Raw genomic sequence first — 139,608 nt, 5'->3', positions numbered from 1 at the left:
TTCACACAACTGACACATTGTAGAACAACATAACAGACACGTTCAAACCTTTGTGTGACAGTGATACTTTGTAAAACTGGTGCCGAAAATCTCCCCCCTGATAGAATCCCCCCCCCCCCCCCTTCTGATGTCCTTCATTTTGTGGCTAGAGTCAAATACTTTCTGCGGCACATATCAGACTCAAATACTTTCTATAGAACAAAGTTCACGTCAGGATAGGCAACCGAAATTAATAATTAAATGTATGTGTGTGTGTTATATTAAACATAGAGGAGGGAGTACAATGTTGGCAAGCAATAAACATTTCAGAACAACTATGGCTGAATTATTATCCTTACACTTTCAAAAATACCGGGTTCAAATTCTGTCAGGGGGAGAATTTAAAAATACCGTGTATTTTCGGCACAACACCGGGACCTCACCGGGACCTCACCGGGACCACATGCTCAATGGGAGAGGGAACAATGTCGGATCGCATCGCTGCTCTGCGCTCATTTCGACAAGCCTCTAATGTAGACTAACATTTGGAACGATAAAGATTCAAATAATTAAAATAAAAGACAACGGTTGTACAAGCAAGCAACACTGCATTTAACGGTAACGGTAAGCTAGCCTATCTATATGCTCGGTTTAGAGACTCTTGGCCTACTAACCTGAAAACATGTTCTGTACTCCAGATCTTCATGTTTCCGTTTTCTCTGACCTTCTCCTTAAAGGAGAATGTTCGATATATCCGTTCGTTACCGGCCCCTTTGCTACGGGGACATATCTTCAGTGCCTATCATTGTATGGTGGATCCGGTCCATAGACAACAAGTAGAAACGATCATCACAAATAAAGGGACTTCTTGTCGTTTCGTTACGACTCAACTAGGCCGGTACGTAAAGGCTATAAAACACTGAGGAAAATATCCACGTACACCGTTCATAGCGCATACAGATCAAGGATGGGGAAAATCCTCAGGTAGCCTATGATGTACAGCCAAGATCACAACGGAGAGGTCGGTTACATATTCCCGGTCTCCACTACTGCTGCATTCGACTACAGGTCTACGCATGCGCACCATCAAACCGTGTCTGTCATCAGTCCAACGAGTAGCACCGGAGAACCGTTTCCAGCTGCAGTGAAAAGGGTTGCAGTCATTATGTTGCCTGTATAACGGATTTCTCTTTTCGGCCGTTATGTTAACTAGTCTTATATAGGAACATAAACCGCGGATATATATCAAAATATATATTAGAGTTTTGGGTAGCCGAAACTGTGGAACTATTAAGATTGCATGACCTTGTACTGAGTGTCACAATATAAGGACCGTGTATAGCCCTATCTGTCGACACGGTAAGAGAACAAGAATCTTCATTCTCATCAAATAATAGTGCGCAGAGTTTCGGTATATTTGACTTATTTTACTGGATACAATTAGCTAGCTTGCTCGTTTTCCTTTATTTTATGGTTCGAATTATAGGATTGGGAAATGGTCCATGTATGATCAATGAATAGCACATTGCCGTGTTATCACAGTGTCGTGGAGGGCCACAATGCTAATCATCTATGTTGCCTATTCTACCCTACTCAAATATCCAGACATATATTTTTTGTAATATGCCTATATTTTAATTGGTCATAATGCATTATTCCCATCAGATTAAATACGGCTTGGTTGCTGGTCAGAAGGAGGGGGGGGGGCAGCGTCATATTTAGGCTACCGTTCAGAGATCATTAAATCACACGGTGTTATCCACGCGCTCTAGGCCAATATACTATATTATTACTACTCTGTTCGCGCACTCTGCAAAGACCTGGTTGGATATAAAACATGTCGGAATGTAACATCTAATTGTAGTTTTGAAGGAAATAGCATAGGACTACAGATTGGATGCCGGTTAGCGACGGTGCGGACAGTCAGACCCACGAGTCAAAAAGCGGTGTCAGCCAGGTATTTGTGCGTCGCTAGAATAGAGGACCATTCGTCTATCACGTCACGGAGCAGAACAGTGCAGCAGCAGAATCGCCGCCCCCATCCTCTCTCTCCCCACGGTCTGTCAGGAACGGATAGATATTGATGGAAGTCTATTTGTTTACTTTAACAGCAGAATGTGCGGAAGGACTGTAGATACATCGTTGAACTTGTGCAGAGAAATGTTGCTGGATAAGAATAGCCGAAATGAAATGGCTTAATAATTGACCGAATGAAGCCCAGAGTTATTCCAAGAAGCTCTACGCCTCCTATTTCATCCCAGTAATACTGTAGAAGCTGTCAGAGAGAGGATGACCTCCTCAACAGATGGGGGGGGGGGGGGGGGGGGGGGGGGGGGCTACGTGGTAGTGTTCAGTGATAGCTGGATGATGTTAAAACACCCGAGGATGTTTTACTGAGCTCTTCTGCTGTCTTCTCCGTGTGTCTTTCTGCCAGGGGAACTCCGATACTGGCCTGCAAAGATGGAGCTCACCACACATCTGATAAATGATACCATTAATTTATATAAATGGGCCCTTACCATCGCAGGTAATCCTCACACTCCCGGTGTGTGTGTGTGTGTGTGTGTGTGTGTGTGTGTGTGTGTGTGTGTGTGTGTGTGGTGTGTGTGTGTGTGTGTGTGTGTGTGTGTGTGTGTGTGTGTGTGTGTGGTGTGTGTGTGTGTGTGTGGTGTGTGTGGTGTGTGTGTGTGTGTGTGTGTGTGTGTGTGTGTGTGTGTGTGTGTTTATTAGAGAGAGGTTTAATCTTGATCTTTGTTTGCGAGAATCTCAGAATACAAGTCTCTTTCTCTTTCTACACTGAACAAAAATATGAACGCAACATGCCACAATTTCAACCATTTTACTGAGTTACAGTTCATAGAAGGAGATCAGTCCCACCCAGGCCCAGGCCCAGCCAATCAGAATGAGTTATCCTCCAGAAAAGGGCTTTATTACAGACAGAAATACCCCCCCACCCCCCAGACGATCCCGCAGGTGAAGAAGACGGATGTGGAGGTCCTGGGCTGCCGTGGTTACACACTTGGTCTGCGGTTGTGAGGCCAATTGGACGTACTGCCAAATTTAAAAAAAACAACGTTGGAGGCGGCTTATGGTAGAGAAATGAACATTCAATTATCTGGAAACAGCTCTGGTGGATGTTCCTGTAGTCAGCATGCCAATTGCACACTCCCTCAAAGCTTGACACGTCTGTGGCATTGTGTTGGGTGACAAAACTGCCCATTTTAGAGTGGCCTTTTATTGTCCCCCAGCACAAGGTGCACCTGTGTAATGATCATGCTGTTTAATCGGCTTCTTGATATGCAACACCTGTCAGGTGGCTCGATTATCTTGGCAAAGTAGAAATGCTCACTACCAGGGATGGGTACAAATTTGTGCACAACATTTGAGATAAATACGTATTTTTGTGCGTGTATGGAACATTTTGGGGATTTTTATTTTTTATTTCAACTCATGAAACATGGAACCTACACTTTACATGTTTGCGTTTCTATTTTTGTTCAGTGTAGAGGAAGAAATGTCAGATGTTTATATTACTCACCTTTTATCATGGCGATAATACTGAGTATATTGTACTGTCCCCCAGACAAACGAGTGGAGAAATGGCCCCTGATGGACAACCCCCTCCCAACGCTGGCCATCAGTTCCTCCTACCTGCTGTTCCTGTGGCTGGGGCCCAAGTACATGCAGAACAGAGAACCCTTCCAGCTCAAGAAGACACTCATCCTCTACAACTTCAGCATGGTCGTCTTCAACTTCTTCATCTGCAAAGAGGTGGGGGACGTTTAAACTTTTATTTAAATCTCATCTCATCACATCCAGATACCAAATATTGTGTGTTTGCTGGTCTGGCCAGTTTCTCGATTTAATCTGTCACAAGAGACTGGAGACTAACTTAAATCAACTTTCATTGTCCTCCAAGAGTTGTTGAATATTATATACAGTGGGGCAAAAAAGTATTTAGTCAGCCACCAATTGTGCAAGTTCTCCCACTTAAAAAGATGAGAGATGCCTGTAATCACATTGTAGGATTTTTAATGAATTTATTTGCAAATTATGGTGGAAAATAAGTATTTGGTCACCTACAAACAAGCAAGATTTCTGTCTCTCACAGACCTGTAACTTCTTCTTTAAGAGGCTCCTCTGTCCTCCACTCGTTACCTGTATTAATGGCACCTGTTTGAACTTGTTATCAGTATAAAAGACACCTGTCCACAACCTCAAACAGTCACACTCCAAACTCCACTATGGTCAAGACCAAAGAGCTGTCAAAGGACACCAGAAACAAAAGTGTAGACCTGCACCAGGCTGGGAAGACTGAATCTGCAATAGGTAAGCAGCTTGGTTTGAAGAAATCAACTGTGGGAGCAATTATTAGGAAATGGAAGACATACAAGACCACTGATAATCTCCCTCGATCTGGGGCTCCACGCAAGATCTCACCCCGTGGGGTCAAAATGATCATAAGAACGGTGAGCAAAAATCCCAGAACCACACAGGGGGACCTAGTGAATGACCTGCAGAGAGCTGGGACCAAAGTAACGAAGCCTACCATCAGTAACAGACTACGCCGCCAGGGACTCAAATCCTGCAGTGCCAGACGTGTCCCCCTGCTTAAGCCAGTACATGTCCAGGCCCGTCTGAAGTTTGCTAGAGAGCATTTGGATGATCCAGAAGAAGATTGGGAGAATGTCATATGGTCAGATGAAACCAAAATATAACTTTTTGGTAAAAACTCAACTCGTCGTGTTTGGAGGACAAAGAATGCTGAGTTGCATCCAAAGAACACCATACCTACTGTGAAGCATGGGGGTGGAAACATCATGCTTTGGGGCTGTTTTTCTGCAAAGGAACCAGAACGACTGATCCGTGTAAAGGAAAGAATGAATGGGGCCATGTATCGTGAGATTGAGTGAAAACCTCCTTCCATCAGCAAGGGCATTGAAGATGAAACGTGGCTGGGTCTTTCAGCATGACAATGATCCCAAGCACACCGCCCGGGCAACGAAGGAGTGGCTTCGTAAGAAGCATTTCAAGGTCCTGGAGTGGCCTAGCCAGTCTCCAGATCTCAACCCCATAGAAAATCTTTGGAGGGAGTTGAAAGTCCATGTTGCCCAGCAACAGCCCCAAAACATCACTGCTCTAGAGGAGATCTGCATGGAGGAATGGGCCAAAATACCAGCAACAGTGTGTGAAAACCTTGTGAAGACTTACAGAAAATGTTTGACCTCTGTCATTGCCAACAAAGGGTATATAACAAAGTATTGAGATAAACTTTTGTTATTGACAAAATACTTATTTTCCACCATAATTTGCAAATAAATTCATAAAAAATCCTACAATGTGATTTTCTGGATTTTTTTCTTCTCATTTTGTCTGTCATAGTTGAAGTGTACCTATGATGAATTACAGGCCTCTCTCATCTTTTTAAGTGGGAGAACTTGCACAATTGGTGGCTGACTAAATACTTTTTTGCCCCACTGTATTTCACTTTCACCTTTTTTGAGCATTCAGAAAACATTTCAAAGTCTAATTTAGTTGTGTAAGACTCCTTAGATTCCCTGTTTCCATTAGTTGATATCTGTCTGCTCTTAGTTTCTCTCTCTCTCTCTCTCTCTCTCTCTCTGTCTCTGTCTCTGTCTCTGTCTCTGTCTCTGTCTCTGTCTCTGTCTCTGTCTCTCTCTCTCTCTCTGTCTCTGTCTCTGTCTCTCTCTCTGTCTCTCTCTCTCTCTGTCTCTCTCTCTCTCTGTCTCTCTGTCTCTCTCTCTGTCTCTCTGTCTCTCTCTCTCTCTTTCTATCTGTCTCTGTCTCTCTCTCTTGGATAATAAAGTGTGTGGTGATCTCTTCTCTCTCTCTCTTGGTGTTAATAAAGTGTGTGGTGATCTCCTCTATTCTCAGCTCTTCCTGGCGGCTCGGGCGGCCGGATACAGCTACATCTGCCAGTCTGTTGACTACTCAGACGACCCCAATGAAGTCCGGGTGAGTTCACCCAGAAACGACCCGGGACCTGAGTTCAAGTAGTATTTGAAATAATTTCTAAATCTTTCGTGTGGCTTGATGCAGGTTGCCTGTCGCAATGGAACCAATAGAATATTCACAAAATATGACCAGTAGTACAGGTATGACCAGTAGTACAGGTATGACCAGTAGTACAGGTATGACCATATGACCAGTAGTACAGGTATGACCAGTAGTACAGGTAAGACCAGTAGTACAGGTATGACCAGTAGTACAGGTATGACCAGTAGTACAGGTATGACCAGTAGTACCATTATGACCAGTAGTACAGGTATGACCAGTAGTACCATTATGACCAGTAGTACAGGTATGACCAGTAGTACAGGTATGACCAGTAGTACAGGTATGACCAGTAGTACAGGTATGACCAGTAGTACAGGTATGACCAGTAGTACAGGTATGACCAGTAGTACCATTATGGCCAGTAGTACAGGTATGACCAGTAGTACCATTATGACCAGTAGTACAGGTATGACCAGTAGTACCATTATGACCAGTAGTACAGGTATGACCAGTAGTACCATTATGACCAGTAGTACAGGTATGACCAGTAGTACCATTATGACCAGTAGTACAGGTATGACCAGTAGTACCATTATGACCAGTAGTACAGGTATGACCAGTAGTACCATTATGGCCAGTAGTACAGGTATGACCAGTAGTACCATTATGACCAGTAGTACCATTATGACCAGTAGTACCATTATGACCAGTAGTACCATTATGACCAGTAGTACCATTATGACCAGTAGTACCATTATGACCAGTAGTACAGGTATGACCAGTAGTACAGGTATGACCAGTAGTACAGGTATGACCAGTAGTACCATTATGGCCAGTAGTACAGGTATGACCAGTAGTACCATTATGACCAGTAGTACAGGTATGACCAGTAGTACAGGTATGACCAGTAGTACAGGTATGACCAGTAGTACAGGTATGACCAGTAGTACAGGTATGACCAGTAACTGGGAGATGCTGGCTGGCCCTGATCCCTGCAGCGACTGGGTAGTACAGGTATGACCAGTAGTACAGGTATGACCAGTAGTACCATTATGACCAGTAGTACAGGTATGACCAGTAACTGGGAGATGCTGGCTGGCCCTGATCCCTGCAGCGACTGGGTAGTACAGGTATGACCAGTAGTACAGGTATGACCAGTAGTACCATTATGACCAGTAGTACAGGTATGACCAGTAACTGGGAGATGCTGGCTGGCCCTGATCCCTGCAGCGACTGGGTAGTACAGGTATGACCAGTAGTACAGGTATGGCCAGTAGTACAGGTATGGCCAGTAGTACAGGTATGGCCAGTAGTACCATTATGACCAGTAGTACAGGTATGACCAGTAGTACAGGATTGACCAGTAGAACAGGTATGACCAGTAGTACAGGTATGACCAGTAGTACAGGTATGACCAGTAGTACCGGTATGACCAGTAGTACCATTATGACCAGTAGTACAGGTATGACCAGTAACTGGGAGATGCTGGCTGGCCCTGATCCCTGCAGCGACTGGGTAGTACAGGCCAGTAGTACAGGTATGACCAGTAGTACAGGTATGGCCAGTAGTACAGGTATGACCAGTAGTACCATTATGACCAGTAGTACAGGTATGACCAGTAGTACAGGTATGACCAGTAGTACCATTATGACCAGTAGTACAGGTATGACCAGTAGTACAGGTATGACCAGTAACTGGGAGATGCTGGCTGGTCATGATCCTTGCAGCGACTGGGTAGTACAGGTATGACCAGTAGTACAGGTATGACCAGTAGTACAGGTATGACCAGTAGTACAGGTATGGCCAGTAGTACAGGTATGACCAGTAGTACAGGTATGGCCAGTAGTACAGGTATGACCAGTAGTACAGGTATGGCCAGTAGTACAGGTATGACCAGTAGTACAGGTATGACCAGTAGTACAGGTATGACCAGTAGTACCATTATGACCAGTAGTACAGGTATGACCAGTAGTACAGGTATGACCAGTACCTGGGAGATGCTGGCTGGCCCTGATCCTTGCAGCGACTGGGATCATGGAATTAGATACCCGCTCTCTCTTTCACTCACCTCTGGGAGACGTGTCGTTAAGAAACATGATCAGGCTTCTTTTATCTGATCAAACCCTCCTATCAAACAGACGGAGCCAGCAGGGGGGGGGGGGGGGGGGGGGGGGGGGGGTCGGTTTTCCCTAGCTACTGCTCCATGACGTTTACCCTCCTATCAGACAGACGGAGCCAGCAGGGGGGGGGGGTTCGGTTTTCCCTAGCTACTGCTCCATGACGTTTACCCTCCTATCAGACAGACGGAGCCAGCAGGGGGGGGGGGTTCGGTTTTCCCTAGCTACTGCTCCATGACGTTTACCCTCCTATCAGACAGACGGAGCCAGCAGGGGGGGGGGGGTCGGTTTTACCTATCTACTGCTCCATGACGTTTACACCAGGCAGCATGCCACGTCCGTACAGATGATCCATTATATGGACCAGATACTCAAGTGACCGCTCTAACAATGACAATAAATGTCTTCAAAAATGGAAGGCAGTCGGGAAGGAGGGCAAGATCAAAGTGGGACCGTTCTAGCCAATGAGATGGCAGATACACGTCTGAACAACAGGTATAAAGTGTTCTATTCGATCAAATGAGCCTCCTGTATCAAATGAGCCTCCTGTATCAAATAAGCCTCCTGTATCAAATGAGCCTCCTGTATCAAATAAGCCTCTCGTATCAAATAAGCCATTACAGTTTTTGTTGACCAAATTCGACACTCTCTCATTGACCATACAAAAAGTCTTTGCCTGGTGAGGGAGAACCCCCTCGGTGAGCAAAACATTTATATATACAAACCCCATCTGCTGCAGAAGACACATTTTGGGCCCAGTTATCCCTTTCGCTTCTCCTCTTCCTCTCCGACGTCAGCGACCATTTTGTGTCCAAGGTTGATGATGAAAGGTCAAAGGTCAAGGATCATATCAGGCTCTATAGTCTTTAGTCTACAGATTCTAGCAGACACATAAAACTTCCCCTCTAGAGAGGTCATGACCCCTTTAGGTTATGAAATATAACCTGTCTGGAGAAGATTGTCCAAATCCTCCTCGATGATACTAATGTCCCCCCGTCCCCTGTCCCCCCGTCCCCCGTCCACCTGTCCCCCCTGTCCCCGTCCCCCGTCCCCCCGTCCCCCCGTCTCCCTGTCCCCCCGTCCCCCGTCCCCCATCTCCCCGTCCGTCCCCCGACCCCCCGTCCCCCGTCCACCCGTCCCCCGTCCCCCGTCCCCATTCACAGATAGCAGCAGCCTTGTGGTGGTATTTCATCTCTAAAGGAGTAGAGTACCTGGACACGGTGTTCTTCATCCTGAGGAAGAAGTTTAACCAGGTCAGCTTCCTACACGTCTACCACCACTGTACCATGTTCACTCTCTGGTGGATCGGCATCAAGTGGGTCGCTGGCGGACAGTGTGAGTATCCCCTCTACTTATATATTTTGTTATACTTAACCAGCAACTTCCTTTGAGATTAAAGGAATCTCTTCTTCTGCGTTGAACTGTAGCCGAATGCAGTAACGATAAATTAATGCGTTATTAGTAATTTGGGAATGGATCTCATCACATTATCTGTCTGGGTCCCCCCCCCCCCTCATCACATTATCTGTCTGGGTTCCCCCCCTCATCACATTATCTGTCTGGGCCCCCCCCCCCCCCTCATCACATTATCTGTCTGGGTCCCCCCCCCCCCCTCATCACATTATCTGTCTGGGTTCCCCCCCCCCTCATCACATTATCTGTCTGGGTCCCCCCTCCCTCATCACATTATCTGTCTGGGTCACCCCCCCCTCATCACATTATCTGTCTGGGTCCCCCCCCCTCATCACATTATCTGTCTGGGTCCCCCCCCTCATCACATTATCTGTCTGGGTCCCCCCCCCCCCCTCATCACATTATCTGTCTGGGTCCCCCCCCCCCCTCATCACATTATCTGTCTGGGTCCCCCCCCTCATCACATTATCTGTCTGGGCCCCCCCCCCCCCCCTCATCACATTATCTGTCTGGGTCCCTCCCCCTCATCACATTATCTGTCTGGGTCCCCCCCCCTCATCACATTATCTGTCTGGGTCCCCCCCCCCCCCTCATCACATTATCTGTCTGGGTCCCCCCCCCCTCATCACATTATCTGTCTGGGTCCCCCCTCCCTCATCACATTATCTGTCTGGGTCCCCCCTCCCTCATCACATTATCTGTCTGGGTCCCCCCCCCCCCCTCATCACATTATCTGTCTGGGTCCCCCCCCCCCCCTCATCACATTATCTGTCTGGGCCCCCCCCCCCCCCCCATCACATTATCTGTCTGGGTCCCCCCCCTCATCACATTATCTGTCTGGGTCCCCCCCCCCCCCCCCCCTCATCACATTATCTGTCTGGGTCCCCCCTCCCCTCATCACATTATCTGTCTGGGTCCCCCCTCCCTCATCACATTATCTGTCTGGGTCCCCCCTCCCTCATCACGTTATCTGTCTGGGTCCCCCCTCCCTCATCACATTATCTGTCTGGTTTCCCCCTCCCTCATCACATTATCTGTCTGGGTTCCCCCCCTCCCCTTTGCAGCATTCTTTGGTGCACACATGAACGCAGCCATCCATGTCCTGATGTATCTGTACTATGGTCTGGCCTCCTTTGGACCCAAGATCCAGAAGTACCTGTGGTGGAAGAAGTACCTGACTGTCATACAGATGGTAAGAGATCCGTTTACAGTAACTTGATTCAGATGGATTTACAGTTAAGTCAGTCTAACTTGATTCAGATGGATTTACAGTAACTTGATTCAGATGGATTTACAGTAACTTGATTCAGATGGATTTACAGTAACTTGATTCAGATGGATTTACAGTTAAGTCAGTCTAACTTGATTCAGATGGATTTACAATAAGTCAGTCTAATTTGATTCAGATGGATTTACAGTAAGCCAGTCTAACTTGATTCAGATGGGTTTACAGTAAGTCAGTCTAACTTGATTCAGATGGATTTACAGTTAAGTCATTCATGGGATTATGTCATATCATAACTACTGGGTTGCTGGACTATTCAGTTAGTGAACCTCGAAGGCCGAAGCTGGTCTTCTTTCTCTACCTGGAGAGATCATGAGAACCAGCTGGTCTTCTTCTCTACCTGGAGAGATCATGGAGAACCAGCTGGTCTTCTTCTCTACCTGGAGAGATCATGAGAACCAGCTGGTCTTCTACTCTACCTGGAGAGATCACCAGAAAGGTTGTGTTTCACCTTCTTCCCTCAGATTGCCTTCTACATTGCTGGGCCAATTTGTAAGTCGCTCTGGATAAGAGCGTCTGCTAAATGACTTAAATGTAAATGTTAAATGTACATGTCCACAGTTGACTGTCTCTGAGCTCTACGGACAATTCCTTTGATCTCATGGCTTGGTTTTTGCTCTGACGTGCACTGTCAACTGTGGGACCTTATATAGACAGGTGTGTGCCTTTCCAAATCATGTCCAATCAATTGAATTTACCACAGGTGGACTCCAAGTTGTAGAACGATCTCAAGGATGACCAATGGAAACAGGATGCACCTGAGCTCAATTTCAAGTCTCATAGCAAAGGGTCTGAATACTTATGTCACTATGGGGTATTGTGTATAGATTGATAAGGAAAATGTTTTTTATTTGATCCATTTTAGAATACGGCTGTAACGTAACAAAATGTGTTAAAAGTCAAGGGGTCTGAATACTTTCCCAGAAGGCACTGTACATAATAAGGTTTCAACTGATCCCTCCCTCCGTCTCTACCTCAGATCCAGTTTCATGTCACCGATGGCCTGTCATACTGTAAATATATATATATATATATATATATATATATATATATTGAATCATATTTCCCCTCCGTCTCTACCTCAGATCCAGTTTCATGTCACCGATGGCCTGTCATACTGTAAATATATATATATATATATATATATATTGAATCACATTTCCCCTCCGTCTCTACCTCAGATCCAGTTCCATGTTACCATCGGCCAGACAGCTCTGTCCCTCTACATGGACTGTGACTGTATAGCCCTGTCATACTGTAAATATATATATTTAATAATATTTCCCCTCCGTCTCTACCTCAGATCCAGTTCCATGTCACCATCGGCCACACTGCCCTGTCCCTCTACATGGACTGTGAGTTTCCACACTGGATGCACTACGCCCTTATCTGCTACGCCCTCACCTTCATCGCCCTGTTCGGTAACTTCTACTACCAGACGTATCGTCGCACGCCACGCCAACCCAGGGAGCCCAAGGCCTCCAAGGCTCTGTCTAACGGGGTCTCCAACGGGCTGTCCAAGGGACTGGGGAATGGAGCGGCGGTAGGGGGCAAGGTGGAGGAAAAGGAGAGGTCGTCAGGGGTGGACAACGGGAATGGAAGGAGAAAGAGGAAGGGGAGGGCCAAGAGGGATTAGACAGAGGGAGGGGTATAGGGCTGAAGGAGGCTGGCACTAACAGGCCTTGCTGTTTGATCTTATTTTACCTCCTACATGGCACCCTACTCCCTATACAGTACACTACTTGTAGGTGGATGTGTGGTAAAAGGCAAGGCTGGAGTCAATTCCATTTCAAATCAGTCAATTTATGAAGAAAACTGACATTGAAAATGTCCAATTTTCCTCATTGGCTTTGATTGGGGAAAATGAGAATTTCAGTTAACTTTCTGCGTTGACTGAATTGAAAGGGAAATAACCCCAACCCTTGTAAGAGGTCGCGACGTGTCCCAGGTGACCGTCATTACAACTAATCCAATATTCAGTCGTTTCTGGTCTGGAAAACAATAACATCAACATGTTCTCTCTCTGTACTGCAGTGTTGAGGTTTGTAGCTAGCTAACCGACTGGTTTGTAGCTAGCTGACCGACTGGTTTGTAGCTAGCTGACCGACTGGTTTGTAGCTAGCTAACTGACTGGTTTGTAGCTAGCTAACTGACTGGTTTGTAGCTAGCTAACTGACTGGTTTGTAGCTAGCTGACCGACTGGTTGCTAGCTAGCTGACCGACTGGTTTGTAGCTAGCTAACTGACTGGTTTGTAGCTAGCTGACCGACTGGTTTGTAGCTAGCTGACCGACTGGTTTGTAGCTAGCTGACCGACTGGTTTGTAGCTAGCTGACCGACTGGTTTGTAGCTAGCTGACCGACTGGTTTGTAGCTAGCTGACCGACTGGTTTGTAGCTAGCTAACCTGCTGGTTTGTAGCTAGCTAACCTGCTGGTTTGTAGCTAGCTAACTGACTGGTTTGTAGCTATAACCCACTGGTGTGTAGCTCTAACCCACTGGTGTGTAGCTATAACCCACTGGTGTGTAGCTAGCTAACTGACTGGTGTGTAGCTCTAACCCACTGGTGTGTAGCTAGCTAACTGACTGGTGTGTAGCTAGCTAGCTGACTGGTGTGTAGCTAGCTAACCCACTGGTGTGTAGCTATAACTCAGTGGTAACAGTCACACTGCTATCTAGAGACAGGAACACACCACACACACGTAGGCTTCCATCAACATCCAATACAGGAGACAATGTCAGTCGATCTTTGGGCTTTTTTAATTTAAACATTCAATGTGTACGTATGCCTTTTAAAGAATATGACTTACTCATACTGTCATTTTTGTCCTTTGTCCAGATTTGTTGATTCATATTATTTGAGGTAGGCCATTGAATTCTTCAGCCCACTCACGCTGTTGCCATAAGCAGAGAGAGAGAGAAAGAGGTCAGTTTACATGACCCATACAAAAAATGTTGTGATGGTTCTTTTTTCTCAATAAGACAGACTTAGCTGTTGGCTATCCTAGCCACACACTGAGATTACATAAGGTCTAAAAAACAAATTTGACACTTGAGCTCTTGAAATGCAAGCTAAGCTTTATCCAATTACAACTTGGCCAGTTAGACTTGTTTACTGTACATGCTAATAAAAAGCATTACTCATTATTATTAGAAGTGACATTCAGTTGGAGACAGTGGAATCTAGAAGTGCCATTCAGTTAGAGACAGTGGAATCTAGAAGTGACATTCGGTTAGAGACAGTGGAATCTAGAAGTGACATTCAGTTAGAGACAGTGGAATCTAGAAGTGACATTCAGTTAGAGACAGTGGAATCTAGAAGTGACATTCAGTTAGAGACAGTGGAATCTAGAAGCGACATTCAGTTAGAGACAGTGGAATCTAGAAGCGACATTCATTTTGAAACAGTGGAATCTAGAAGTGACATTCAGTTAGAGACAGTGGAATCTAGAAGTGACATTCGGTTAGAGACAGTGGAATCTAGAAGTGACATTCAGAGACAGTGGAATCTAGAAGCGACATTCAGTTAGAGACAGTGGAATCTAGAAGTGACATTCAGTTAGAGACAGTGGAATCTAGAAGTGACATTCGGTTAGAGACAGTGGCATCTAGAAGCGACATTCAGTTAGAGACAGTGGAATCTAGAAGTGACATTCAATTAGAGACAGTGGAATCTAGAAGTGACATTCAGTTAGAGACAGTGGAATCTAGAAGCGACATTCAGTTAGAGACAGCGGAATCTTGAAATGACATTCAGTTGGAGACAGTGGAATCTAGAAGCGACATTCAGTTAGAGACAGTGGAATCTAGAAGTGACATTCAGTTGGAGTCAGTGGAATCTAGAAGCGACATTCAGTTAGAGACAGCGGAATCTAGAAGTGACATTCAATTAGAAACAGTGGAATCTGGAAATGACATTCAGTTAGAGACAGTGGAATCTGGAAATTACATTCAGTTAGAGACAGCGGAATCTAGAAGTGACATTCAGTTAGAGACAGCGGAATCTAGAAGTGACATTCAGTTAGAAACAGTGGAATCTGGAAATGACATTCAGTTAGAGACAGCGGAATCTAGAAGTGACATTCAGTTAGAGACAGCGGAATCTAGAAGTGACATTCGGTTAGAGACAGTGGAATCTAGAAGCGACATTCATTTTGAAACAGTGGAATCTAGAAGTGACATTCAGTTAGAGACAGTGGAATCTAGAAGCGACATTCAGTTAGAGACAGTGGCATCTAGAAGCGACATTCAGAGACAGTGGAATCTAGAAGTGACATTCAGTTAGAGACAGTGGAATCTAGAAATGACATTCAGTTAGAGACAGTGGAATCTAGAAGTGACATTCAGAGACAGTGGAATCTAGAAGTGACATTCAGTTATAGACAGTGGAATCTAGAAGTGACATTCAGTTAGATACAGTGGAATCTAGAAGGGACAGTCAGTTAGAGACAGTGGAATCTAGAAGTGACATTCAGTTAGATACAGTGGAATCTAGAAGTGACATTCAGTTATAGACAGTGGAATCTAGAAACGACATTCAGTTAGAGACAGTGGAATCTAGAAGGGACATTCAGTTAGAGACAGTGGAATCTAGAAGGGACATTCAGGTAGAGACAGTGGAATCTAGAAGTGACATTCAGGTAGAGACAGTGGAATCTAGAAGTGACATTCAGGTAGAGACAGTGGAATCTAGAAGGGACATTCAGTTAGAAACAGCGGAATCTGGAAATGACATTCAGTTGGAGACGGTGGAATCTAGAAGTAACATTCAGTTAGAGACAGTGGAATCTAGAAGCGACATTCAGTTAGAGACAGTGGAATCTAGAAGCGACATTCAGTTAGAGACAGTGGAATCTAGAAGCGACATTCAGTTAGAGACAGTGGAATCTAGAAGCGACATTCAGTTAGAGACAGTGGAATCTAGAAGTGACATTCAGAGACAGTGGAATCTAGAAGTGACATTCAGTTAGAGACAGTGGTATCTAGAAGCGACATTCAGTTAGAGACAGTGGAATCTAGAAGGGACATTCAGGTAGAGACAGTGGAATCTAGAAGTGACATTCAGGTAGAGACAGTGGAATCTAGAAGTGACATTCAGGTAGAGACAGTGGAATCTAGAAGGGACATTCAGTTAGAAACAGCGGAATCTGGAAATGACATTCAGTTGGAGACGGTGGAATCTAGAAGTAACATTCAGTTAGAGACAGTGGAATCTAGAAGCGACATTCAGTTAGAGACAGTGGAATCTAGAAGCGACATTCAGTTAGAGACAGTGGAATCTAGAAGTGACATTCAGAGACAGTGGAATCTAGAAGTGACATTCGGTTAGAGACAGTGGAATCTAGAAGGGACATTCAGAGACAGTGGAATCTAGAAGTGACATTCAGAGACAGTGGAATCTAGAAGTGACATTCAGTTAGAGACAGCGGAATCTAGAAGTGACATTCAGTTAGAGACAGCGGAATCTAGAAGTGACATTCAGAGACAGTGGAATCTAGAAGTGACATTCAGTTAGAGACAGTGGAATCTAAAAGCGACATTCAGTTAGAGACAGCGGAATCTAGAAGTGACATTCAGAGACAGTGGAATCTAGAAGTGACATTCGGTTAGAGACAGTGGAATCTAAAAGCGACATTCAGTTAGAGACAGTGGAATCTAGTCAGAAATGTTTTCGTGTTTTTTTATTTCACTGTTCTGTCCTGGTTGCCTCAACATACAATATCACTAGTTGTCTTACTCAGTGAACGTGGAGCTGTGAGCAGAGCCAAGTAGACGTACTATGTCAGGGAATAGTAACTGTGAAGACGCTGCTATGGATTATTAGGGCGAATCAAACGACTAGTCAACTAGGAAATGCTGTTTATCAACCAATCAAATCAAATGATCGATTGGCGGATTGATTTGATTCGCTGTTTAGGCAATATCAGCTGGACAACGTGTTTAGTTAGTGCGCTGTACATACTGCTACTGAAGGACCATGTGCTCTACCTAACCGTGACACGTGTAGAGTACAACACCACACTGTCGACTCCAGAGCAGCAAATCCAACCATGTATCACGTTTTGTAATAAGATGTTATTTATTGATTTTATCGATTTTATTGTTCCTATCTTTAATGTAAATGTTGTTGTTTGTTTCTGAATGGGCAAAGTGCTTGTCTGTGTTTTAGTGTTCTTGGAGACTTTTTTCATTTTTATTTATTACGTGTTGTATATATTATACGCTGTGTGATTTTGTACATTTGTGCTTTTTTGGGGGGGGGGAAAGTTCCCAAGTTAATACCATGATGAGCAGATATTTCTCTGTCCAAACAGCTTGCACGTTCTTTTAAATGATCATATGACTTATTTCAAAACTCATAGTTACAAATAAACAGAATGCCTGTACATACAGTATTGTGTTGTCTCTCCTTCAGGCTTTAAAAGATATTGTGTGTCTACGATCAGGTCATTATTGTTGTTTTAGTTTGTTACTGCTCAGGACAGGAACGGAGGGTGGAAATCGTCACTCTGCTGTGGACCAAGGTCATGTTGAGGCTTGGTGGTGATTCCGAGTGCCTTGTCATTCTTCCAAGTGAACACCAGGGGGCGTAGTGGTCATTAGAACAGAACAATGTTTTCAAGTCTCTAGCTCGAGAGAAGAAAGGGGTTTACACTTCAGACATTTGTCCACCTTTTTTGCTGATTCTCACTTTTAACATTTGAGGCTCACTGGGAGGTTGGTGTAAGCTCCAGTAGCTCCACTCTATGTCCACCATGTTTCTCCTATTCAGTCCAGTATCTGATCTGTGTAGAGGAGTGACCAGTCAGGGGAGAGTCCTCACTGTATAACACTAGGGTATAAATCTAATCCAAGTGTATTGGAAGGTCACATACACAAGGTCACATACACATATTTAGCAGATGTTATTGCGGACGTAGCGGAAAATGCTTGTGAATCTGAGGAGATGTTGAAACTGCAGTCAGTGAGGAAATAGAGGAGTGTTCCAAATGGCAGTCTATTCCCTACATAGTGTGCCCTACTTTTGACCAGAGCCCTATGGCTGCATCTAGTGCCCTATAAAGGGAATAGGGTCCCATTGGGGATGCAAGCCTAGCTGTTTAATAGATGTGTGATCCAGGAGGTCACCTACTGCTTTATGTCACTGAGGCCCCAAGGACCAATCAGCATCCTTCTTCCTCATCCCCACGCTTCACGGAGACAAAGGTTTCCACGGTAACCGTACACAGCCGTGGTTCTAAATTAAACTGGGGGCCTCTCACACCTCCCTACCACACACACGCACGCACGCACGCACGCGCACACACACACACCCCTCTCTTTTGTAATCCGTTGAGGGCCCCCACACAGTTGGATGATTGTGTGTGTGTGTGTCTTTGTGTGTGTGTGGTCATGCACTACTAGACAAGAGAGTTTATGAGTGGGTGTTTGTATTGCCAGAGAAGAAGATGAAGGTCGGTTCTTTGTTATTCTGTTACCCGGAGCAATACTTTTATAACTCAATACAGGAAAGCTGTAATTTTAGCAAGCATCTCCCCTTTAGGCTCCTATATTTCCTCACTGACTTCAGTTTCAACATCTCCTCAGATACAGAGAGACGATTCCCCGACCGTCACATAACTCTTTGTTTCTTCTTCAGACTATTTGTTTTTAAAGTCTCAAATATCTGTCCTAGCCCTGTTATTGGGTAGTCCAGAGGACTAATTACGGAGAAGTTCTATGCCTCCATAGTCTCCCCCCCTTGTCTCCTCCCTCACACAGTCATCCTTCAGGGCCAGGCTAGAGAAGACAGGTGTTCATCTATATGCCTGCTGGAAATTCACAGGGAGAGGAGAACAGAGCAGTAGTGTCCAGCCACATGAGACCCAGTAATAAGTCATATACATACAGTTGCTTTTTTGATTTATCTCTCATAAAATCGGATTAAATTGAGGGCAATGCAAACGTAAGTATTCTTGTGGAGCTTTGCTTAGCCTACAGACTGTCCTATTACGAAGCAGCATCTCTAGAATCTGTAACTCCTCCTACACCACAGCTGTGGCCAGAACACGCCCACTTGTTAAAAACCTGCCGCTCCCTTTGGTCCTCGTCAGCTGTCATTCAAAGACAAAAAAACTGTGGACTGTTGTCACTGAAATCGCTTCATTAATCGTGTAGCATTATGATTTCCCGAAGTCCTATTGGTGTCCGGGCCCCAGACACGTTACACCAACCCTGAATAAACATGGAGGATTAGGATGCAGTCTCAGATGACTCTTCAGGTTTTCCAACAATGCAAGCAGCCTGGATGAGTCTGGGCATGAGGTCATTGTGCTGGTGTTGGGGAAGGAGGGTTGGGGGGGGGGTTGACAGAGAGGGGAGGAGGGGGAAGGTTGACACAGGGCAGGGTGAAGCAGGGTGACGGTATTATTTTGGGATGTGAGTTAATCAAGGCCTCTCTGTCTCTCCCATCTCTCCAGTGGCGGACCTACGATTACGCCGTCAAGGGCTGCTCGGCTCGTCACTCTAACTCTGTTTTGCTTCAGCAGGTTTGTTCAACAGCAGCAAAATCTGCGGGAAGCTTCAAAGTTGGAAAATGGTAGAGAGGGGGGGGGGGGGGAACGTCCCCCATTGTCCTACTTGAGTAAAAGTAAAGATTCCTTAATAGAAAATGACTCAAGTAAAAGTAAAAGTCACTCAGTAAAATACTACTTGAGTAAAAGTATAAAAGTATTTGGTTCTAAAATATACTTAAGTATCAAAAGTAAAAGTATAAATCATTTCACATTCTTTATATTAAGTAAACCAGACGGTACCATTTTCTTGATTTTTTCTTTATTTTACGGATCGCCGGGGGCAACACTCCAATACTCAGACTTCATTTACAAACGAAGCATTTGTGTTTAGTGAGTCTGCCAGATCAGAAGCAGTAGGGATGGACCAGGGATGTTCTCTTGATAAGTGTATGAATTGGACCAATTTCCTGTCCTGCTAAACATTCAAAATATAACAAGTACTTTTGGTTGTCAGGGGAAAATGTATGGAGTAAAAAGTACATTATTTTCTTTAGGAGTGTAGTAAAAGTACAAGTAGTCAAAAATAGTAAATAGTAAAGTACAGATACCCCCAAAACACTACTTAAGTAGTACTTTATAGTATTTTTACTTAAGTACTTTACACCACTGGGGGGTTTTGCCTGGCCACTGTGCCCAGGTTAATGAGGCCACAGTATTTGGGAGGTAACCTTCTTTCTGAAGTGATTTGTTTGCCAATCAGATGAAAACATCGTGACTGGATGTGTTTATGGCACATTTAAAGGTCATACATTTTTACCGTTCAACTACCGTAAAAACTTCAATTAAACGCCGATTCTCACCATTCTCGCCTGTCCCTTTTTAATAGCCGGGCAACGTCACACATTTCAGCAAATAAAAGCGTGTTTCAAATATACCCTGGGGTCTAAATTAAATGTTTACGAGGTTACCATGCTTTACCATTAATTGTTTACGAGGTTACCATGCTTTACCATTAATTGTTTATGAGGTTACCATGCTTTACCATTAATTGTTTATGAGGTTACCATGCTTTACCATTAATTGTTTATGAGGTTACCATGCTTTACCATTAATTGTTTATGAGGTTACCATGCTTTACCATTAATTGTTTATGAGGTTACCATGCTTTACCATTAATTGTTTATGAGGTTACCATGCTTTACCATTAATTGTTTATGAGGTTACCATGCTTTACCATTAATTGTTTACGAGGTTACCATGCTTTACCATTAATTGTTTATGAGGTTACCATGCTTTACCATTAATTGTTTATGAGGTTACCATGCTTTACCATTAATTGTTTATGAGGTTACCATGCTTTACCATTAATTGTTTACGAGGTTACCATGCTTTACCATTAATTGTTTATGAGGTTACCATGCTTTACCATTAATTGTTTATGAGGTTACCATGCTTTACCATTAATTGTTTACGAGGTCACCATGCTTTACCATTAATTGTTTATGAGGTTACCATGCTTTACCATTAATTGTTTATGAGGTTACCATGCTTTACCATTAATTGTTTACGAGGTCACCATGCTTTACCATTAATTGTTTACGAGGTCACCATGCTTTACCATTAATTGTTTACGAGGTCACCATGCTTTACCATTAATTGAAAGTAATTGAAGTTTTACGGTACGTCTTTACTGTAAAACCCATTATAGGGGGGCCCTTAGACTGCCCTCTGTCTGGGGCCTCCAAATCAATAAGTCTGCCCCTGCCTCTCTCTCTGTTTCTCTCTCTTGCTCTCTCTCTCTCTCTCTCTGTGTGTGTGTGTGTGTGTGTGTGTGTGTGTGTGTGTGTGTGTGTGTGTGTGTGTGTGTGTGTGTGTGTGTGTGTGTGTGTGTGTGTGTGTGTGTGTGTGTGTGTGTGTGTGTGTGTGTGTGTGTGTGTGCGCGTGCGTGTCTCGCCCTCTCTCTCTGTGATGTCCTCCCATGCTGATACAGCTGTCCTTCAGACTACAGTTACAGGATCCCTCAGGATCAGACTAGAGTTACAGGATCCTTCAGGATCAGACTGGAGTTACAGGACACCTCAGGATCAGACTAGAGTTACAGGATACCTCAGGATCAGACTGGAGTTACCGGATACCTCAGGATCAGACTAGAGTTACAGGATACCTCGGATCAGACTAGAGTTACAGGATACCTCAGCATCAGACTGGAGTTACAGGACACCTCAGGATCAGACTAGAGTTACAGGATACCTCAGGATCAGACTGGAGTTACCGGATACCTCAGGATCAGACTAGAGTTACAGGATACCTCGGATCAGACTAGAGTTACAGGATACCTCAGCATCAGACTAGAGTTACAGGATCCCTCAGGATCAGACTAGAGTTACAGGATACCTCAGGATCAGACTAGAGTTACAGGATCAGACTAGAGTTACAGGATACCTCAGGATCAGACTAGAGTTACAGGATACCTCAGGATCAGACTGGAGTTACAGGATAACTCAGGATCAGACTAGAGTTACAGGATAACTCAGGATCAGACTAGAGTTACAGGATACCTCAGGATCAGACTAGACTTACAAGATACCTCAGGATCAGACTAGAGTTACAGGATACCTCAGGATCAGACTAGACTTACAGGATCAGACTAGAGTTACAGGATAACTCGGGATCAGACTAGAGTTACAGGATAACTCAGAATCAGACTAGAGTTACAGGATACCTCAGGATCAGACTAGAGTTACAGGATAACTCAGGATCAGACTAGAGTTACAGGATACCTCAGAATCAGACTAGAGTTACAGGATACCTCAGGATCAGACTGGAGTTACAGGATAACTCAGGATCAGACTAGAGTTACAGGATCAGACTAGAGTTACAGGATAACTCAGGATCAGACTAGAGTTACAGGATCAGACTATAGTTACAGGATACCTCAGGATCAGACTAGAGTTACAGGATCAGACTAGAGTTACAGGATACCTCAGGATCAGACTAGAGTTACAGGATCAGACTAGAGTTACAGGATAACTCAGGATCAGACTAGGGTTACAGGATACCTCAGGATCAGACTAGAGTTACAGGATACCTCAGGATCAGACTGGAGTTACAGGATAACTCAGGATCAGACTAGAGTTACAGGATCCCTCAGGATCAGACTAGAGTTACAGGATACCTCGGGATCAGACTAGAGTTACAGGATAACTCAGGATCAGACTAGAGTTACAGGATACCTCGGGATCAGACTAGAGTTACAGGATACCTCAGGATCAGACTAGAGCTACAGGATCCCTCAGGATCAGACTAGAGTTACAGGATAACTCAGGATCAGACTGGAGTTACAGGATACCTCAGGATCAGACTAGAGTTACAGGATAACTCAGGATCAGACTATAGTTACAGGATCAGACTAGAGTTACAGGATACCTCAGGATCAGACTGGAGTTACCGGATAACTCTGGATCAGACTAGAGTTACAGGATCAGACTAGAGTTACAGGATACCTCAGGATCAGACTAGAGTTACAGGATCAGACTAGAGTTACAGGATACCTCAGGATCAGACTAGAGTTACAGGATACCTCAGGATCAGACTAGAGTTACAGGGTCAGACTAGAGTTACAGGATAACTCAGGATCAGACTAGAGTTACAGGATACCTCAGGATCAGACTAGAGTTACAGGATACCTCAGGATCAGACTAGAGTTACAGGATACCTCAGGATCAGACTAGAGTTACAGGATACCTCAGGATCAGACTAGAGTTATAGGATCAGACTAGAGTTACAGGATAACTCAGGATCAGACTAGAGTTACAGGATACCTCAGGATCAGACTAGAGATACAGGATACCTCAGGATCAGACTGGAGTTACAGGATAACTCAGGATCAGACTAGAGTTACAGGATCCCTAACGATCAGACTGGAGTTACAGGATAACTCAGGAGCAGACTAGAGTTACAGGATCAGACTTGAGTTACAGGATAACTCAGGATCAGACTAGAGTTACAGGATCAGACTAGAGTTACAGGATACCTCAGGATCAGACTAGAGTTACAGGATCCCTCAGGATCAGACTGGAGTTACAGGATACCTCAGGATCAGACTAGAGTTACAGGATACCTCAGGATCAGACTGGAGTTACCGGATACTTCAGGATCAGACTAGAGTTACAGGATACCTCAGGATCAGACTAGAGTTACAGGATACCTCAGGATCAGACTAGAGTTACAGGATACCTCAGGATCAGACTAGAGTTACAGGATACCTCAGGACCAGACTAGAGTTACAGGATACTTCAGGATCAGACTAGAGTTACAGGATACCTCAGGATCAGACTGGAGTTACAGGATCATGCTAGAGTTACAGGATACCTCAGGATCAGACTAGAGTTACAGGATCCCTCAGGATCAGACTAGAGTTACAGGATACCTCAGGGTCAGACTGGAGTTACAGGATACCTCAGGATCAGACTGGAGTTACAGGATACTTCAGGATCAGACTAGAGTTACAGGATCATACTAGAGTTACAGGATACCTCAGGATCAGACTAGAGTTACAGGATCCCTCAGGATCGGACTAGAGTTACAGGATACCTCAGGACCAGACTAGAGTTACAGGATACCTCAGGATCAGACCAGAGTTACAGGATACCTCAGTATCAAACTGGAGTTACAGGATACCTTAGGATCAGACTGGAGTTACAGGATACCTCAGGATCAGACTGGAGTTAAAGGATAACTCAGGACCAGACTAGTGTTACAGGATAACTCAGGACCAGACTAGAGTTACAGGATACATCAGGATCAGACTAGAGTTACAGGATACCTCAGGATCAGACTAGAGTTACAGGATACCTCAGGATCAGACTAGAGTTACAGGATACCTCAGGATCAGACAAGAGTTAAAGGATACCTCAGGATCAGACTAGAGTTACAGGATACCTCAGGATCAGACTAGAGTTACAGGATCAGACTAGAGTTACAGGATACCTCAGGATCAGACTGGAGTTACAGGATACCTCAGGATCAGACTGGAGTTACAGGATACCTCAGGATCAGACTAGAGTTACAGGGTACCTCAGGATCAGACTAGAGTTACAGGATACTTCAGGATCAGACTAGAGTTACAGGATACCTCAGGATCAGACTAGAGTTACAGGATCCCTCAGGATCAGACTGGAGTTACAGGATCCCTCTGGATCAGACTAGAGTTACAGGATCCCTCAGGATCAGACTAGAGTTACAGGATAACTCAGGATCAGACTGGAGTTACAGGATACCTCAGGATCAGACTGGAGTTACAGGATACCTCAGGATCAGACTAGAGTTACAGGATCAGACTAGAGTTACAGGATACCTCAGGATCAGACTAGAGTTACAGGATCCCTCAGGATCAGACTAGAGTTACAGGATACTTCAGGATCAGACTAGAGTTACAGGATACCTCAGGATCAGACTAGAGTTACAGGATACTTCAGGATCAGACTAGAGTTACAGGATACTTCAGGATCAGACTAGAGTTACAGGATCCCTCTGGATCAGACTAGAGTTACAGGATCCCTCTGGATCAGACTAGAGTTACAGGATCCCTCAGGATCAGACTAGAATTACAGGATCAGACTAGAGTTACAGGATCTCTCAGGATCAGACTAGAGTTACAGGATCCCTCAGGATCAGGCTAGAGTTACAGGATACCTCAGGATCAGACTAGAGTTACAGGATACCTCAGGATCAGACTGGAGTTACAGGATACCTCAGGATCAGACTGGAGTTACAGGATCAGACTAGAGTTACAGGATCTACTACAGGAGTTTCTATTGCGTCCGGCTAAATCTCATCTCGTTTTTAGGCTTATACAGTTTTGTATGTATTACTGATAAGACATGAAAGTTGTAATAATAACTGGACAATGGATAACATGTAATCAACTTTTCACAATTTGAGTATGCAGAATATAGAGGCTGTACAGGTTTGATTGGATTACAGGAAGATACAGAAGAGATGTTCAAGGGTTAATTTAATGATTGGATTACAGGAAGATACAGAAGAGATGTTCAAGGGTTAATTTAATGTTGATTGGATTACAGGAAGATACAGAAGAGATGTTCAAGGGTTAATTTAATGTTGAGTGGATTACAGGAAGTTACAGAAGAGATGTTCAAGGGTTAATTTAATGTTGATTGGATTACAGGAAGATACAGAAGAGATGTTCAAGGGTTAATTTAATGTTGAGTGGATTACAGGAAGTTACAGAAGAGATGTTCAAGGGTTAATTTAATGTTTGGATTACAGGAAGATACAGAAGAGATGTTCAAGGGTTAATTTAATGTTGAGTGGATTACAGGAAGTTACAGAAGAGATGTTCAAGGGTTAATTTAATGATTGGATTACAGGAAGAGACAGAAGAGATGTTCAAGGGTTAATTTAATGATTGGATTACAGGAAGAGACAGAAGAGATGTTCAAGGGTTCATTTAATGTGGAGTGGATTTCAGGAAGATACAGAAGAGATGTTCAAGGGTTAATTTAATGTCGAGTGGATTACAGGAAGTTACAGAAGAGATGTTCAAGGGTTAATTTAATGTAATGTTGAGTGGATTACAGGAAGTTACAGAGGAGATGTTCAAGGGTTAATTTAATGTTGTGTGGATTTCAGGAAGAGACAGAAGAGATGTTCAAGGGTTAATTTAATGTTGAGTGGATTACAGGAAGAGACAGAAGAGATGTTCAAGGGTTAATTTAATGATTGGGTGGATTACAGGAAGAGACAGAAGAGATGTTCGAGGGTTAATTTAATGTTGAGTGGATTTCATTCGAGGGAGACTGGGCCCTGGAGGGGGGTTAGGGGGGTAGCCCTAGAGGTGTGGAAGGAGGGGGAGGAGAGTTGGGGTGGAGGGGGGTTGGGGGGTAACCCTAGAGGAGAGGGAGGAGAGCAGGGTTAGGTGGAGAGGACTAGAGGAGAGTTGGGGTGGAGCGGGGTTGGGGGGGTAGCCCTAGAGGTGGGGAAAGAGGGGGAGGAGAGTTGGGGTGGAGGGGGGTTAGGGGGGTAGCCCTAGAGGTGGGGGTTAGGGGGGTTAGGGGGGTAGCCCTAGAGGTGGGGGTAGTGGGGAGGAGAGTTGGGGTGGAAGGGGGTTAACCAACACATCTGTGGTTCTTTAGAAAAGGAACAGACCATCACCACAGGACAAAGCCAAATAATCAGCTTCACATCTTAGACAATTAGATAGTGATTTACAATGAGGAATTAGCTTCAGCGCCACCAGTAAATAAATAATATAAACCAGACTCACCAGTCTGCAGGCTGTGGTGATAAACTATCACAGACGAGATACTCTTCAACTCTGGCTCTCTTAGGCACATTACCAAAACATTCTGCTTGGAATTTATGTTATTAACTAAACAAGAGGCAACAAGTGTGAGAGGGGGTTTATATTGGTTTCCCGTGACATGTATTGTACCTGTGTGCATATTACTATTGAGACTACTCTCTGGAGACTACACACCCTAGTTAGTGTGAGGAGGGTGGGAGATAACCCCAGTTAGTGTGAGGAGGGTGGGAGATAACCCAGTTAGTGTGAGAGGAGGGTGAGAGGTAACCCTAGTTAGTGTGAGGAGGGTGGAGATAACCCCATTTAGTGTGAGGAGGGTGGGAGATAACCCAGTTAGTGTGAGGAGGGTGGGAGATAACCCAGTTAGTGTGAGGAGGGTGAGAGATAACCCCAGTTAGTGTGAGGAGGGTGGGAGATAACCCCAGTTAGTGTGAGGAGGGTGGGAGATAACCCAGTTAGTGTGAGGAGGGTGAGAGATAACCCCTAGTTAGTGTGAGGAGGGTGGGAGATAACCCAGTTAGTGTGAGGAGGGTGGGAGATAACCCAGTTAGTGTGAGGAGGGTGAGAGATAACCCCTAGTTAGTGTGTGAGGGAGGGTGGGAGATAACCCTAGTTAGTGTGAGGAGGGTGGGAGATAACCCAGTTAGTGTGAGGAGGGTGAGGATAACTCCCAGTTTAGTGTGAGGAGGGTGGGAGATCAACCCAGTTAGTGTGAGGAGGGTGAGAGATAACCGCATTTAAGTGTGAGGAGGGTGGAGAGATAACCCCAGTTAGTGTGAGGAGGGTGGGAGATAACCCAGTTAGTGTGAGGAGGGTGAGAGATAACCCCATTTAGTGTGAGGAGGGGTGGGGAGATAACCCAGTTAGTGTGAGGAGGGTGGGAGATAAACCCAGTTAGTGTGAGGAGGGTAGCTAGAGATAATCCCATGTAGTGTGAGGAGGGTGGGAGATAACCCCAGTTAGTGTGAGGAGGGTGGAGAGATAACCCCAGTTAGTGTGAGGAGGGTGGGAGATAACCCAGTTAGTGTGAGGAGGGTGAGAGATAATCCCATTTAGTGTGAGGAGGGTGGGAGATAACCCCCAGTATTGTGAGGAGGGTGGGGAGATAACCCAGTTAGTGTGGAGGAGGGTGGAGAGATAACCCGAGTTAGTGTGAGGAGGGAGTGGGAGAATACCCGAGTTAGTGATGAGGAGGGGTGGGAGATAACCCCATTTAGTGTGAGGAGGGTGGGGAGATAACCCCCAGTTAGTGTGAGGAGGGTGTGAGATAACCCCAGTTAGTGTGAGGGAGTGTGAGAGGTAACCCCAGTCTAGTGTGAGGAGGGTGAGGAGATAACCCCAGTTAGTGTGAGGAGGGTGAGAGATAACCCAAGTTAGTGTGAGGAGGGTGGAGATAACCCCAGTTAGTGGGAGGAGGGTGAGAGATAACCCCAGTTAGTGTAAGGAGGGTGAGAGATAACCCAAGTTAGTGTGAGGAGGGTGGGAGATAACCCCAGTTAGTGTGAGGAGGGTGAGAGATAACCCCAGTTAGGTGTGAGGAGAGGTGAGAGATAACCCCTAGTTAGTGTGAGGAGGGTGAGAGATAACCCAGTTAGGTGTGAGGAGGGTGAGAGATAACCCAAGTTAGTGTGAGGAGGGTGGGAGATAACCCCAGTTAGTTTGAGGAGGGTGAGAGATAACCCAGTTAGTGTGAGGAGGGTGGGAGATAACCCCCGTTGGTTTGAGGAGGGTGAGAGATAACCCCAGGTAGTTTGAGGAGGGTGGGAGATAACCCCAGTTAGTGTGAGGAGGGTGGGAGATAACCCAGTTAGTTTGAGGGGGGTGGGAGATAACCCCAGTTAGTTTGAGGGGGGTGGGAGATAACCCCAGTTAGTTTGAGGGGGGTGGGAGATAACCCCAGTTAGTGTGAGGAGGGTGGGAGATAACCCCATTTAGAGTGAGGAGGGTGAGAGATAACCCCAGTTAGTGTGAGGAGGGTGGGAGATAACCCCATTTAGAGTGAGGAGGGTGAGAGATAACCCCATTTAGAGTGAGGGGGGTGAGAGATAACCCCATTTAGAGTGAGGAGGGTAAGAGATAACCCAAGTTAGTGTGAGGAGGGTGAGAGATACCCCAGTTAGTGTGAGGAGGGTGAGAGATACCCCAGTTGGTGTGAGGAGGGTGTGAGATACCCCAGTTAGTGTGAGGAGGGTGAGAGATACCCCAGTTGGTGTGAGGAGGGTGTGAGATACCCCAGTTAGTGTGAGGAGGGTGAGAGATAACCTCAGTTAGTGTGAGGAGGGTGAGAGCATTTGACTGTCTCTGTCCCGTAGCTCTGTTCAAAAAGTTCTCCCCTCTCGCTCTCTTAACTCAGCTCTGACGGTCTCCAGGCTCCTGTGAAACAGTTTCACAACACAGCTTGAGGCTGAGAGAGAGAGAGAGAGAGAGAGAGAGAGAGAGGAGAGAGAGAGAGAGAGAGAGAGAGAGAGAGAGAGAGAGAGAGAGAGAGAGACGGAGACGGAGAGAGAGACGGAGAGAGACTCAGTGACAAGTCAGCAATGAATGGAAAGTGACCATGTTGACTGGATGTGTTTGGTATACAACTGGTATAAAACCATACAACTGGTTGTAGACAGGAACCACGTATTCAAGGAGGGATACCCCCTGTGTATCCACCATCAAAGCCTCTGGTATGACTGCCTCTCTCTCTCTCTCTCTGTGACAATCTTTAAACCAATAAGGTAGTTTAGAGGCATTATCACAAATTATGGTGCCATAAATCTTCACCTCATCATTCAGTGAATGTATTATTTGTGTAAATCATGAGTCCTGCCAGGTGCCAACTAAGCACTTCCCATTTCATCTTCCGGTGTGTCTCTTTCTTGCGCCCCTCCCTGAGGTGACGTAATGTAAATGTACATTGAAACCGTTTCATTGGTGGTTGGGCCGTGCGCTCAGAGATTCAGAGTAGGGGAATTTTCCTCCTCCCCATCACTGTCGCCGGGAAACTGCTGGTAAGATGCCCTTTAAAATGATATTCATTGTTTTCTTTGGTTAAGAATAACTCTATTTGTACGATTGACATCAATATATTTAGTGCTTAGAGAGTACAAAGGGTTTTTAATTGTGTCAATCAGTTTGAATCTTTATAATTGTTCGACCCAGTGTTTGTGGTTTCTGTCGGAAACTAACCTCTAATGACACTACACACGAGGTTGACCATCGAATTCCAGACGGTATTCAACTATTGAGTGTACTACAGCGCGAGCATCGTGTAGATTACACCTTTTATCTGTCACTCGGTTCTTTTATTTGCGGGTTTATCCGTTCCATCCGGTTGAGTGAAGTCTCATCGAACGTGTCGGACGGCAGTGGTGGAATGACTGCCTCGAGCCTGACAGATATTCAAAACACTTTCCCTCGAGCCTTGTCTCGACGATGTTTACTTCTAGAGGTCAGGGCTCCGAAGAATCCTGTCTTTAAACGAATGAGAGAGAGAGAGAGAGGGAAGGATAAAGAGAGAGAGGGAAGGATAGAGAGCGAGAGAGAGGGAAGGATAAAGAGAGAGAGAGGGAAGGAGAGAGAGAGAGAGAGAGAGAGAAGATATAATGCAATTTAATTGGCTGATGATATTTCCAATTACTGCAGCCATTCCCTGCGTGCGTGCGGGCTAGTAGCCTCGTCGGATGGTGTTGGGAGATGCACATGCTGGATGTAGATGGTTTGCCTCTACTGCCACTTTATAGTGGGTGGATTGGGGCCAGTGTTATTATGAAGGTGCCCTTTACATAAATATTCATTTCAGATATGCTCTATATTTAAACACCTCTCAAAATAGAATGTCCTCTCGTTTAGCCTACTTGGGTCTACTTTCAAGAAACGCATGAAAGCAAATCACCTCGGCTTTCTCGGGCTTCTTTTTCTTTTGCGTTTGTACTTAAAATAACGACGTGTTCACTGGATTATTTTTCAGCCAGAAGAACACAGCGCAAGGGAGGTCTGGGTGATGTGGATGTAAACTAGGCTATGGGACTGAACGTCCATCCTCTCTATATGACACCATGAACCCTGCCTCGGGCGGCGCTGCCGACTCCCGCAGCCAGCTAGACAATAGCAACAGAAAGCAGCCGCAACAGCGCGCTGCCTCCCCGGCTGGCGGCAAAGACATTGGATCTAAAGAGACACCGAAAAGCAGCGCTCCGTCAAAGAGCATCACGTCAAAGCAGTGCGGAGGAGGGAGAGGCAGCCGCGGCAGCTCCCCGGTCTCCACGGCAACCAGCAAAGACAGACTGTCTTCTTCTTCTTCTTCCAAAGGCGCGGCAAGCGTGGCAGGCGCGACCCCTGTCCAGTCCGATGGTGCTGAAATCCATACGTTGACCAGGGCGGCGGCGGCTGGGAGCGGCAGAGGAGCGGCAGAGGAGCGCAGTAGTCAGTCTGAAGACTCGCGTTGTACTGATATATCGTGTTTGAAGGGGGATACAACACGGGTTGTTTCTGATCAGCCTTGTTCATCCAAATCTCCTAAATTGAAGAACAATAACCCGAGAAGAGGGGGAGGAGAAGGCGAGGCTAGCAGCACAGCTACCGGCAACAAAAAGAGCTCCGGCAAGAGCAGTGTGGGCTGCGGCCCTGGCTTCTGGAGAGAGGGATGTTTGCAGTCTGAGCTGATCCAGTTTCACCTGAATAAAAGCTTAAAGAAAGGAGGAGGAGGAGGAAAGATGAAGACGAAGACACCGTCTCCCCCGGAGCCGGTCACGGAAACGGCGGAACCAGAGGATCTCTCCCCTGAGGCCATCGTTAACGAGCCCGAGCCGGTACCTGAGCCCGACCAGCTATTTCAGGAGGAGATAGAGAAACTAGAGGATGAAAATGACGAGCTAAAGGTATGTCTATATGTCTGCCACTGTCACGTCTGTATGAGTTTAAATAACAAACTAGAGGATGAAAATGACGAGCTAAAGGTATGTCTATATGTCTGCCACTGTCACGTCTGTATGAGTTTAAATAACAAACTAGAGGATGAAAATGACGAGCTAAAGGTATGTCTATATGTCTGCCACTGTCACGTCTGTATGAGTTTAAATAACAAACTAGAGGATGAAAATGACGAGCTAAAGGTATGTCTATATGTCTGCCACTGTCACGTCTGTATGAGTTTAAATAACAAACTAGAGGATGAAAATGACGAGCTAAAGGTATGTCTATATGTCTGCCACTGTCACGTCTGTATGAGTTTAAATACCAGCATGTTTTAGCAGCCTATGCTTTATACAGGAAGTAAATGAGGATGGCAGGTTGGGGGGGGGGGGTTCCGGAGAGGGGCTATGCCCCTGTCCATAATTTTGAGAAATTTGCATAAAAAAAAAAAACGGAAACAGCTTTTTCCGGCAATCTAGAGCCATAATCATTATGCTTAATTACATGTCCAAAATATGTATTTTGTTCTGCATATCTAAGCATTTTGAGATGTCTGTATCCTCCTGAATGGTGGTTCTTTACTAAAGAAACTAAATATGATTTCCTGCATCTCTGCTCAAATCTTGGTAGAAAGATTGAAAGGAATATGAGTCTTATTCAGTATATGTAGTTATTGCCTGATTTTCTAAAGTCTACCAACCTTGCCAGCAGGCATGCCAACTAAGATAGTTAGACAAGCTAGCTACTGAAAATGTCTCCTTGGTAGCTAGTTATGAGGTTGGGAGATTGGCAACCTATCTGGGCTAGCTAAAGACAACTTCATAAAATTGCTTCATAAAAGTTGCAAGTATTATTACAGAGAAACAACGAACAAAAAATATGTATAATAAAAAAAAAATACTTAACAACAACAACAACAACAAAAAATCTGAGGGGCACCCCTATGCCCCTATGCCCCTGTGCCCCTATGCCCCTATGCCCCTATGCCCCTGTGCCCCTATGCCCCTGTGCCCCTATGCCCCTATGCCCCTATGCCCCTGTGCCCCTATGCCCCTGTGCCCCTATGCCCCTGTGCCCCTATGCCCCTATGCCCCTATGCCCCTGTGCCCCTATGCCCCTGTGCCCCTATGCCCCTGTGCCCCTATGCCCCTGTGCCCCTATGCCCCTGTGCCCCTATGCCCCTATGCCCCTGTGCCCCTATGCCCCTATGCCTCTGTACCCCTATGCCCCTATGCCTCTGTACCCCTATGCCCCTATGCCCCTGTGCCCCTATGCCCCTATGCCCCTATGCCCCTATGCCCCTGTGCCCCTATGCCCCTATGCCTCTGTACCCCTATGCCCCTATGCCTCTGTACCCCTATGCCCCTATGCCCCTATGCCCCTGTGCCCCTATGCCCCTGTGCCCCTATGCCCCTATGCCCCTGTGCCCCTATGCCCCTGTGCCCCTATGCCCCTATGCCCCTGTGCCCCTATGCCCCTGTGCCCCTATGCCCCTGTGCCCCTATGCCCCTGTGCCCCTATGCCCCTGTGCCCCTATGCCCCTATGCCCCTATGCCTCTGTACCCCTATGCCCCTATGCCCCTATGCCCCTGTGCCCCTGTGCCCCTGTGCCCCTGTGCCCCTATGCCCCTGTGCCCCTATGCCCCTGTGCCCCTATGCCCCTGTGCCCCTGTGCCCCTATGCCCCTGTGCCCCTATGCCCCTGTGCCCCTATGCCCCTGTGCCCCTGTGCCCCTGTGCCCCTGTGCCCCTGTGCCCCTGTGCCCCTATGCCCCTGTGCCCCTGTGCCCCTGTGCCCCTGTGCCCCTGTGCCCCTGTGCCCCTGTGCCATCTGTGCCCCTGTGCCCCTATGCCCCTGTGCCCCTATGCCCCTGTGCCCCTGTGCCCCTGTGCCCCTATGCCCCTGTGCCCCTATACCCCTGTGCCCCTGTGCCCCTGTGCCCCTGTGCCACTGTGCCACTGTGCCACTGTGCCCCTGTGCCCCTGTGCCCCTGTGCCCCTGTGCCCCTGTGCCCCTGTGCCCCTGTGCCCCTATGCCCCTGTGCCCCTGTGTCCCTATGCCCCTATGCCCCTGTGCCCCTGTGCCCCTGTGCCCCTATGCCCCTGTGCCCCTATGCCCCTGTGCCCCTGTGCCCCTGTGCCCCTATGCCCCTGTGCCCTTATGCCCCGCTGTGCCCCTGTGGCCCCTGTGCCCCTGTGGCCCCTGTGCCCCTATGCCCCTGCCTCTATGCCCCTATGCCCCTGTGCCCCTGTGCCCCTATGGGCATGACGCCTTTGCTGTTGCATCTATAATGTTTTTATTGATGATCTAATTGCTGTGTCCCTCTCCATCTTTCTCTCTCTCATTCGTTCCCATTAGACGGAGATAGAGGAGATGAGAGCGGAGATGGACGAGATGAGAGACACGTTCTATGAAGAGGACGCCTGCCAGCTGCAGGACATGCGTCGCGAGCTGGAGCGAGCCAATAAGAACTGCCGGATTCTCCAGTACCGTCTGAGGAAGGCGGAGAGGAAGAGGATGAGGTTTGCTCAGACCGGAGAGGTAGACGGAGAGCTACTGAGAGCCCTGGAGCAGGACTTGAAGGTAAGGCGCTGTCTAGACTCTAGGATAACTATTTTTGGCTCGGGTTAAAAACCTCTTAAGGATCCGTGCCGTTTAAAAAAACCCCGCCTAAAATCACATACTCAAATCTAACTTCCTGTAGCTCAGGACCTGAAGCAAGGGTATGCATATTATTGATACCATTTGAAAGGAAACACTTTGAAGTTTGTGGATATGTGAAATGAATGTAAGAAAATATAACACATTAGATCTGGTAAAAGAAAATTCAAAGAAAAAAACAACTGTTTTTTTGTATTTTTTTGTACCATCATCTTTGATATAAGAGAAAGGCCATAATGTATTATTCCAGCACAGGCACAATTTAGATTTTAGCCACTAGATGGCAGCAGTGTATGTGCAAAGTTTTACACTGATCCAATGAACCATTGTATTTCAGTGAGGGGCCAAGCCTCGAGACACCCACAACTTGTTTATTCATCAAAACCAAGCCCTTTCGCGCCAACGCCAACAAGTGCGCCGATAATTGTGATAGTGAAAATAGCAGAAATATTTCTGACACACCAATGAACCTATAGCGCTACTGCCTGCGCTTAGATTTACCAATGTGTTAGGTTTGTTAAAATACCTGAAGTTGTCAAGACTCTATATGTCATAGGGTAATGTTATCTAGACTCTATATGTCATAAGGTGTGACCTGAAGGTAATGTTGTCTAGACTCTATATGTCATAGGGTGTGACCTGAAGGTAATGTTGTCTAGACTCTATATGTCATAGGGTGTGACCTGAAGGTAATGTTGTCTGGACTCTATATGTCATAGGGTGTGACCTGAAGGTAATGTTGTCTAGACTCTATATGTCATAGGAAGTGACCTGAAGGTAATGTTGTCTAGACTCTATATGTCATAGGGTTTGACCTGAAGGTAATGTTGTCTAGACTCTATATGGCATAGGGTAATGTTGTCTAGACTCTATATGTCATAGGGTAATGTTGTCTAGACTCTATATGTCATAGGGTAATGTTGTCTAGACTCTATATGTCATAGGGTAATGTTGTCTAGACTCTATATGTCATAGGGTAATGTTGTCTAGACTCTATATGTCATAGGGTGTGACCTGAAGGTAATGTTGTCTAGACTCTATATGTCATAGGGTAATGTTGTCTAGACTCTATATGTCATAGGGTGTGACCTGAAGGTAATGTTGTCTAGACTCTATATGTCATAGGGTGTGACCTGAAGGTAATGTTGTCTAGACTCTATATGTCATAGGGTTTGACCTGAAGGTAATGTTGTCTAGACTCTATATGTCATAGGGTAATGTGGTCTAGACTCTATATGTCATAGGGTGTGACCTGAAGGTAATGTTGTCTAGACTCTATATGTCATAGGGTAATGTTGTCTAGACTCTATATGTCATAAGGTAATGATGTCTAGACTCTATATGTCATAAGGTGTGACCTGAAGGTAATGTTGTCTAGACTCTATATGTCATAGGGTTTGACCTGAAGGTAATGTTGTCTAGACTCTATATGTCATAGGGTAATGTTGTCTAGACTCTATATGTCATAAGGTAATGATGTCTAGACTCTATATGTCATAGGGTAATGTTATCTAGACTCTATATGTCATAAGGTGTGACCTGAAGGTAATGTTGTCTAGACTCTATATGTCATAGGGTGTGACCTGAAGGTAATGTTGTCTAGACTCTATATGTCATAGGGTGTGACCCGAAGGTAATGTTGTCTAGACTCTATATGTCATAGGGTGTGACCTGAAGGTAATGTTGTCTAGACTCTATATGTCATAGGGTGTGACCTGAAGGTAATGTTGTCTAGACTCTATATGTCATAGGGTAATGTTGTCTAGACTCTATATGTCATAGGGTAATGTTGTCTAGACTCTATATGTCATAGGGTAATGTTGTCTAGACTCTATATGTCATAGGGTAATGTTGTCTAGACTCTATATGTCATAGGGTGTGACCTGAAGGTAATGTTGTCTAGACTCTATATGTCATAGGGTAATGTTGTCTAGACTCTATATGTCATAGGGTGTGACCTGAAGGTAATGTTGTCTAGACTCTATATGTCATAGGGTGTGACCTGAAGGTAATGTTGTCTAGACTCTATATGTCATAGGGTTTGACCTTAAGGTAATGTTGTCTAGACTCTATATGTCATAGGGTAATGTGGTCTAGACTCTATATGTCATAGGGTGGGACCTGAAGGTAATGTTGTCTAGACTCTATATGTCATAGGGTAATGTTGTCTAGACTCTATATGTCATAAGGTAATGATGTCTAGACTCTATATGTCATAGGGTGTGACCTGAAGGTAATGTTGTCTAGACTCTATATGTCATAGGGTGTGACCTGAAGGTAATGTTGTCTAGACTCTATATGTCATAGGGTTTGATCTGAAGGTAATGTTGTCTAGACTCTATATGTCATAGGGTAATGTTGTCTAGACTCTATATGTCATAAGGTAATGATGTCTAGACTCTATATGTCATAAGGTAATGTTGTCTAGACTCTATATGTCATAAGGTAATGTTGTCTAGACTCTATATGTCATAAAGTAATGTTGTCTAGACTCTATATGTCATAGGGTAATGTTGTCTAGACTCTATATGCCATAGGGTGTGACCTGAAGGTAATGTTGTCTAGACTCTATATGTCATAGGGTAATGTTGTCTAGAATCTATATGTCATAGGGTGTGGCCTGAAGGTAATGTTGTCTAGTCTCTATATGTCATAGGGTGTGACCTGAAGGTAATGTTGTCTAGTCTCTATATGTCATAGGGTGTGACCTGAAGGTAATGTTGTCTAGTCTCTATATGTCATAGGGTGTGACCTGAAGGTAATGTTATCTAAACTCTATATGTCATAAGGTGTGACCTGAAGGTAATGTTGTCTAGTCTCTATATGTCATATATGTCATAAGGTGTGACCTGAAGGTAATGTTGTCTAGTCTCTATATGTCATAAGGTGTGACCTGAAGGTAATGTTGTCTAGACTCTATATGTCATAGGGTGTGACCTGAAGGTAATGTTGTCTAGTCTCTATATGTCATAGGGTGTGACCTGAAGGTAATGTTGTCTAGACTCTATATGTCATAGGGTGTGACCTGAAGGTAATGTTATCTAAACTCTATATGTCATAAGGTGTGACCTGAAGGTAATGTTGTCTAGTCTCTATATGTCATAGGGTGTGACCTGAAGGTAATGTTATCTAAACTCTATATGGCATAAGGTGTGACCTGAAGGTAATGTTGTCTAGTCTCTATATGTCATAAGGTGTGACCTGAAGGTAATGTTGTCTAGACTCTATATGTCATAGGGTGTGACCTGAAGGTAATGTTGTCTAGTCTCTATATGTCATAGGGTGTGACCTGAAGGTAATGTTGTCTAGACTCTATATGTCATAGGGTGTGACCTGAAGGTAATGTTATCTAAACTCTATATGTCATAAGGTAATGTTATCTAGACTCTATATGTCATAGGGTTTCTGCAGCATTGAAGGTCTCCAAGAACACAATGGCCTCCATCATTCTTAAATGGAAGAAGTTTGGAACCACCAACACTCTTCCTAGAGCTGGCCACCCGGCCAAACTGAGCAATCGGGGGGAAAGGGGCTTGGTCAGGGAGGTGACCAAGAACCAGATGGTCACTCTGACAGGGCTCAAGAGTTCCTCTGTGGAGATGGGAGAACCTTCCAGAAGGACAACAATCTCTGCAGCAGTCCACCAATCAGGCCTTTATGGTAGAGGGGCCAGGTGGAAGCCACTCCTCAGGAAAAGGCACATGACAGCCCGCTTGGAGTTTGCCAAAAGGCACCTAAAGGACTCTGAGACCATGAGAAACAAGATTCTCTGGTCTGATGAAACTAAGATTGGACTCCTTGGCCTGAATGCCAAGTGTCACGTCTGGAGGAAACCTGGCAGCATCTCTACGGTGAAGCATGGTGGTGGCAGCATCATGCTGTGGGGATGTTTTTCAGTGGCAGGGACTGGGAAACTAGTCAGGATCGAGGGAAAGATGAACGGAGCAAAGTACAGAGAGATCCTTGATGAAAACCTGCTCCAGAGCACTCAGGACCTCAGACTGGGGTGAAGGTTCACCTTCCAACAGGACGACAACCCTAAGCACACAGCCAAGACATCGCAGGAGTGGCCTCGGGACAAGTCTCTGAATGTCCTTGAGTGGCCCAACCAGAGCCCGGACTTGAACCCGATCAAACATCGCTGGAGAGACCTGAAAATAGCTGTGCAGCAACGCTCCCCATCCAATCTGACAGAGCTTGAGAGGATTGGCAGAGAAGAATGGGAGAAACTCCCCAAATACAGGTGTGCCAAGTTTGTAGCGTCATACCCAAGAAGACTCGTGGCTGTGATCACTGACAAAGGTGCTTCAACAAAGTACTGAGTAAGGGGTCTGAATACTTATGTAAATGTGGTATTTCTGGGGGTTTTAAAACTTGTTTTTGCTTTGTCATTGTGGAGTATTGTGTGTAGATTGATGAGGGGAAAAAACCATTGAATCCATTTTAGAACAAGGCTGTAATGTAACAGAATGTGGTAAAGGTCAAGGGGTCTGAATACTTTCAGAATGGACTGTAGACTAATAGACCATGGCCCATCTCTCTCCCCTCCCTCCCTCCCCCCTCCCTCCCTGTCTCTCTCCCCCTCCCTCCCTGTCTCTCTCTCTCCCTCCCTCTCCCTCCCTGTCTGTCTCCCTCCCCTTCCCTCCCTGTCTCTCTCCCCCTCTCCCCTTCCCTCCCTGTATCTCTCCCCCTCTCCCCTTCCCTCCCTGTCTCTCTCCCCCTCCATCCCTGTCTCCCTCCCCTTCCCTCTCCCTCCCTGTCTCTCTCCCTCCCCCTCTCCCCTTCCCTTTCCCCCTCCCTCCCTGTCTTTCTCCCTCTCCCCTTCCCTCTCCCTCCCTGTCTGTCTCCCTCCCTCTCCCTCCCTCTCCCTCTCCCTCTCCCTCCCTGTCTGTGTCCATCCCTGTCTCCCTCCCCCTTCCCTCTCCCTCCCTGTCTCTCTCCCTCCCCCTCTCCCCTTCCCTTTCCCCCTCCCTCCCTGTCTTTCTCCCTCTCCCCTTCCCTCTCCCTCCCTGTCTGTCTCCCTCCCTCTCCCTCCCTCTCCCTCTCCCTCTCCCTCCCTGTCTGTGTCCATCCCTGTCTCCCTCCCCTTCCCTCTCCCTCCCTGTCTCTCTCCCTCCCCCTCTCCCCTTCCCTTTCCCCCTCCCTCCCTGTCTTTCTCCCTCTCCCCTTCCCTTTCCCCTTCCTTCCTTCCTTCCTTCCCTCCCTCCCTCCCTCCCTCCCTCCCTCCCTCCCTCCCCTCCCTCCCTCCCTCCCTCCCTCCCTCCCTCCCTCCCTCCCACCCTCCCTCCCTACCTCCCTGTCTTTCTCCCTCTCCCCTTCCCTCTCCCTCCCTGTCTCTCTCCCTCTCCCTCCCTCCCTCCCTCCCTCCCTCCCTCTCCCCTTCCCTCTCCCTCCCTGTCTCTCTCCCTCTCCCTCCCTGTCTCTCTGCCCCTCCCTGTCTCACTCCCCCTTAACTAGGTAGCGAAGGATGTATCAGTGCGTCTGCACCATGAGTTGGAGAACGTGGAGGAGAAAAGGACGAAGACGGAGGAGGAGAACGAGCAGCTAAGGCAAAAGCTGATAGAGGTGGAGGTGACCAAACAGGCCCTGCAAAACCAACTGGAGAAGGCCAAAGAGGTGATGGGGGAGGGACAGGGAGGGTTAGGGTGGTGGGTTAGGGTTAGGTGGAGGTGACCGAGCAGGCCCTGAACAACCAGCTGGAGAAGGAGGTGAGGAGGGGAAGGGAGGGAAGGGATGAGGTGGGGGGGACAGGGAGGGTTAGGGGTAGACAGGGGAGGGTTTGGGTGGTGGGTTAGGGTTAGGGTTAGGTGGAGGTGACCGAGCAGGCCCTGCAAAACCAACTGGAGAAGGCAAGGAGGTGATGAGGGGGAGGGAAGGGGTGAGGTGGGGGGGACAGGGAGGGTTAGGGTGGTGGGTTAGGTGGAGGTGACCGAGCAGGCCCTGCACAACCAGCTGGAGAAGGAGGTGATGAGGACACCTGTTGTCAGGGAGGGCAAGGTTCTGCAGTGTCATGTGACCGGCTGGATTCAAACCCAGGTCTCCTGCGTGCCACAACACTGTGTTAGCCTGCCGAGCTAAAGCCGAGACGTTAGCTCAGGGAGTTTTAACACAAGGGTCTGGTTACTCATCACAAGCTTGTTAGTTAAGAGGTTCTGCGAGTTATGTTTTAATGATTGACAGTCTGTCTGTAAAGCACATTTAACTGTCCACAACAGGTTCCATCAGTCATGTACAACAGTTAACAGGTCTATTATAATACAGGCCAGGTCTACAGGCCAGGTCTACAGGCCAGGTCTACAGGCCAGGTCTATTATAATACAGGCCAGGTCTACAGGCCAGGTCTATTATAATACAGGCCAGGTCTACAGGCCAGGTCTACAGGCCAGGTCTACAGGCCAGGTCTACAGGCCAGGTATTAATATAATACAGGCCAGGTCTACAGGCCAGGTCTACAGGCCAGGTCTATTATAAAACTGGTCATGTCTACAGGCCAGGTATTAATATAATACAGGCCAGGTCTATTATAAAACTGGTCATGTCTACAGGCCAGGTCTACAGGCCAGGTACTAATATAATACAGGCCAGGTCTATTATAATACAGACTGGGCTGATGATGTCATCTTTATTCTCTGCAGCTGTCGCTGAAGAGGAGAGGAGGCAGGGATGTTCAGAAAGAGAAGAGGATCCCACAGACTCCAATTGAGGCACGACACTATGTTCAACAATGTTGTTATTCGTCAAACTATAACGACGAGAGACCAAAACCAAAAACATATATATATATTCTTCTGCTCTACTCAGGAGGACAACGAAGATCTGAAATGCCAGCTAGCCTTCATCAAGGAGGAAGCCGTTTTAATGAGGAAGAAGATGGCTAAAATTGACAAGGAGAAGGACCGGCTGGAACACGAGCTGCAGAAGTACCGCTCGTTCTACGGGGACGTGGACAGTCCTGGGCCCAAGGGAGAGGCTGGGGGACCCGCTACCACCCGGGAGTCAGAGCTGAAACTGCGACTGAGACTGGTGGAGGAGGAAGCCAACATCCTGGGGAGGAAGATCGTAGAGCTGGAGGTGGAGAATAGAGGACTGAAGGCTGAACTGGAGGACATGAGAGACAGGTAGGTAGGGAGGGAGGGAGGGAGGGAGGGAGGGAGGGAGGGAGGGAGGGAGGGAGGGAGGGAGGGAGGGAGGTGGAGAATAGAGGACTGAAGGCTGAACTGGAGGACATGAGAGACAGGTAGGGAGGGAGGGAGGGAGGGAGGGAGGGAGGGAGGGAGGGAGGGAGGGAGGGAGGGAGGGAGAATAGAGGACTGAGGCCCGAACTGGAGGAGAGGAGAGACACGGAGGCCCAATGGACCCCTAAACCCTAAACCCCAAACCCTAAACCCTACGCCCTATAGACTGGATGTACTTGTGGAGATCTGAGAGGATTTGACAGGTGTCAGCAATATGGTAGTAGTTCCACCCTGCTCTCTGATAGGCTAGATAGAAGTTTCACCATATTGCTTATACCAATCAAATCCTCTCAGATCTCCATATGTCTTTGTAAATAAACAAGATACATTTAATTGATTGATATAGTGATTGATTATATATTGATTGATGTATTGATTGTTGATGTATTGATTGTTGTATTGATTGTTGATGTGTTGATTGATGTATTGATTGATGCATTGAGTGATGTGTTGATTGATGTGTTGATTGAGTGATGCATTGATTGATGTATTGATTGATTGATGTGTTGATTGATGCATTGATTGATGTGTTGATTGATGTATTGATTGATGTGTTGATTGATGCATTGATTGATGTATTGATTGTTGATGTATTGATTGATGTATTGATTGATGCATTGAGTGATGCATTGCTTGATATATTGATTGATTGATGTGTTGATTGATGCATTTATTGATGTATTGATTTATGTGTTGATTGATGTATTGATTGATTGATGTGCTGATTGATGCATTGATTGATGTATTGATTGATTGATGTGCTGATTGATGCATTGATTGATGTATTGATTGATTTATGTGTTGATTAATGTGTTGATTGATTGATGTGTTGATTGATGGATTGATTGATTGATGTGTTGATTGATGCATTGATTGATGTATTGATTGATTGATGTATTGATTGATGTGTTGAATGATTGATGTGTTGATTGATGTATTGATTGATGTATTGATTGATTGATGTATTGACTTATTGATGCATTGATTGATGTATTGATTGATTGATGCATTGATTGATTGATGCATTGATTGATGTATTGATTGATTGATGTGTTGATTGATACATTGATTGATGTATTGATTTATGTATTGATTGATGTGTTGATTGAAGTATTGATTGATGTATTGATTGGTGCATTGATTGATTTATGTGTTGATTGATTGATGTATTGATTGATGTATTGATTAATGTATTGATTGATGTATTGATTGATTTATGTGTTGATTGATGTATTGATTGATGCATTGATTGATGCATTGCTTGATATATTGATTGATTGATGTGTTGATTGATGCATTTATTGATGTATTGATTGATGTGTTGATTGATGTGTTGATTGAGTGATGCATTGATTGATGTATTGATTGATTGATGTGTTGATTGAGTGATGCATTGATTGATGTATTGATTGATTGATGTGTTGATTGATGCATTGATTGATGTGTTGATTGATGCATTGATTGATGTGTTGATTGATGCATTGATTGATGTATTGATTGATTGATGCATTGATTGATTGATGCATTGATTGATGTGTTGATTGATTGATGTGCTGATTGATGCATTGATTGATGTATTGATTGATTTATGTGTTGATTAATGTGTTGATTGATTGATGTGTTGATTGATGGATTGATTGATTGATGTGTTGATTGATTGATGTGTTGATTGATGTATTGATTGATGTATTGATTGATTGATGTGTTGATTGATGCATTGATTGATGTATTGATTGATTGATGCATTGATTGATTGATGCATTGATTGATGTGTTGATTGATTGATGTGTTGATTGATGTATTGATTGATTGATGTGTTGATTGATGCATTGATTGATGTATTGATTGATTGATGTATTGATTGATGTGTTGAATGATTGATGTGTTGATTGATGTATTGATTGATGTATTGATTGATTGATGTATTGACTTATTGATGCATTGATTGATGTATTGATTGATTGATGCATTGATTGATTGATGCATTGATTGATGTATTGATTGATTGATGTGTTGATTGATACATTGATTGATGTATTGATTTATGTATTGATTGATGTGTTGATTGAAGTATTGATTGATGTGTTGATTGATGTATTGATTGATGGATGTGTTGATTGATGCATTGATTGATGTATTGATTGATTGATGTGTTGATTGATGCACTGATTGATGTATTGATTGATTGATGCATTGATTGATTGATGTATTGATTGATTGATGTGTTGATTGATACATTGTTTGATGTATTGATTGATGTATTGATTGATTGATGCGTTGATTGATTGATGTGTTGATTGATTGATGTGTTGATTGATACATTGTTTGATGTATTGATTGATGTATTGATTGATTGATGCGTTGATTGATTGACGTGTTGATTGATGCATTGATTGATTGATGCATGGATTGATGCATTGATTGATGCATGGATTGATGGATTGATTGATGTATTGATTGATTGGCGTGTTGATTGATGCATTGCCAGGGATGAGGTGGCTGGAGGCTCGGCTGAGCATGGCTGCAGCAGGGAGCAGGGAGAGGAACTCAGGGAGCTGAGACAGCAGCTACAGCTGGTGGAGGACGAGGCAGAGCTACTTAGGAGGAACCTGCAGGACTCAGAGGAGGACAACAACAAGGTGGCGTCCCAAATGGCACCCTATTCCCTATATAGTGCACTACTTTAGACCAGAGCCCTATAGAACCCTATTCCCTATATAGTGCACTACTACTGCAGGATGTAGAGGAGAACAACAGTGTTAGTCCCAAATGGCACCCTATTCCCTATATAGTGCACTACTTTAGACCAGGGACCAAAGGGCTCTGATTGAAACTAGTGTGCTATATAGGGAATAGGGTGCAATTTGGAAAGCTGCTGTTTACATTCTACGTGTGGGTCATATAGTAGAGTATTTGTCGTTACTGATCACATTTAGCTCTCTCTCAACACCCCCTCGTAGTAACGTATCATCAGGCCAAATGGCCCCTCATAAGGTTTACCGTGTATCTCCTGGGGGAAGGCCACCTGGTCTCATAAGGTTTACCGTGTATCTCCTGGGGGAAGGACACCTGGTCTCATAAGGTTTACCATGTATCTCCTGGGTTGAAGGACACCTGGTCTCATAAGGTTTACCGTGTATCTCCTGGGGGAAGGACACCTGGCCTCATAAGGTTTACCGTGTATCTCCTGGGGGAAGGACACCTGGTCTCATAAGGTTTACCGTGTATCTCCTGGGGGAACAGGACACGTACCCCAGGTTGAGAACCACAGATGTAACAGACGTTCTTTAGTCCAGAGCCATTTTACAGTCAGCGATGGCTGTGTTCCCATGAGGTCTGCTCCTTTTTGACAGAAGGTAGTTTTATAATTAAAGTACATCCTGTTTCAATCCCCCCCCCCCCCCCCCCCCACGCTACTAAATCTTTCTTTTAGGTGACGGGAGAGCTGAACAAGCTGAAGTACAAGGAGGGCTCCAGGCACGGCGCTGGTGGTGGAGGAGGTGGTGCCGGGGCGGCTGCAGACCGGGCCAAGGTGGAGGTCCTGCAGGAGGAGCTAAAGGCTGCCAGGCTACAGATCAACGAGCTGAGTGGCAAGGTGAGGCATCGTGATGGACTACACTACCCACGATGCTCTGTGTATTTTTTTTAAATTTTCTGGCAAGGTTGGGGCCATTTCGATTTTAATTCCTTCAATTCAGGTAGTTACCTGGAATTCAAAATTCTCTCAATGTTTCTCTGTGAGAACATGTTGGAAGTGGAATTTCAGTTTACTTCCTGAATTGATTGAATTGAAATGAAGCTGACAGTTGAAGCGAACATAATGCTATCCATCTCTAACGCTAACATAATGCTATCCATCTCTGACGCTAACATAATGCTATCCATCTCTGACGCTAACATAATGCTATCCATCTCTGATGCTAACATAATGCTATCCTGTCTCTGACGCTAACATAATGCTATCCATCTCTGACGCTAACATAATGCTATCCATCTCTGATGCTAACATAATGCTATCCTGTCTCTAACGCTAACATAATGCTATCTATCTCTGACGCTAACATAATGCTATCCATCTCTGACGCTAACATAATGCTATCCTGTCTCTGACGCTAACATAATGCTATCTATCTCTGACGCTAACATAATGCTATCCATCTCTGACGCTAACATAATGCTATCCATCTCTGACGCTAACATAATGCTATCCATCTCTGACACTAACATAATGCTATCCATCTCTAACGCTAACATAATGCTAACCATCTCTGACGCTAACATAATGCTATCCATCTCTGACGCTAACATAATGCTATCCATCTCTGACGCTAACATAATGCTATCCATCTCTGATGCTAACATAATGCTATCCATCTCTGACGCTAACATAATGCTATCCATCTCTGACGCTAACATAATGCTATCCATCTCTGACGCTAACATAATGCTATCCATCTCTAACGCTAACATAATGCTATCCATCTCTGACGCTAACATAATGCTATCCATCTCTGATGCTAACATAATGCTATCCATCTCTGATGCTAACATAATGCTATCCATCTCTGATGCTAACATAATGCTATCCATCTCTAACGCTAACATAATGCTATCCATCTCTGATGCTAACATAATGCTATCCTGTCTCTGACGCTAACATAATGCTATCCATCTCTGACGCTAACATAATGCTATCCTGTCTCTGACGCTAACATAATGCTATCCATCTCCAACGCTAACATAATGCTACCCTGTCTCCTTACCTCTACAGGTGATGCAGATGCAGTATGAGAACCGAGTCCTCCTGTCCAACATGCAGCGCTACGACCTGGCATCACACCTGGGCATCAGGGCCAGCCCCCGGGAAAGTGACGCAGAGAGTGACGGAGGAGACGACGCCTCCACCTCGTCACGCTTCCCACCCCACCGTAAACGAGAAGGCCCCATCGGAGGGGAGAGCGACTCGGACGAGGTGATACAGCATCATGTACCACAGTAACCCATAATGCTTTGTGTATTGAATACGGTGAAAGCTGACAAGCTGACAAGCTAACTTAAGGTTATCCCGTCTCCCCTACCAATCCAGGTGCGTAACATCCGGTGCCTGACCCCCACCCGCACCCTCTACTCCCCCGAGAGCCGCTTCCTCCCCCGCAGCCTGAAGGACCGGCAGCAGATGGTAGACATCCGTATAGAAGCAGAGCGGCTGGGCCGCACCATCGACAGGCTGATAGCAGACACCAGTACCATCATGGCTGAGGCACGGGTCTATATGGTCTCCAACGGGGAGCTTTACGAGGAGGAAGGGAGCACCGTCAGGGAGCACGAGTTGTTGTACAGGATCACCGCTCAGATGAAGGCCTTCAGGAAGGAGCTGCAGGGCTTTATAGACAGACTGGATGTCCCCAAGCCAGAGGACAAAGAGGAGGAACCACTGTCTGTAAGTTGAACAGAGTTAGACACACACCAGGGTTTCCGTAGGCCTTTTGACCCCCCCCCCCTCTTAAATGTCCGGTAAATTAAAATGTCCGGCGCCACATTTCCTAACGGAAACCCTGGCACACACTTACACACACCCATTAGTGCATACACAGTACGTACATACTGTAACGGTTTTGACTTGAGGTTATTTCTAGGGGTGCCAGGTAGGTTGAGCCTACCAGAGAAAGCATTGGTTTCTCCTTTTAGTTTGAGAGGGAATGAGTCCCATCTGGTCCGTCAAGTCACACCAATACAAAGGACTTATTAAAAGTAAGGATGGAAATATACTTTTCATAAACCCCTTAAAACATTGGAAAGAACCTCAAACAAGTGTATTCTTTTGCGTGGTTGTATTAACAACATAAATGATCACACACAACAACACACACACACACACACACACACACACACACACACACACACACACACACACACTCACACACACACACACACACACACACACACACATTAGTGCACACACATGCACAGTACACACACACACACATTAGTGCACACACATGCACAGCACGTACACACACACACACACACACACACACACACACACACACACACACACACACACACACACACACACACACACACACACACACACACACACTGGTGTCTGGAGAAACATGATTGCTACATTGTTTAGTAGATGTATGCATTGTAGACATGTCAGTATTACATCTACTGTAGGACAGGCCTCTATTTGGTCTGAATGTCAGTATTACATCTACTGTAGGACAGGCCTCTATTTGGTCTGAATGTCAGTATTACATCTACTGTAGGACAGGCCTCTATTTGGTCTGAATGTCAGTATTACATCTACTGTAGGACAGGCCTCTATTTGGTCTGAATGTCAGTATTACATCTACTGTAGGACAGGCCTCTATTTGGTCTGAATGTCAGTATTACATCTACTGTAGGACAGGCCTCTATTTGGTCTGAATGTCAGTATTACATCTACTGTAGGACAGGCCTCTATTTGGTCGGAATGTCAGTATTACATCTACTGCAGGACAGGCCTCTATTTGGTCTGAATGTCAGTATTACATCTACTGTAGGACAGGCCTCTATTTGGTCTGAATGTCAGTATTACATCTACTGTAGGACAGGCCTCTATTTGGTCTGAATGTCAGTATTACATCTACTGTAGGACAGGCCTCTATTTGGTCTGAATGTCAGTATTACATCTACTGTAGGACAGGCCTCTATTTGGTCTGAATGTCAGTGATACATCTACTGTAGGACAGGCCTCTATTTGGTCTGAATGTCAGTATTACATCTACTGTAGGACAGGCCTCTATTTGGTCTGAATGTCAGTATTACATCTACTGCAGGACAGGCCTCTATTTGGTCTGAATGTCAGTATTACATCTACTGTAGGACAGGCCTCTATTTGGTCTGAATGTCAGTATTACATCTACTGTAGGACAGGCCTCTATTTGGTCTGAATGTCAGTATTACATCTACTGTAGGACAGGCCTCTATTTGGTCTGAATGTCAGTATTACATCTACTGTAGGACAGGCCTCTATTTGGTCTGAATGTCAGTGATACATCTACTGTAGGACAGGCCTCTATTTGGTCTGAATGTCAGTATTACATCTACTGTAGGACAGGCCTCTATTTGGTCTGAATGTCAGTATTACATCTACTGTAGGACAGGCCTCTATTTGGTCTGAATGTCAGTATTACATCTACTGTAGGACAGGCCTCTATTTGGTCTGAAGGTCAGTATTACATCTACTGTAGGACAGGCCTCTATTTGGTCTGAATGTCAGTATTACATCTAATGTAGGACAGGCCTCTATTTGGTCTGAATGTCAGTATTACATCTACTGTAGGACAGGCTTCTATTTGGTCTGAATGTCAGTATTGTTTAACCTGCTTTTAATCTGTTCTCTCTTCCTGTCTTTCTACCATTCTGTTTTCCTGACTCGTCCTCCTTCTCTGTCCAATTAACCCACCTAGATGTTTCAACCCATCATTCTGCTCATCCTCATCCTCGTCCTGTTCTCTTCACTCTCCTATACCACCATCTTCAAACTCGTCTTCCTCTTTACTCTCTTCTTCGTCCTGTAACGTCCGTCTCACTTTGCATAGACACATATTTTTGTTTAGTCATATTTGGTTTTGTATTTTTATTTTGGAACATTCCCGTCTAAGGTCACACGTGATACGGGACACTATTCCACGTTTCAGCAGTTACTATTTACAAGCTTTCAACACACACTGGAGAAGACCACTCACCTCTGGGGTTGAGACACTGGAGAAGACCACACACCTCTGGGACTGAGACACTGGAGAAGACCACACACCTCTGGGGCTGAGACACTGGAGAAGACCACACACCTCTGGGGTTGAGACACTGGAAAAGACCACACACCTCTGGGGCTGAGACACTGGAGAAGACCACACACCTCTGGGACTGAGACACTGGAGAAGACCACACACCTCTGGGGTTGAGACACTGGAGAAGACCACACACCTCTGGGGTTGAGACACTGGAGAAGACCACACACTTCTGGGGTTGAGACATTGGAGAAGACCACTCACCTCTGGGACCGAGACACTGGAGAAGACCACACACCTCTGGGGCTGAGACACTGGAGAAGACCACACACCTCTGGGGTTGAGACACTGGAGAAGACCACACACCTCTGGGGTTGAGACACTGGAGAAGACCACACACCTCTGGGGCTGAGACACTGGAGAAGACAACACACCTCTGGGGTTGAGACACTGGAGAAGACCACACACCTCTGGGGCTGAGACACTGGAGAAGACCACACACCTCTGGGACTGAGACACTGGAGAAGACCACACACCTCTGGGGTTGAGACACTGGAGAAGACCACACACTTCTGGGGTTGAGACACTGGAGAAGACCACTCACCTCTGGGACCGAGACACTGGAGAAGACCACACACCTCTGGGGCTGAGACACTGGAGAAGACCACACACCTCTGGGGTTGAGACACTGGAGAAGACCACACACCTCTGGGACCGAGACACTGGAGAAGACCACACACCTCTGGGACTGAGACACTGGAGAAGACTACACACCTCTGGGACCGAGACACTGGAGAAGACCACACACCTCTGGGACTGAGACACTGGAGAAGACCACACACCTCTGGGACCGAGACACTGGAGAAGACCACACACCTCTGGGACTGAGACACTGGAGAAGACCACACACCTCTGGGGCTGAGACACTGGAGAAGACCACACACCTCTGGGGTTGAGACACTGGAGAAGACCACACACCTCTGGGGTTGAGACACTGGAGAAGACCACACACCTCTGGGGTTGAGACACTGGAGAAGACCACACACCTCTGGGACTGAGACACTGGAGAAGACAACACACCTCTGGGGCTGAGACACTGGAGAAGACAACACACCTCTGGGGCTGAGACACTGGAGAAGACAACACACCTCTGGGACCGAGACACTGGAGAAGACCACACACCTCTGGGGCTGAGACACTGGAGAAGACCACACACCTCTGGGGTTGAGACACTGGAGAAGACCACACACCTCTGGGACTGAGACACTGGAGAAGACCACTCACCTCTGGGGCTGAGACACTGGAGAAGACCACACACCTCTGGGGCTGAGACACCGTATATTATTAGGTGAGTAGACAAGGTTAACAGTGAATGGTCCCTCATCTAACCTTATTTTAGAGGTCCCCCAGAACTCTGATGCAAAATGCAGGAAGGAACAACAGTATGCTGTGGGTGTATAGGAGGCCCAGTCTGTAAACCCACACAGTACCTACCTATGTATAGTACCCATGCATGTACAGTATAGCAGTGTTAGGGACACCTAATCCATCAACAGAGCATTCACCTGGAGTATAGCAGTGTTAGGGACACCTAATCCATCAACAGAGTATTCACCTGGAGTAGAGCAGTGTTAGGGACACCTAATCCATCAACAGAGTATTCACCTGGAGTATAGCAGTGTTAGGGACACCTAATCCATCAACAGAGTATTCACCTGGAGTATAGCAGTGTTAGGGACACCTAATCCATCAACAGAGTATTCACCTGGAGTAGAGCAGTGTTAGGGACACCTAATCCATCAACAGAGTATTCACCTGGAGTAGAGCAGTGTTAGGGACACCTAATCCATCAACAGAGTATTCACCTGGAGTAGAGCAGTGTTATGGACACCTAATCCATCAACAGAGTATTCACCTGGAGTATAGCAGTGTTAGGGACACCTAATCCACCAACAGAGTATTCACCTGGAGTATAGCAGTGTTAGGGACACCTAATCCATCAACAGAGCAGTGTTAGGGACACCTAATCCACCAACAGAGTATTCACCTGGAGTAGAGCAGTGTTAGGGACACCTAATCCATCAACAGAGCAGTGTTAGGGACACCTAATCCATCAACAGAGTATTCACCTGGAGTATAGCAGTGTTAGGGACACCTAATCCATCAACAGAGTATTCACCTGGAGTATAGCAGTGTTAGGGACACCTAATCCATCAACAGAGTATTCACCTGGAGTAGAGCAGTGTTATGGACACCTAATCCATCAACAGAGTATTCACCTGGAGTAGAGCAGTGTTAGGGACACCTAATCCATCAACAGAGTATTCACCTGGAGTAGAGCAGTGTTATGGACACCTAATCCATCAACAGAGTATTCACCTGGAGTATAGCAGTGTTAGGGACACCTAATCCACCAACAGAGTATTCACCTGGAGTATAGCAGTGTTAGGGACACCTAATCCATCAACAGAGCAGTGTTAGGGACACCTAATCCACCAACAGAGTATTCACCTGGAGTAGAGCAGTGTTAGGGACACCTAATCCATCAACAGAGCAGTGTTAGGGACACCTAATCCATCAACAGAGTATTCACCTGGAGTATAGCAGTGTTAGGGACACCTAATCCATCAACAGAGTATTCACCTGGAGTATAGCAGTGTTAGGGACACCTAATCCATCAACAGAGTATTCACCTGGAGTAGAGCAGTGTTATGGACACCTAATCCATCAACAGAGTATTCACCTGGAGTAGAGCAGTGTTAGGGACACCTAATCCATCAACAGAGTATTCACCTGGAGTAGAGCAGTGTTATGGACACCTAATCCATCAACAGAGTATTCACCTGGAGTATAGCAGTGTTATGGACACCTAATCCATCAACAGAGTATTCACCTGGAGTATAGCAGTGTTATGGACACCTAATCCATCAACAGAGTATTCACCTGGAGTATAGCAGTGTTAGGGACACCTAATCCACCAACAGAGTATTCACCTGGAGTACTGTGAAATTCGTACTTACGAGCCCTTAACCAACAATACAGAGATTTAAACAGTAAGAAATATGTACTGCATAAAATAAATGAAAAATAGTAACTGTTGCTCTTTGTACATAGTCATTGAACACTGATCACTTTAAATGATGTTTATATACTGTTTTACCCACTTTATTCTGGTCAAGGCTCATCCTATATAACTACTGCTGAACACTCCTTTTCTAGTCCTATATTGTGATGGTGTATATACACACCATCATATACATACATGCCATTGCTCGTTCTGATATTTTTTGGGGGTGTAATTGTTGTGTTTTTGTTAGGTTTTACTGCACTGTTGGACCTAGAAAACAGACGCCATTTCGCTACACCTGCGATAACATCTGCATAAAATATGTGCACATGACCAATAACATTTGATTTTGGGGTTTGTTTTGGATGTGGGACTTGTTTATCCCGTAAGTTCTACTGGCCACTGAGACCGGGGGCGGGGCGGGAACACACGGCTATTCTCATCCGGCGGTGTGGATATGACGTCATAAACGGTATTAAGACCAGCTGTGAGGGAGAAGTACGCGGGGCTCTCGCGACTCGTCTGGTCGAGTTGTCCAATGAAAAAAAGGCATCACGAAAAATAAATATAATTCTGACCAAAGACGGTTATTTCCGTTGGATTTAGGGACCACTCTGATTTTCATTAACAATTGACCAGAAAGACCCGTTATTTGGATAGCTTATTTGGGGTGTTTTTGGGGTGTTTTTGGAGGCCTTTAATACACAGCTGGACATTGCATAACAGGTAAGATGTTTTCAGATGTCCCGAGTCTATTCAGAGATTTTGAAGGCAATGAAAGGTCTTGTGAAATAACGGAGCACAGCCTTTTCTTGTATCAAAATAGGCTGCAAACTAACTGCGAATACAGAAACGTGGTTCCGGTGTTTGGCTTGGCTACTGTGTGTATGTGTGTGTGTGAAGCCAATAAACAACCACTAGGTTATAACCAGCGAGCTGAACACATTTATCGCTATGGTAACGGTCACAACCCTTTCGGATAGACTTAGTCTACCACTTGATCCACATTCCGCAGTCACATCTTCTTCAGAGCCCGCGACATAATGGTCACGGTAGTAAACAGACGTGATTAATTCATATTTATTCAACGGAGGGGGGCGGGCGGGCTTCCGCGCGACGTACTCCCGGCTCCGTTACTTAGTAGTCTACGCTACCCAGTGGGGTTATTGAGTAAAATGATATACGTGGTTACAGGGTGTAAAAATAGTTCCCCAGCTCTTACATCAGTGGGCTAGGTGTATTATTGGGTACTCGTCCTGTCCCACGTAACAACAGCTTACTGGGTGTTCGTCACCCACACAGTGCACTGCACAGGGCAGTAGCCTGGGCGATAACGTAGCACTGCACAGGGCAGTAGCCTGGGCGATAACGTAGCATTGTACTTTTCAATGTAGGAATAACGAATAGCCGACAGAAGTTTGGATAATAAATCCAGATAGCATCAGTAGAGTTCCGCCGCATAATGACCGATTGTTGACCTTGGCGCGGCGCGGTGACATGGAAGGGACAAACGCGCACATCGCTTCATGCCCTCCGACTGCTGCTGGTTCAGCGTTGAGAGAGACGGACGCGGCCGGGGGAATCGCCGGCTTCGGATAATTATGCTGCTGCTGCTTCTGCAACGACAAAACCGAAGGCACCGGTCAACCGAAGGCTGTCCTCACTTTGTGTTTGTTTGTCACTGCACGTTGAGAAATGTGGAATGCTGCGTTCGGAAATGGGTCAGATTTGCGTAGTGGAGGAGGCGGCGGCGGAGGTGGCGGCGGGTACGTGCCAGCGCAAGACTGGGAATTCGTTCCCTGCTCCCGTCTGGAAAGAGAAAGAGAGAGGGGCAGAGGGAAGAGTCGCAGCCCGTTCAGGACGTTCTCCTCCCCGCCAACAGTCACTCCGTTCTACGAACAGTCTCATCCTGGAACGGTTGGAACATCAGTGGAACGTCCTCCGGGACATGAGCCAGGGACTCATCACTCCCGCCTGAAAAAGAAGTTTGAGCACTTAAAGAAACGCCACGGACAGGACAAGGAAGAATGGATACGAGAGAAGGAGATACTGTTAAGACAAGTTGCTGAGATACAAGTAGACCGAATTGAAATCATTTCACACTACAGCACAGGGAGATGTTGTATTCCACGTGTTAGATGATACATCTGGTTCACTACTTGTTGCACTACGATTTAGTTTTTTGTTCTGAGTGTTTCTGAATGTCACCAACTACAGCTAACTCTGTGTTGCTGTATTGATGCTGTAGTGATGCTGTATTGATTCTCAGGGTGGGGAGAACAGAGGGATGATTGATGCTGTAGTGATGCTGTAGTGATGCTGTAGTGATGCTGTATTGATGCTGTAGTGATGCTGTAGTGATGCTGTAGTGATGCCGTAGTGATGCTGTAGTGATGCCGTATTGATGCTGTATTGCTGCTGTAGTGATGCTGTAGTGATGCTGTAGTGATGCTGTATTGATGCTGTAGTGATGCTGTAGTGATGCTGTATTGATGCTGTAGTGATGCTGTATTGATGCTGTAGTGATGCTGTATTGATGCTGTATTGATGCTGTAGTGATGCTGTAGTGATGCTGTAGTGATGCTGTAGTGATGCTGTATTGATGCTGTATTGATGCTGTATTGATGCTGTAGTGATGCTGTATTGATGCTGTAGTGATGCTGTATTGATGCTGTATTAATGATGCTGTATTGATGCTGTAGTGATGCTGTATTAATGATGCTGTATTGATGCTGTAGTGATGCTGTAGTGATGCTGTATTGATGCTGTAGTGATGCTGTATTGATGCTGTATTGATGATGCTGTATTGATTCTCAGGGAGGGGAGAACAGAGGGATGGTTGATGCTGTATTGATGCTGTAGTGATGCTGTAGTGATGCTGTATTGATGCTGTATTGATTCTCAGGGAGGGGAGAACAGAGGGGTGGTTGATGCTGTATTGATTCTCAGGGAGGGGAGAACAGAGGGATGGTTGATGCTGTATTGATGCTGTAGTGATGCTGTATTGATTCTCGGGGAGGGGAGAACAGAGGGATTAATGATGCTGTAGTGATGCTGTAGTGATGCTGTAGTGATGCTGTATTGATTCTCAGGGAGGGGAGAACAGAGGGATGGTTGATGCTGTATTGATGCTGTAGTGATGCTGTAGTGATGCTGTAGTGATGCTGTATTGATGCTGTATTGATGCTGTAGTGATGCTGTAGTGATGCTGTATTGATGCTGTATTGATGCTGTAGTGATGCTGTAGTGATGCTGTAGTGTTGCTGTATTGATGCTGTAGTGATGCTGTATTGATTCTCAGGGAGGGGAGAACAGAGTGATGAATGATGCTGTAGTGATGCTGTAGTGATGCTGTAGTGATGCTGTAGTGATGCTGTAGTGATGCTGTAGTGATTCTCAGGGAGGGGAGAACAGAGGGATGGTTGATGCTGTAGTGATGCTGTAGTGATGCTGTAGTGATGCTGTAGTGATGCTGTAGTGATGCTGTAGTGATGCTGTAGTGATGCTGTATTGATGCTGTATTGATGCTGTATTGATGCTGTAGTGATGCTGTAGTGATGCTGTATTGATGCTGTAGTGATGCTGTATTGATGATGCTGTAGTGATGCTGTAGTGATGCTGTATTGATGCTGTATTGATGCTGTATTGATTCTCAGGGAGGGGAGAACAGAGGGATTAATGATGCTGTATTGATGCTGTATTGATGCTGTATTGATGCTGTATTAATGATGCTGTATTGATGCTGTATTGATGCTGTATTAATGATGCTGTATTGATGCTGTAGTGATGCTGTATTGATGCTGTAGTGATGCTGTAGTGATGCTGTATTGATGCTGTATTAATGATGCTGTATTGATGCTGTATTGATGCTGTATTAATGATGCTGTATTGATGCTGTATTAATGATGCTGTATTGATGATGCTGTATTGATGCTGTAGTGATGCTGTAGTGATGCTGTGGTGATGCTGTAGTGATGCTGTATTGATGCTGTAGTGATGCTGTATTGATTCTCAGGGAGGGGAGAACAGAAGGATTTTGTTGGATCTGAAGACTGTAGTGGAGGAGGTGCAGCTGGAGGTGAAGAGAGAGGAGGCGAAGAGGAGCGAGCTACAGCTGCAGTACACTAAGGACACATGTGCATGGCAACTGGAGAGAGCTGAGCTGAAATGCAGAATCGCACAGGTAAGAATACACTACACAACCCTATACTGTACTATATGATACAACACTATACTATATGGTCCTACACAATATGATACTATACTATGTGATACAACACTATACTATATTATACTATACTATGTGATACAACACTATACTATACTATATGATACTATACTATGTGATACAACAATATACAATACAATATGATACAATACCATACTATACTATATGTTACAACACTATACAATGTGATACAACACTATACAATATGATACAACTGTCACGATCGTGTGGCTGATTGACGGACCAAAATGCAGCAGTTGGAAAATAAGCCATCTTCTTTTATTTTAAAAGATGACAAACAATAAACACGAAACACTTTAACAAAATAACAAAACGACCGTGAAGCTACAAACGCTGTGCACATACATACATACAGGCTACAAACGTTCTACATAGACAATTACTCACAACCAATGAGAGCCTATGGCTACCCTAAATAAGGCTCCCAATCAGAGACAACCGAAATCAGCTGTCTCTAATTGGGAACTCGTTCAGGTAACCATAGACTCTCCTAGACAACTAAACATACATAGACAACGCTAGACATCTACACTCAACACAAACCCATATACTACACTCCATAACCCCTTTACCATATAAACACCCAAAACTAACAAAACATAAACATTCCCCATGTCACACCCTGACCTAACTAAAATAATCAAGAAAACAAAGAATACTAAGGCCAGGGCGTGACATAACCCCCCCCTTGAGGTGCGAACTCCGGGCGCACCATACACAGTCTAGGGGAGGGTCTGGGTGGGCTTCCCTCCACGGTGGCGGCTCCGGCTCTGGTCGTGGTCCCCACTTCACCACAGTCCCTAACCACCTCCTTAGCTTCTTCAAAATGACCCCTCTCCACATTAATCCCATTGCATTAAGGGACAGCTCCGGACTAAGGGCCAGTACCAGGGTAAGGGGCAGTACCAGGGTCAGGGGCAGTACCAGGGTAAGGGGCAGTACCAGGGTAAGGGGCAGTACCAGGGTAAGGGGCAGCACCAGGGTAAGGGGCAGCACCAGGGTAAGGGGCAGCTCCGGACTGAGGAATGGCAGCTCCGGACTGAGGAATGGCAGCTCCGGACTGAGGAATGGCAGCTCCGGACTGAGGAATGGCAGCTCCGGACTGAGGAATGGCAGCTCCGGACTGAGGAATGGCAGCTCCGGACTGAGGGACTGCAGCTCCGGACTGAGGGACTGCAGCTCCGGACTGAGGGACGGCCCATGGCTGGCTGACAGATCTGGCTGCTCATGGCTGGCTAACGGATCTGGCTGCTCATGGCTGGCTGACTGATCTGGCTGCTCATGGCTGGCTGACTGATCTGGCTGCTCATGGCTGGCTGACTGATCTGGCTGCTCATGGCTGGCTGACGGATCTGGCTGCTCATGGCTGGCTGACGGATCTGGCTGCTCATGGCTAGCTGACGGATCTGGCTGCTCATGGCTAGTTGACGGATCTGGCTGCTCATGGCTAGCTGACGGATCTGGCTGCTCATGGCTAGCTGACGGATCTGGCTGCTCATGGCTAGCTGACGGATCTGGCTGCTCATGGCTAGCTGACGGATCTGGCTGCTCATGGCTAGCTGACGGATCTGGCTGCTCATGGCTAGCTGACGGATCTGGCTGCTCATGGCTAGCTGACGGATCTGGCTGCTCATGGCTAGCTGACTGATCTGGCTGCTCCTGTCTGGTTGGCGGCTCTGGCAGATCCTGTCTGGTTGGCGGCTCTGGCAGATCCTGTCTGGTTGGCGGCTCTGGCAGATCCTGTCTGACGGACGGCTCTAGCGGCTCCTGTCTGGCTGGCGGCTCTAGCGGCTCCTGTCTGGCGGACGGCTCAGTGGGCTCATGGCAGACGGGCGGCTTTGCAGGCTCATCGCAGACGGGCGGCTTTGCAGGCTCATTGCAGACGGATGGCTCAGATGGCGCTGGGGAGACGGATGGCTCAGATGGCGCTGGGGAGACGGATGGCTCAGATGGCGCTGGGGAGACGAGCAGTTCAGTCAACGCTGTGCAGACGGCAGACTCCTGCCGGCTGAGGCGCACTGTAGGCCTGGTGCGTGGTGCCGGGACTGGTGGCACCGGGCTTGGGACACGCATCTCAGGGCTAGTGCGGGGAGCAGCAACAGGACGCACAGGACTCTGGGGACACACAGGAGGCTTGGTGCGTGGTTTAGACACTGGTGGTAAAGGACTGGAGACACGCACCATATAGCTAGTGCGTGGAGGAGGCACTGGTGGTACTGGATTGGGGCGGGGAGGTGGCGCCGGAAATACCGGACCGTGCAGGCGTACTGGCTCCCTTGAACGCCGAGCCTGCCCAACCTTACCTGGTTGTATGCTCCCCGTTGCCTGACCAGTGCGGGGAGGTGGAATAACCCGCACCGGCCTATGTAGGCGAACCGGGGACACCATGCGTAAGGCTGGTGCCATGTACGCCGGCCCGAGGAGACGCACTGGTGACCAGATGCGTTGGGCCGGCTTCATGACATTCGGCTCAACGCTCAGTCTAGCCCGGCCGATACGTGGAGCTGATATGTACCGAACCGGGCTATGCACGCGTACAGGAGACACCGTGCGCTCTACTGCGTAACACGGTGTCTGCCCGTACTCCCGCTCTCCACGGTAAGTACAGGGAGTAGGCGCAGGTTTCCTACCTGACTTCGCCACACTCCCTTTAAGGCCCCCCCTTAAAGGGGTACTCACGGGTCTCCAGTACTCACGGGTCTCCAGCCTTGTCTCCGTGCTGCCTCCTCATATCGCCTCCTCTCGGCTTTCGCTGCCTCCAGCTCTTCACGAGGGAGGCGATATTCTCCAGGTTGATCCCAAGGTCCATCTCCTTCCAATTCGTCCTCCCAACTCCAGAAATCCTGTGTAGGTAGGTCCTGTTGCCGCCTTCCATGCCGCTTGGTCCTATGGTGAGTAATTCTGTCACGATCGTGTGGCTGATTGACGGACCAAAATGCAGCAGTTGGAAAATAAGCCATCTTCTTTTATTTTAAAAGATGACAAACAATAAACACGAAACACTTTAACAAAATAACAAAACGACCGTGAAGCTACAAACGCTGTGCACATACATACATACAGGCTACAAACGTTCTACATAGACAATTACTCACAACCAATGAGAGCCTATGGCTACCCTAAATAAGGCTCCCAATCAGAGACAACCGAAATCAGCTGTCTCTAATTGGGAACTCATTCAGGTAACCATAGACTCTCCTAGACAACTAAACATACATAGACAACGCTAGACATCTACACTCAACACAAACCCATATACTACACCCCATAACCCCTTTACCATATAAACACCCAAAACTAACAAAACATAAACATTCCCCATGTCACACCCTGACCTAACTAAAATAATCAAGAAAACAAAGAATACTAAGGCCAGGGCGTGACAACAACAATATACAATACAATATGATACAATACTATACCATACTATACTATATGTTACAACACTATACAATGTGATACAACACTATACAATATGATACAATACTATACCATACTATACAATAAGATACAACACTATACTATATGATACAACAATATACAATACAATATGATACAATACCATACTATACTATATGTTACAACACTATACAATGTGATACAACACTATACAATACAATATGATACAATACTATACCATACTATACAATATGATACAACACTATAATATACAATATGGTACAACACTATACTATACAATATGATACAACACTATACTATACAATATGATACAATACCATACTATACAATATGATACAACAATATACAATACAATATGATACAATACCATACTATACTATATGTTACAACACTATACAATATGATACAACACTATACTATACAATATGATACAACACTATACTATACAATATGGTACAACACTATACTATACAATATGGTACAACACTATACTATGCTATACTATATGATACAACACTATACTATACAATATGACACTATACTATATGCCACAACACTATACTATACAATATGATAAAACACTATACTATACAATATGATAAAATACTATACAATACTATATGATGCTATACTATACTATATGATACTACACCATATTATACAATATGATACTATACTATATGATACAACACTATACTATACAATATGATACACCACTATACTATACTATATGATACAACACTATACTATACTATATGATACAACACTATACTATACTATATGATACAACACTATACTATACTATACCATACAATATGGTACAGCACTATGCTATTCTGTATGATACACCGCTATACTATACAACACTATACTATACTATACTATATGATACTACACTGTACTATACAATATGATACTATACTGTATGATACAACACTATACTATACTATAAGTACTATACAATGTGACACACCACTATACTACACTATACTATGCTATACGGTAATATGCTATGTGATACTATACTATACTGTATGATACAACACTATACTATACAATATGATACAATAATATACTATACAGTGTGATACTATATTATACAAGATGATAAAACACTATACTATACTATACAACATGCACGGTCAACATATACACGGTCCACTAGACATACTATACTATACAGCGTGATACAACACTATACTATGCTATATGATACTATACAATATGGTACTATACAATATGATACTATACAATATGATACTATACAATATGATACTATACAATACAGCGTGATACAACACTATACTATGCTATATGATACTATACAACATGATACTATACTATTTTTTTTATTTTTTTATTTCACCTTTATTTAACCAGGTAGGCTAGTTGAGAACAAGTTCTCATTTGCAACTGCGACCTGGCCAAGATAAAGCATAGCAGTGTGAACAGACAACAACACAGAGTTACACATGGAGTAAACAATAGACAAGTCAATAACATGGTAGAAAAAAGAGAATCTATATACAATGTGTGCAAAAGGCATGAGGTAGGCAATAAATCGAATAATTACAATTTAGCAGATTAACACTGGAGTGATAAATCATCAGATGATCATGTGCAAGAAGAGATACTGGTGTGCAAAAGTGCAGAAAAGTAAAATAAATAAAAGCAGTATGGGGTGAGGTAGGTAAATTGGGTGGGTAGTTTACAGATGGACTATGTACAGCTGCAGCGATCGGTTAGCTGCTCGGATAGCAGATTTTTAAAGTTGTTGAGGGAGATAAAAGTCTCCAACTTCAGAGATTTTTGCAATTCGTTCCAGTCGCAGGCAGCAGAGAACTGGAAGGAAAGGCGTCCAAATGAGGTTTTGGCTTTAGGGATGATCAGTGAGATACACCTGCTGGAGCGCGTGCTACGGGTGGGTGTAGCCATCGTGACCAGTGAACTGAGATAATGCGGCACTTTGCCTAGCATAGCCTTGTAGATGACCTGGAGCCAGTGGGTCTGACGACGAACATGTAGCGAGGGCCAGCCGACTAGGGCATACAGGTCGCAGTGGTGGGTCGTATAAGGTGCTTTAGTAACAAAACGGATGGCACTGTGATAAACTGCATCCAGTTTGCTGAGTAGAGTATTGGAGGCTATTTTGTAGATGACATCGCCGAAGTCGAGGATCGGTAGGATAGTCAGTTTTACTAGGGTAAGTTTGGCGGCGTGAGTGAAGGAGGCTTTGTTCCGGAATAGAAAGCCGACTCTAGATTTGATTTTGGATTGGAGATGTTTGATATGAGTCTGGAAGGAGAGTTTGCAGTCTAGCCAGACACCTAGGTACTTATAGATGTCCACATATTCTAGGTCGGAACCGTCCAGGGTGGTGATGCTAGTCGGGCGTGCGGGTGCAGGCATCGAACGGTTGAAAAGCATGCATTTGGTTTTACTAGCGTTTAAGAGCAGTTGGAGGCCACGGAAGGAGTGTTGTATGGCATTGAAGCTCGTTTGGAGGTTAGATAGCACAGTGTCCAGGGAAGGGCCGGAAGTATACAGAATGGTGTCGTCTGCGTAGAGGTGGATCAGGGAATCGCCCACAGCAAGAGCAACATCATTGATGTATACAGAGAAAAGAGTCGGCCCGAGAATTGAACCCTGTGGTACCCCCATAGAGACTGCCAGAGGACCGGACAACATGCCCTCCGATTTGACACACTGAACTCTGTCTGCAAAGTAGTTGGTGAACCAGGCAAGGCAGTCATTAGAAAAACCGAGGCTATTGAGTCTGCCGATAAGAATATGGTGATTGACAGAGTCGAAAGCCTTGGCCAGGTCGATGAAGACGGCTGCACAGTAATGTCTTTTATCGATGCCGGTTATGATATCGTTTAGTACCTTGAGCGTGGCTGAGGTGCACCCGTGACCGGCTCGGAAACCGGATTGCACAGCGGAGAAGGTACGGTGGGATTCGAGATGGTCAGTGATCTGTTTGTTGACTTGGCTTTCGAAGACCTTAGCTAGGCAGGGCAGGATGGATATAGGTCTGTAACAGTTTGGGTCCAGGGTGTCTCCCCCTTTGAAGAGGGGGATGACAGCGGCAGCTTTCCAATCCTTGGGGATCTCAGATGATACGAAGGAGAGGTTGAACAGGCTGGTAATAGGGGGTGCGACAATGCCAGCGGACAGTTTCAGAAATAGGGGGCCCAGATTGTCAAGCCCAGCTGATTTGTATGGGTCCAGGTTTTCCAGCTCTTTCAGAACATCTGCTATCTGGATATGGGTAAAGGAGAAGCTGGGGAGGCTTGGGCGAGTAGCAGCGGGGGGGGCGGGGCTGTTGGCCAAGGTTGGAGTCGCCAGGTGGAAGGCATGGCCAGCCATTGAGAAATGTTTGTTGAAGTTTTCGATTATCACGGACTTATCAGTGGTGACCGTGTTATCTAGCCTCAGTGCAGTGGGCAGCTGGGAGGAGGTGCTCTTGTTTTCCATGGACTTTACAGTATCCCAGAACTTTTTGTAGTTAGAGCTACAGGATGCAAATTTCTGCTTGAAAAAGCTGGCCTTTGCTTTCCTGACTGACTGCGTGTATTGGTTCCTGACTTCCCTGAACAGTTGCATATCACGGGGGCTCTTCGATGCTATTGCAGTTCGCCACAGGATGTTTTTGTGCTGGTCGAGGGCAGTCAGGTCTGGAGTGAACCAAGGGCTATATCTGTTCTTGGTTCTGCATTTTTTGAACGGAGCATGCTTGTCTAATATGGTGAGGAAGTAACTTTTAAAGAATGACCAGGCATCCTCAACTGACGGGATGAGGTCAATATCCTTCCAGGGTACCCGGGCCAGGTCGATTAGAAAGGCCTGCTCACAGAAGTGTTTCAGGGAGCGTTTGACAGTGATGAGGGGTGGTCGTTTGACCGTGGACCCGTGGCGGATACAGGCAATGAGGCAGTGATCGCTGAGATCTTGATTGAAGACAGCAGAGGTATATTTGGAGGGCAAGTTGGTCAGGATAATGTCTATTAGGGTGCCCATGTTTACGGATTTAGGGTTGTACCTGGTGGGTTCCTTGATGATTTGTGTGAGATTGAGGGCATCAAGCTTAGATTGTAGGACTGCCGGGGTGTTAAGCATATCCCAGTTTAGGTCACCTAACAGAACAAACTCTGAAGCTAGATGGGGAGCGATCAATTCACAGATGGTGTCCAGGGCACAGCTGGGAGCTGAGGGGGGTCGGTAGCAGGCGGCAACAGTGAGAGACTTATTTCTGGAGAGATTAATTTTTAAAATTAGAAGTTCGAACTGTTTGGGCATAGACTTGGAAAGTATGACAGAACTTTGCAGGCTATCTCTGCAGTAGATTGCAACTCCTCCCCCTGGCAGTTCTATCTTGACGGAAAGTGTTATAGTTGGGTATGGAAATCTCAGAGTTTTTGGTGGCCTTCCTAAGCCAGGATTCAGACACGGCAAGGACATCAGGGTTGGCAGAGTGTGCTAAAGCGGTGAGTAAGGCAAACTTGGGGAGGAGGCTTCTGATGTTGACATGCATGAGGCCAAGGCTTTTTCGATCACAGAAGTCAACAAATGAGGGTGACTGGGGACATGCAGGGCCTGGGTTTACCTCCACATCACCCGAGGAACAGAGGAGTAGTAGGATGAGGGTGCGGCTAAAGGCTATCAAAACTGGTCGCCTAGAGCGTTGGGGACAAGGAATAAAAGGAGCAGATTTATGGGCGTGGTAGAATAGATTCTGGGCATAATGTGCAGACCAGGGTATGGTGGGGCACGGGTACAGCGGAGGCAAGCCCAGGCACTGGGTGATGATAAGAGAGGTTGTATCTCTGGACATGCTGGTCTCAATGGGTGAGGTCACCGCATGTGTGGGGGGTGGGACAAAGGAGGTATCAGAGGTACGGAGAGTGGAACTACGGGGTCCATTGCAAACCAAAACAATGATAACCAGCATGAAGAACAGTATGTAAGGCATATTGATATTAGAGAGAGACATACAATAAGGCATAAAGTGATTGCAGGTCATGATTGGGAGAGCTAGCTAAAACAGCAGGTGAAATAACAGCAGCTAGTCAGCTAACACAGCAACAGAAGGTAAAAATGGCGACGACTGGGCAGAGAGGGTCGGATTAACTACACACAGATCCTGAGTTAAGGCACAGAGCCGACAGATAAAACACAAATAAACAGAATGGAGTACCGTGAATTAATGGACAGTCAAGCAGGCATCAGCTATGTAGCCAAGTGATCATAGTGTCCAGGGGCAGCCGTAGATGGAGTAGTGAGGCCTCCACTAAGCTAGCACGCGTTTAAAATTAGTAGCCCGGGGGGGTGGTCTGCTCAGACGGAGGGGGTCTGCTCAGACGGAGGCCGGTTGAGGGCACCGGTTGAGGGCACGTCTGCAAACCAGACGTGGTCGTGTCGACAGAGAATCCAAGCCGGATAGCGATGGCGAAAGAGAGGTTGTGAATTGTAGAATTGTGTTTGCTAACTGGTGCTAGCTTCCTAGCTGCGCTAGCTGCAAGATAAGCTAGCAGTTAGCAGACCGGGGCAGGCAAGTTAGCCTTTGGGGGACGTCGCGACGGGGGGGAAGTCTGTTTTTGCCTCTTCGTGCGGTGACGTCGATAGACCAGTCGTGGAATTAGTAGGGTTCCAGGTAGCTCTAGGTAGCTAACAGGCCTAGTAGGTTAGCAGAATGGGCCTTCAGCGGGCGTCACGCCTGAGGGGCCTGTTGGAGTCCCCGGGCAGATTATGTCGGTATTCCAGTCGTAGAGGATAGGCGGGGTTCCGTGCTCCGTACCGGCAGTAAATGGGTCCGGGTCTTGTAGCCCAGGAGTGGGCTTCAGTGGTAGCACAGGAGCCCTAGCCAATTGGCTTCAGGCTAATTGGTGCCTGCTCCGGTGCCTGCTCCGGGATGGAAACGCTAGCCAGGAGTGGTCACCCGGGATTGTGGTTAGCTAGTTGCGAAGATCCAGATGAAAATGTTCAGAGTTTGCGGTAGGAATCCAGGGATATGGAGAGAAATAGGTCCGTTATGCTCTGGTTTTAGTCACGTTGTTCGAACTAGCGAGAGCTTTCCGAGCTAAAGGTTAGCTGATGACCGCTAGCAATGGTTTGCTAACTGATAGCTGGTAGGCAGTTAGCTGGCTATCTTCAGTAGATGGATTCCAGATCAGAAGTAAATAGAAATACTTTAGAAAAAAGCAGATCCACGCCACATTGGGTGAGGCGGGTTGCAGGATACTATGCTATGTGGTACAACACTATACTATATGATACAACACTATACTATGCTATACCATAAAACCCTATACTATATGATACACCACTATACTATACTATATGATACACCACTATACTTTTATGATACACCACTATACTATATGATACACCACTATACTATATGATACAACACTATACTACGCTATACTATGCAACACTATACTATATGGTATACCACTATACTATACTATACGATACAACACTATACTATACTATGTGATACACCACTATACTATACTATACTATGTGATACACCACTATACTATGCTATACTATACTATATGATACACCACTATACTATATGATACACCACTATACTACGCTATAATATGCTATACTATATGATGCACCACTATACTATATGATACACCACTATACTATATGATACACCACTATACTATACTATACAATACACCATTATACTATATGATACAACACTATACTACGCTATACTATATGATACACCACTATAGTATATGATACACCACTATACTATATGATACACCGCTATACTACGCTATACTATGCTATACTATATGCTGCACCACTATACTATGCTATACTGTATGATACACCACTATACTATGCTATACTATACTATATGATACACCACTATACTATGCTATACTATACTATATGATACACCACTATACTATACTATATGCTGCACCACTATACTATGCTATACTATACTATATGATACACCACTATACTATACTATATGATACACCACTATACTATGCTATACTGTATGATACGCCACTATACTATGCTATACTGTATGATACACCACTATACTATACTATACTGTATGATACACCACTATACTATACTATACTGTATGATACACCACTATACTATACAATATGATACACCACTATGGTATACTATACTGTATGATACAACACTATACTATACAATATGATACACCACTATACTATACTATACTGTATGATACACCACTATACTATGCTATACTGTATGATACACCACTATACTATGCTATACTATACTATATGATACACCACTATACTATACTATACTATATGATACACCACTATACTATACTATATGCTGCACCACTATACTATACTATACTGTGTGATACACCACTATACTATACTATACTATATGCTGCGCCACTATACTATACTATACGATACACCACTATACTATGCTATACTATACTATATGATACACCACTATACTATACTATATGATACACCACTATACTATATGATACACCACTATACTATGCTATACTATACTATATGATACACCACTATACTATACTATACTATATGATACACCACTATACTATACTATATGCTGCACCACTATACTATACTATATGATACACCACTATACTATACTATATGATACACCACTATACTATACTATATGATACACCACTATACTATACTATACTATATGCTGCACCACTATACTATACTATATGATACACCACTATACTATACTATATGATACACCACTATACTATACTGTATGATACACCACTATACTATACTATACTATATGCTGCACCACTATACTATACTATATGATACAACACTATACTATACTATACTATATGATACACCACTATACTATACTATATGATACACCACTATACCATATGATACACCACTATACTATACTATACTATATGATACACCGCTATACTATACTATATGATACACCACTATACTATACTATACTATATGATACACCACTATACCATATGATACACCACTATACTATACTTATACTATATGATACACCAATATACTATGCTATACTATACTATATGATACACCACTATACTATACTATACTATATGATACACCACTATACTATGCTATACTATACTATATGATACACCACTATACTATATGATACACCACTATACTACGCTATAATATGCTATACTATATGATGCACCACTATACTATATGATACACCACTATACTATATGATACACCACTATACTATACTATACAATACACCATTATACTATATGATACAACACTATACTACGCTATACTATATGATACACCACTATAGTATATGATACACCACTATACTATATGATACACCGCTATACTACGCTATACTATGCTATACTATATGGCACACCACTATACTATACTATATGATACAACACTATACTATACTATATGATACAACACTATACTATGCTATATGATACAACACTATACTATGCTATATGATACAACACTATACTATGCTATATGATACACCACTATGCTATGCTATATGATACAACACTATACTATACTATATGATACACCACTATGCTATACTAAATGATACAACACTATACTATACTATATGATACACCACTATACTATGCTATATGATACAACACTATACTATGCTATACTATATGATACAACACTATACTATGCTATATGATACAACACTATACTATGCTATATGATACAACACTATACTATGCTATATGATACACCACTATACTATGCTATATGATACACCACTATACTATGCTATAACACTATACTATGCCAAATGATACAACACTATACTATGCTATACTATACTATATGATACAACACTATACTATACTATATGATACACCACTATACTATACTATGCTATACTATATGACACACCACTATACTATACTATATGATACACCACTATACTATGCTATACTATATGACACACCACTATACTATACTATATGATACACCACTATACTATGCTATACTATATGATACACCACTATACTATACTATACTATATGACACACCACTATACTATACTATATGATACACCACTATACTATGCTATACTATATGATACACCACTATACTATACTATATGATACACCACTATACTATACTATATGATACACCACTATACTATACTATATGATACACCACTATACTATACTATATGATACACCACTATACTATATGATACACCACTATACTATACTATATGATACACCACTATACTATGCTATATGATACACCACTATACTATACTATATGATACAACACTATACTATGCTATACTATACTATATGACACACCACTATACTATGCTATATGATACAACACTATACTATGCTATACTATACTATATGATACACCACTATACTATACTATGCTATACTATATGACACACCACTATACTATACTATATGATACAACACTATACTATACTATATGATACAACACTATACTATGCTATATGATACACCACTATACTATACTATATGATACACCACTATACTATGCTATATGATACAACACTATACTATGCTATACTATACTATATGATACACCACTATACTATGCTATATGATACAACACTATACTATGCTATACTATACTATATGATACACCACTATACTATGCTATATGATACAACACTATACTATGCTATACTATACTATATGATACAACACTATACTATGCTATATGATACAACACTATACTATGCTATACTATGCTATATGATACAACACTATACTATGCTATATGATACAACACTATACTATGCTATACTATGCTATATGATACACCACTATACTATACTATATGATACACCACTATACTATATGATACACCACTATACTATATGATACACCACTATACTATACTATATGATACACCACTATACTATATGATACACCACTATACTATGCTATATGATACAACACTATACTATGCTATACTATGCTATATGATACACCACTATACTATACTATATGATACACCACTATACTATATGATACACCACTACACTATGCTATATGATACAACACTATACTATGCTATACTATACTATATGATACACCACTATACTATATGATACAACACTATACTATGCTATATGATACACCACTATACTATACTATATGATACACCACTATACTATGCTATATGATACAACACTATACTATACTATATGATACACCACTATACTATATGATACACCACTATACTGTACTATATGATACACCACTATACTATACTATATGACACACCACTATACTATATGACACACCACTATACTATACTATACTATATGACACACCACTATACTATGCTACATGATACAACACTATACTATACTATACTATATGATACACCACTATACCATATGATACAACACTATACTATGCTATATGATACACCACTATACTATACTATATGATACAACACTATACTATACTATATGATACACCACTATACTATACTATATGATACAACACTATACTATACTATATGACACAACACTATTCTATACTATATGATACACCACTATACTATGCTATATGATACACCACTATACTATGCTATATGATACACCACTATACTATGCTATATGATACAACACTATACTATACTATACTATATGATACACCACTATTCTATATGGTACAACACTATACTATGCTATATGATACACCACTATACTATACTATATGATACAACACTATACTATACTATATGATACACCACTATACTACGCTATACTATATGATACACCACTGTAGTATATGATACACCACTATACTATATGATACACCACTATACTACGCTATACTATGCTATACTATATGATACACCACTATAGTATATGATACACCACTATACTATATGATACACCGCTATACTACGCTATACTATGCTATACTATATGATACACCACTATACTATGCTATATGATACACCACTATACTATATGATACACCGCTATACTACGCTATACTATGCTATACTATATGATACACCACTATACTATGCTATATGATACACCACTATACTGTGCTATATGATACAACACTATACTATGCTATATGACACAACACTATACTATACTATATGATACACCACTATACTATATGATACACCACTATACTATGCTATATGATACAACACTATACTATGCTATACTATGCTATATGATACAACACTATACTATGCTATACTATACTATATGATACACCACTATACTATATGATACAACACTATACTATGCTATATGACACAACACTATACTATACTATATGATACACCACTATACTATATGACACACCACTATACTATACTATATGATACAACACTATACTATTCTATACTATACTATATGATACACCACTATACTATATGATACAACACTATACTATGCTATACTATATGATACACCACTATACTATGCTATACTGTACTATACGATATACCACTATACTGTACTATATGATACAACACTAGACTATACTTTATGATACACCACTATACTATACTATATGATACACCACTATACTACGCTATACTATACTATACTATATGATACAACACTATACTATGCTATACTATACTATATGATACACCACTATACTATACTATATGATACAACACTATGCTATACTATACTATATGATGCACCACTATACTACGCTATACTATACTATACTATATGATACAACACTATACTACGTTATACTATACTATATGATACACCACTATACTATGCTATACTATACTATATGATACAACACTATACTATACTATATGATACAACACTATACTATACTATATGATACAACACTATACTATATGATACACCACTATACTATATGATACACCACTATACTATATGATACACCACTATACTATACTATATGATACACCACTATACTATACTATACTATATGATACACCACTATACTATATGATACACCGCTATGCTATATGATACACCACTATACTATATGATACACCACTATACTATACTATACTATATGATACACCACTATGCTATATGATACACCACTATACTATATGATACACCACTATACTATACTATACAATATGATACACCACTATACTATATGATACACCACTATACTATACTATATGATACACCACTATACTATACTATATGATACACCACTATACTATATGATACACCACTATGCTATATGATACACCACTATACTATATGATAAACCACTATACTATACTATACTATATGATGCACCACTATACTATATGCTACACCACTATACTATACTATACTATATGATACACCACTATAGTATACTATATGATACACCACTATACTATATGATACACCACTATACTATATGATACACCACTATACTATACTATACTATATGATACACCACTATAGTATACTATATGATACACCACTATAGTATACTATATGATACACCACTATACTATATGATACACCACTATACTATATGATACACCACTATACTATATGATACACCACTATACTATATGATACACCACTATACTATATGATACACCACTATACTATATGATACACCACTATACTATATGATACACCACTATACTATATGATACACCACTATACTATATGATACACCACTATACTATATGATACACCACTATACTATATGATACACCACTATACTATATGATACACCACTATACTATATGATACACCACTATACTATATGATACACCACTATACTATATGATACACCACTAAACTATATGATACACCACTATACTATATGATACACCACTATACTATATGATACACCACTATACTATATGATACACCACTATACTATATGATACACCACTATACTATATGATACACCACTATACTATATGATACACCACTATACTATATGATACACCACTATACTATATGATACACCACTATACTATACTATATGATACACCACTATACTATATGATACACCACTATACTATACTATACTATATGATACAGAATGAATGGAATGCCTACTTCATCAATTCAGTCATACAGCGTAACAACCTTCATATGCTATACTATATGATACTATACTATACTATATAACAATGGCATCAGTCTTTCCTCAACCTTCATATGCTATACTATATGATACTATACTATACTATATAACAATGGCATCAGTCTTTCCTCTTCCTGCACGGTCCTTTGAAAACATATTATCACTGTCCACTAGACAGTATTTCATTAGTCTCTGTAGGACACAGTCAGCCATCTCTCTCTATATATCTCTCTGTGTCAGTACTGTAGGACACAGTCAGCCATCTCCCTCTATATATCTCTCTCTCTGTGTTAGTACTGTAGGACCCAGTCAGCCATCTCCCTCTATATCTCTCTCTGTCAGTACTGTAGGACACAGTCAGCCATCTCCCTCTATATCTCTCTCTGTCAGTACTGTAGGACCCAGTCAGCCATCTCTCTCTATATCTCTCTCTGTCAGTACTGTAGGACACAGTCAACCATCTCTCTCTATATATCTCTCTCTCTGTGTTAGTACTGTAGGACACAGTCAGCCATCTCCCTCTATATATCTCTCTGTGTTAGTACTGTAGGACACAGTCAGCCATCTCCCTCTATATATCTCTGTGTCAGTACTGTAGGACACAGTCAACCATCTCCCTCTATATATCTCTGTGTCAGTACTGTAGGACACAGTCAGCCATCTCCCTCTATATATCTCTCTGTGTTAGTACTGTAGGACACAGTCAGCCATCTCCCTCTATATATCTCTCTGTGTTAGTACTGTAGGACACAGTCAGCCATCTCCCTCTATATATCTCTCTGTGTTAGTACTGTAGGACACAGTCAACCATCTCTCTCTATATATCTCTCTCTCTGTGTCAGTACTGTAGGACACAGTCAACCATCTCCCTCTATATCTCTCTCTGTGTCAGTACTGTAGGACACAGTCAGCCATCTCCCTCTATATATCTCTGTGTTAGTACTGTAGGACACATTCAGCCATCTCCCTCTATATCTCTCTCTCTGTCAGTACTGTAGGACACAGTCAGGCATCTCCCTCTATATCTCTCTCTGTGTCAGTACTGTAGGACACAGTCAGGCATCTCCCTCTATATCTCTCTGTGTTAGTACTGTAGGACACATTCAGCCATCTCCCTCTATATCTCTCTGTGTCAGTACTGTAGGACACATTCAGCCATCTCCCTCTATATATCTCTCTCTGTCAGTACTGTAGGACACAGTCAGCCATCTCCCTCTATATATCTCTCTCTCTGTGTCAGTACTGTAGGACCCAGTCAGCCATCTCCCTCTATATATCTCTCTGTGTCAGTACTGTAGGACACAGTCAGCCATCTCCCTCTATATATCTCTCTCTGTCAGTACTGTAGGACACAGTCAGCCATCTTTCAGAGGCCTGTGATGTGGTTAGAAGAGTCATGCTGGCATCACATGGTGCCAGAGAGAATCAGTGGCTACACAGACTGGGATCTGTGAATGTGTGACCAATCAATTGGATGAGGGGATTCGGGGTCTGAAGAGAGAGAGACAGACAGACAGACAGACAGACAGACAGACAGACAGACAGACATGCAAGACAATGGACAGACTGTGGAAAACCAGAGTCTGGGAAAGTACACAGCTTTTCTCTAAGCTTTCATGTAAACAGGGGATATATATGGACTCATACTAAACAGGGGATATATATGGACTCATACTAAACAGGGGATATATATGGACTCATACTAAACAGGGGATATATATGGACTCATACTAAACAGGGGATAGATATGGACTCATACTAAACAGGGGATAGATATGGACTCATACTAAACAGGGGATATATATGGACTCATACTAAACAGGGGATAGATATGGACTCATACTAAACAGGGGATAGATATGGACTCATACTAAACATGTAAACAGGGGATAGATATGGACTCATACTAAACATGGATAGATATGGACTCATACTAAACAGGGGATATATATGGACTCATACTAAACAGGGGATAGATATGGACTCATACTAAACATGGATAGATATGGACTCATACTAAACAGGGGATAGATATGGACTCATACTAAACAGGGGATAGATATGGACTCATACTAAACAGGGGATAGATATGGACTCATACTAAACAGGGGATAGATATGGACTCATACTAAACATGTAAACAGGGGATAGATATGGACTCATACTAAACAGGGGATAGATATGGACTCATACTAAACAGGGGATAGATATGGACTCATACTAAACATGGGATAGATATGGACTCATACTAAACAGGGGATAGATATGGACTCATACTAAACATGGATAGATATGGACTCATACTAAACATGGATAGATATGGACTCATACTAAACAGGGGATAGATATGGACTCATACTAAACAGGGGATATATATGGACTCATACTAAACAGGGGATAGATATGGACTCATACTAAACAGGGGATAGATATGGACTCATACTAAACATGGATAGATATGGACTCATACTAAACAGGGGATAGATATAGACTCATACTAAACAGGGGATAGATATGGACTCATACTAAACAGGGGATAGATATGGACTCATACTAAACATGGATAGATATGGACTCATACTAAACAGGGGATAGATATGGACTCATACTAAACAGGGGATAGATATGGACTCATACTAAACATGGATAGATATGGACTCATACTAAACAGGGGATAGATATAGACTCATACTAAACAGGGGATAGATATGGACTCATACTAATGATGGGATAGATATGGACTCATACTAAACAGGGGATAGATATAGACTCATACTAAACAGGGGATAGATATGGACTCATACTAATGATGGGATAGATATGGACTCATACTAAACAGGGGATAGATATGGACTCATACTAAACAGGGGATAGATATGGACTCATACTAAACAGGGGATAGATATGGACTCATACTAAACAGGGGATAGATATGGACTCATACTAAACAGGGGATAGATATGGACTCATACTAAACAGGGGATAGATATGGACTCATACTAAACAGGGGATAGATATGGACTCATACTAAACATGGATAGATATGGACTCATACGAAACAGGGGATAGATATAGACTCATACTAAACAGGGGATAGATATGGACTCATACTAAACAAGGGATAGATATGGACTCATACTAAACAGGGGATAGATATGGACTCATACTAAACAGGGGATAGATATGGACTCATACTAAACAGGGGATAGATATGGACTCATACTAAACAGGGGATAGATATGGACTCATACTAAACAGGGGATATATATGGACTCATACTAAACAGGGGATAGATATGGACTCATACTAAACAGGGGATAGATATGGACTCATACTAAACAGGGGATATATATGGACTCATACTAAACAGGGGATAGATATGGACTCATACTAAACAGGGGATAGATATGGACTCATACTAAACAGGGGATAGATATGGACTCATACTAAACAGGGGATAGATATGGACTCATACTAAACAGGGGATAGATATGGACTCATACTAAACAGGGGATAGATATGGACTCATACTAAACAGGGGATAGATATGGACTCATACTAAACAGGGGATAGATATGGACTCATACTAATGATGGGATAGATATGGACTCATACTAAACAGGGGATAGATATAGACTCATACTAAACAGGGGATAGATATGGACTCATACTAATGATGGGATAGATATGGACTCATACTAAACAGGGGATAGATATGGACTCATACTAAACAGGGGATAGATATGGACTCATACTAAACAGGGGATAGATATGGACTCTGATGGTTTTGTGTGAGCCGTCCACAGTGTTCTATATTAATGATTGTCAGACCACATCAGCTTCTAGAATTCACTTGTTGTTCTGATGGTTCTGTGTGAGTCCACAGTGTTCTATATGAATGATTGGAATGTTGGTCTGGCATAGCCTGGTGATGTGCAGGGAGGGGTTAGCTTCATAGCCTGGTGATGTGCAGGGAGGGGTTAGCTCCATAGCCTGGTGATGTGCAGGGAGGGGTTAGCTCCATAGCCTGGTGATGTGCAGGGAGGGGTTAGCTCCATAGCCTGGTGATGTGCAGGGGGGGGGGGGTTAGCTCCATAGCCTGGTGATGTGCAGGGAGGGGTTAGCTCCATAGCCTGGTGATGTGCAGGGAGGGGTTAGCTCCATAGCCTGGTGATGTGCAGGGAGGGGTTAGCTCCATAGCCTGGTGATGTTTTTTTTATTTTTTTTTTTATTTTATCCGTTATTTTACCAGGTAAGTTGACTGAGAACACGTTCTCATTTGCAGCAACGACCTGGGGCATAGTTACAGGGGAGAGGAGGGGGATGAATGAGCAAATTGTAAACTGGGGATTATTAGGTGACCGAGATGGTTGAGGGCCAGATTGGGAATTTAGCCAGGACACCGGGGTTAACACCCCTACTCTTACGACAAGTGCCATGGGATCTTTAATGACCTCAGAGAGTCAGGACACCCGTTTGACGTCCCATCCGAAAGACGGCACCCTACACAGAGCAGTGTCCCCAATCACTGCCCTGGGGTATTGGGATCTTTGTTTAGACCAGAGGAAAGAGTGCCTCCTACTGGCCCTCCAACACCACTTCCAGCAGCATCTGGTCTCCCATCCAGGGACTGACCAGGACCAACCCTGCTTAGCTTCAGAAGCAAGCCAGCAGTGGTATGCAGGGTGGTATGCTGCTGGTAGCCTGGTGATGTGCAGGGAGGGGTTAGCTCCATGGCCTGGTGATGTGCAGGGAGGGGTTAGCTCCATAGCCTGGTGATGTGCAGGGAGGGGTTAGCTCCATAGCCTGGTGATGTGCAGGGAGGGGTTAGCTCCATAGCCTGGTGATGTGCAGGGAGGGGTTAGCTCCATAGCCTGGTGATGTGCAGGGAGGGGTTAGCTCCATAGCCTGGTGATGTGCAGGGGGGGGGTTAGCTCCATAGCCTGGTGATGTGCAGGGAGGGGTTAGCTCCATAGCCTGGTGATGTGCAGGGAGGGGTTAGCTCCATAGCCTGGTGATGTGCAGGGAGGGGTTAGCTCCATAGCCTGGTGATGTGCAGGGAGGGGTTAGCTCCATAGCCTGGTGATGTGCAGGGAGGGGTTAGCTCCATAGCCTGGTGATGTGCAGGGAGGGGTTAGCTCCATAGCCTGGTGATGTGCAGGGAGGGGTTAGCTCCATGGCCTGGTGATGTGCAGGGAGGGGTTAGCTCCATAGCCTGGTGATGTGCAGGGAGGGGTTAGCTCCATAGCCTGGTGATGTGCAGGGAGGGGTTAGCTCCATAGCCTGGTGATGTGCAGGGAGGGGTTAGCTCCATAGCCTGGTGATGTGCAGGGAGGGGTTAGCTCCATAGCCTGGTGATGTGCAGGGGGGGGGGGTTAGCTCCATAGCCTGGTGATGTGCAGGGGGGGGGGGGTTAGCTCCATAGCCTGGTGATGTGCAGGGAGGGGTTAGCTCCATAGCCTGGTGATGTGCAGGGAGGGGTTAGCTCCATAGCCTGGTGATGTGCAGGGGGGGGGTTAGCTCCATAGCCTGGTGATGTGCAGGGAGGGGTTAGCTCCATAGCCTGGTGATGTGCAGGGAGGGGTTAGCTCCATAGCCTGGTGATGTGCAGGGAGGGGTTAGCTCCATAGCCTGGTGATGTGCAGGGAGGGGTTAGCTCCATAGCCTGGTGATGTGCAGGGAGGGGTTAGCTCCATAGCCTGGTGATGTGCAGGGAGGGGTTAGCTCCATAGCCTGGTGATGTGCAGGGAGGGGTTAGCTCCATAGCCTGGTGATGTGCAGGGGGGGGGGGGTTAGCTCCATAGCCTGGTGATGTGCAGGGAGGGGTTAGCTCCATAGCCTGGTGATGTGCAGGGAGGGGTTAGCTCCATAGCCTGGTGATGTGCAGGGAGGGGTTAGCTCCATAGCCTGGTGATGTGCAGGGAAGGGTTAGCTCCATAGCCTGGTGATGTGCAGGGAGGGGTTAGCTCCATAGCCTGGTGATGTGCAGGGGGGGGGGGGTTAGCTCCATAGCCTGGTGATGTGCAGGGGGGGGGGGGTTAGCTCCATAGCCTGGTGATGTGCAGGGAGGGGTTAGCTCCATAGCCTGGTGATGTGCAGGGAGGGGTTAGCTCCATAGCCTGGTGATGTGCAGGGAGGGGTTAGCTCCATAGCCTGGTGATGTGCAGGGAGGGGTTAGCTCCATAGCCTGGTGATGTGCAGGGGGGGTTAGCTCCATAGCCTGGTGATGTGCAGGGGGGGGGTTAGCTCCATTGTAAAAGCTGTTTCCTCCTCTCAGCCACATCCTGCTGCTGCAGTTTATTTTATACACAGCCTGTGGTTGTCTCAAAGGGCTCCCTATTTCCTATGGGTCCTGGTCAAAAGTAGTGCACTACTGTATGTAGGGAATAGGGTGCCAAGCATGCTGTGTCTTTGAGCTACCAGGGCTTACCACCAAGCATGCTGTGTCTTCCAGCTAACAGGGCTTACCACCAAGCATGCTGTGTCTTTGAGCTACCAGGGCTTACCACCAAGCATGCTGTGTCTTCCAGCTACCAGGGCTTACCACCAAGCATGCTGTGTCTTCGAGCTACCAGGGCTTACCACCAAGCATGCTGTGTCTTCCGGCTACCAGGGCTTACCACCAAGCATGCTGTGTCTTCGAGCTACCAGGGCTTACCACCAAGCATGCTGTGTCTTCAAGCTACCAGGGCTTACCACCAAACATGCTGTGTCTTCGAGCTACCAGGGCTTACCACCAAGCATGCTGTGTCTTCCAGCTACCAGGGCTTACCGCCAAGCATGCTGTGTCTTCCAGCTACCAGGACTTACCACCAAGCATGCTGTGTCTTCGGGTTACCAGGGCTTACCACCAAGCATGCTGTGTCTTCGGGTTACCAGGGCTTACCACCAAGCATGCTGTGTCTTCGAGCTACCAGGGCTTACCACCAAGCATGCCGTGTCGTCCAGCTACCAGGGCTTACCACCAAGCATGCTGTGTCTTCCAGCTACCAGGGCTTACCACCAAGCATGCTGTGTCTTCGAGCTACCAGGGTTTACCACCAAGCATGCTGTGTCTTCCAGCTACCAGGGCTTACCACCAAGCATGCTGTGTCTTCCAGCTACCAGGGCTTACCACCAAGCATGCTGTGTCTTCCAGCTACCAGGGCTTACCACCAAGCATGCTGTGTCTTCCAGCTACCAGGGCTTACCACCAAGCATGCTGTGTCTTCCAGCTACCAGGGCTTACCACCAAGCATGCTGTGTCTTCCAGCTACCAGGGCTTACCACCAAGCATGCTGTGTCTTCCAGCTACCAGGGTTTACCACCAAGCATGCTGTGTCTTCGAGCTACCAGGGCTTACCACCAAGCATGCTGTGTCTTCGAGCTACCAGGGCTTACCACCAAGCATGCTGTGTCTTCGAGCTACCAGGGTTTACCACCAAGCATGCTGTGTCTTCGAGCTACCAGGGCTTACCACCAAGCATGCTGTGTCTTCTAGCTACCAGGGCTTACCACCAAGCATGCTGTGTCTTCCAGCTACCAGGGCTTACCACCAAGCATGCTGTGTCTTCCAGCTACCAGGGCTTACCACCAAGCATGCTGTGTCTTCAAGCTACCAGGGCTTACCACCAAGCATGCTGTGTCTTCAAGCTACCAGGGCTTACCACCAAGCATGCTGTGTCTTCCAGCTACCAGGGCTTACCACCAAGCATGCTGTGTCTTCGAGCTACCAGGGCTTACCACCAAGCATGCTGTGTCTTCGAGCTACCAGGGTTTACCACCAAGCATGCTGTGTCTTCGAGCTACCAGGGCTTACCACCAAGCATGCTGTGTCTTCTAGCTACCAGGGCTTACCACCAAGCATGCTGTGTCTTCCAGCTACCAGGGCTTACCACCAAGCATGCTGTGTCTTCCAGCTACCAGGGCTTACCACCAAGCATGCTGTGTCTTCCAGCTACCAGGGCTTACCACCAAGCATGTTGTGTCTTCAAGCTACCAGGGCTTACCACCAAGCATGCTGTGTCTTCCAGCTACCAGGGTTTACCACCAAGCATCCTGGGGCCGAGCCGGATATTTGCAGGCATATTTCTCCACATTCTTTAGCTGCTTGTCAAGCAGAAACATCTCACTCGTTCTTCCAGCACCACCGCTCCCCGAGGAATGTATTTGACATTGTAACTCTGTACAGCATTGGCTGGTTGGTTGAGTCTCCTATTAATAGAGAGAGAGACCACGATGACACGGTCACATTTACACAAACACACACACACACACACACACACATTGTCCAGTCCTAAATTAGCAGGAGATGGCTGCTACTGTGTGTTTATTCTATGTCTGCCAGCCTGTCTCCACTGTGTTTTACTGTCTGTCTGCCAGCCTGCCAGCCTGTCTCCACTGTGTTTTACTGTCTGTCTGCCAGCCTGTCTCCTCTGTGTTTTACTGTCTGTCTGCCAGCCTGCCAGCCTGTCTCCTCTGTGTTTTACTGTCTGTCTGTCTGCCAGCCTGTCTCCTCTGTGTTTTACTGTCTGTCTGCCAGCCTGCCAGCCTGTCTCCACTGTGTTTTACTGTCTGTCTGCCAGCCTGTCTCCTCTGTGTTGTACTGTCTGTCTGCCAGCCTGCCAGCCTGTCTCCTCTGTGTTTTACTGTCTGTCTGCCAGTCTGCCAGCCTGTCTCCTCTGTGTTTTACTGTCTGTCTGCCAGCCTGTCTCCTCTGTGTTTTACTGTCTGTCTGCCAGCCTGCCAGCCTGTCTCCACTGTGTTTTACTGTCTGTCTGCCAGCCTGTCTCCACTGTGTTTTACTGTCTGTCTGCCAGCCTGTCTCCTCTGTGTTTTACTGTCTGTCTGCCAGCCTGTCTCCTCTGTGTTTTACTGTCTGTCTGCCAGCCTGTCTCCTCTGTGTTTTACTGTCTGTCTGCCAGCCTGCCAGCCTGTCTCCTCTGTGTTTTACTGTCTGTCTGCCAGCCTGTCTCCTCTGTGTTTTACTGTCTGTCTGCCAGCCTGCCATTCTGTCTCCACTGTGTTTTACTGTCTGTCTGCCAGCCTGTCTCCTCTGTGTTGTACTGTCTGTCTGCCAGCCTGCCAGCCTGTCTCCTCTGTGTTTTACTGTCTGTCTGCCAGCCTGCCAGCCTGTCTCCACTGTGTTTTACTGTCTGTCTGCCAGCCTGTCTCCTCTGTGTTGTACTGTCTGTCTGCCAGCCTGCCAGCCTGTCTCCACTGTGTTTTACTGTCTGTCTGCCAGCCTGTCTCCACTGTGTTTTACTGTCTGCCTGCCAGCCTGTCTCCACTGTGTTTTACTGTCTGTCTGTCTGCCAGCCTGTCTCCTCTGTGTTTTACTGTCTGTGTGCCACCCTGTCTCCTCTGTGATTTACTGTCTGTCTGCCAGCCTGTCTCCTCTGTGTTTTACTGTCTGTCTGCCAGCCTGTCTCCACTGTGTTTTACTGTCTGTCTGCCAGCCTGTCTCCTCTGTGTTTTACTGTCTGTCTGCCAGCCTGCCTCCTCTGTGTTTTACTGTCTGTCTGTCTGCCTGTCTGGAGAACTGTAAGACTCTAGTCAACTATTGTTGTTACAGGTCCTCCTGGAATATACATACCTCACTGATACAGGTCCTCCTGGAATATACATACCTCACTGATACAGGTCCTCCTGGAATATACATACCTCACTTATACAGGTCCTCCTGGAATATACATACCTCACTGATACAGGTCCTCCTGGAATATACATACCTCACTGATACAGGTCCTCCTGGAATATACATACCTCACTTATACAGGTCCTCCTGGAATATACATACCCCACTGATACAGGTCCTCCTGGAATATACATACCTCACTGATACAGGTCCTCCTGGAATATACATACCTCACTGATACAGGTCCTCCTGGAATATACATACCTCACTGATACAGGTCCTCCTGGAATATACATACCTCGCTGATACAGGTCCTCCTGGAATATACATACCTCACTGATACAGGTCCTCCTGGAATATACATATCTCACTGATACAGGTCCTCCTGGAATACACATACCTCACTGATACAGGTCCTCCTGGAATGCACATACCTCACTGATACAGGTCCTCCTGGAATATACATACCTCACTGATACAGGTCCTCCTGGAATGCACATACCTCACTGATACAGGTCCTCCTGGAATATACATACCTCACTGATACAGGTCCTCCTGGAATATACATACCTCACTGATACAGGTCCTCCTGGAATATACATACCTCACTGCCAAGAAGAGCATCCCCCTCCGTCTCAGTTTAACCTGTGAGTTACAGCAGTAGCCGTCTCTGTGTGTGTTCCTGTTCATGTTTGGTATGGAATAAACCGGACGGCTCCGGTCCATCCTGCCACTGCAATTACACAGAGCGTTCAAAGACCGCAGACAGACAGAGGATGCTTCCCAAATGGGACACTAGTCCCTATATGGTGCACTATGGGCCCTGGTCAAAAGTAGTGCACTATATCGGGAATAGGATGCTATTTAGCACACGGCCAGAGGGACCAGAGAGACAGGGAGAAACAGTGTTCTCTTCGTACTCCATAACATCGTGACCCTTAGTTACGGGACCACCAGTACTCTATTTAGGACACGGCCAGAGGGACCAGAGAGACAGGGAGAAACAGTGTTCCCTTCGTACTCCATAACATCGTGACCCTTAGTTACGGGACCACCAGTACTCTATAGGACACGGCCAGAGGGACCAGAGAGACAGGGAGAAACAGTGTTCTCTTCGTACTCCATAACATCGTGACCCTTAGTTACGGGACCACCAGTACTCTATAACTTCACGGCCCTTAGTTACGGGACCACCAGTACTCTGTAACTTCATGGCCCTTAGTTACGGCTCTACTAGTTACAGTTCTACTCCGCTAGCCAGCACCTCACCTAAATAGGTGTGCGTTTCTTTTTCTTCTAGATTCCTTAGTTACGGCCCACCAGTTCTTCATGGCCCTTAGCTACGGGACCACCAGTTCTTCATGGCCCTTAGTTACGGCCCACCAGTTCTTCATGGCCCTTAGTTACGGCCCACCAGTTCTTCATGGCCCTTAGTTACGGCCCACCAGTTCTTCATGGCCCTTAGTTACGGCCCACCAGTTCTTCATGGCCCTTAGTTACGGCCCACCAGTTCTTCATGGCCCTTAGCTACGGGACCACCAGTTCTTCATGGCCCTTAGTTACGGCCCACCAGTTCTTCATGGCCCTTGGTTACGGCCCACCAGTTCTTCATGGCCCTTGGTTACGGCCCACCAGTTCTTCATGGCCCTTAGTTACGGCCCACCAGTTCTTCATGGCCCTTAGTTACGGCCCACCAGTTCTTCATGGCCCTTAGTTACGGCCCACCAGTTCTTCATGGCCCTTAGTTACGGCCCACCAGTACTTCATGGCCCTTAGCTACGGGACCACCACGGGCCCTGGTCAAAAGTAGTTCACTTTATAGGTAATAGGATGCCATTTTGGATGCAAGTCTGTGTCTACTTACTACAGAGAGAAGCATTGTCCTGGTCTCATTGCAGCTCCACAGCCAGAATAGTTTCTCTAAGGGGTATATTGACCACACAGAGAAAGAGAGGACTGATTCCCTTAATGCTGCCCTTCTTAACCCAAACCACTCACAGCCAACAGAACTAAAGATCGCTTCATGTGTTAGTATCCAAATACAAGATTTCCTGAATTGGCCTAAACAGCAGATGTTTGTGTCTGATTTATGGACACTGTGCAGGGTATTCTAGTGGTTAGAGCGTTGGACTAGTAACCGAAAGGTTGGTAGATCATATCCCCGAACTGACAAGATAAAAATCTGTCGTTCTACTCCTGAACAAGGCAGTTAACCCACTGTTCCCCGGTAGGCCGTCATTATAAATAATCATTTGTTCTTAACTGACTTTCATAGTTAAATAAAGTTAAAAAAAAAAATGTATTCCCCTTTTCAACAACTACTCTGTAGATACGTCCAGAGACAGGGAGATAGCTGTAGATAGGTCCAGAGACAGGGAGATAGCTGTAGATAGGTCCAGAGACAGGGAGATAGCTGCAGATAGGTCCAGAGACAGGGAGATAGCTGTACTGTGATAGGTCCAGAGACAGGGAGATAGCTGTACTGTGATAGGTCCAGAGACAGACAGTGAGTTAGCTGTACTGTAGATAGGTCCAGAGACAGGGAGATAGCTGCAGATGGGTCCAGAGACAGGGAGATAGCTGTACTGTGATAGGTCCAGAGACAGGGAGATAGCTGCAGATGGGTCCAGAGACAGGGAGATAGCTGTACTGTGATAGGTCCAGAGACAGGGAGATAGCTGCAGATAGGTCCAGAGACAGACAGGGAGATAGCTGTACTGTAGATGGGTCCAGAGACAGGGAGATAGCTGTACTGTAGATGGGTCCAGAGACAGGGAGATAGCTGCACTGTAGATAGGTCCAGAGACAGACAGGGAGATAGCTGTAGAGGGAGATAGCTGTAGATAGGTCCAGAGACAGACAGGGAGACAGGACCACGTACAGGAAAGGAACTGTGTAGAGGCAGCTGTGATATCCTGTCAGATGATCAGAGGGAGGAGGGAGGAGAGGGAGGAGAGGTTGACCATGAACTCCTTTGAGTTATGATCTTTTAATCCCTTCCATCCGTTCTCTGAATTCTCCCTTTCCTCTCCTCCCTCTGGTCCTTCTCTCCCTCCACCCCTCTTCCTGACACTCCCTGACATTCTCTCCCACCTAATTCTCTTGTCTGCCGTCTCTCCCTGCTTGCCTCTCTCTCTACTCCTCCTTCTCCATCTCCCTCTCTCCCTGCCTGCCTCTCGCTCTACTCCTCCTTCTCCATCTCTCTCTCTCCCTGCTTGCCTCTCTCTACTCCCCTTCTCCATCTCCCTCTCTCTCTCCCTGCCTCTCTCTCTCTACTCCTCCTTCTCCATCTCCCTCTCTCCCTGCCTCTCTCTCTCTACTCCTCCTTCTCCATCTCCCTCTCTCCCTGCCTGCCTCTCGCTCTACTCCTCCTTCTCCATCTCCCTCTCTCCCTGCTTGCCTCTCGCTCTACTCCTCCTTCTCCATCTCCCTCTCTCCCTGCCTCTCTCTCTACTCCCCCTTCTCCATCTCCCTCTCTCCCTGCCTGCCTCTCGCTCTACTCCCCCTTCTCCATCTCTCTCTCTCCCTGCCTCTCTCTCTCTACTCCCCCTGCCTGCCTCTCGCTCTACTCCTCCTTCTCCATCTCCCTCTCTCTCTCCCTGCCTCTCTCTACTCCCCCTTCTCCATCTCCCTCTCTCCCTGCCTGCCTCTCTCTACTCCCCCTTCTCCATCTCCCTCTCTCCCTGCCTGCCTCTCTCTCTACTCCCCCTTCTCCATCTCCCTCTCCCCCTGCCTGCCTCTCTCTCTACTCCTCCTTCTCCATCTCCCTCTCTCCCTGCCTGCCTCTCTCTCTACTCCCCCTTCTCCATCTCCCTCTCCCCCTGCCTGCCTCTCTCTCTACTCCCCCTTCTCCATCTCCCTCTCCCCCTGCCTGCCTCTCGCTCTACTCCTCCTTCTCCATCTCCCTCTCTCTCTCCCTGCCTCTCTCTACTCCCCCTTCTCCATCTCCCTCTCTCCCTGCCTGCCTCTCTCTACTCCCCCTTCTCCATCTCCCTCTCTCCCTGCCTGCCTCTCTCTCTACTCCCCCTTCTCCATCTCCCTCTCCCCCTGCCTGCCTCTCTCTCTACTCCCCCTTCTCCATCTCCCTCTCCCCCTGCCTGCCTCTCGCTCTACTCCCCCTTCTCCATCTCCCTCTCTCCCTGCCTGCCTCTCTCTCTACTCCCCCTTCTCCATCTCCCTCTCTCCCTGCCTGCCTCTCTCTCTACTCCCCCTTCTCCATCTCCCTCTCCCCCTGCCTGCCTCTCGCTCTACTCCTCCTTCTCCATCTCCCTCTCTCTCTCCCTGCCTCTCTCTACTCCCCCTTCTCCATCTCCCTCTCTCCCTGCCTGCCTCTCTCTACTCCCCCTTCTCCATCTCTCTCTCTCCCTGCCTGCCTCTCTCTCTACTCCCCCTTCTCCATCTCCCTCTCTCCCTGCCTGCCTCTCGCTCTACTCCCCCTTCTCCATCTCCCTCTCTCTCTCCCTGCCTCTCTCTCTCTACTCCCCCTTCTCCATCTCCCTCTCTCCCTGCCTGCCTCTCTCTCTACTCCCCCTTCTCCATCTCTCTCTCTCCCTGTCTGCCTCTCTCTCTCTACTCCCCCTTCTCCATCTCCCCCTCTATCTCTCTCTTCCTGTCCAGTTGGAGGCTAGAGGAGGTCCTGTCGTTGAGGTGGGGCTGAGAACTCAGAGTCCAGAGTCCAGGGAGAGTACTCTACAGCAGGGGGACAGAGAGCAGCAGAGGAGGCTGCTGGTTGACACCCACACGGCCGCCATGGACATGCGCTGCCGGCTGGAGCTCAGCGAGAAGGGCTGGGTCCGAGAGAAGTCTGAACTGCTGGAGAGATTCAACTCTGAGAGGAAGGAGTGGGAGAGCCAGCTGGGAGACATGCAGAGGAAGATAGAGGAGGTGAGATGGGTGGGAGGAGGTGAGAGGGGAGAGGAGGTGAGATGGAGGGAAGGTGAGAGGAAGATAGAGGAGGGGAGAGGAGGAGGTGAGCGGAGGTGAGAGGAGGGGGAGGTAGTGGGTAGCTAGTGAATGGAGGAGCCCCAGGGGACATCCAAAACAAAAGGCTCTAATCTGACACACTCAGGCTAGGAGAGGCTAGGAGATTAGCTTCCTAATGAGAAGAACAATAGGCTCTAATCTGACACACTCAGGCTAGGAGAGGCTAGGAGATTAGCTTCCTAATGAGAAGAACAATAGGCTCTAATCTGACACACTCAGGCTAGGAGAGGCTAGGAGATTAGCTTCCTAATGAGAAGAACAAAAGGCTCTAATCTGACACACTCAGGCTAGGAGAGGCTAGGAGATTAGCTTCCTAATGAGAAGAACAATAGGCTCTAATCTGACACACTCAGGCTAGGAGAGGCTAGGAGATTAGCTTCCTAATGAGAAGAACAATAGGCTCTAATCTGACACACTCAGGCTAGGAGAGGCTAGGAGATTAGCTTCCTAATGAGAAGAACAAAAGGCTCTAATCTGACACACTCAGGCTAGGAGAGGCTAGGAGATTAGCTTCCTAATGAGAAGAACAATAGGCTCTAATCTGACACACTCAGGCTAGGAGAGGCTAGGAGATTAGATTCCTAATGAGAAGAACGAAAGGCTCTAATCTGACACACTCAGGCTAGGAGAGGCTAGGAGATTAGCTTCCTAATGAGAAGAACGAAAGGCTCTTATCTGACACACTCAGGCTAGGAGAGGCTAGGAGATTAGCTTCCTAATGAGAAGAACGAAAGGCTCTAATCTGACACACTCAGGCTAGGAGAGGCGAGGAGATTAGCTTCCTAATGAGAAGAACGAAAGGCTCTAATCTGACACACTCAGGCTAGGAGAGGCTAGGAGATTAGCTTCCTAATGAGAAGAACGAAAGGCTCTAAATCTGACACACTCAGGCTAGGAGAGGCTAGGAGATTAGCTTCCTAATGAGAAGAACGAAAGGCTCTAATCTGACACACTCAGGATAGGAGAGGCTAGGAGATTAGCTTCCTAATGAGAAGAACGAAAGGCTCTAATCTGACACACTCAGGCTAGGAGAGGCTAGGAGATTAGCTTCCTAATGAGAAGAACGAAAGGCTCTAATCTGACACTCAGGCTAGGAGAGGCTAGGAGATTAGCTTCCTAGTGAGAAGAACAATACAAAAGGAACAATCTGCTTTGAACCAACATGTGGCTCTCATTTGGCCTCCCGAGAAACACAGAGGAAAAACAGAGAGGCATGTTTACCAAAGCATAGTCCTAACCTTACTACAGAGAGACATGTTTACCAAAGCATAGTCCTAACCTTACTACAGAGAGACAGAGAGACATGTTTACCAAAGCATAGTCCTAACCTTACTACAGAGAGACATGTTTACCAAAGCATAGTCCTAACCTCACTACAGAGAGACATGTTTACCAAAGCATAGTCCTAACCTTACTACAGAGAGACATGTTTACCAAAGCATAGTCCTAACCTCACTACAGAGAGACATGTTTACCAAAGCATAGTCCTAACCTCACTACAGAGAGACATGTTTACCAAAGCATAGTCCTAACCTTACTACAGAGAGACATGTTTACCAAAGCATAGTCCTAACCTCACTACAGAGAGACATGTTTACCAAAGCATAGTCCTAACCTCACTACAGAGAGACATGTTTACCAAAGCATAGTCCTAACCTCACTACAGAGAGACATGTTTACCAAAGCATAGTCCTAACCTTACTACAGAGAGACATGTTTACCAAAGCATAGTCCTAACCTCACTACAGAGAGACATGTTTACCAAAGCATAGTCCTAACCTTACTACAGAGAGACATGTTTACCAAAGCATAGTCCTAACCTTACTACAGAGAGACATGTTTACCAAAGCATAGTCCTAACCTCACTATAGAGAGACATGTTTACCAAAGCATAGTCCTAACCTCACTACAGAGAGACATGTTTACCAAAGCATAGTCCTAACCTTACTACAGAGAGACATGTTTACCAAAGCATAGTCCTAACCTTACTACAGAGAGACATGTTTACCAAAGCATAGTCCTAACCTCACTACAGAGAGACATGTTTACCAAAGCATAGTCCTAACCTTACTACAGAGAGACATGTTTACCAAAGCATAGTCCTAACCTCACTACAGAGAGACATGTTTACCAAAGCATAGTCCTAACCTCACTACAGAGAGACATGTTTACCAAAGCATAGTCCTAACCTTACTACAGAGAGACATGTTTACCAAAGCATAGTCCTAACCTTACTACAGAGAGACATGTTTACCAAAGCATAGTCCTAACCTTACTACAGAGAGACAGAGAGACATGTTTACCAAAGCATAGTCCTAACCTTACTACAGAGAGACATGTTTACCAAAGCATAGTCCTAACCTTACTACAGAGAGACATGTTTACCAAAGCATAGTCCTAACCTCACTACAGAGAGACAGAGAGACATGTTTACCAAAGCATAGTCCTAACCTTACTACAGAGAGACATGTTTACCAAAGCATAGTCCTAACCTTACTACAGAGAGACATGTTTACCAAAGCATAGTCCTAACCTCACTACAGAGAGACATGTTTACCAAAGCATAGTCCTAACCTTACTACAGAGAGACATGTTTACCAAAGCATAGTCCTAACCTCACTACAGAGAGACATGTTTACCAAAGCATAGTCCTAACCTCACTACAGAGAGACATGTTTACCAAAGCATAGTCCTAACCTCACTACAGAGAGACAGAGAGACATGTTTACCAAAGCATAGTCCTAACCTCACTACAGAGAGACATGTTTACCAAAGCATAGTCCTAACCTTACTACAGAGAGACATGTTTACCAAAGCATAGTCCTAACCTCACTACAGAGAGACATGTTTACCAAAGCATAGTCCTAACCTCACTACAGAGAGACAGAGAGACATGTTTACCAAAGCATAGTCCTAACCTTACTACAGAGAGACATGTTTACCAAAGCATAGTCCTAACCTTACTACAGAGAGACATGTTTACCAAAGCATAGTCCTAACCTCACTACAGAGAGACATGTTTACCAAAGCATAGTCCTAACCTTACTACAGAGAGACATGTTTACCAAAGCATAGTCCTAACCTCACTACAGAGAGACATGTTTACCAAAGCATAGTCCTAACCTTACTACAGAGAGACATGTTTACCAAAGCATAGTCCTAACCTCACTACAGAGAGACAGAGAGACATGTTTACCAAAGCATAGTCCTAACCTCACTACAGAGAGACATGTTTACCAAAGCATAGTCCTAACCTCACTATAGAGAGACATGTTTACCAAAGCATAGTCCTAACCTCACTACAGAGAGACAGAGAGACATGTTTACCAAAGCATAGTCCTAACCTCACTACAGAGAGACATGTTTACCAAAGCATAGTCCTAACCTTACTACAGAGAGACAGAGAGACATGTTTACCAAAGCATAGTCCTAACCTCACTACAGAGAGACATGTTTACCAAAGCATAGTCCTAACCTTACTACAGAGAGACAGAGAGACATGTTTACCAAAGCATAGTCCTAACCTTACTACAGAGAGACATGTTTACCAAAGCATAGTCCTAACCTCACTACAGAGAGACATGTTTACCAAAGCATAGTCCTAACCTTACTACAGAGAGACATGTTTACCAAAGCATAGTCCTAACCTTACTACAGAGAGACATGTTTACCAAAGCATAGTCCTAACCTCACTACAGAGAGACATGTTTACCAAAGCATAGTCCTAACCTTACTACAGAGAGACATGTTTACCAAAGCATAGTCCTAACCTTACTACAGAGAGACATGTTTACCAAAGCATAGTCCTAACCTCACTACAGAGAGACATGTTTACCAAAGCATAGTCCTAACCTTACTACAGAGAGACATGTTTACCAAAGCATAGTCCTAACCTTACTACAGAGAGACATGTTTACCAAAGCATAGTCCTAACCTCACTACAGAGAGACATGTTTACCAAAGCATAGTCCTAACCTCACTACAGAGAGACATGTTTACCAAAGCATAGTCCTAACCTCACTACAGAGAGACATGTTTACCAAAGCATAGTCCTAACCTTACTACAGAGAGACATGTTTACCAAAGCATAGTCCTAACCTCACTACAGAGAGACATGTTTACCAAAGCATAGTCCTAACCTCACTACAGAGAGACAGAGAGACATGTTTACCAAAGCATAGTCCTAACCTCACTACAGAGAGACATGTTTACCAAAGCATAGTCCTAACCTTACTACAGAGAGACATGTTTACCAAAGCATAGTCCTAACCTCACTACAGAGAGACAGAGAGACATGTTTACCAAAGCATAGTCCTAACCTCACTACAGAGAGACATGTTTACCAAAGCATAGTCCTAACCTCACTACAGAGAGACATGTTTACCAAAGCATAGTCCTAACCTTACTACAGAGAGACATGTTTACCAAAGCATAGTCCTAACCTCACTACAGAGAGACATGTTTACCAAAGCATAGTCCTAACCTCACTACAGAGAGACATGTTTACCAAAGCATAGTCCTAACCTTACTACAGAGAGACATGTTTACCAAAGCATAGTCCTAACCTTACTACAGAGAGACATGTTTACCAAAGCATAGTCCTAACCTCACTACAGAGAGACATGTTTACCAAAGCATAGTCCTAACCTCACTACAGAGAGACATGTTTACCAAAGCATAGTCCTAACCTTACTACAGAGAGACATGTTTACCAAAGCATAGTCCTAACCTTACTACAGAGAGACATGTTTACCAAAGCATAGTCCTAACCTTACTACAGAGAGACATGTTTACCAAAGCATAGTCCTAACCTTACTACAGAGAGACATGTTTACCAAAGCATAGTCCTAACCTCACTACAGAGAGACATGTTTACCAAAGCATAGTCCTAACCTTACTACAGAGAGACAGAGAGACATGTTTACCAAAGCATAGTCCTAACCTTACTACAGAGAGACATGTTTACCAAAGCATAGTCCTAACCTTACTACAGAGAGACAGAGAGACATGTTTACCAAAGCATAGTCCTAACCTCACTACAGAGAGACATGTTTACCAAAGCATAGTCCTAACCTTACTACAGAGAGACATGTTTACCAAAGCATAGTCCTAACCTCACTACAGAGAGACATGTTTACCAAAGCATAGTCCTAACCTTACTACAGAGAGACATGTTTACCAAAGCATAGTCCTAACCTCACTACAGAGAGACATGTTTACCAAAGCATAGTCCTAACCTTACTACAGAGAGACATGTTTACCAAAGCATAGTCCTAACCTCACTACAGAGAGACAGAGAGACATGTTTACCAAAGCATAGTCCTAACCTTACTACAGAGAGACATGTTTACCAAAGCATAGTCCTAACCTTACTACAGAGAGACATGTTTACCAAAGCATAGTCCTAACCTCACTACAGAGAGACATGGTTACCAAAGCATAGTCCTAACCTCACTACAGAGAGACATGTTTACCAAAGCATAGTCCTAACCTCACTATAGAGAGACATGTTTACCAAAGCATAGTCCTAACCTCACTACAGAGAGACATGTTTACCAAAGCATAGTCCTAACCTTACTACAGAGAGACATGTTTACCAAAGCATAGTCCTAACCTTACTACAGAGAGACATGTTTACCAAAGCATAGTCCTAACCTCACTACAGAGAGACAGAGAGACATGTTTACCAAAGCATAGTCCTAACCTCACTACAGAGAGACAGAGAGACATGTTTACCAAAGCATAGTCCTAACCTTACTACAGAGAGACAGAGAGACATGTTTACCAAAGCATAGTCCTAACCTTACTACAGAGAGACATGTTTACCAAAGCATAGTCCTAACCTTACTACAGAGAGACAGAGAGACATGTTTACCAAAGCATAGTCCTAACCTCACTACAGAGAGACATGTTTACCAAAGCATAGTCCTAACCTCACTACAGAGAGACAGAGAGACATGTTTACCAAAGCATAGTCCTAACCTCACTACAGAGAGACATGTTTACCAAAGCATAGTCCTAACCTCACTACAGAGAGACAGAGAGACATGTTTACCAAAGCATAGTCCTAACCTCACTACAGAGAGACATGTTTACCAAAGCATAGTCCTAACCTCACTACAGAGAGACATGTTTACCAAAGCATAGTCCTAACCTCACTACAGAGAGACAGAGACATGTTTACCAAAGCATAGTCCTAACCTCACTACAGAGAGACAGAGACATGTTTACCAAAGCATAGTCCTAACCTCACTACAGAGAGACATGTTTACCAAAGCATAGTCCTAACCTCACTACAGAGAGACATGTTTACCAAAGCATAGTCCTAACCTCACTACAGAGAGACATGTTTACCAAAGCATAGTCCTAACCTTACTACAGAGAGACATGTTTACCAAAGCATAGTCCTAACCTCACTACAGAGAGACATGTTTACCAAAGCATAGTCCTAACCTCACTATAGAGAGACATGTTTACCAAAGCATAGTCCTAACCTCACTACAGAGAGACATGTTTACCAAAGCATAGTCCTAACCTCACTACAGAGAGACATGTTTACCAAAGCATAGTCCTAACCTTACTACAGAGAGACATGTTTACCAAAGCATAGTCCTAACCTTACTACAGAGAGACATGTTTACCAAAGCATAGTCCTAACCTTACTACAGAGAGACATGTTTACCAAAGCATAGTCCTAACCTCACTACAGAGAGACATGTTTACCAAAGCATAGTCCTAACCTTACTACAGAGAGACATGTTTACCAAAGCATAGTCCTAACCTCACTACAGAGAGACATGTTTACCAAAGCATAGTCCTAACCTCACTACAGAGAGACATGTTTACCAAAGCATAGTCCTAACCTTACTACAGAGAGACAGAGAGACATGTTTACCAAAGCATAGTCCTAACCTCACTACAGAGAGACATGTTTACCAAAGCATAGTCCTAACCTTACTACAGAGAGACATGTTTACCAAAGCATAGTCCTAACCTTACTACAGAGAGACATGTTTACCAAAGCATAGTCCTAACCTTACTACAGAGAGACATGTTTACCAAAGCATAGTCCTAACCTTACTACAGAGAGACATGTTTACCAAAGCATAGTCCTAACCTCACTACAGAGAGACAGAGAGACATGTTTACCAAAGCATAGTCCTAACCTCACTACAGAGAGACATGTTTACCAAAGCATAGTCCTAACCTTACTACAGAGAGACATGTTTACCAAAGCATAGTCCTAACCTTACTACAGAGAGACATGTTTACCAAAGCATAGTCCTAACCTTACTACAGAGAGACATGTTTACCAAAGCATAGTCCTAACCTTACTACAGAGAGACATGTTTACCAAAGCATAGTCCTAACCTTACTACAGAGAGACATGTTTACCAAAGCATAGTCCTAACCTTACTACAGAGAGACATGTTTACCAAAGCATAGTCCTAACCTCACTACAGAGAGACATGTTTACCAAAGCATAGTCCTAACCTTACTACAGAGAGACATGTTTACCAAAGCATAGTCCTAACCTTACTACAGAGAGACATGTTTACCAAAGCATAGTCCTAACCTCACTACAGAGAGACATGTTTACCAAAGCATAGTCCTAACCTCACTACAGAGAGACATGTTTACCAAAGCATAGTCCTAACCTTACTACAGAGAGACATGTTTACCAAAGCATAGTCCTAACCTCACTACAGAGAGACATGTTTACCAAAGCATAGTCCTAACCTCACTACAGAGAGGCAGAGAGGCAGAGAGGCAGAGAGGCGCAGAGAGGCAGAGAGGCGCAGAGAGGCAGAGAGGCAGAGAGGCAGAGAGACAGAGAGGCACAGAGAGACAGAGAGGCACAGAGAGGCACAGAGAGGCGGAGAGACACAGAGACACAGAGAGACAGAGAGAGACAGAGAGAGACAGAGAGGCAGAGAGGCAGAGAGGCAGAGAGGCAGAGAGGCAGAGAGGCACAGAGACACAGAGAGACACAGAGAGAGGCAGAGAGACACAGAGAGAGGCAGACAGAGAGAGAGAGACAGAGAGAGAGAGAGGCAGAGAGACAGAGAGAGAGAGGCAGAGAGACAGAGAGAGAGAGGCAGAGAGACAGAGAGAGAGAGGCAGAGAGACAGAGAGAGAGAGGCAGAGAGACAGAGAGAGAGAGGCAGAGAGACAGAGAGACAGAGAGAGGCAGAGAGACAGAGAGACAGAGAGAGGCAGAGAGACAGAGAGAGGCAGAGAGACAGAGAGGCAGAGAGAGAGAGACGGAGAGGCAGAGAGACACAGAGACAGAGTGAGACAGAGTGAGACAGAGACAGAGTGAGACAGAGTGAGACAGAGAGAGGCAGAGAGACAGAGAGAGACAGAGAGAGAGAGAGAGAGACAGAGAGACCTATATAGGGAACAGAGAGACGTTAGGGAGACATCCATTATGAAATAGTTCTCCAGTTCGGAGTCGTAGGAGGGGAAAGGTCATTCGTTCAGTTTAGCACTCGGAGTCTGTGGTCAGCTGTTTTTCTCTGGGTCCGTAGCCTAAGCAGTGAGTTGTGTTTTTCACTGAGTACCGTAGTGGGTTCCAGATGTGTTTTACGTATGGGATCAATGCCTTTATGACTATGGCTGTGTACGCCATACTTCTGTAACGTAAATGTCATTGAAAATGTGATCTACGTTAGCCCCAAAAGTCATTATATCACGAGAAGGCCAATAAACAGTAACTAGTAATGCTGTGTAATCCAAGAAAGGTAAAAACCGGTATACATTTCTGAGGTCTAGTCATTTTTTGAGGACACAAACTCAAGTAGACAGTACAAATATAATAAAGTATTTTCAGTATTTTATACGACGAATTTTCTATTCAACAAAACTGTATATGAATAAAGGCTTGAAATTACTTATATTTCTTTTCAAAATATACTAGAATGGAGTTTATAAAATGACTAAGTGTATATAAGATTTTTAAATCCTGTAGAGTACATATTTGTGTGTTTAGTTGTAGAGAAAATTAATTTTCTAAAGGTCTCTCTTGATGGAAACGTCTTCCCCCCCCGTCGCTGTCAACGTCTCACAGAGCGCTCGCTCGGCTTCCTGAACTCGTTAGGAAGCCGCCTTTTCATCTCATATTGATCTTGTCCGTCTACGACAAACAGAAAGGGAATTTTGTTTTTAAATCTATGAATTCTTTTATGTTACTGGCTACTGGCGGCAGGTAGCCTAGTGGTTAGAGCTTCTACACCTGCATTGCTTTGCTGTTTGGGGGTTTTAGGCTGGGTTTCTGTACAGCACTTTGAGATATCAGCTGATGTAAGAAGGGCTTTATAAATACATTTGATTGAAATTGGATTGTTAGAGCGTTGGGCCAGTCACCGAAAGGTTGCTAGATCGAATCAGCTACTCCTGTGTTCGTGGTAACCACGGCTACCACTCCATCGCAAGTCTTTTTCATCTACGGTGTCCACAGATGGATTTTATACGTGAAAATGTCAGTCGGGACCCGGTACCAGAACTACGCAGGACTTTACATCGAAGAGTTTAAAACGTAAACATAATATTAACACTCACAGACCTAGAATGAGATTATATTTCTGTCGTAACACTTTACTTCACGCCGACAGATATGAAACATTGTGATTCGACCCTAATGCATCGTGGGCCAAGACCTGTGATAGCATTTCCCACTGGCCCACACACTGGTTGAATGGACGTTGAATCCACGTTGTTTAAATGATATGATATGACTCTCTCTCTTCCTAGATGTACAACGAGGTGAAGGTGAGGCGTGAGGTATCTGGGGAGGTGAGAGAACCTGTCGGAGAGATTACAGAGGAAGTTACCCTGAGTGTCAGCGTACATTCCACCAGCACAGGATCCAGCATGCTTAGCGACAACTCGACCTCCGACCCCCAAAGCAGCAGCAGCCAATCAGAGCCCGCCAACCAACACTGCTCCTACCCCCGTGGTCACGGCAACGACGACTTCGCCGCCCACAGAAACCGGGCGGATCACCGTGGCAACAGAGGAATCCCCCGTAACTATGACGACTGTGTTGGTAACCAGGAAGTGGACATGGCGGAACTGGAGGCCATCCTGCGAGGGGTGATGGGGCGAGGGGTTGACAGAGACTCTCCCTCTAAAGGGGGTATGGTTAATGTCCACCGCGCCTCCCACGGTGGACCTAGCGTAGGAGTAGCCCACAACACAGAGGTGAGCTCTGGGACATGGAGTGACAAGAAGGAGAACACTACAGCCCTCAATGCCGTGAGTCACCACAGCGTTCCGTCATCTATTGCTCCACCCTCTGAAGTCTATTTTTGTCTTTAGTAATGTACATCTCTCCTTCTCTCTCCCTCCCTCCTCTACTCCCTCCTCTCTCTCTCCTCTCCTCCCTCCTCTCTCTCTCCCTCCCTCCTCTACTCCCTCCTCTCTCTCTCCTCTCCTCCCTCCTCTCTCTCTCCCTCCCTCCTCTACTCCCTCCTCTTCTCTCTCCCTCCCTCCTCTCTCTCTCTCGTCTCTCTCTCGCCCTCCCTCCTCTCTCTCTCCTCTCTCTCTCCCTCCCTCCTCTCTCTCTCGCCCTCCCTCCTCTACTGTCTCCTTCTCTCTCCCTCCCTCCTCTCTCTCTCCCTCCTCTCCTCCCTCCTCTCTCTCTCCCTCCCTCCTCTACTGTCTCCTTCTCTCTCCCTCCCTCCTCTACTCCCTCCTCTTCTCTCTCCCTCCCTTCTCTCTCCTCTCTCTCCCTCCCTCCCTCCTCTCTCTCTCCCTCCCTCATCTCTCTCTCTCCCTCCCTCCTCTACTGTCTCCTTCTCTCTCCCTCCCTCCTCTACTCCCCCTCCTCTCTCTCCTCTCTCTCTCTCTCTTCCTCTCCCTCTCTCCTTCTCTCTCTCTCCCTCCCTTCTCTCTCCTCTCTCTCTCTCCCTCCCTCCTCTCTCTCTCTCCCTCCCTCCTCTACTGTCTCCTTCTCTCTCCCTCCCTCCTCTACTCCCCCTCCTCTCTCTCTCTCTCTCTCTCTTCCTCTCCTTCTCTCTCTCTCCCTCCCTCCTCTCTCCCTCCCTCCCTCCCTCCTTCTCCCTCCTCTCTCTCCTCTCTCTCTCCCTTCCTCCCTCCTTCTCCCTCCTCTCTCTCCCTCAACCTCTCTCTCCCTCCCTCCTCTGTCTCTCTCCCTCCCTCCTCTACTGTCTCCTTCTCTCTCCCTCCCTCCTCTACTCCCCCTCCTCTCTCTCTCTCTCTCTCTCTCTCTTCTTCTCCCTCTCTCCTTCTCTCTCTCTCCCTCCCTTCTCTCTCCTCTCTCTCTCTCCCTCCCCCCTCTCTCCCTTCCTCCCTCTCTCTCCCCCTCCCTCCCTCCCTCCCTCCCTTCTCTCTCCTCTCTCTAGGCCCTGAAGGAGATAGCCCGTGTGAGTGAAGAGCTGTGTAGCTACCAGGATGAGATCGGGAGGAAGTCCGGAGGGGACAAGAGGTAAGACTATATCAACAAACTATTTCCCTGTATAGTGCACTACTTTTGACCATGGCCCATAGGGCTCTGTATAGGGAATAGGGTTCCGTTTGGGATACAGTCAATGTCTACTGATGGCTGGATCTAACCAGTACTCGGCTGGGAACACCCTGGCACTTGGTTGGATCTAACCAGTACTCGGCTGGGAACACCCTGGAACTTGGTTGGATCTAACCAGTACTCGACTGGGAACACCCTGGCACTTGGTTGGATCTAACCAGTACTCGACTGGGAACACCCTGGAACTTGGTTGGATCTAACCAGTACTCGACTGGGAACACCCTGGCACTTGGCTGGATCTAACCCCTTCTCTGTGTTAAATACCTGGGATACTCACTGTGCTCTTTAAACTCTGCATCCAGAACTAAATGCTGTATTACGAACCACTGGTTCAAATACCAGGCATGCTTGGTCTGCTCCATTTGCCTTAGCAGCCACCAGTCATTATATGAAATACCTAGGAATCCTGGGATGCTGGCTATGCTATATAACGGTATGGACTTCCTCTCTCTGTGTTCCGTCCTAGGAGTCACTGTTTCAAATACCTGGGATGTTTTCTGTGCTTTGTGAGCTTGCCCATTCTGCTGGATCTCTCCTAGAGTTGATTGTTTGAAATAGTTTAGATGCTTGCTGTACTTTGTAATGTAATGACCTTTTTGCTTTCCTTCTGTGTTTGATTCCCTCTGCCCTAAGGGGTCGAACCGAGTCCGTGTATTTCCCCGAGGTGGACCATGTTACGACCAGAGAGAGAATGGAGGATCCTGTCTTCAACCTGACGCAGCTGGTAGCTGACCTCCGGGCCCTGGAAGAGGAGAACTGGCTGTCCATCAGGAAGGACCCCACCAGGGGCCCCAGTCACCTCAAGGACCCCACCAGGGGCCCCAGTCACCTCAAGGACCCCACCAGGGGCCCCAGTCACCTCAAGGACCCCACCAGGGGCCCCAGTCACCTCAAGGACCCCACCAGGGGCCCCAGTCACCTCAAGGACCCCACATCCAAGCCCTCTGAGTGGGAGAGAGAAGCACCTCCGCTCCCCCCTCTGCTGGTTCCTCCTCCTATCCCTCCTCGGACAACATCGTGGTACCTCGCCAGCCCCTCCCCTGAACTACAACTACATGTCCCAGAATCCCTCAGTGGCTCAGGCAGGAAGTGCCACAGCCCCTGTCTCCTGTTAGACAGGAAGTGCAGCAGCAGCCCATCGATAGTGAGGAAGTTCGAGGCGATGCTGCAGGAGAACGAGGGCAAAGTTCTGACGGAGGCGGGGTTTACCACCTGCGCTGTTCCCGCTAACTCCCACTGCAACGTGGGCTGCTGCCACAACCGCTGGTCCTGCGACGGGAGCCGCTTCGGCAGCAGCAAGTTGTCCACCTACGTGCCTGTCCAGAAGAGCCTGTCTGAAGTCAACATAGTGAGTGCTGCTGGGAGAGACTTGATGCACGACTACAGGCCCGTTGAGAACCCAAGAAGCCCTGAGAGAGAGAGTCATATACAACCTGGAAACAAAGACCTAGCAGTTTCACACACCTTTCTTGACCTTACCTTAGAGTTACCCCCTCCAGGATCCAACCCTCCAGGCTCCAACCCTCCAGGCTCCAACCCTCCAGGCTCCAACCCTCCAGGCTCCAACCTTCCAGGCTCCAACCCTCCAGGCCACAGTAGGAATAAGATGCTGGAACAGGCCACTGCTGAGTTTAACAGGACTCTCTTCCAGGCTGAGATGGGTCGAGGGATGGAGGACGATGAGGTGGAGGACAGTTTTACCTCAGCGGGTGTCTCTAAGGGGGGCATAACAGACGGTACGACGGTATGTGGCGAGGTCACACACGGGGTCACCAGGGAGACGAACTTTGACCTCCCGCCACGGCACACCACAGAGGTCAGACAAAAGAAGGTGATCTGTGACATCACAGCTCAGAAGCTGAGTTCAGGGATCAAACTGAGCCAGGCTCTGCCCCCATCTGACCCTCATCCAGGGGTCACCGTCAGGACCTTTGACCCCCCTGCCATCTCTGACCTTTCACCCCAACGCCCAGAAGTTACGTTTAGGAACATGCCTTCTAACCCGGCAACACGCTGCCCTGAGGTCAAGCAGCCTACCCAGGCTACACATCCAGCTCCAGGACCAGAGGTGAGTGCCAGTCCTAAGAGGGACAACAAGGCCCAAGGAGAGAGGCCTCATTCAGTTAAGTCATGGCCAGCGCCCCAGCCTCCTACAAACCCTAGGCCAAGGCAGGTTGGGCAACCTGGGGGTCGCCCAACCACAACGCAGGACACCCCTAAACCTGGATCTGTGGGCCCAGGACTCTGTGTGCCAGGAGCTGTGGGGCCAGGACTCTGTGTGCCAGGAGCTGTGGGGCCAGGAGCGTTGGGGCCAGGACTCTGTGTGCCAGGAGCGTTGGGGCCAGGACTCTGTGTGCCAGGAGCTGTGGGGCCAGGACTCTGTGTGCCAGGAGCTGTGGGGCCAGGACTCTGTGTGCCAGGAGCTGTGGGGCCAGGACTCTGTGTGCCAGGACTCTGTGTGCCAGGACTCTGTGTGCCAGGACTCTGTGTGCCAGGACTCTGTGTGCCAGGACTCCGTGTGCCAGGTGTAATGAGCGACCAGCCCTGGAAGCCCCTGACCCTGGCTGCTTTGCGTCCGTCTGAGTCCAGGTCTAATTACGGCGCTGTGGAGAGGATCCTGAAGAGCTATGAGAACACTGCCTGGAGCCAGCGGTACCAGAACCATACCCAACCCGCTGAGTCCAGCCCTAACCCTAACCCTGGCTTCAGCCCCAGTCCTAACCCTAACCCTGACTTCAGGCCCAGTCCTAACCCTAACCCTGGCTTCAGGCCCAGTCTCAGCCCCAGACCCAGTCCTAACCCTTGCTTCAGCCCCAGTCTCAGCCCCAGTCCTAACCCTGGCTTCAGCCCCAGTCTCAGCCCCAGTCCTAACCCTTGCTTCAGCCCCAGTCCTAACCCTGGCTTCAGCCCCAGTCCTAACCCTTGCTTCAGCCCCAGTCTCAGCCCCAGTCCTAACCCTGGCTTCAGCCCCAGTCCTAACCCTGGACCCAGCCCCAGTACTAACCCTGGCTTCAGCCCCAGTCTCACCCCCAGTCCTAACCCTTGCTTCAGCCCCAGTCCTAACCCTGGACTCAGCCCCAGTCCTAACCCTGGACTCAGCCCCAGTCTCAGCCCTGGTCCTAACCCTGGCTTCAGCCCCAGTCCTAACCCTGGACCCAGCCCCAGTACTAACCCTGGCTTCAGCCCCAGTCTCACCCCCAGTCCTAACCCTTGCTTCAGCCCCAGTCCTAACCCTGGACTCAGCCCCAGTCCTAACCCTGGACTCAGCCCCAGTCTCAGCCCTGGACTCAGCCCCAGTCTCAGCCCTGGTCCTAGCCCCAGACAGGAAGAGGAACTCATGGATCTTCTGGCGGAGATGATGGACAAGGATAACTGGGATCAGCCAGGCCCTGCCTCTGGACGCTCCTCCCACACACACTCTCACCACAGCCAGCTGACCAGCTCCCTCAGAGAGACGAGGCTAACCATGCAGGCGAGTACGCAAACGCATGAATACACACACACACACACACACACACACACACACACACACACACACACACACACACACACACCCCATTGTGTTCATTCTGTCTCATAGTTTGACTTGTTGATCAAACTACTTCAGGCTCTCTAACAAATTTACGTGGCATTCCAGAATTGTCCCCTAGTTCCTATGGGTCCTGGTTGAAGGTAGTACACTCCAAGGTTCCATTAGTGGTCCCCTAGTTCCTATGGGTCCTGGTTGAAGGTCGTACACTCCAAGGTTCCATTTGTGGTCCCCTAGTCCCTATGGGTCCTGGTTGAAGGTCGTACACTCCAAGGTTACATTAGTGGTCCCCTAGTTCCTATGGGTCCTGGTTGAAGGTAGTACACTCCAAGGTTCCATTAGTGGTCCCCTAGTTCCTATGGGTCCTGGTTGAAGGTAGTACACTCCAAGGTTCCATTAGTGGTCCCCTAGTTCCTATGGGTCCTGGTTGAAGGTAGTACACTCCAAGGTTACATTAGTGGTCCCCTAGTTCCTATGGGGCCTGGTTGAAGGTAGTACACTCCAAGGTTCCATTAGTGGTCCCCTAGTTCCTATGGGTCCTGGTTGAAGGTAGTACACTCCAAGGTTACATTAGTGGTCCCCTAGTCCCTATGGGTCCTGGTTGAAGGTAGTAGTGGTCCCCTAGTTCCTATGGGTCCTGGTTGAAGGTAGTACACTCCAAGGTCCCATTAGTGGTCCCTATGGGTCCTGGTTGAAGGTAGTAGTGGTCCCCTAGTTCCTATGGGGCCTGGTTGAAGGTAGTACACTCCAAGGTTCCATTAGTGGTCCCCTAGTTCCTATGGGTCCTGGTTGAAGGTAGTACACTCCAAGGTTCCATTAGTGGTCCCCTAGTTCCTATGGGTCCTGGTTGAAGGTCGTACACTCCAAGGTTCCATTTGTGGTCCCCTAGTCCCTATGGGTCCTGGTTGAAGGTCGTACACTCCAAGGTTACATTAGTGGTCCCCTAGTTCCTATGGGTCCTGGTTGAAGGTAGTACACTCCAAGGTTCCATTAGTGGTCCCCTAGTTCCTATGGGTCCTGGTTGAAGGTAGTACACTCCAAGGTTCCATTAGTGGTCCCCTAGTTCCTATGGGTCCTGGTTGAAGGTAGTACACTCCAAGGTTACATTAGTGGTCCCCTAGTTCCTATGGGGCCTGGTTGAAGGTAGTACACTCCAAGGTTCCATTAGTGGTCCCCTAGTTCCTATGGGTCCTGGTTGAAGGTAGTACACTCCAAGGTTACATTAGTGGTCCCCTAGTCCCTATGGGTCCTGGTTGAAGGTAGTAGTGGTCCCCTAGTTCCTATGGGTCCTGGTTGAAGGTAGTACACTCCAAGGTTCCATTAGTGGTCCCTATGGGTCCTGGTTGAAGGTAGTAGTGGTCCCCTAGTTCCTATGGGGCCTGGTTGAAGGTAGTACACTCCAAGGTTCCATTAGTGGTCCCCTAGTTCCTATGGGTCCTGGTTGAAGGTAGTACACTCCAAGGTTCCATTAGTGGTCCCCTAGTTCCTATGGGTCCTGGTTGAAGGTAGTACACTCCAAGGTTCCATTAGTGGTCCCCTAGTCCCTATGGGTCCTGGTTGAAGGTAGTAGTGGTCCCTAGTTCCTATGGGTCCTGGTTGAAGGTAGTACACTCCAAGGTTCCATTAGTGGTCCCCTAGTCCCTATGGGTCCTGGTTGAAGGTAGTAGTGGTCCCCTAGTTCCTATGGGGCCTGGTTGAAGGTAGTACACTCCAAGGTTCCATTAGTGGTCCCCTAGTTCCTATGGGTCCTGGTTGAAGGTAGTACACTCCAAGGTTCCATTAGTGGTCCCCTAGTTCCTATGGGTCCTGGTTGAAGGTAGTACACTCCAAGGTTACATTAGTGGTCCCCTAGTTCCTATGGGTCCTGGTTGAAGGTAGTACACTCCAAGGTTACATTAGTGGTCCCCTAGTTCCTATGGGTCCTGGTTGAAGGTAGTAGTGGTCCCCTAGTTCCTATGGGTCCTGGTTGAAGGTAGTACACTCCAAGGTTCCATTAGTGGTCCCCTAGTCCCTATGGGTCCTGGTTGAAGGTAGTACACTCCAAGGTTCCATTAGTGGTCCCCTAGTCCCTATGGGTCCTGGTTGAAGGTAGTACACTCCAAGGTTCCATTAGTGGTCCCCTAGTTCCTATGGGTCCTGGTTGAAGGTAGTACACTCCAAGGTTCCATTAATGGTCCCCTAGTTCCTATGGTTCCTGGTTGAAGGTAGTAGTGGTCCCCTAGTTCCTATGGGTCCTGGTTGAAGGTAGTACACTCCAGGGTTCTATTTGGGACAGACAAAGTAAAAAGGGGACCTCACACACATTCCGTTGTGAAATCCTTCCTGATTGTCCGAGGCTGAGGACAACACCACTGGGAATGGTGTTTATTTCTGCTATGTGCAGAAAGAAAGAGGCCAAAGCCTCCTGGTTAACTGCAATGTGGCCCATTTCACTTTTAACAGCCTTGTAACAAAGGAACCAAGAAGTTAACTTGGCAGGAAGAGACTCTACTCTAACCTCCCAAATCCAACCCTTTCATCTTAAGTCTCTCTCTCGCTCGCTCGCTCACTCTCACCCCCCCCCCTCTCTCTCTCTCTCGCCCCCCTCTCTCTCTCTCTCACCCCCTCTTTCGCTCCTCCCCTCTCTCTCTCTCCTCTCTCTCTCTCTCGCCCCCTCCCCTCTCTCACCCCCTCCTCTCTCTCTGGCACCCCCTCTCCCTCTCCCCCCCCCTCCCCTCTCTCACCCCCTCCTCTCTCTCTGGCACCCCCTCTCCCTCACCCTCACTCTCAGTTGGAAGCGGTAGGTTTCTGGTCCTATGCTGTGTGTTGTGTAATTACAGAAATATCTCTAGTCAGCCAGCTGCCTCTGAGCCCCCCCCCACAAGAATGAAACCTCCTTTTAGACTAAACTGCTTTAATGTCATGCAAATGTTTCTGAAAGCGTGAGAGTCAATCAGTGATTATCAGACGAGAGAGAGAGAGAGAGAGAGAGAGAGAGAGAGAGAGGGAGAGAGGGAGAGAGGGAGAGAGGGAGAGAGAGAGAGAGAGAGAGAGAGAGAGAGAGAGAACAAGAAAAGGGCAACCAGTGAAGAACAAACACCATTGTAAATACAACCCATATTTATGCTTATTTATTTTAACTTGTGTGTTTTAACCATTTGTACATTGTTACAACACTGTATATATATAATATAACATTTGTAATGTCTTTATTGTTTTGAAACTTCTGTATGTGTAATGTTTACTGTTAATTTGTATTGTTTATTTCACTTTTGTATAATATCTACCTCACTTGCTTTGGCAATGTTAACACATGTTTCCCATGCCAATAAAACCCCTTGAATTGAATTGAATTGAGAGAGAGACAGAGAGACAGAGAGACAGAGAGACAGAGAGACAGAGAGACAGAGAGACAGAGAGAGAGAGAGACAGAGAGAGAGAGAGAGAGAGAGAGAGAGAGAGTCATGCTCAACATGAGCTCCTGATATATTTGATTTTTTTGGTTTTTAGAATGAGATAAACACTCTAATCGAAGAAGAATTCCAGACAAGAAGTGATGAACAACAACTCTATACATTCAGAATAGAAAAAAAAGTAACTTGGCGCCTCAAGTTAAGAAGTTTTGAGTCTAGATAGCTAGCTACACATCAAAGACCTAGCCAGCAGACTAACAAGCTAGCCATAAGAAACGAGCTAGAACAAACCTAGCAAGGTCAGTTAACACAACTACATCAAACGACCAAACTGAGTGAGTAAAACAAAAAGGAGCACGGACTAACTGTAAACATATCTTCAGTCTTTTGTGTGAGGATTTTTCACTATTTTTGCTGTTTTTTGAAAGTAGCGCGAACAGCAGACGAACAAATCGGTTGCCATGGCAACGGGGCAGCAGAACAGCGCAGCAGTAGCGGTAGTAGCAGAGCGCACTGACACCATGTCCCCACTCCCCCTCAGCGCAGAATCCATTCTCTACCCAAAAAAGGTCAAAAATGACACAATGAGGAAAGCTTTCAAACAGAAACTACTAGAGAAGAGGCCAGAAACCCTTTTTGCAGACCTCTACAAAAACGGTGACGTGAGTAATCTCATCTTCCTCACTGACCAGCCAAATGCATGGCGCTCAGCAGTCTGCTCTCACTACCCATGCATAAAGAAAGAGGGAATCTGTAATGGGTGGAAGCTGAAAATCAAAGAGACAGACGACCCTGACAGCACCATGATAACAATCAACCTCTACAAGACTGGGACTGTCATGGTGCAAGGTAACATCAGGCTGTTTGAAACAGACTTTCAGACCATTAAGGAGAGAGCGGAGAGAGAGAAGGACACCACCAGTGACATGCCCTCCCACAACACAAACTCCACCCTCACCCCTACCCTCCCCACCCAAAAAGGCACATCCAGCACCTCTCTTTCCACCATAGTGGAGGACACGCCCCAGGAGGAGAGCGACCCCCTCAGTGCAGAGCAGGCTCAGGCCCTCCTCACCACCATGGCTGCCATGAGGGATGAGTTCACCAAACTGGAGGGGGAGGTGGTCCTGCTCAGGGAGAGCGTGAGCAAACAGCAACCAGACAACCACACCTTAGAGGAGCTCCTAACCAAGGTGAGGACAGAGCAGGACAGCAGCCTTGCAACACAGCTGAAAGAGGTTCAGCAAGAGAGAGACGGACTCAAGAGAGAGCTGGCTGATCTAACAAAGGAGGTGAGAGAGCTCCAAAAAGACAGGCAGAGCAGCAATAAGGAGCTGACCGCACTAAGAGAGGAGCTGCAGGAGAGAAAGAGAGCAGAGGACAGGCTGCAGGAGCAGATAGATCACCACCCTATGACCTGCCCTCACACAGCAGAGGAGCCCAGCTCAACCAGCCAGACTTCCCCAGCCCTGGCTGCTGCACCCCTCCTCCCCAACCCACAGAACAGCCTCCCACTGACAGTGGCACCCACACAGACCAGCCACACCCCAGCTCCAACACCCACCAGCCCCCCCTCTGCCCCCCCCAGTCCAGAAGAAACACTGGCTGACATCGTCCTGTTAATGGACTCAAATGGGAAGTATGTTCAGGAGAAGAAACTTTTCCCTAGACACAAAACGAGAAAGGTGTGGTGCCCAACAACGCAAAGTGCCATGGAGCTGCTTGATAAGAACCATCTCGGGTCGCCAAGCCACATAATCATACATACCGGAAGCAACGACCTGCGTGCTCAGCAGGAGAGGGTGGCGACTTCACTACGGGGAGTGATTGAGAAGGCCTCCGCAATCTTCCCCAACTCAAGAATCATAGTGTCAACCCTTCTACAGAGGAGGGACTTCCACCCTGCCACAATCCAAAGAATAAATGCCAGCCTATCCCGGGACTGTGCCCTGCGACCCAATGTACACCTGGCCCACCATCCCACCCTCGATCTGGACTGTCTCTATGACCATGTTCACCTGTACAGGGAGACAGTCCCCATCCTTGCCAAGACTCTCAAGGACGTCGCTCTAAACCGCAGCCCGACCTCTCCACCCAGGAACAGCGGAGCAATCTCCACCCCGCCGAGATCACCGAGACAACATCCCGGACCAGCACCCTGGACCCCCCAGCCACGACCACAGCACCACCAACCTCAATGCCCACCACAGCCAGCGCAGCACAGACCACCCCAGCCCAGCTTCAGAGCCACCCAGATGAGGCCTACCACCCCCCTCCTCCCCACCGCAGACCCACACCTGGAGGAGCCACAGCCCAGCAGGCAGAGCTACGCACAGGCTGTGAGAGGAGCAACTGGCCCAGCCCCCACCAACCAAATGAGTGACATTAAACAAATGCTGAGTCTACTATGCTCACATGTGATGGGCCGAGGGTCATGGTAAGATGAGCACAAGAACTCCACCATTCTCACACTACATCCACCCAAGTGGCATGACACAAATTCTATCTTAAATGATAAACAAATCACATTTGCAAAATAAGAGTTTACTTTAATTGAAAAATCCTATTTTAATGGTTCTTCTTGGATTGTGAGTGTTTGTCTCATTTTGAAAGGTAAAGAAAAGAGAAAAAAAAAAAGTTATGAAGTCTTTTTACGTTGCATGTTGGAATATACAAGGATTGAAGTCCTCTGCTTGTGGGCTAAAGAGCAGAAACCCAGACTTCCTGAAAGAAATTGATGATGTTGATATTTTAGTACTACAGGAAACATGGTGCAGAGGTGATGTTTCCACTGGCTGTCCACTAGGTTATAGGGAGATAATCATACCATCCACTAAATTAAAAGGAATCAAACAGGGCAGAGACTCAGGGGGAATGCTAATATGGTATAAATCTGAACTAATTAATTCAATCGAATTGATCAAAACAGGAGAATTCTTTATCTGGTTAAAAATCAACAAGGAGGCTATCTTGACAGATAAAAACGTCTTCCTCTGTGCCACATACATTCCCCCCTCAGAGTCACCCTACTTCAACGAAGAGAGCTTCTCCATTCTAGAGGGAGAGATTAGTCACTTTCAGGCCCAAGGCAACGTACTGGTCTGTGGAGACCTGAATGCTAGAATAGCAGAAGAACAAGACACTATTAACAGTCATGGGGATAAACACCTACCAGGAAGCAACAACCTTTCCCTCCCCACATACCCCCACAGAAACAACTATGACAAAGTGAAAAACAAAAATGGATTACAGCTCCTGAGGCTCTGTCGAACACTGGGTCTGTACATAGTCAATGGCAGGCTGAGAGGAGACTCTTTTGGTAGGTACACCTACAGCTCATCCCTTGGCAGCAGCACTGTAGACTACTTCCTCACCGACCTAAACCCAGAGTCTCTCAGAGCCTTCACAGTCAGCCCACTAACACCTCTCTCAGACCACAGTAAAATCACAGTGTATCTGAGAAGAGCAGAACCCAACCATGAAGCATCATGGCCCAATAAATTACATGGTACTAAACAAGCCTATAGATGGAGTGCAAACAGTACAGACATCTACCAAAAAGCAATTAGTAGCCAAAAAATACAATCTCTCCTGGACAACTTTTTAGCCTTAACATTCTCCTTCAGCAATGAAGGTGTAAATTTGGCCGTTAGGAACATAAACTTTATATTTGACAAATTAGCCTCCTTGGCTAATCTAAAGAAGCATAAGAGCAAACCAAAAATAACAGATAATGAAAAATGGTTTGATAATGATTGCAAAAATCTAAGAAAGTCATTGAGAAATATATCTAATCAAAAACACAGAGAACCAGACAACAAAAATATACGCCTTCAATATGGGGAAACACTGAAGCAATACAAACGCACCCTAAGAACAAAAAAGGAACAGCACATTAGAAATCAGCTGGATGGAATTGAGGAATCCATAGAATCAAACCACTTCTGGGAGAATTGGAATAAATTAAACAAACCTCATCATGAGGAGTTGGCTATCCAAAATGGGGATATGTGGAGAAATCACTTTGCAAACCTCTACAGCAATATAACAAAGAGCCCAGAACAAAAAGATATACAAGAAAAATTACAAATCCTTGAATTAGCAATCAAAGACTATCAGAATCCTGTGGATACCCCAATTACAGAAGAAGAATTATTGGAAAAAATATGCAATCTCCAACCCAAAAAGGCCTGTGGTGCTGATGGGATTTTAAATGAAATGATCAAATATACAGACCACAAATTCAAATTGGCTATACTCAAACTCTTCAACATTATCCTCACTGCAGGTATTTTCCCCGATATTTGGAACCAGGGACTGATCACACCAATCTATAAAAATGGAGACAAATTTGACCCAAATAATTACAGAGGAATATGCGTTAACAGCAACTTGGGGAAAATTCTCTGCAGTATTATAAATAGCAGACTACATCATTTCCTTGACGAACACAACGTCCTGAGCAGAAGCCAGATTGGATTTCTAAAAAATTATCGTACAACAGACCACATTTACACCCTCCACACTCTAATTGATAAACAAGTTAACCAAAACAAAGGCAAAATCTACTCGTGTTTTGTAGATTTCAAGAAAGCATTTGATTCAATTTGGCACGAAGGTCTTTTTTATAAACTAATAGAAAGTGGTATTGGAGGGAAAACATATGATTTTATTAAATCAATGTACACTAAAAACAAATGTGCGGTTAAAATTGGCAACAAGCAAACAGACTTCTTCTCTCAGGGGCGGGGAGTGAAACAGGGCTGCCCAATAAGTCCAACACTATTTAACATCTACATGAATGAATTGGCAAAAACATTAGAAGAATCGACAGCACCTGGTATCACCCTACACAACACTGAAATCAAGTGTCTGCTGTACGCAGATGACCTGGTGCTGCTGTCTCCCACTAAAGAGGGGTTACAGCAACACCTAGATCATCTTCACAGGTTCTGTCAGAGTTGGGCTCTGACCGTTAACCTAAAAAAAACAAATATAATGATATTCCAAAAAAGGTCCGGAAATAAGGATGACAAATATAAATTCTATTTGGACACAGTTCTATTAGAACACACCAAAAACTACACATATCTAGGACTAAATATCAGCAACACAGGTAGCTTTCACATGGCTGTGAATGAGCTGAGAGACAAAGCAAGAAGAGCATTCTATGCCATTAAAAGGAACATCAAAATTGAAATTCCAATTAGAATCTGGCTCAAAAATTTTCAATCAGTTATAGAACCAATTGCTCTATATGGCAGTGAAGTATGGGGTCCACTCTCTAATAATGAATTTACTAAATGGGACAAACATCCAATTGAAGTATTGCATGCAGAGTTTTGCAAGACTGTATTGCAAGTACAAAGAAAAACTCCAAATAACGCATGTAGGGCAGAATTGGGCCAATATCCCCTCCTCATTCGAATAGAAAAAAGAGCCATCAAATTTTACAACCATCTAAAAACAAGTGACCCTAAAACATTCCATCACACAGCTCTACAATGTCAAGAGATGAAACCAGAGAAGAGTCCCCTCAGCCAGCTGGTTCTGAGGCTCAGTTCACCAACCCAAACCAACCCCATAGAGCCTCGGGACAGCACTCAGAAAATCTGGCCCAACCAAATCATCACAAAACAAAAAGAAAAATATATAATCTATTGGAAAGACACCACAAAAAATCAAAGTAAACTTCAATGCTATTTGGCTCTAAACAGACAGTACATGGTGGCAGACTATCTGACCACTGTGACTGATAGAAAACTGAGGAAAACATTGACTAGGTACAGACTCAGTGAGCACAGTCTGGCTATAGAGACCGGTCTTCACAGACAAACCTGGCTGCCCAGGGAGGACAGGCTGTGCTCACTCTGCTCCAGGGGAGAGGTAGAGACAGAAGTGCATTTCCTACTACACTGTGACAAATACTCAGACCTAAGAGCATATTTCTTTCCCAAAATTATAATTCAATACAAAGAATTTGAAACTATAAAAGATGAAGAAAAATTCAAATATTTGTTGGGTGAAAAGCCAAAATGTGCAGTTTTGGCAGCCAAATATGTGTCCTCCTGCCACAGCCTGAGGGACAGCCAGTGAAAAATGCAAAGAAATGTTGATAATATTTCCCATTTAGCTTAGTTTTGTTTTGTCTTTCGTACCAGGTCATGTGTCTTCTCAGTCATGTTGACACTGGTCTACTACTGTTGCTTTAATGTATTGTTGTTCTGATTAATATTGTTGTTGTAGCTGTTATTAATGGTAATCCCATGTCCACTACTACTATTATTATTACTGTTAGTCCCACCATTTATTTATATATAAATATATATATATTTTGTGTATATATATACATATATATTTTATTTAAATTTTTCGATATGTATACTTTGACAATGTAAGTAATAATAACTTGCCATGTCAATAAAGTCAATTGAATTGAATTGAGAGAGAGAATGCAGTGGAACTAGAAGCTCGGAATGAGACGGTCATCGCTCTGACTGGAATATTTGTTCATGTCATCTTGATCGAGGACAGATTAGCTTTAGGGCTGTATGAGGCGCTGTCCTGCAGTCAAAGACCAAAAGCCTCATGGGTTGAATGGTATTCATATTTTTCATAATTTCATAAACATTATTTCAAAAAACCCGATGAAAATCTGGTGTTTCTATGTCAAAAAGTTTTGTTATATTTCAGTCTTCTCTGATGTATAATCTACATTGCTGCCTGCCATACGATGAGGGACCGTGTCTGACAGACCAATCAACCTGCACATGTCCTCTATACTTATTGCTATTGTTGAATGTGTGGTTATTTTGACCCTTGGTTATTGTTGTTTACTGTTGTCCCGTGTGACAATATTGATATATTATTATCTTATTATTGTAAATATCCAAAGTAAGCTTTGACAATATGTACATTGTTACGTCATGCCTATAAAGCAACTTTAAATTGAATTGAATTTTATAAAGTGTAATATTGGGATGCAAACGGACACGGTACAGGCGTCTTCTTTCTGTCACGTCCTGACCGTAGATTGCTTTGTATGTTTCTATTTTTAGTTTGGTCAGGGCTGTGATGTGTGTGGTTTATTCTATGTCTGGGTATTCTATGTTGTAGGTCTAGGTTTTCTGTTTCTATGTTGTTTGGCCTGGTGTGGTTCCCAATCAGAGGCAGCTGTCTATCGTTGTCTCTGATTGGGAACCATATTTAGGTAGCTTGTTTTTCCCACTCTTGTTTGTGGGTGGTTGTTTCCTGTTTCCTGTTTAGTTTCACCTTTCAGGACTGTTCGTGTGTCGTTTTTGTTGTTTGTTTGTCAAGTGTTTTTGAATTTTATTTAAAAATATGACCACTTACCACGCTGCACCTTGGTCCTCCTCTCCTTCAGCCCGCAACGATCGTTACACTTTTGTTAAATCCATAACCGTGTGTGTGAGGTGGATACTTTTGTTTCAAAGTAGATTTGTTTTTAGACGACCCAGAAACACTCTGTCACCCTGATTTAGCCCCCTGCACTTAAAGGTTAACTATCTTAGGCCGGGATTCAATACGAGGTGCACTATAACAGACTTTTGAAGGTCATTTACGCTTGAATCGACATGCGCAGTGTTGACCATGTGTGTGATCTCCCTGCGAACATCTGGGGAAAGGTCTTTCAAAAGACACATTAAATGCTGGGCTCCCGGAGTGGCGCAGCGGTCTAAGGCACTGCATCTGAGTGCTAGAGGTGTCACTACAGACCCTGGTTCAGCGGTCTAAGACACTGCATCTCAGTGCTAGAGGAGTCACTACAGACCCTGGTTCAGCGGTCTAAAGCACTGCATCTCAGTGCTAGAGGAGTCACTACAGACCCTGGTTCAGCGGTCTAAGACACTGCATCTCAGTGCTAGAGGAGTCACTACAGACCCTGGTTCAGCGGTCTAAGGCACTGCATCTCAGTGCTAGAGGAGTCACTACAGACCCTGGTTCAGCGGTCTAAGACACTGCATCTCAGTGCTAGAGGTGTCACTACAGACCCTGGTTCAGCGGTCTAAGGCACTGCATCTCAGTGCTAGAGGTGTCACTACAGACCCTGGTTCAGCGGTCTAAGGCACTGCATCTCAGTGCTAGAGGAGTCACTACAGACCCTGGTTCAGCGGTCTAAGGCACTGCATCTCAGTGCTAGAGGTGTCACTACAGACCCTGGTTCAGCGGTCTAAGGCACTGCATCTCAGTGCTAGAGGAGTCACTACAGACCCTGGTTCAGCGGTCTAAGGCACTGCATCTCAGTGCTAGAGGAGTCACTACAGACCCTGGTTCAGCGGTCTAAGACACTGCATCTCAGTGCTAGAGGAGTCACTACAGACCCTGGTTCAGCGGTCTAAGGCACTGCATCTCAGTGCTAGAGGTGTCACTACAGACCCTGGTTCAGCGGTCTAAGACACTGCATCTCAGTGCTAGAGGAGTCACTACAGACCCTGGTTCAGCGGTCTAAGGCACTGCATCTCAGTGCTAGAGGTGTCACTACAGACCCTGGTTCAGCGGTCTAAGGCACTGCATCTCAGTGCTAGAGGTGTCACTACAGACCCTGGTTCAGCGGTCTAAGGCACTGCATCTCAGTGCTAGAGGTGTCACTACAGATCCTGGTTCGAAATCCAGGCTGTATCACAACCGGCCGTGATAGGGAGTCACGTAGGGCGGCGCACAATTGGCCCCAGCGTCGTCCGGGTTCGACCGGTGTAGGCCGTCATTGTAAATAAGAATTTGTTCTTAACTGACTTGCCCTAGTTAAATAAAGGTTACGTAATGATTATTTATTTTTGAAGTATCACTTTCTCAGTATCCCGTCTCTATCCAACAGACTGACACTAGCCAAGAAGTAGAGTAGGTGCTCAAGAGGGCTACAGAGGACGAAGGTAGGAGATCATATGGAAAGTATTCCAACTCAAATGTTATTCTGAAGGGAAATAGAGTCGATGGGCTGCAGATGACCTGGAGAAATGTAGCCTGCTGTTCCTGCTCAAATAATGTTCTTGTGGCTGATTGGAGTGAGGAATCGGAATGTTTGTTAATTTTCTCTCTCATGTTCTCCCCCTCTCTCTTTCTCTGTTTTTCCCCCTCTCTCGTTCTCTCTCCCCCTTCTCTCGCTCTCTCTCTCTCTCTCTCTCTCTTCTCTCTCTCCCCCTCTCTCTTTTTGTCTCTCCCCTTCTGTCTCTCTCTCCCCTCTCTCCCTCTCTCTCGCTCTGTCTCTCCCTCTCTATCGCTCTCTCTCCCCTCTCTACTCTCTCTCCCCCTCTCTCTCCCCTCTCTCGCTCTCTCTCCCTCTCTCCCCCTCTCTCTCGCTCTGTCTCTCCCCTCTCCCCCACTCCGTCTCTCTCCCGCTCTCTCTCTGTTTCTCTGTCTCTCTCTCTCTTTGTGTCTCTGTCTCTCTCTCTCTTTGTGTCTCTGTCTCTCTTCCCTCAGGAGCGTAAAGTGTCTTCCAGCTCCTCATCAGTCCAGAAGAATTTCTCTCGTCCGGCCTGTCCAGCCAACCGCCGCCCACCGTCACGCTGGGCTAGTTGCTCCACCTCTTCCTCCTCCACCTCCTCCTCTTCCTCCACCCCTATCAACCAGCCCTCATCCGGCTCCGCCCACAAACACACCTCATTCTCCTACTCAGCCTATCACACGGAGACAGTTATCATCTGACCCCCAGCTGACCCTGTGTCTGAACCAATAAGATGCCTTTCGTTACTTTACCTCCTCTTTTCTCAATTCATCCTTCGTTGATTCCTTCACATCGAAGGCCCGAGTCCGGGTGGGGAGGAGGGGAACCTCGGACCTTCTCCTCCAATATGGCTGTGAAGAAGGTAACGATGAACTGAGATAGAACCCGGCTCAAACCTGCCTCTTCCTCCATCACCTCTGTACCAACAACCAAGACTGTTATTACTACGACCAACCAGACGATCAGGAGCTTTAGCTGTGGACCAATGGAGAGTTAGTTCCCCGATCATCTTTAGAATGTAATCTCATCGACCATGTGGGAGGAGACGTTTCATCTGTTCTATTCTACTAGAGGAACTCCAGGATCCCCAATGCTGACTGTACCTCTGTGGCTTAGGCTGCCTCCCCAATGCTGACTGGTACCTCTGTGACTTAGGCTGCCTCCCCAATGCTGACTGGTACCTCTGTGGCTTAGGCTGCCTCCCCAATGCTGACTGGTACCTCTGTGGCTTAGGCTGCCTCCCCAATGCTGACTGGTACCTCTGTGACTTAGGCTGCCTCCCCAATGCTGACTGGTACCTCTGTGGCTTAGGCTGCCTCCCCAATGCTGACTGGTACCTCTGTGACTTAGGCCTGCCTCCCCAATGCTGACTGGTACCTCTGTGGCTTAGGCTGCCTCCCCAATGCTGACTGGTACCTCTGTGACTTAGGCCTGCCTCCCCAATGCTGACTGGTACCTCTGTGGCTTAGGCTGCCTCCCCAATGCTGACTGGTACCTCTGTGACGTAGGCTGCCTCCCCAATGCTGACTGGTACCTCTGTGGCTTAGGCTGCCTCCCCAATGCTGACTGGTACCTCTGTGGCTTAGGCTGCCTCCCCAATGCTGACTGGTACCTCTGTGGCTTAGGCCTGCCTCCCCAATGCTGACTGGTACCTCTGTGGCTTAGGCCTGCCTCCCCAATGCTGACTGGTACCTCTGTGACTTAGGCTGCATCCCCAATGCTGACTGGTACCTCTGTGGCTTAGGCCTGCCTCCCCAATGCTGACTGTCCCGCTGTGGCTTAGGCCTGCCTCCCCAATGCTGACTGTCCCGCTGTGGCTTAGGCCTGCCTCCCCAATGCTGACTGTCCCGCTGTGGCTTAGGCCTGCCTCCCCAATGCTGACTGTCCCGCTGTGGCTTAGGCCTGCCTCCCCAATGCTGACTGGTACCTCTGTGGCTTAGGCCTGCCTCCCCAATGCTGACTGTACCTCTGTGACTTAGGCCTGCCTCCCCAATGCTGACTGGTACCTCTTTGACTTAGGCCTGCCTCCCCAATGCTGACTGTACCTCTGTGACTTAGGCCTGCCTCCCCAATGCTGACTGGTACCTCTTTGACTTAGGCCTGCCTCCCCAATGGTGACTGGTACCTCTGTGGCTTAGGCCTGCCTCCTAAATGGCACCCTATTCCCTATATAGTGCACACTACTTTAGACCAGAGCCCCCATAGTGCCATAGGGTGCTTTCGGGTCAAAAGTAGTGCACTAAATAGGGAATAGAGTGTCATTTAGGAGGCAAAATATATTCAACGCCATTCACTTCACGTACTCTTTAACTTTACGTGTTGCATAATAATTACAGTATTACAGAAATAAATGTTTGTTATTTTTTACTTTATAATATCAGATGGATGACATTAAAACGGTCCTGTTTCTTCATATTTAACAAAAGGTGGTGTCTACAACCTCTCTTTAAAAAAAAAAAAAAAAAGGACTGACGAGTTTCGATGCTTTTTATTTTGATTGGACGTCGCTGGCCTGTTGTCGGGCAAGATAGCTGACTAGGTCCTTGTGTGTTTGTTGAGGGGGGAGGGGCCATGCTTAAAGGGGCAATCTGCAGTTCAAACAAAAACACTTTACTAATAGCAGAATGCCCCTTTTTATTTGATTGGACATCGCTGGCTGTTGTCGGGCAAGATAGCTGACTAGCTCCTTGTGTGTTAGCACTTCCTGTTTGTTGAGGGGGGAGGGGCCATGCTTAAAGGGGCAATCTGCAGTTCAAACAAAAACATTTTACTAATAGCAGAATGACCCCTTTTTTTTTTTTTTAAGTATTTGTTTTTGTTTTGTTTTAACATGATGAAATGGACAACGAGCCCTTTTCTACTGGTGGTCACTGTAACCGATGGTTACCTACCCGGCCCTGTTGAGTAATACTACAGTCTGTTGAATCAACGAGGTGGTGACCTCATGACACATGACTCTATCATGAACGTGATGCCTTTGCTGTTCTTAATTTGTGTAATAAATGTAGCTACATATTTACCGTCTACTTCTTTAATATGTCTGGATTACAATTTATAGTATAATAATAATAATAATAATAATGTGTATTCTTCTCATATTCAAAATCCAATTTTTTAGGGGGGAATTTGCATATTTTGTATTGTCAGGTATTAGGCTACTGAGCTGTTAGAGCTGGGAACATAAGCACTTCTCTACACCCACCATAACATCTGATAAATATGTGACCAATAACATTTGATTTGATCTGATCCACTTTGACACCCACCCAATCATCTGCTTCCTTCCTGTTTGAGCGATTACCGCTCAAATATGATAGTTGTCATCGCCGGCTGATCCATCATTCTGAAGGGGGGGGTTTGATTTCATCCGTCTTCTCCAGGAACTCAGGAGTTGACTGGGCTGATCCATCATTCTGAAGGGGGGGGGGGGGGGGGGGGGGTTTAATTTCATCCATCTTCTCCAGGAACTCAGGAGTTGACTGGGCTGATCCATCATTCTGAAGGGGGGGGGGGTTGATTTCATCCGTCTTCTCCAGGAACTCAGGAGTTGACTGGGCTGATCCATCATTCTGAAGGGGGGGGGGTTTAATTTCATCCATCTTCTCCAGGGACTCAGGAGTTGACTGGGCTGATCCATCATTCTGAAGGGGGGGGGAGGGGGGTTGATTTCATCCCGTCTTCTCCAGGGACTCAGGAGTTGACTGGGCTGATCCATCATTCTGAAGGGGGGGGGGGTTGATTTCATCCATCTTCTCCAGGGACTCAGGAGTTGACTGGGCTGATCCATCATTCTGAAGGGGGGGGGGGGGGTTGATTTCATCCATCTTCTCCAGGAACTCAGGAGTTGACTGGGCTGATCCATCATTCTGAAGGGGGGGGGGAGGGGGGTTTTAATATCATCCATCTTCTCCAGGGACTCAGGAGTTGACTGGGCTGATTTACATCCCAAATACCACCTTAGTCCCTATGAAGTGCACTACTTTGGAACAAGACTTTTGGATTCCAGGGCCCTGGTCAAAAGAAGTGCACTATATAGGAAATAGGGAGCCGTTTGGGAGGCATTCTCTAGATTCCCTATTCCCTCCCCCCTCCTCCTCCAACCAGTTTATCAGCCTGTCACATTATAATACATCTCCCAGGAAGTTTTAGTATCCACGGCAGCAAGCCCGGTCGGCTGTCGGGCCAGACCCGGCTCCCTGGGAGGGTGGGACACCAGACCTGGGTTCAAATACTACTTAAAATCTTTCAAATACCCTTTGGAGTGTTTTCTCCAGCCTTCCTAGAGTGCCCGCTGTGTGGGGTTCATCGTTTTGGGACCTTTTCCCATCGGTCCGTTAAGCCAGGCAAGATGAATGAAATTATTTCGAATAGTATTTGAACCCAGGTGGTGGACTGACACCTGAGCCCTGGCTGTCTCAACCTGGCACCCTGCGCTGATAGAAATAGCATGAGTTTAACCACCATGTCTTGGCGCCTGAAATCCTACCCCTCCACTGGGTCTGGTGATAGAAGCTCTGACCTCTCCTTCCCTGGTTCCTGTTTCTGGGTCTGGGGATAGAAGCTCTGACCTCTCCTTCCCTGGTTCCTGTTTCTGGGTCTGGTGATAGAAGCTCTGACCTCTCCTTCCCTGGTTCCTGTTTCTGGGTCTGGTGATAGAAGCCCTGACCTCTCCTTCACTGGTTCCTGTTTCTGGGTCTGGTGATAGAAGCCCTGATCTCTCCTTCCCTGGTTCCTGTTTCTGGGTCTGGTGATAGAAGCCCTGACCTCTCCTTCACTGCTTCCTGTTTCTGGGTCTGGTGATAGAAGCCCTGACCTCTCCTTCCCTGGTTCCTGTTTCTGGGTCTGGTGATAGAAGCCCTGATCTCTCCTTCCCTGGGTTCCTGTTTCTGGGTCTGGTGATAGAAGCCCTGACCTCTCCTTCCCTGGGTTCCTGTTTCTGGGTCTGGTGATAGAAGCCCTGACCTCTCCTTCCCTGGTTCCTGTTTCTGGGTCTGGTGATAGAAGCCCTGACCTCTCCTTCCCTGGTTCCTGTTTCTGGGTCTGGTGATAGAAGCCCTGACCTCTCCTTCCCTGGGTTCCTGTTTCTGGGTCTGGTGATAGAAGCCCTGACCTCTCCTTCCCTGGGTTCCTGTTTCTGGGTCTGGTGATAGAAGCCCTGACCTCTCCTTCCCTGGGTTCCTGTTTCTGGGTCTGGTGATAGAAGCCCTGACCTCTCCTTCCCTGGTTCCTGTTTCTGGGTCTGGTGATAGAAGCCCTGACCTCTCCTTCCCTGGTTCCTGTTTCTGGGTCTGGTGATAGAAGCCCTGACCTCTCCTTCCCTGGGTTCCTGTTTCTGGGTCTGGTGATAGAAGCCCTGACCTCTCCTTCCCTGGTTCCTGTTTCTGGGTCTGGTGATAGAAGCCCTGACCTCTCCTTCCCTGGTTCCTGTTTCTGGGTCTGGTGATAGAAGCCCTGACCTCTCCTTCCCTGGGTTCCTGTTTCTGGGTCTGGTGATAGAAGCCCTGACCTCTCCTTCCCTGGGTTCCTGTTTCTGGGTCTGGTGATAGAAGCCCTGACCTCTCCTTCCCTGGGTTCCTGTTTCTGGGTCTGGTGATAGAAGCCCTGACCTCTCCTTCCCTGGGTTCCTGTTTCTGGGTCTGGTGATAGAAGCCCTGACCTCTCCTTCCCTGGTTCCTGTTTCTGGGTCTGGTGATAGAAGCCCTGACCTCTCCTTCCCTGGTTCCTGTTTCTGGGTCTGGTGATAGAAGCCCTGACCTCTCCTTCCCTGGTTCCTGTTTCTGGGTCTGGTGATAGAAGCCCTGATCTCTCCTTCCCTGGTTCCTGTTTCTGGGTCTGGTTGGGACGTGGGAGCGAGGGTGCTCACGTGACAGACATGGGCCCAGGGGAGAGCTCCACCAGGCAGACAGACATGGGCCCAGAGGAGAGCTCCACCAGGCAGACAGACATGGACCCAGGGGAGAGCTCCACCAGGCAGACAGACATGGACCCAGGGGAGAGCTCCACCAGGCAGACAGACATGGACCCAGGGGAGAGCTCCACCAGGCAGACAGACATGGACCCAGGGGAGAGCTCCACCAGGCAGACAGACATGGACCCAGAGGAGAGCTCCACCAGGCAGACAGACATGGACCCAGGGGAGAGCTCCACCAGGCAGACAGACATGGGCCCAGAGGAGAGCTCCACCAGGCAGACAGACATGGACCCAGGGGAGAGCTCCACCAGGCAGACAGACATGGACCCAGAGGAGAGCTCCACCAGGCAGACAGACATGGACCCAGGGGAGAGCTCCACCAGGCAGACAGACATGGACCCAGAGGAGAGCTCCACCAGGCAGACAGACATGGACCCAGGGGAGAGCTCCACCAGGCAGACAGACATGGACCCAGAGGAGAGCTCCACCAGGCAGACAGACATGGGCCCAGGGGAGAGCTCCACCAGGCAGACAGACATGGACCCAGGGGAGAGCTCCACCAGGCAGACAGACATGGTACACTTAGCTCCATACACTACCAGTCAGACAACAGTCAGTCTCCTGAAAACACAGAGCGGACACGGACACGGACACGGACACGGACACACACACACACACACACGCACACACACACACACACACACACACACACCGTGTACTGTAGCAGCTGTGATAGCATCTTTATGGTGTTTAGTCCACTCCCTTCCTCTCAAACAGCTGTTCTCTCTGTGTGTGTGTGTGTCCCACCGCCCTCCGACCCCTGATATCCGAACCCTGACCTCCGACCCTTCTCTCTAGGAGTCCTGGGGTCCCAGCGGTTTGTGTTCCACTCAGGGCTGTGGCATCGGCCAACCAGCCATCCATCCTGCCCTGAAATAGACATTCTACTGAACAGACACTTAGACATTCCAACTCAACTGCAAAGAGAGTGTGTGTGTGTGTGTGTGTGTGTGTGTGTGTGTGTGTGTGTGTGTGTGTGTGTGTCTCTGTGTGTGTCTCTGTGTGTGTGTGTGTGTGTGTGTGTGTGTGTGTGTGTGTGTGTGTGTGTGTGTGTGTGTGTGTGTGTGTGTGTTTCCTGGTTCTTATCTCAGGAAGGTTTTTGCACCCTGCTGACTCCAGCACGTTCCCAGACTTCCTGTGTTGCTGCAGACAGCTGAGTATCAACCTGGTGATGGGTCACTTAGTGGTCTGTCCTCTTCCTTCCTTCCTTCCCTCCCTCCCTCCCCCTCTCTCTGTGTTTCTCTCAGAGCCACGTGCTCCTCCCTCCCTCTCTCCCTCCCTCCCTCCCTCTCTCTCTCTGTTTCTTTCTCTCAGCCTCTCAGAGCCACGTGCTCCTCCCTCCCTCTCTCCCTCTCTCTCTCTCTCTCTCTCCCTCCCTCTCTCTCAGCCTCTCAGAGCCACGTGCTCCTCCCTCCCTCTCTCCCTCTCTCTCTCCCTCCCCCTCTCTCTCTCTGTGTTTCTCTCAGCCTCTCAGAGCCACGTGCTCCTCCCTCTCTCCCTCTCTCTCTCTCCCTCCCTCTCTCTCTCTGTTTCTTTCTCTCAGCCTCTCAGAGCCACGCGCTCCTCTCTCCATTAGCCTGACTGTAATTTCAGACGGGCTCCATTATCTAACGTAAACTGCATGGTAACATCCTCTTCAGATGTTTAAGCGGAACTAAATTGCCACTGCCTGCCTGAGGAGACCACAAGGCTGTCCTGTCACTCAGTGTCCAGGTGGTTGTTGACCCTGGTGACTTCCTGTACCATACAGCAGGAGATAGAGCAGAGACCCAGCGTCTGGAATGACTGGGATAGAGCAGAGTCCCAGAGTCTGGAATGACTGGGATAGGGCAGAGTCCCAGAGTCTGGAATGACTGGGATAGGGCAGAGTCCCAGAGTCTGGAATGACTGGGATAGGGCAGAGTCCCAGAGTCTGGAATGACTGGGATAGGGCAGAGTCCCAGAGTCTGGAATGACTGGGATAGGGCAGAGTCCCAGAGTCTGGAATGACTGGGATAGAGCAGAGTCCCAGAGTCTGGAATGACTGGGATAGGGCAGAGTCCCAGAGTCTGGAATGACTGGGATAGGGCAGAGTCCCAGAGTCTGGAATGACTGGGATAGGGCAGAGTCCCAGAGTCTGGAATGACTGGGATAGGGCAGAGTCCCAGAGTCTGGAATGACTGGGATAGGGCAGAGTCTCAGAGTCTGGAATGACTGGGATAGGGCAGAGTCTCAGAGTCTGGAATGACTGGGATAGGGCAGAGTCCCAGAGTCTGGAATGACTGGGATAGGGCAGAGTCCCAGAGTCTAGAATGACTGGGATAGGGCAGAGTCCCAGAGTCTGGAATGACTGGGATAGAGCAGAGTCCCAGAGTCTGGAATGACTGGGATAGGGCAGTCTCAGAGTCTGGAATGACTGGGATAGGGCAGAGTCCCAGAGTCTGGAATGACTGGGATAGGGCAGAGTCCCAGAGTCTGGAATGACTGGGATAGAGCAGAGTCCCAGAGTCTGGAATGACTGGGATAGGGCAGAGTCTCAGAGTCTGGAATGACTGGGATAGGGCAGAGTCTCAGAGTCTGGAATTACTGGGGTAGAGCAGAGTCTGGAATGACTGGGATAGGGCAGAGTCCCAGAGTCTGGAATGACTGGGGTAGGGCAGAGTCCCAGAGTCTGGAATGACTGGGGTAGGGCAGAGTCCCAGAGTCTGGAATGACTGGGGTAGGGCAGAGTCTGGAATGACTGAGATAGCGCAGAGTCCCAGAGTCTGGAATGACTGGGGTAGGGCAGAGTCCCAGAGTCTGGAATGACTGGGGTAGGGCAGAGTCCCAGAGTCTGGAATTATTGAGGTAGGGCAGAGTCCCAGAGTCTGGAATGACTGGGATAGGGCAGAGTCCCAGAGTCTGGAATGACTGGGATAGGGCAGAGTCCCAGAGTCTGGAATGACTGGGATAGGGCAGAGTCCCAGAGTCTGGAATGACTGGGATAGGGCAGAGTCCCAGAGTCTGGAATGACTGGGATAGGGCAGAGTCCCAGAGTCTGGAATGACTGGGGTAGGGTAGAGTCCCAGAGTCTGGAATGACTGGGATAGGGCAGAGTCCCAGAGTCTGGAATGACTGGGATAGGGCAGAGTCCCAGAGTCTGGAATGACTGGGATAGGGCAGAGTCCCAGAGTCTGGAATGACTGGGGTAGGGTAGAGTCCCAGAGTCTGGAATGACTGGGGTAGGGCAGAGTCCCAGAGTCTGGAATGACTGGGGTAGGGCAGAGTCCCAGAGTCTGGAATGACTGGGATAGGACAGAGTCTGGAATGACTGGGATAGGGCAGAGTCCCAGAGTCTGGAATGACTGGGGTAGGGCAGAGTCCCAGAGTCTGGAAAGACTGGGATAGGGCAGTCTCAGAGTCTGGAATGACTGGGATCGGGCAGAGTCCCAGAGTCTGGAATGACTGGGATAGGGCAGAGTCTCAGAGTCTGGAATGACTGGGATCGGGCAGAGTCCCAGAGTCTGGAATGACTGGGATAGGGCAGAGTCCCAGAGTCTGGAATGACTGGGATAGGGCAGAGTCCCAGAGTCTGGAATGACTGGGGTAGGGCAGAGTCCCAGAGTCTGGAATGACTGGGATAGGACAGAGTCTGGAATGACTGGGATAGGGCAGAGTCCCAGAGTCTGGAATGACTGGGGTAGGGCAGAGTCCCAGAGTCTGGAATGACTGGGATAGGGCAGAGTCTCAGAGTCTGGAATGACTGGGATCGGGCAGAGTCCCAGAGTCTGGAATGACTGGGATAGGGCAGAGTCCCAGAGTCTGGAATGACTGGGATAGGGCAGAGTCCCAGAGTCTGGAATGACTGGGATAGGGCAGAGTCCCAGAGTCTGGAATGACTGGGATAGGGCAGAGTCTCAGAGTCTGGAATGACTGGGGTAGGGCAGAGTCCCAGTCTGGAAGAACTGGGACATTTTCAGTTTCAAGGAATTGTGTACAGATCATTGCGACATGGGGCAGTGCATTATCATGCTGAAACATGAGGTGATGGCGGTGGATGAATGGCACGACAATGGCCCTCAGGATCTCGTCACGATATATCTGTGCATTCAAATGGCCCTCGATAAAATGCAATTGTCTTCATTGTCCGTAGCTTATGCCTGCCCATACCATAACCCCACCGCCACCATGGGGCACTCGTTGACATCAGCAAACATCTCGCCCACACAACACAATACACGTCCCAGGGAAGCTCATCTCCAGGCTCGTCGTCCTCACCAGGGTCTTGACCTGACTGCAGTTTGGCGTCGTAACCGACTTCAGTGGGAAAATGCTCACCTTCGATGGCCACTGGTACGCTGGGGAAATGTGCTCTTCACGGATTAATCCCAGTTTCAACTGTACCAGGCAGATGGCAGACGCTGAGATATACTGATATACATATTCACAGGACTGCTATTCACAGGTCTGGTATTCACAGGTCTGGTATTCACGGGACTGGTATTCACAGGTCTGGTATTCACAGGACTGCTATTCACAGGTCTGGTATTTACGGGACTGGTATTTACGGGACTGGTATTAACGGGACTGGTATTCACAGGACTGGTATTCACAGGTCTGGTATTCACGGGTCTGGTATTCACGGGACTGGTATTCACAGGTCTGGTCTGGGATTCACAAGTCTGGTATTCACAGGTATGGTATTCACTGGTCTGGTATTCATGGGACTGGTATTCACAGGTCTGGACTGGTATTCACAGGTCTGGTATTCACAGGTCTGGTATTCACGGCATTGGTATTCACAGGCCTGGTATTCACAGGACTGGTATTCACAGGTCTGGTATTCACAGGACTGGTATTCATGGGACTGATGTTCACAGGTCTGGTCTGGTATTCACAGGTCTGGTATTCACAGGTCTGATATTCACAGGTCTGGTATTCACGGCATTGGTATTAATAGGTATGGTATTCACAGGTTTGGTATTCACTGCATTGGTATTCACAGGACTGGTATTCACAGGACTGGTATTCACGGCATTGGTATTCACAGGACTGGTCTGGTATTCATTGCATTGGTATTCACAGGTCTGGTATTCACAGGTCTGGTATTCACGGCATTGGTATTCACAGGTCTGGTATTCACAGGACTGGTATTCACAGGTCTGGTATTCACAGGTCTGGTATTCACAGGTCTGGTATTCATTGCACTGGTATTCACAGGTCTGGTATTCACAGGTCTGGTATTCACAGGACTGGTATTCATTGCACTGGTATTCACAGGTCTGGTATTCACAGGTCTGGTATTCACTCTCAATGGTGCATCTGTAGAAGGTTGTGAGGGTCTTAGGGACCAAGACAAATTTCTTCAGCCTCTTGAGGTTGAAGAGGCGCTGTTGCGACTTCTTCACCACAGTGTCTGTGTGGGTGAACCATTTCAGGTTGTCTGTGATGTGGACGGGGGCGTGCTCTCTCTGCTGCATCCTGTATTCCACGATCAGATCCTTCGTTGTGTTGACGTTGAGGGAGAGGTTATTTTTCCTGGTACCACTCCGCCAGGGCCTTCACCTTCTCCCTGTAGGCTGTCTCGTCGTTGTTGGTAATCAGGCCTACCACTGTTGTGTCATCTGCAAACCAGTCATGGGTGAACAGAGAGTACAGGAGGGGGCTGGGCACGCACCCTTGTGGGGCCCCCGTGTTGAGGATCAGCGTAGTGGAGGTGTTGTTGCCTACCTTCACCACCTGGGGGCAGCCCGTCTCCCGTCTCCCTCTCTCCCTATCAGTCTATGGAATAACTTGCTGTCTCCATGACGATACTATCCTACCAGTAGAGACAGTAATCCCTTATGTGACCAGACTCATCTAGAACGTGTCTGTATGTGTGTCTTGCTATTCTTACCTTCTTACCGTTACAGGGTTGCTATTGGCTGTCGGGTCGTTCAGCTCAGTGGCTCCTTACCGTTCCAGGGCTGCTATTGGCTATCAGGTCGTTCAGCTCAGTGGCTCCTTACCGTTACAGGGCTGCTATTGGCTGTCAGGTCGTTCAGCTCAGTGGCTCCTTACCGTTACAGGGCTGCTATTGGCTATCAGGTCGTTCAGCTCAGTGGCTCCTTACCGTTACAGGGCTGCTATTGGCTATCAGGTCGTTCAGCTCAGTGGCTCCTTACCGTTACAGGGCTGCTATTGGCTATCAGGTCGGTCAGCTCAGTGGCTCCTTACCGTTACAGGGCTGCTATTGGCTATCAGGTCGTTCAGCTCAGTGGCTCCTTACCGTTACAGGGCTGCTATTGGCTATCAGGTCGTTCAGCTCAGTGGTTCCTTACCGTTACAGGGCTGCTATTGGCTATCACCTTAGTTAGACACAGTATAAACATCACCTGAGTTAGATACAGTGTAAACATCACCTTAGTTAGACACAGTGTAAACATCACCTTAGTTAGACACAGTGTAAACATCACCTGAGTTAGACACAGTGTAAACATCACCTGAGTTAGACACAGTGTAAACATCACCTGAGTTAGACACAGTGTAAACATCACCTTAGTTAGACACAGTGTAAACATCACCTGAGTTAGATACAGTGTAAACATCACCTTAGTTAGACACAGTGTAAACATCACCTGAGTTAGACACAGTGTAAACATCACCTGAGTTAGACACAGTGTAAACATCACCCGAGTTAGACACTTTTAACTACCCTGGAGAAGTGACATCACACATTTAACTACCCTGGAGAGGTGACATCACACATTTAACTACCCCGGAGAGGTGACATCACACATTTAACTACCCTGGAGAGGTGACATCACACATTTAACTACCCTGGAGAGGTGACATCACACATTAGTATGTCCTATCTAATACACTACCTTTGACCAGGGCCCATTGAGACCCAGTATGTCCTATTTAATACACTACCTTTGACCAGGGCCCATTGAGACCCAGTATGTCCTATTTAATACACTACCTTTGACCAGGGCCCATTGGGACCCAGTATGTCCTATTTAATACACTACCTTTGACCAGGGCCCATTGGGACCCAGTATGTCCTATTTAATACACTACCTTTGACCAGGGCCCATTGGGACCCAGTATGTCCTATTTAATACACTACCTTTGACCAGGGCCCATTGATACCCAGTATGTCCTATTTAATACACTACCTTTGACCAGGGCCCATTGGGACCCAGTATGTCCTATTTAATACACTACCTTTGACCAGGGCCCATTGGGACACAGTATGTCCTATTTAATACACTACCTTTGACCAGGGCCCATTGATACCCAGTATGTCCTATTTAATACACTACCTTTGACCAGGGCCCATTGAGACCCAGTATGTCCTATTTAATACACTACCTTTGACCAGGGCCCATTAGGACCCAGTATGTCCTATTTAATACACTACCTTTGACCAGGGCCCATTGGGACACAGTATGTCCTATTTAATACACTACCTTTGACCAGGACCCATTGGGACACAGTATGTCCTATTTAATACACTACCTTTGACCAGGGCCCATTGGGACCCAGTATGTCCTATTTAATACACTACCTTTGACCAGGGCCCATTGAGACCCAGTATGTCCTATTTAATACACTACCTTTGACCAGGGCCCATTGAGACCCAGTATGTCCTATTTAATACACTACCTTTGACCAGGGCCCATTGGGACCCAGTATGTCCTATTTAATACACTACCTTTGACCAGGGCCCATTGAGACCCAGTATGCCAGAGTCCAGAGTGATGAAATATCCAACAGGGCATTCACCAGATATATATGGCCGACCCATAGATGAAAGAGCTGTACTGGGGCGGCAGGGTAGCCTAGTGGTTAGAGTGTTGGACTAGTAACCGAAAGGTTGCAAGTTCAAATCCCCGAGCTGACAAGGTACAAATCTGTCGTTCTGCCCCTGAACAAGGCAGTTAACCCACTGTTCCCCGGTAGGCCGTCATTGTAAATAAGAATTTGTTCTTAACTGACTTGCCTAGTTAAATAAAGGTAAAATAAAAAACTTCAGAAGTACTACCAGTATTGTGGGTGATTGTAGAATAAGCCTGACCTTCTCTACGGATCAGTCAGATTGGGTGACCAAATCCTAAATCAATTGAGAGAAGTTGATTTACTCTTAAGCTGAGTTCTGAATCCAACCTCTCTGCATGGGGGGGATGTAACCACCATGCAGTCATGTTATTATAAAAGCCTTCTCTCCTGACTGAATATGGACCTGCGAGCTGAATGTCTTCCTCACACAGAATGCTTTGTTTATATAAAAACACAGGGGGGATTGAATGGAGGCAGGCAGGAAGCAGATCTGTTCATGTGATCTTACACACTGACCGTGTGGAGACGCTAGAGCAGAATTATGGTTTGGTGTGTGTTTTATATCAAACATCCAATCTGGTAAACTAAGGAGACAACCCTTAGATGAATATCAAGTGAACCCACAAAGAAATTAATATCAGGAGCACTGGGAGAGGAAAGGTGGTGATATCAGGAGCACTGGGAGAGGAAAGGTGGTGATATCAGGAGCACTGGGAGAGGAAAGGTGGTGATATCAGGAGCACTGGGAGAGGAAAGGTGGTGATATCAGGAGCACTGGGAGAGGACAGGTGGAGATATCAGGAGCACTGGGAGAGGAAAGGTGGTGATATCAGGAGCACTGGGAGAGGAAAGGTGGTGATATCAAGAGCACTGGGAGAGGAAAGGTGGTGATATCAGGAGGAAAGGTGGTGATATCAGGAGCACTGGGAGAGGAAAGGTGGTGATATCAGGAGCACTGGGAGAGGAAAGGTGGTGATATCAGGAGCACTGGGAGAGGAAAGGTGGTGATATCAGGAGCACGTTTTTTAAAAATTTTATTCTGTTTTTTAAAATCAATTTTTTTTGTCCCCGTCCCCGCAGGAGGCGTTTTGTCTTTTGGTAAGCCGTCATTGTAAATAAAATGTTGTTCTTAACTGTCTAGTTAAATAAAGGTTAAATAAAAATAAATAAATGTCGAGAGGACAGGCAGTGAACTGATAGCACGGCATGTTTGAATCATATTTGAACGACCTATATAATTACTAGCCAGTACGGTGAACCTAAAAATGAGTGTATACCACCATTCTCTTTGGTAATACTACATAGAATCAATCTTTCTGAAAGATGGGAGTGTTAGCTTGCCCTCGTGTGGCGGTTACAGTAAAGTACAGCGGGCCAAGTTCCTTGTCCAATGGTTCATGTTTCCGGGGGGGGAAGTTTCAATGTAACACCACAACATTGAGCTTTCAGACAGCACAGGTTTGTGAATGATTTTAAGATGTAGCTTCTTATGTTATATCACCTAATTATCAGCTTGTTAGGGACGTTTTTCTACAGTACTTTTGGGGGTGTTAAAGTCTAGGCTTTTAGAAATCCACATTTTTATAAAGGGGATATGACTGTGAATGACATGGCTAGTCAGCTAGCTCTTGCTCATCGCATGAAGGCAACAATAAGATGCCTCTGCATGGGTCAGATGCGCATGTGTAGATCTCTTAGTTGGGACCGGACGCATGCGCTTGGACCAGAACTAGTGTCTATCTGCCTTAGTTAGCACAGACAGAGGACTATTATGGACTGGTAGCTGCACACATACGACCTAGCAACCAACTCTGGCCAACTGTTTTACAGTTCAATAACAGTGCTGATACCACTCTGTTTCCCTCCCTTGATCTTCCTCTCTCCGTTTCCCTCCCTCTGTTCCTCTCTCTGTTTCCCTCCCTTGATCTTCCTCTCTCTGTTTCCCTCCCTCTGTTCCTCTCTCCGTTTCCCTCCCTCTGTTCCTCTCTCTGTTTCCCTCCCTCTGTTCCTCTCTCTCTCCTCTCTTTCCCTTCCTCAGTCCCTCTCTCCTATCTGTTTCTCTCCCTCCATCCTTCTCTCCTACCTTTCCCTGGTAGCAGCAGCATGGTTCTGTCTGCAGCCAGTCAGCACCTCCTCAGGGTCAGTCGGCCTGGTGCCTGGGGGCAGCACCTCCTCAGGAGGATTGGATCTGTTTACACCACTGCCAAGGGGTTCCAGGAGAAGGAGATCCGAGAGAAACTCCAAGCTCTCCCTGGGGGATCTATAGACCTTGTCAAACAGGAGTCGGGCATCGCGGTACTGACCGTCAACAACCCTGCTCGCATGAACGCGTTCTCTGGTATGGAAGCGCTGTCCAGTGTTATAGTTTATTCATTGATCTGAGTGTTGCTCTTTGCTAACCTGCAATTCAGACTAAATATCACTCCGATTCTCTTTGGTTTTCTGTTCACCAAACGCAGCGAAATATATTTCAGTTTGTATTCCAACTCTTTGCTTCTCCTGAGAATGACAGCGGGACTAAGGGGGCTAGTGCTCAGTGGACTGGGTTGTGTTGAGTAGGGCACACTGTAGCAAAACGTTTAGCAACAGATGACAAAAAATATGTTTATTTGGATCCCCATTAGCTTTTGCAGAAGCAGCAGCTGCTAATTGACGGGGGTCCACAAAAAAAACACAAAACGTGACAAGTAACAAAACACTGATACACTGATGGACAAGGACTAACAATACAACATATACAAACAATACATCAAAATAATTAACAATACAACAAAACATTTAACAATACAACAAAACATTTAACAATACAAAATATAGAAACAATACAACGAGACTGTGTGTTTGTTTGTGTCCCCTCACAGTCTCCGTCGTTCCATGAGATGTTATTTAATCCGTTTTTTTAAAAGGTAATTTTTACTGTTCGCTTGAGTAATTGGGAGATGGAAGCTCCATGCGATCATGGCTCTGTATAATACTGTGCATTACCGTGAATTCATTTTGGACTTGGGGACTGTGAAGGGACCCCTGGTGGCATGTCTGGTGGGGTATGTATGGGGTGTCTGAAGAGACCCCTGGTGGCATGTCTGGTGGGGTATGTATGGGGTGTCTGAAGGGACCCCTGGTGGCATGTCTGGTGGGGTATGTATGGGGTGTCTGAAGAGACCCCTGGTGGCATGTCTGGTGGGGTATGTATGGGGTGTCTGAAGGGACCCCTGGTGGCATGTCTGGTGGGGTATGTATGGGGTGTCTGAAGAGACCCCTGGTGGCATGTCTGGTGGGGTATGTATGGGGTGTCTGAAGAGACCCCTGGTGGCATGTCTGGTAGGGTATGTATGGGGTGTCTGAGTTGAATGTTATTTGATTATGCAGACTGTCTGGATATTGAACATGTTCAGGTTGTACCTCCGTGTTTCACTCAGGTTCAAAACGTTTTATCCCTACTGAACACTACCCTGTTTTCTCCAGGTTCTATGATGGTGGAGCTGGAAGAGAGGGTGTCCCAGCTAGAGGAGTGGACGGAGGGGAAAGGTCTCATCATCCAGGGGGCTGCTGGGACATTCTGCTCTGGGTCAGACCTCAACGCGGTCAGGGCTATATCCAACCCTCAGGTTAGTCCTCAATGTTGTCAGAGATATATCCAACCCTCAGGTTAGTCCTCAATGTTGTCAGAGATATATCCAACCCTCAGGTTAGTCCTCAATGTTGTCAGAGATATATCCAACCCTCAGGTCAGTCCTCAATGTTGTCAGAGATATATCCAACCCTCAGGTCAGTCCTCAATGTTGTCAGAGATATATCCAACCCTCAGGTTAGTCCTCAATGTTGTCAGAGATATATCCAACCCTCGGGTTACTCCTCAGTGTTGTCAGAGACATATCCAACCCTCATGTTAGTCCTCAATGTCCCCAAAACCAGCAGACACTGCCAGGCCGTCCATGGAATGAGTTGGACCTCCTGGTCTAAAACGATGCGTCTTGTCTTTCAGGATGGGAAGCAGATGTGAATGAGTTGGACCTCCTGGTCTAAAACGATGCGTCTTGTCTTTCAGGATGGGATGATGATGTGTATGTTCATGCAGAATGCCCTGACCAGGCTACTGAGGTAGGACACTACCCCTCTGTGGTAGGACACTAACCCTCTGTGGTAGGACACTGAGGTAGGACACTACCCCTCTGAGGTAGGACACTAACCCTCTGTGGTAGGACACTAACCCTCTGTGGTAGGACACTAACCCTCTGTGGTAGGACACTAACCCTCTGAGGTAGGACACTAAGCCTCTGAGGTAGGACACTAAACCTCTGAGGTAGGACACTGTGGTAGGACACTACCCCTCTGTGGTAGGACACTACCCCTCTGTGGTAGGACACTACCCCTCTGTGGTAGGACACTAACCCTCTGTGGTAGGACACTAACCCTCTGTGGTAGGACACTAACCCTCTGAGGTAGGACACTAACCCTCTGAGGTAGGACACTAACCCTCTGAGGTAGGACACTAACCCTCTGTGGTAGGACACTAACCCTCTGTGGTAGGACATTAACCCTCTGAGGTAGGACACTCTGTGGTAGGACACTAACCCTCTGAGGTAGGACACTAACACTCTGAGGTAGGACACTACCCCTCTGAGGTAGGACACTAACCCTCTGAGGTAGGACACTACCCCTCTGTGGTAGGACACTACCCCTCTGTGGTAGGACACTACCCCTCTGAGGTAGGACACTAACCCTCTGAGGTAGGACACTAACCCTCTGAGGTAGGACACTAACCCTCTGTGGTAGGAAACTACTCCTCTGTGGTAGGACACTAACCCTCTGAGGTAGGACACTAACCCTCTGAGGTAGGACACTACCCCTCTGTGGTAGAACACTACCCCTCTGTGGTAGAACGATCTAGATCATACCAGATGCTCTGGGCCACACTAACCCATGTGTTCTCTGTTGAAGACTGCCTCTGTTGTCTGTAGCTCTGGTGGAAGGGAGCGCACTGGGAGGAGGAGCTGAGCTCACTACTGCCTGTGACTTCAGGTACAGTAACGGGACTCATTGTCCATAGATGGCACCGTTTGTGTTTATTAAAACTTTAGGCCTACATCTAGATAGTGGAGTAAAGTAGGCCTTTTTCAAGAAATTTCAAAAACAAATCCACCAAGTTTCCAATCTCTAAACCAACGTCACGGTCTCTCCCTGCTAGGTTGATGGCGCCAGGCGGTGTGATCCAGTTTGTCCATAAACACATGGGTCTGGTCCCTGGTTGGGGCGGTGCAGCTAGATTGGTACGCATCGTAGGCGGCCAGAACGCCCTGAAGATGCTGGGTGGCGCTTTGAAAGTAGACCCAGAGATGGGGCTTCAGATTGGGCTTGCGGACGGGGTCCTGGAGGGTTCCCCGGATGGGTCTGGAGCCAACACCCTCCTGGAGGCAGAGGAGTGGTTGGGACGCTACACCACGGGTCCAGCCCCGGTCATCAGAGCCATAAAGAACGTGGTGGTGTCTGGGAGAGAGCTCCCCCTGGAGGTGGCTCTGAGCACTGAGAGGGACGTGTTCGGGACCGTGTGGGGAGGACCGGCTAACCTACAGGCTCTGGCCAATAAGGCCAAACACAAGTGAATTAACTAGTCTTGCGATTTACATTGTATTCTCGTCCTAATGTTCTGGAGAAACCGAGAACGTCTGGAGTGGAAGCCGTCCACCAGAAGACTGAACTGGAACACTAGGACGGGATGTAGAGGGTCTGAACTCAACCAGAACACACTGAACTAGTGTATTCATTCGGACAATTCTGTTGCTTAAAAAAAAAGGGTCTCTTAAAACAGAAGCAAATGAATCCTACCTGTATTTGTCCAATAGCAACTCTAGTTTTAGTTGGGAAACGTTTTGGCAGAATGAATACATCCCTGGACTGTGCTCTGGGAGTTTGTCAGTATCCAATGGCAGATTTATATTGCTGTGTTGTGAGTGACCACTAACAATCAATTATTTTTTGTGAAGGAATTGTTGCCGACTGTTGGGACAATTATATGGACCCCGTCTAAAAGTTGTAATGTAATATTCATCAGTAGAGAGTCAGATGAGACACTAGTTGTGACATGTGAAGATGGTATTGTGCCTTTTGGCTTTTGTGGCTCTACTACAGTCCATTAACACTGGGGCGACCCCCAACGCCGGGGGCGACCCCCAACGCCGGGGGCGACCCCCAACGCCGGGGGCGACCCCCAACGCCGGGGGCGACCCTCTTCATTACAATGCAAGCTTGATGTAGAAAAAAAAACAAGTGCCCGCATTTATTAAGTCTCTTCCACAATTTCTTCCATTGTACTACAATTACATGGCAATGACTAAACATATGACAAAACAACTCAGTCATCTTGAAGTCCATTTATTTAACAAAATACATCTACACAGAGAGACAGAAGAGAAACAACTAGACTACTTCTCCCCCTGTGGCTGATCAGGCATACTCCTGATGATGTCTGAATCGCCTGTGGATGATTAGAAAATAAATGACAAGTTACATTCTATAAAACCAGTCGTGAAAGAATAACAGTTTACACACACGACATGTGACAACGTTGTCATATTTGTCCCCGTTTTTCATGAAGATTAAAAACCCCCTCACCTGGGTCAATGATGGCCAGTGTACAGACTCTGAAGTACTTCCCACAGGCCGTGCCAAGCTCTATGTTGTTCCCACTGTAGTGGTGGACCCCAGTCTTAGCCAGCATAGCATAGTACTCGATCTCGGATTTCCTACAGGGAGAAGAGTTCAAAATCACTTTTTAGGGTGGGTTCACTGTGGTACAATATCGGTTTTGAGCAGGACGGCATAATCTTCCATGGGGGAAAGAGGCTTCCGCGCCAGCCAAGTAGTAGCACACCCGATTCAAATAATAAATTTAAGTAAATTCATTAGGCTCTAATCTATGGATTTCACACAACTGTGAATACAGAGATATGAATCTGTTGGTCACAGACACCTTATCGAAAAAGGTAAGGGTGTGGATCAGAACCAGTCAGTATCAGGTGTGACCACCATTTACCTCATGCAGCGTGACACATCTCCTTCGCATAGAGTTGATCAGGCTGTTGATTGATCAGGCTGTTAATTGATCAGGCTGTTGATTTGTGGCCTGTGGAATGTTGTCCCACTCCTCTTCAATTGGCTGTGCTAAGTAGCTGGATATTGGCGGGAACTGGAACACGCTGTCGTACACGTCGATCCAGAGCATCCCAAACATGCTTAATGGTTGACGTGTCTGGAGAGTATGCCGACCATGGAAGAACTGGGACATTTCCAGCCTTCCAGGAATTATGATCAGATTTCTTGCGACATGTGGCCATTCATCATCATGCTGAAACAATTGGGGCCCTCAGGATCACAGTATCCCTGTGTATTCAGATTGCCATCGTGTGTTGTCGTCCGTAGCGTATGCCTACCCATACTATAACCCCACACCTCCACCATGAGGCACTCTGTTCACAACGTTGAAATCAGCAAACCGCTTCACCACACAACGGGGATTCTGGGAAGAGTACACTTCTAAAGCGTGTCATTGGCCATTGAAGGTGACCATTTGTCCACTGAAGTCCGTTTACGACGCCAAACTGCATTCAGGTAAAGACCCTGGTGAGGACGACGAGCCTGGAGATGAGCTTCCCTGAGACGGTTTGTGTAGAAATTCATCATTTGTGCAAAACCCACAGTTTTAATCAGCTGTCCGGGTGATTGGTCTCAGACGACCCCACGCAGGTGAAGTAGCCCGGATGTGGCCGCCCTGGGCTGGCGTGGTTACACGTGGTCGGTTGGACGCCTTGGGCTGGCGTGGTTACACGTGGTCGGTTGGACGCCCTGGGCTGGCGTGGTTACACGTGGTCGGTTGGACGCCTTGGGCTGGCGTGGTTACACGTGGTCGGTTGGACGCCCTGGGCTGGCGTGGTTACACGTGGTCGGTTGGACGCCCTGGGCTGGCGTGGTTACACGTGGTCGGTTGGACGCCCTGGGCTGGCGTGGTTACACGTGGTCGGTTGGACGCCCTGGGCTGGCGTGGTTACACGTGGTCGGTTGGACGCCCTGGGCTGGCGTGGTTACACGTGGTCGGTTGGACGCCCTGGGCTGGCGTGGTTACACGTGGTCGGTTGGACGCCCTGGGCTGGCGTGGTTACACGTGGTCGGTTGGACGCCCTGGGCTGGCGTGGTTACACGTGGTCGGTTGGACTTACAGCTCTGTGGACATTCCTGCAGTCAGCATGACAATTGCATGCTCCAATCAAAACATATATGGCATTGTGCTGTGTGACAAAACTGCACATTTTAGAGTGGCCTTTTCATTTTCCCCAGCACAAGGTGCACCTGTGTAATGATCATGCTGTTTAATCCGCTTCTTGATATGCCACACCTGTCAGGTGAATATAGATTATCTTAGCAAAGGTAAAATGTTCACAACAGGGTTTTAAAAAAATAAATAAAAAGTGAACACAATGTGAAAAAAAGCTTTTTGTTCATATGGACACTATCTGGGACGTCTCTTATTTCAGTTCACATCATGAGACTAACACTTCACATGTTTATATGTTTTGTTCAGTGTAGTTACCTGAGGGCAGGTGTGTTGTTGGCCAGGATGACCAGCTTGGCTTTGCCCTGACGGATCATCCTCTGAGTCTGCTTGTAGCCCAGTACATATTTACCGCTCTTCATCACCAGCTGAAGCCGAGAGTTGATGGACTCCAGGGACTTTTTCTGGGGAGAGAAACTGATTAGAGACCAACTGTTCGGGGAAGTTGGCCTTCCAACAGTCAGGCTGCTTTTAGCCCAAGACTGCATAAATAGGCTCCCGAGTGGCGCAGCATCTCAGTGCTAGAGTCGTCACTACAGGCCCTGGTTCGATTCCAGGCTGTATCACACAACCTGCCCAAGATTGGGAGTCCCATAGGGCTGCGCACAATTGGCCCAACTTCGTTCGGGTTATGCCGTCATTGTAAATAAGAATTTGTTCTTAATTGACGTAGTTAAATAAAGGTTAAATAAATACCCCCCAAAAATGCCAGAACACAAGGCAGTCCATGCAACATGGCATGTCAATATGAAACACACCAGGCGAGGGCCCGGTTTCACAAAAGCATCGTACGACTAAGTTCATCGTTAGATCCTTCGTAGGAGCAATGTTAAAACTCAGATCCGTTTCCCAAAACCAGCACTACTAAAGTTGTACTTAAACGCGAGTTATTTATCGACTGCTGCAGATCACTCGTAGAACAGCTAAGTGCGTCGTTACATGCGTTTTTTCCACCCCTACTGCGTCACTTTATACACAGAAGATCTCGCTAAACATAGAATCAAGATGTGTATCTGTCTCTGTGTGACCGCCGATAACTTCACAACGAAGTTGACAATGTCTTTATAATTGTTACAAACAAGGGAAGAAAATATGCTTTAAATGAAAACCGCGATGACTGCATTAAGGTGAATAGCCTGCATACGGTATATGCTACACAGGCCTACATATTTCAATGATATCCAAGTCAATTTAATGTTAATTCAATGGGGTTTCATTTGACTATTTGGTCAAATGTATTTGAATGGAGGAAGCTTACCCGAGACGAGCGCTGCCTTTATTACACATGCCTCAACGACGCACCTACCGAACGTTATCGTGGTGTTTTGGGAAACGCATGTTACATCTACCCCGCCCTAGGAAAGATGCATCGTAAAGACACTCGTGACCCTAAAGTTCCTTCGCTAACGGGAAAGCGGACCCTGGGATAAATGGAACGATTTGAAAATAACATTTACCCATCACCGATTAAGTTTAAGGATGTGCACAAACATTAATATAAATGAACGATTTTTTTTCCAATCTCAAACTCACAGTTTTCTTAGTGGCCACCATGTCTGCAGTTTAGAAGTTACTAACACACCTAAACGAGGGTATCACATGCAAGAATGAGTGATTACAATCTTCTGATGACATCAACCGGAGAGTTTCGCTACACGCACAGCAATCTACACTATCGGGTAGTTGAATGAAAGAAGGGAGAATTACCTCCCAGACTACAGTGCGTGTGTTTGGCAAAACAAATCATCGCGATAAGTGGAGTGAGATGTGCAGCAGACATGGCACCAAATTTTGAAAACATCTCAGTCCTAAACACACACAGTTCAATAGGAGGACGAGAAGACGGGCAGTTGTAGTCTGTTTACGGTACAACAGGATATACCTCTTTGGAATGTCCGACATTTCTAGCTACATTTTAGCTAGAAGTAAGTAAACAACACTTCGACACTAACTTTCTGAAACAATAGCTAGGTAAGTAACGTTAACTAGTTTGCTACGTAACGTTAACGTTTGTCTCAGGCTTGTAACGTTATATATGCATTACATTTTAGTATGTATTTCAAGGTGAATTGCTAACATTAGTATATTAATTTTCAGCTAATAATCCAATTGTTTCACAAGCTAAGCTAACTAGTAATAATAAAACAAACCATGCACGCACATTCTGAAATTGCAGCTGCTTTTTAACATTTTTGTTTTCACGCTAGCTAGCTAGCCAGCGGGCTAATGAGTCTCTCCAGGGAGAGAGGGAACCAAACAGTGTACCCAGCCTCAGTCGAGGTTTTTGGCGGTCGCTGTGCAGTTTTGAGCGGGCGAATGGCAGCCATGGAGATATTTAGACGGAACATTTAAAAACCCAAGCGAGGGGATTTAAATGCCGTTTATCAACGGCACACGACAGCATAGCAACTATGGAATTGTTGTCACTATCGTCGACCGTTAACTTCTG

General features: G+C 46.3%; 6 protein-coding genes across 10 annotated transcripts in view; 5 read left to right on the top strand and 1 right to left on the bottom strand.

The window, feature by feature from the left end:
- Positions 1–411: 411 nt before the first annotated feature.
- Positions 412–17,200, top strand: LOC129856938 (elongation of very long chain fatty acids protein 4-like). 4 transcript variants are annotated; one of them, XM_055924725.1, is made up of 8 exons: positions 412–603; positions 717–1,338; positions 2,414–2,506; positions 3,563–3,750; positions 5,875–5,955; positions 9,278–9,449; positions 10,592–10,719; positions 12,116–17,200. In XM_055924725.1, the coding sequence occupies exons 3-8, from the start codon at positions 2,440–2,442 to the stop codon at positions 12,446–12,448; spliced, it is 969 nt and encodes a 322-aa protein (XP_055780700.1). In that variant the 5' UTR covers positions 412–603; positions 717–1,338; positions 2,414–2,439; the 3' UTR covers positions 12,449–17,200. The 4 variants fall into 4 exon arrangements, with proteins under 4 accessions (XP_055780700.1, XP_055780702.1, XP_055780701.1 ...); XM_055924727.1 differs by lacking the exon at positions 717–1,338; XM_055924726.1 differs by lacking the exon at positions 412–603 and having other exon boundaries at positions 616–877.
- A 12,317-nt stretch (positions 17,201–29,517) lies between these two features.
- On the top strand, positions 29,518–49,043 carry LOC129856936 (protein SOGA3-like). The gene is made up of 11 exons (XM_055924722.1): positions 29,518–29,623; positions 30,583–31,492; positions 33,885–34,109; positions 39,645–39,803; positions 40,823–40,891; positions 40,989–41,305; positions 43,911–44,061; positions 44,856–45,017; positions 46,194–46,394; positions 46,509–46,862; positions 48,880–49,043. The coding sequence occupies exons 2-11, from the start codon at positions 30,671–30,673 to the stop codon at positions 48,988–48,990; spliced, it is 2,571 nt and encodes an 856-aa protein (XP_055780697.1). The 5' UTR covers positions 29,518–29,623; positions 30,583–30,670; the 3' UTR covers positions 48,991–49,043.
- Positions 49,044–53,891: 4,848 nt separating this feature from the next.
- Positions 53,892–102,867, top strand: LOC129856775 (uncharacterized). Its single transcript, XM_055924492.1, has 9 exons — positions 53,892–54,343; positions 56,283–56,450; positions 87,284–87,550; positions 97,403–97,906; positions 99,016–99,098; positions 99,831–99,996; positions 100,117–101,849; positions 102,045–102,673; positions 102,848–102,867. The coding sequence occupies exons 1-9, from the start codon at positions 53,963–53,965 to the stop codon at positions 102,865–102,867; spliced, it is 3,951 nt and encodes a 1,316-aa protein (XP_055780467.1). The 5' UTR covers positions 53,892–53,962.
- A 27,325-nt stretch (positions 102,868–130,192) lies between these two features.
- Positions 130,193–135,184, top strand: LOC129856934 (ethylmalonyl-CoA decarboxylase-like). Its single transcript, XM_055924720.1, has 6 exons — positions 130,193–130,291; positions 130,872–131,171; positions 132,299–132,441; positions 132,882–132,934; positions 133,775–133,855; positions 134,022–135,184. The coding sequence occupies exons 2-6, from the start codon at positions 130,937–130,939 to the stop codon at positions 134,434–134,436; spliced, it is 927 nt and encodes a 308-aa protein (XP_055780695.1). The 5' UTR covers positions 130,193–130,291; positions 130,872–130,936; the 3' UTR covers positions 134,437–135,184.
- A 5-nt stretch (positions 135,185–135,189) lies between these two features.
- Positions 135,190–138,783, bottom strand: LOC129856935 (60S ribosomal protein L30-like). Its single transcript, XM_055924721.1, has 4 exons — positions 138,693–138,783; positions 137,418–137,563; positions 135,446–135,576; positions 135,190–135,308 (listed from the first exon to the last, which is right to left on the bottom strand). Exons 1-4 carry the CDS (start codon positions 138,711–138,713, stop codon positions 135,256–135,258), a joined length of 351 nt encoding a protein of 116 aa, XP_055780696.1. The 5' UTR covers positions 138,714–138,783; the 3' UTR covers positions 135,190–135,255.
- Positions 138,784–138,885: 102 nt separating this feature from the next.
- LOC129856933 (F-box only protein 43-like) overlaps positions 138,886–139,608 on the top strand; it is a 26,978-nt gene continuing 26,255 nt past the window's right edge. Inside the window, exon 1 of one of the 2 annotated variants that reach the window (XM_055924719.1) lies at positions 138,886–139,084. The gene's annotated coding sequence lies outside the window, so the exon portion shown is untranslated. Of the gene's footprint in view, positions 139,131–139,608 lie in introns of both variants that reach the window. The other variant, XM_055924718.1, reaches the window with a different exon arrangement.

The sequence above is a fragment of the Salvelinus fontinalis genome, chromosome 6 (genome assembly GCF_029448725.1).
Source record: "Salvelinus fontinalis isolate EN_2023a chromosome 6, ASM2944872v1, whole genome shotgun sequence".
NCBI lineage: Eukaryota > Metazoa > Chordata > Actinopteri > Salmoniformes > Salmonidae > Salvelinus > Salvelinus fontinalis.
Note: the sequence above shows the minus strand (reverse complement) of the source record. Positions and strands in the feature narration are given on the sequence as shown.

Excerpts from the sequence above, each read along its gene's own strand:
- LOC129856938 (XM_055924727.1), top strand. The coding sequence starts at position 2,440 with ATGGAGCTCACCACACATCTGATAAATGATACCATTAATTTATATAAA. Across the intron at positions 5,956-9,277 it reads ACGACCCCAATGAAGTCCGG|ATAGCAGCAGCCTTGTGGTG; the intron begins GTGAGTTCACCC and ends CCCCATTCACAG. Across the intron at positions 9,450-10,591 it reads GTGGGTCGCTGGCGGACAGT|CATTCTTTGGTGCACACATG; the intron begins GTGAGTATCCCC and ends TCCCCTTTGCAG.
- LOC129856936 (XM_055924722.1), top strand. The coding sequence starts at position 30,671 with ATGAACCCTGCCTCGGGCGGCGCTGCCGACTCCCGCAGCCAGCTAGAC. Across the intron at positions 31,493-33,884 it reads ATGAAAATGACGAGCTAAAG|ACGGAGATAGAGGAGATGAG; the intron begins GTATGTCTATAT and ends CGTTCCCATTAG. Across the intron at positions 34,110-39,644 it reads CCCTGGAGCAGGACTTGAAG|GTAGCGAAGGATGTATCAGT; the intron begins GTAAGGCGCTGT and ends CCCCTTAACTAG.
- LOC129856775 (XM_055924492.1), top strand. The coding sequence starts at position 53,963 with ATGTGGAATGCTGCGTTCGGAAATGGGTCAGATTTGCGTAGTGGAGGA. Across the intron at positions 87,551-97,402 it reads TGCAGAGGAAGATAGAGGAG|ATGTACAACGAGGTGAAGGT; the intron begins GTGAGATGGGTG and ends CTCTCTTCCTAG. Across the intron at positions 102,674-102,847 it reads GAGGCTAACCATGCAGGCGA|TTCCTATGGGTCCTGGTTGA; the intron begins GTACGCAAACGC and ends ATTGTCCCCTAG.
- LOC129856934 (XM_055924720.1), top strand. The coding sequence starts at position 130,937 with ATGGTTCTGTCTGCAGCCAGTCAGCACCTCCTCAGGGTCAGTCGGCCT. Across the intron at positions 131,172-132,298 it reads TCGCATGAACGCGTTCTCTG|GTTCTATGATGGTGGAGCTG; the intron begins GTATGGAAGCGC and ends TGTTTTCTCCAG. Across the intron at positions 132,442-132,881 it reads GGGCTATATCCAACCCTCAG|GATGGGATGATGATGTGTAT; the intron begins GTTAGTCCTCAA and ends CTTGTCTTTCAG.
- LOC129856935 (XM_055924721.1), bottom strand. The coding sequence starts at position 138,713 with ATGGTGGCCACTAAGAAAACT. Across the intron at positions 137,564-138,692 it reads TGGTGGCCACTAAGAAAACT|AAAAAGTCCCTGGAGTCCAT; the intron begins GTGAGTTTGAGA and ends TTCTCTCCCCAG. Across the intron at positions 135,309-135,445 it reads ACTGGCCATCATTGACCCAG|GCGATTCAGACATCATCAGG; the intron begins GTGAGGGGGTTT and ends AATCATCCACAG.